Below are 144179 nucleotides of genomic sequence, written 5' to 3' on the forward strand. Positions count from 1 at the left end.
ATGAGGTGGGGAGCCTAACAACAGGCGAGGCTGTGCCACCCGCACCCGGCCATTCGGTCCGAGGGGAGCTAGGAAACGCCTGCAAACCTAGTCCAGGGTGCACGTCAACATGAGGTGTATGCGCACGTAAGGAGACAAGAGGGGCCGAAGGGTCGACCTCCCTGTGGTCGGAGCACCCGACGGGCGAAGACGACATCTGGTCCGGAGCGGGCAAGAGGAGGTCCATGGCGGAGGACGGCTGGTCACGGGAAGCGAGCAGCGGCGCGTGACCCAGGGAGGCGCCAGGCGGCTGCAGCGAAGCGTCCGCTGCGGGCGGCGCCGGCGGCGGCTGCGGCGGCGGCGGCGCGACGCCATGAGGCAAAATGGAAGGCAGCGTCGGTAACACCTGGGGATGAGGCGAGCCAGTAGATGGGTCCCCAGGGCGCTGACCTGACGGCACCGTCGCTGAAAGCAGACGGGGAGCGGCAGAACCCAGGCGACGACAGAGGCGCAGCTGATTGAGATGCCGACGCACCTCACCAGAGGCCCCCAAAACCAAATACATCGCGCGGCCGAGGCAGCGAAGAATGCGCCCTGCGAGCCAACGCCGTGAACCGCGATAGGTGCGATAATAGACAACGTCGCCAGGAGCAAAAACCGGAGTCTGCCGCTGCACAGGAACCTGATGCGGCGGATGCAGCAAAGACATCAGGGTGCGATGAGATCGACCATGGAGCAATTCAGCCGGCGAGCGGCCATCGCGGGGCTGAGAGCGATACGAAGACAAAAAGAGCAACAAAGCGTCCTCCCGAGAATGCGACTCTTTCAATTTCAACATCTGGGACTTGAAAGTCCGGACCAATCGTTCAGCGGCACCGTTTGACTGAGGCGAAAACGGCGCGGATGTCAGATGTTGAATACCATTGGCCGTGCAGAATGACTGGAATTCTGCGGACATGAATTGTGGGCCATTGTCGGAAACAATAGTCTGCGGAAGACCTTCAATGCAAAAGATGGCAGACAAGGCTTGGATTGTGGCAGAAGACGTCGTGGAAGACATCCGGACAACAAAAGGAAAATTACTGAAAGCATCGACCACAACCAACCATCGAGCATTCCAGAATGGACCAGCAAAATCGATATGCAAGCGTTGCCAAGGGGAAGTGGCTTTCGGCCATGCCAAGAATTGCCGCGGCGGTGCGGATTGCTGTTCGGCACACGCCACGCAAGAGGAGCACATATTCGTAATCGCAGCATCGATTCCGAACCAAGTACAGTGCTGACGAGCAAGTTGTTTCGTACGCACTATACCCCAATGTCCTTGGTGAAGAAGCTTTAAGACAGAGGACTGTAACGATCGTGGGACCACGACTCTGGACTGATCATTATCGGAACGCAACAACAAAACACCACGTCGTACAAAAAGTCTCTCCTTGTGAGCAAAAAAACGGCGAACCAAAGGATCTTCGATCCGTGACTTTGACAAGGGCCATTGCGTAGCAACAAAACGCAAAACAGTAGCAAGGACAGGATCAGCAGCTGTGGCTGTAGCTACACGACGAAAATCAATCGGAAACGATGCGACCACGTCATCGGCTTCCGAATCAATGAACATGCAAGCAAGTTCGGAAGAATCGAATGCTTTATCCTCAGCAACAGGCAAACGGGACAACGCATCAGCGTTTCCGTGCTTAGCAGTGGACCGATACAAGATATCGTAGCGGTACTGCGAGAGAAAAAGAGACCAGCGAATGAATTTCTGCGCTGTACGTGGAGGTACAGGCTTGGTCGGATGAAAAAGCGATGTCAACGGTTTGTGGTCTGTGATGATGGTAAAGTGACGACCATACAAGAAGTCATGGAACTTGGTAACACCAAACACAAGAGCTAACGCTTCCTTCTCTATCTGTGAATAATTTCTGTGCGCAGATGAGAGCAATTTTGACGCAAAGGCAATAGGGCGATCATGCGAGCCATCCTTGTGCGCAAGCACAGCACCGATCCCGAAATCCGATGCATCTACCATCAACAAAAGGGGTTTTCGGGGATCGAATGGCGTAAGGCAAGTATTTGAAAGTAACGCCGATTGCAACTGGCGAAAGGCGCGTTCGCATTCCGTCGTCCAGACGAACGGAACACCTTTACGGCGTAAGCGATGAAGCGGAGCTGAAATGGAAGAAGCATTGCGCACAAACCTGTTTGGAGTTAATGCTAAAAGAAAGCAGGTGTGGATGCACACCCGAATGGCAGTCTCTGGAAGCGATACAAGCCAAGATGCGTGTTTACCACCAAGACGCGCTGGGATTCTTCGTCCACAGGTATCTGCAAGTACGCATCTGCTAGGTCCAATTTTGAAAAATATTTTCCTGGGCACAGTTTGTCAAAAAGAGCTTCCGGGCGGGGCAAAGGAAAAGTTGCAGTCACAAGTTGTGGATTCACAGTTGCCTTGAAGTCCACACAAAGTCTCAGTTTTCCGGAAGGTTTTGGCAAAATTACTAAGGGTGAGGCCCAGAGAGAAGCCTGCACACGTTCAATTACACCTTGAGATTCTAAATCGTGCAATGTTCTTGCGACCTCATCACGCAATGCGTGGGGAACATTGCGCGCTCTGAAAAATTTCGGTTGCGCGTTGTCTTTCAGTTCCAAATGTGCTTCATAGTTCTTAGCGCAACCAAGGCCCGGTGCAAAAATGTCTGCAAATTCTTCACAAAGACTAGAAACACTGGCGGAAGGCACAGTCTGATTCACTGATAGGACCTGATTTACTATAGACAAATTAAACAATTGAAACAAATCTAAACCAAACAAGTTCACTGCACTAGAAGAACGAAGAACGTAAAACGATACAAGTTTTGTCTGTCCCTTGTATGTGGCAAGAAGGCTGCACTGTCCTAACACAGGGATCGGCTGTCCTGAGTAACTAGTTAACTTAACATTTGCGGCACGCAATGGCGGTTGGCCCAGTTGTTTGTACGTGTCGTGATTAATCAATGAAACTGCAGCTCCTGTATCGAGCTGGAATGGGATCACTTTGCCTTCAAAGTCTAAGTCCACAAAAAGTTTATTGTCCTGCTGACGACAAGAGCGACTGTCACGTGCAATTTGAACTGAGACAGGTACAGAAGCACTTGCGACTTTACGGGATTTCCGGCGACGTCGACGCACACGTTTGGAGGGACGAACACAGTCACTGTTAGCTAAAGTGTCACTGGACGGGTGGGAATGAACTACATGAATGTCCATGGGCGAAGGTCCACGAGCCTGATTGTCCTTGGTTCGATTCCGGCGCGAAGCAAAGGGCCTGGAATTTGTGTAATTGTCTGATCGAAGCTTTTTCTGGCAAACACTTTGAACATGTCCTTTCTTTTGACAGTAAAAGCAAATAGCTTGGCGTGACGGGCAATTCTCACGCGAATGTCTAGTTGCACACCGCGGGCATGATTTCACTGCATTTGCTGGCTTACGCGGCGCACGTGTTTGCAAGGTAGGCTGCCGCTGCTGCGACGGGCGAGAGGGCCGCTTAGCGTCCCGTGCAGCGGGCCCGGCGGGCCGGTGAATGTGACACACTGCTGGCGAAGTTTCAAATGAGTCCTGAGCAAAGTCAAGTGTGTCTTGCCTATCCAATATGTCTATCACTTGTTGAAGGGAGGGATTAACTAGTTTCAAAATCTGTTCCCTTATGCGAACATCAGAAACGTTCTGTGCAATTGCATCACGCACCATAGTGTCTGAATACGGAAGTCCACAGTCACATTCAAAGGCACACTCCCTAGTAAGTCCTTGCAAAGTTGCTACCCACTCCCTATTAGTCTGACCGGCCGTACGTTTTGTACGAAAGAACGTATACCGTTTTGCAACTACATTTACTGTTTCTTTGAAATAGGCATCTAAAGCAGACAAAATTTCTTCGTAGGTCAGAGTTGCTACGTCGCGTCGGGGAAACAATTTCACAATCACACGGTAGGTAGACACACCGACACAAGAAAGCAAAAACGGCTGCCGCTCATTACCTTGAATTCTGTATGCTGCTAGGTGAAAGTTGAACTGGCGAGACCACTCTTGCCAGGTCTCTTCGGCCGCCACGTATGGCCGAAAGGGAGGTGCAGCAGCGTTTTGTGGCAGCGGTAGCGAAGAAGCGGCGGCTGCCGCATCGTTTTGCAGCGCACGTTGACCCTGGACGAGCTGTCCAAGGGCTTCCAATAACGCCTGCGTCTGCTGATTCTGCAAGCGAAAAATTTCGGACAGTACATCTGGAGATTGTGGCGAAGCCATGACACAAACGAATCAATACATCCCATCCTCGTCGCCAATTAATGTTGTGTCTAGCTCCTACAGCATAGACACAATGAGGTAGCTAGGTGCACGCTAAACTAACGCAGACGGGCGTGAAGTCTGAAACAGGATACTGGATGAAAACTATAAAGAAAAGAAGGGAGCTTCTTTTATACTTAACTTTAATGAATCCTTGGAATACATCTCTCTTGAATATTCGTTAGCTATAAGCACTGATACAAATGGCGCCTTGCTAGGTAGTAGCTATGGACTAGCTGAAGGCTATTCAATCTGTCTCTCGGCAAATGAGAGGAAAGCTTCGTACGTCTGGTCGCAAGCTATGTCGTCCGTACAACTGGGGCGAGGTCTAGTCCGTGTCTTGTGACCTGCCATGTGGTGGCGCTAGGTTTGCGATTACACAGTGGCGACACGCGGGTCCGACATGTACTACAGGACCGCGGCCGATTTAAGTTACCACCTAGCAAGTGTGGTGTCTAGCGGTGACACCACATCCTGAGTGTACTGCCAATAAAACCCAACCTTTGGTTCGTCTTCCCAACAACATTATCTATGTGATCGTTTGAATTTCAGTTGTTTGTCATTGTAATCCCTGCGTATTTAGTTGAACTGACAGCAGGGAGGGTGGAGGTCTGTTGTGTTTTCTGATGAAAGTTGATTCTACCTCGGCACCAGTAATGTCCGTGTGTTGGGTAGGAGACCAGTTGAGTGCCTGTAACCAATCTGTCTGCGTGCTATTCACACTGCACCTGCACCTGGAGTTATGGTCTGGGTGTGATTTCGTATGACAGCGGGAGCAATCAGAAGGTTATCCCATGCAACCTAAATGCAAATTTGTACGTCAGTATGGAGATTCAACTTCTTGTGCTGTCATTCACTAACAGCATCTAAACAGGATAACGCTCGCACACATCCCGTCTGCAGTTGGCCGCCGTGGAAAGGTTTCCGGAAATTTAGGGATACGAAATCTGCCTATTGATCTTCATCCATAGTTCACAGATATCGTGCGAGAGAGCAGCACGCTGAAGAAATTAACTCTACAGATGTTGTTGTTGTGGTCTTCAGTCCAGAGACTGGGTTGTTTCAGGTCTCCATGCTACTCTCCCCTGTGCAAGCTTCTTCATCTCCCAGCACCTACTGCAACCTACATTCTTCTGAATCTGTTAAGTGTATTCATCTCTCGGTCTCCCTCTACGATTTTTACCCTCCACGCTACTCTCCAATACTAAACTGGTAATCTCTTGATGCCTCAGAATATGCCCTACCAACCGATCCCTTCTTCGTCAAGTTGTGCCACAAACTCCTCTTGTCCCCAATTCTATTCAATATCTCCTCATTAGTTATGTGATCTACCCATCTAATCTTCAGCATTCTTCTGTAGCACCAAATTTCGAAAGCTTCTATTCTCTTCTGGCCAAACTATTTATCGTCCACGTTTCACTTCCATACATAGCTACACTCCATACAAACACTTTCAGAAACGACTTCCTGACACTTAAATCTATACCCGATTTTAACAAATTTCCCTTCTACCAGTTTACATTTTATATCATCTCTACTTCGACCACCATCAGTTATTTTGCTCCCCAAGTAGAAAAACTCATTTACTACTTTCGCAATGTCCCCTTAGAAAAATTAACGAATGACTGTGCTGATAAACCTCTTACATTACTTGCTTTTCAAACAGCTGAGCAACACTGAACCTACTCAGACATTACTCTCTTTACTTATTCTGATCAACACTAAACTGCCACACAATGTGTTTAGCGCAACGCGATGTGACTTTCAAAAATCCCTACAAAAGAATGGCCCTGACTAACAATAACCCATACCTTTCACAAATCACTTACCTTACAAAAATCTTCGTTACTCGAACTACTGCAATACAGCGAGCGCCACTACTGCCAGCTAAATAAAAGATTCAAACTACTGAAGGCACTAACTACTGATAGGCATAGTTAGCAAATGAAAGATTTTGATAAAGAACAAAAAATGTATTTACCTTAATAGTGTTCAAAAGTCATAATATATATATCAGTTCATGACATCCAGTCTTACAAATTGACTGTCTCTGATGGACACACATCCAGGTCATCCGCTCTCTTCTGTTACCTAAGGATTTCGATTAGCGCTCGTCTTTTTACCTATTTGACTCTGTGCTGGCTTCACTATTTCGTCTCTCAAAGCTACCCATTCTTCTTCTACTGTATTTCTTTCCCCCATTCTTGTTAGTCGTTTCCTAATGCTCTTTCTGAAGCTCTTTGCAACCTCTGGTTCTTTCAGTTTATCCAGGTCCCATCTTCTCAAATTCCCACCTTTTTGCAATTTCTCCAGTTGTAATCTACAGTTCATGACGAATAGATTGTGGTCAGAGTCCACATCTGCCCCTGGAAGTGCCTTACAATTTAAAACCTGCTTCCTGAATCTCCGTCTTACCATTATATAATCTATCTGACACCTTCCAGTATCTCCAGGCTTCTTCCATGTATACAACCTTCTTTTATGATTCTTGAACCAAGTGTTAGCTATGATTAAGTTATGCTCTGTGCAAAATTCTACCAGGCGGCTTCCTCTTTCATTCCTTACCCCCATTCCATACGCACCTACAACGTTTCCTCCTCTTCCTTTTCCTACTATCGAGTTCCAGTCACCAATGACTATTAAATTTTCGCCTCTCTTCACTATCTGAATAATTTCTTTTATCTCATCATACATTTCATCACTCTCTTCGTCATCTGTGGAGCTGGTTGGTACATAAACTTGTACTACTGTGGTAGGCATGGGCTTCGTATCTAACTTGGCCACAATAATGCGTTCACTATGCTGTTTGTAGTACCTTACCCGCATTCCTATTTTCCTATTCTTTATTAAACCTACTCCTGCATTACCCCTATTTGATTACGTTTTCCCTCTCATTTTGGCGAAATCCAGCTCTTAGGTAAAGCATCACAAGAAAAAAATTGTGGCTCCGCTAAAGGTTCGTAGTGGTGGTCTCTACATTACGAGTTGGCCTGCCATAGGAACTTGGGCAACTCGTGTGTTAAACCTGCAGCATTGAGAGGAGCCTTAAAACTGCCGCGATTGGCAGTTCAGCTGACATTCGATTAATTTTCTGTGACAAATCCCCTGCCAAACCTCCAGATTGGTGTCGCATTTGCAGACAGAGCGTCGGGGAATAAGGCCACTCCGCGACCAACGTCCCCTGGCTGTGGCTGTTTACGGCTTCTGGAAGCCCGTCACTGGACGAATGCAAGAGCGAAAATCTGCGCCGTGTCGCACGCGAGGGGGGTGCGGAGGAACTGGAAGGGCGGGGGGAGGGGAGGGGGCGCAGTGGCCAGGTGTGCCGAATCGGCGGTGTAAACCGCCGCGCCAGCCAGATACGGCGAGCGGCGCGATAAGCGGGCACTGACTGCCGACTCCTCTGTACGTTCTGTCGACCGCAATTTCGCTATCACTGTACCAATAGCCCTCGCGCGGCTTGCTCTGTGGCGTCGTAAACTTTATTAGGTCGCTGTGCGCGCGCAGCGGAAGAGAGCGGTGCTCTGTGTCGTGTACTCGAACGACCGGCCCGCTTCTCACGAGCAAGTACACACCAAGGCAGACGCTAGGCCCGCCCGGGTAGCCGCGCGGTCTAAAGCCGTCGCCACACGGACCGTGCTGTCGAACGTTAACGTTGAGCGTGCCAAGTTCAACGTGCTGCTGAACGCTCAGGAACGGTGCGGCTTGTGCATACGGTACGTGGACCCCAACGTGCTCCAGCGGCAGTTGAAGGATGTTTCTAGTTCGTAAATCACACTGTTTACTCAACGGGCGAGCCTAATATTGCCATGCTAGCTCTATTAAAACCCACATTTACTCCATTGTCCACGAAAAGGAAAGTACCATGTCCAGTAAATAAGGACACAGGCTTATAAAAGACCCATTACAAAGAGGGCATTACAAATTTGGAATACTTCTCCACATAAGATAAACATTATTTCATCATTCCCACATTTTAGTAAAACCCCAAAGTCAGTCTTACTTGATCACTGTTCCTACCGAGTAGCAGAATCTTTGCAACATGTGAATTACGAAGCGTAAAAGAAAAGGGCGCAAAATATATTTATAGAAGTAGCACAAGCTATCCTGTAGATTGAGCCAACCAAACAAAGTCACCCACCAAAAAAAAAGGTGAACTTATATTTAGATAACATCAAATATTATAGTATATATTTATATTAATCTAATAATAAAGTATCAGAACCTAGTAAAAACGCAAATGTTAGGAAAAAAACTTAAAAATGTTACGATGCGAACCACCGCCCCAACAAAAACTCGTGAGTGGTCAGAGACTCTACTCATTACGCCTTTTTTTTCATTTTGTTCGATATAGTTCTTTGCGTGTGGTCTGGGCGGACGTGACAAGACATGTGTTCAAGTTTATCGTTGAATCCTTGACTCAGTTTTTTATTACAGAGAACACACAGCCCTCTGACCGACACGCTTTTTTTTTTTTGTCGATCGTTGTGTTTGGTCGTTGCGGACGTTACATGACATCCGTTCAACTTTGTTTGTTCATCCTTCAACTCAGTTTTTTATTACAGAGGCCAACCGGCTCTCTGACCGAACACGCTGAGCTACCGTGCCGGAGAACACGCTGAGCTACCGTGCCAGCATTAGGAAGACGCGAACCATCGGCCCGAATTATCATCTCTTTACTTTTTATTTTAATCTTATTTTGTTCGTTTTCGTTCGTTCTATCTGCTCGGGGCGGACGTCGTAAGACACCCGTTTCAGTTCGTCGTCGATTCATTCACAATTTTTTTTGTATTACAGAGAGCAGCTAACCCTCTGACCGAATACGCTGAGTTACCGTTAAACCAACATCAAACACTTTGCATTTAATTATATTGTATTACCCGTTGGTGAAAACCCTTAATCGTAGATATGTTACTAATCGAAATTTAATTATAACAAATTGTACCAAGAACAATACGTTTTGGGTGCATCTTCAGTGTGTCGCTGCCTTCAAATAGCCTACTCTCATAATACGTTAGTTACGATAATTCTTTTGCCACGAATATGATGTTTCTTATTATTAAATTGGAACGAATCACACAGTTAACAACGGGTTTTCCAGTGATTCTCAATTTTCTGGTGCTCAGAAACGGGATATATACATATAGACTTCAAATGAATGCCAATATGGCGCCTCACAACTCTGTACTGAAGGGAGACGGCGTGCGTGTGAAGTAGGTGGCGTTGTGCCATCTCATTGGTCAACGCTCCGACGCACGCTCAGAATATCTGACATGCCAGATATTGCTCTGCACGTTCGAAAAGACTTCCGAGCGTGCTATTCCACGCTATGACGTCAGGAACTCGGCACGCTCAACGCTCGGATGCACGGTCCGTGTGCCGACGGCTGAACGCGGTGCGCTGCTTCCCGAGCGGCAAGGCGTGTCGGTCCGGGCGCAGCCCCGAATCCTCCTGAAACCAGGTAGGTAAGCTGGTAACAGGACCGAATCCTCCCAAACTGACACAGTGCGACAGAGCATTGTCTGCGCTAATGACCACAGCATGTCTGCGGCCACTTCGCAGTTCCCGGCAGATCGTTGTAGAGTGATCACGTCCTCAGACGAGCTTACAGTTTCAGTAAGTAGGAATGGAAGGAAAGTGTTGGTTTTGAAAGGTAAAACCTTCGGTTTTAAAAAACTGCTGAAAGGTGGTCTAGCGCGATGGTCGTGCAACATTAATGGCTGCAGAAGTTTTGTTAAAACTATTTCTATTGAGGAGCTGGATGTCGTGGAGTGTCAAGAAGAGCACAATCATGCCTCATCACAAAATTCAGTGGCAAGAAATCATTTCTGACCTAAAGGGAAAAGCCATAGAAAATATTTGTGAGAGACTGTCAAAATTAATTTACCAAAAGTTAAAAGGAGAAGATACGCAAGATATAACTACGAGAGATGTCAACAATTTTCGTAAATCTATTTACAAAGCTAGGTGCAAAATCCTGCCAAAACTGCCCACGAATGCTCCAGATGTTCATGATGTTATCAACACGCTGAATGTGGAAACCACAGACGGGACAAAGTGTTTATTAGAAAATAACACCGAGAAAAAGCGATCATATTTCGTGACTCTGCAAACCTTAAAACATTAACGCAGTGTGAATCTATATATGTTCATGGTACGTTCAAGTGCTGTCCAAAGTTCTTTGTCAGCTGTTAACAATACTTGGGTTAGTTAATGGCCATTACATTCCAATGGTCTTCTCTTTATTGAACGACAAGAAAACTTCATCGTATCAGATCAGTATGTATTTCAAAGCATTGGTAATAAATGTAGTGATATAGGTTTGAACTTTTCGACATCAACAGTGTTTTCTGACTTTGAAGAGAGAATAATGAAAGCTGGAAGTGAGGTCTGGCCAGATATTCGCATTCAAGGATGCAAATTTAACTTAACACAGAGCTGGTGGCGAAAAATACAAACATTGGGGCTTGCACATGACTACTACGCAAAAAACGAAATTGGAAGGTTACTGTCGTACATACTTGGTTTGCCCACTGATATGGTTTGCCTTCTGATATGGTTGGCGACTGTTTTGTTGATGATTTCAGGGTAGAGATACCAGCATAAAAAAAATTGGAAGCCTTTTGTGACTATTTAGTAGAAACTTACATAGAAGAGAATGCACTCTTTCCTCCATCCGTGTGGGCAGAACTAAGTTGTAACAGACAGTTTATTTCACATAACTAGGAGCTTTCATCAAATTAATTATGAAGAAATCAAGGCTATAAATGATTCCAGTTCCTAAAAATAAATATCTAAAGAAGATAAAACTTTTAAACAAACAATACACGCGAAAATTTTATACATCTTCTATTGTAACATCATATGCTTCCTTTGCCTGCTTGGAGTATTCATAAAGTTTAGAACTGCTACCTGCTTCAAACGGCAGGATTCGGTCCCATCGTTTTTCAGGCCCTTACGGGCTTGGGAGAATTCGGTACCATTCTTCTGACCGCGGGAGGATTCGGGGGTGCGCCCGCCGGTCCCCGGTGGATTAGTGTCGAGGTCCGGTGTGCCGGCCGGCCTGTTGATGGTTTTTAAGCCGGTTTTCCATCTGCCTCGGCGAATGCGGTCTGGTTCCCCTAATTCCGTCTCAGTTACACTGTGTCGGCGATTGCTGCGCAAACACATCTCCACGTACACCATAATACTCTATCACGCAAACGTTTGGGGCTACGCTCGTCTGGTAAGAGAGGGGGTGGGTTCCACTGGGGGCGAATCGCACAATAACCCTGGGTTCGGTGTGGGGCGGCGGTGGGGTGGGTGGACTGCTGTGGCCTGTCGTGATGTTGTGACCCACAGAGGACTACGGCGGGACGAAGCTTCTCTGTCGTTTCTAAGTCTCCGGTTCAATATGCAATACACAAGACAGACACTCAACGGCGTAATAACGTTATGTATAATCGGGAAAAGTGGGAAATAGAATGAGAAAATATGACTAATGTCGCGTCCTGGCACAGCCTCTCTTTACCAGAATGAAGTAAGTAAGAACTGCGTAACGCAATCGGGACGTTAACGACAATGGGTTAGTTATAAATTGCTGTCAACCTTTATATCGGAGATGAGAGGGAGAGAATCTCCTTGGTTTGAAGCAAATAGGTTACAGAATTGCAATAGGCAGAAAAGATTGGTTAGTTTCTATCAAGTTTATTCTCACATATACTTATGTGAGGTGTTGGACCATAAACCCCTTAGTAAGATTCAGTCTATTTATTTGGACTTGCTACTTCAAAGCTAATTGCCGGTACATATAAAAAACAAGTACAAACCAATAACTTGTTCTTGGTTAGCACTGAAATCTCTCTAAGTAATTGAGACAAAGACTGACAGCCTCCGTTCAACACTATTCCAACGAAACTCTAAAAATCCTACTTGACCTACAGTTCCTAAGTGTCCACCAGAGTCTATCACTGTCGTCTCGTAGTTGAAGTCTTTATCAGCTGTATCGGCTGCTATGGGCCTACTCGGCCGCGCTGGCGTCTCGCTGCGGAATCTCCAAACTGCCGGCACTGGCTCTGAATCTCTGCCTCTAGCTATATCGCTGCCTGGCCTTTTATTTCGTTCCTCGTGTACTTGGGTGCACACGAGTTAATTTGTTTCACATGACCCTTTCATTTCTAAGTGATCGGATTGCACAAGAATGCCCCGGTTCCACACAACACTTTCGTTTCTAGCTGAACACAACTTAATTTGGTTCCACACGAGTCTTTTCCGCACGTGACTGACACTCTCTCTTGCTGTATTATTGCCCTGGTGTTTGCGTCTTCCATTGCGCAAGTTTGATTCATGCTGCTTCCTCTGGCAGGAAGTAAAACACTAAGTTATTTGATCAACAAGCCATACTTGGCAGCCTCCACCGCTTATCTGGTCCCTACGTCCTGGTGGACTATTTCTTAATGTCGGCTGGCTGTTTGCCTATGGAGCCTGGACCCTTATTATGGTCACAAAAGCAAGAATAAAAATAAAAATTTTCTACGGTCACAACAAATTGCTGAATGTGGCCGTCAGTATGTCCTGACAGTGATGTTTATGATGAAGATATCGTCTTATGGCAGCTTAACATTATGATGATCAGGGTTTTCTTTTGTTTATTTATCGGATTCCATGGGATAGAGCGAGCCAAAGCTGCTTGGCGATGGATCAGTACATATTTTTATAAAACGCTGGTTAGAAAATTCATAACAAAAAAAACTGAAGAATTAATAAAAGAAATTCCACAGAAATCCGTAACTGTTCCTATTTTCTAGGAGCTTTTATTTGACCTGGTGTTTGGAAAGCTGCAATACACTCAGATGACCGAAGTCATGGGATAACGATATGAACTTGCACAGACGGCAGTAGTATCGCGAACACTAGGTATGAGGAATGGCAGTGCATTGGCCGAGCTGTCATTTGAACTTGAGTAATTCAAGTGATAAGGTTTCCGACGTCAATATGGCCGCACTACGGGCACTAACAGACTTTTGGCAGGGAATGGCAGCTGGAACTGTGTTTCCTCTTTTTTTTCTTTTCCACTTAAGCAGAGCCTCAGCAAAACGTGGACAGGTATACAGGTATAGCTACATTGGTGATAAAAATTCACACTTTCTTGTAGCTGCACAGACGAATAGAAAATACTTTCAGTAATGTTATTAAAAAACTATGGACACAATTGTTACACAAATGAAGAAAGTAGGAAACGTGGGCTACAGCTACAGATTAACCAGGAGAATATTAAGAAAAAGTAATTAAAGTGTTTTGCATTTCGTCACGGAGTCACATAGTCGGCGCGTGAGCATTACAGGTACACTCAACAAGCTGCAGTGCAAAACGCTACAACACAGGTGCAAGGCATCGTGGAGAGGTTACTACTTAAATTCCGGGAGGACATGTTCCATGAAGAATCACCCAAAATATTATTTTGTCCTACAACCGTCTCGCGAAATCATCATAGACAGAGATAAGATCAAAGGCTCTATGGGTAATATGGAGGTTTAGCAACAATCATTCTTCCCACGTGCCATTAGTGAACAAAACAGGCAAGGCGGGAAGAGATTGTGGTTGCGAAGTAGTCTCTGCCACAGACTGTAAGGCGCCTTGCAAGGTGTGGATGCCTTGCAAGGTGTGGATGTAGATGTAGATACAGATTGGCTGGCAAATTATAACCATTTCTGTGCTCCAAAGAGACTGCTTTCGGTCTCTCTTGAGTTGCTATTAAGAATTGAGTTGCTACTGAAGTATGTTGAAAATGTGATGTAAACATAAAGCACAAAATGAAGAAGTAATGAAGCCAAAACATGATTGGTGAAGTTAGAGGGATATCGTTCCACCTGTCTACGATCATTTAACTTAGCGCTGGATGGAGCGCTACTGGACGAAAAAATTGCAGGGACAACGTAAGAAAGTAAGAGTACAGAAAAGTTACAACATTAACATCATGAAGAAAAGCCTTACATAAAGTAAAATGGTGCGAGATGTTCGAAATTCTGAGAAAAATAGGACTAAGCTGCAGGAAAGAAGACAAGGATTCCTGGTCAGATGATTTGGGCAGACTGGCGGCAGCATAGGAGCTGCTCTACAGCTGAGAGACATTACAAGCAGATAGGAAGACATTTAAAACAATATAGAGAAGAAAACATGGTGGAACATAGAAAATAATGGCGGAACATAAGAGAAGAAAGCATACAGAAAGCGATGACTGTAAAACGGGGGTAAAAATCTAAAATATTATTTTACACAAAAAAAAAACACTGTAAGGATGAAAAGGCACCAGGCAAAGTACAGCCGTAGCATAAAAAGTGACAGAACGATTAAAACAGCCATGCGATGGATGGCATAGCATGGAACAATCATGGACAGATTTCCTTTTCTTTCTTTGTTTTCTTTATTGTCATTTCGTTGCCCTGCCCATATGGGCAGTGGAGGGTAGGCAGCGGCACAGTCCACTGCTCTTCAGCTAAACAGTTTAACAAAAGACATGAAAGGGGAACGCTTACAGAAAAAAAGGGGGGATGAAAGGGGTTGAAGCGCCCTGCTAAGCCCGCAGGACAGAACAGGTAGTTGGAATTGTGGAAAGGGGCCAAAATAAGCGGCTGTCAGTTACACTTGAACACATGTAACTTTATTTATTTGACCAAGCATTACAGTACAAATTCTTGAACTTAGTTATCAGCTGAATACGCCGCACTATCTTATGCCTTAAGGGCACAACCACTTTGATTTAAAAAAATGGCTAAAAACCATTAATTCAAAATTCAGACGCCAAAAAGAATATTTAGAAGCCAGAAGGCCTCAATTTAAGTAAGTTCTATAATTTGGCTGAAGACCCAAAAATGTAACACTTGAAAAGCAAGAACCTTCAATTAAAGACGGATGAAGGCCGATGATTTAAGACATAAGGTAAAAAAAAGTTAAAACTAAAAAAAACAGGCAGAAGGTCTTATCTTAAATTAGGCTGAAGGCCCCGAACAGTCTGATGCTCAAAAGACAAAGATCCTTAATTTAAAAACGGCTGAAGGCCCCATGACTTAAAACTCAAGGTAAAATAAATTTAAACAACAAAGCCTTATCTTAAATTAGGCTGAAGGCCCCAAACAATCTAACACTTGAGAAGCGAGGAACTTTAATTTTAAAATGGCTGAAGGCCCATGACTTAAAACACGACTAAAATAATTTTTATTAGGCAGAAGGCCCAAGGCTTTATCTTTAAACAATATACTAATCAGGCTGAAGGCCCAAACAATCTAACACTTGAAAAGCACAGAAAATTTTAAAACAGCTGATAAGGTCCATGACTTAAAACACCACTAAAAACAACTCAACTTTAATTCAAAACCATCACCTATGAGCCATACAAATACACACAACAGAAAATAAGAAAAGGTAGTGCAGCTAACAGAGCTCAGAAATTCTGGAGGTTGGCCAGCACTTGAAATACTAACCTTCACTTAAGTGAGACAGGCAGCCGGCCCAACCATTCTCGACCCGACGACAACCCAACCAACAGACAGTCAACGGACCCACCGACAAGGTAACTTGCGCTCCACTCGACCAGCACACAACCGGGAGTTCAATGCAAACGTAAAAGGCATGGACGCCCACAACCAAGCATACATTAAGCTGTCGAACTACACACTGTACTGGACAGCGATAACACGGTGAGGAAAGGACACTGCCAAAATTTACGTCAACGGCTAGGACAGGTAACCCGAACGTTAACGGCCACAAGGCAGAAAATTCCGCTGGTGCACTTCAATTGCAAATAACCACATACAGTTAGACTCCACCGGACAGTGCCTAAACCTTCGCTAACTCTAACACATACATTGTTGATTGCAGGAATGTCCCAACAGCCAAAACGAGAACCAAACGGCACAATGTGAACAGTCTTGACTTGCTAGTAAATTAAATCCAAACTCAACTTTCGTGTCCAAAAAATGTTCAAATGGGTGTGAAATATTATGGGACTTAACTGCTAAGGTCATCAGTCCCTAAGCCTACACACTACTTAACCTAAATTATCCTAAGGACAAACACACACACCCATGCCCGAGGGAGGACTCGAACCTCCGCCGGGACCAGCCGCACAGTCCATGAGTGCAGCGCCTCAGACCGCTCGGCTAACCCCACGCGGCCTTTCGTGTCCAGGATTGGTGAGCCACGGACCTCGTAGCAATGGGAACAGCCCCACACACTCTGACATTGCGTAGAGTGGGCCCAGCCAAACTATGCCCCAGGGAGATTTCCTCGCTGCTCCACGCCAACTGACCGATGCCACACATCAGAACGGGACAGCAGGCAGCGACTGTGCAATAACAAGGACGAATCACGAGTCGCCACATGCAGGTATCCCATAAGTGATCGCCAGCCAACATACACATCATCCGACAAGACGACGGACCGATGACCAACCAAGGTGGTCCGCACTCAAGTGATATGTATCGGCAACCATCGGGGGAGTCATAGCTGTCCAGACCTCATTGCAGCCGCACCCCGACTGAACTCCTGCTACGTCCTAAGCCAAACACTGCCAGGTCTGAACTGCCCTGCTAGCACCTCCCAACTCGCCGGCAGATCTGAACTAACCCAAACACACGACAACCGGGAAGTAATAGCTGTCAGCAAAGATAATACACCAGGGCTAATATCTATAAGCGCCGCTGCTGCCGCTCACGAGGAGGCAAAGCAGAAACTCAGTGTCAACAGAAATTGAAAGTAACATAACCAGGTGGCAGTATTATAAAAAAAAAGGATGTAAAATAAGAGATGGTGCGAACACGATCCATGCAAGGCTCAGGGGGACATAAAAAGCACAGTAAATGGAGATAATGTGAGTTAAAATATACACTAATACAGGGACATGCACAGGGGGACAGTTAAAAAGTTGACATAAAGTCAAAGGAACACAGCTGGCAGTCCGCTGCACACTTAAAATCACTGGAGTCGAACACAAGCTAAAAGTCGGCCACAGTAGAAAATCACAACAACAGTCACGGACTATATACAGGCTGAGCACACAATGTAAAACCACATCACTTGATGACATTGTATAACTTCACCGAAACAACACTAATGCAGCACACATGATTACGAATAAAAAACTACGGAGGATCTGCCAGGGGTCTTGTACAAGGGAGAAGAGAAAAGGAGACGAGAAGGAGGGGAGAGAAAGGGGGACAAGGAAGGGGTGGTACTGAAGGTGGTCCAGGGAAGGAAGGGATGGGAGAGGAAAACAGCCGAGGAGGGGGTGCAGGGACAATCCGCTCTGGGAGGAGGAGGGTAGAGGAAAATGGGGGCCCTGGGGAGGAGGGGCGGGGGGGACAAGGCAAGGTTGCAGTTGGAAGGAAAGGTAGATGTCATGGCGAAGTTCAACATCGGGGAGGGGGAGGCGCCTGATGCCCTGATGAAGGAGATGGAGGGTGTGGAGGAGGAGAGAGGGAGGGATACAACGATAGAGGCACGGCAATGGGTGGGGGTTGAGAGGAAGGAGGAAACCAGGGGGTGGGGGGATGGAGCCTGTGGACAGTGTAAAGGATGCGGAGATGCTGGACGAAAAGGAGGAGGTGAGGGAAGGGGACGAGGTCATACAGGAGTCGGGTGGTGGGGAAGGAAGGCAGATACGGAAGGCAAGGCGGAGTTCGTGGCGTTCTAGAATTTGGAGAGCCTCATAAAAGTCGGGGGGGGGGGGCGGCGGAGACATAGGGAAACGCCGGCATAACAGAGGATAGGACGGATGAGGGATTTGTAGGTGTGGAGGATGGTGCAAGGATGCAATCCCCATGTTCAGCTACACAGGAGTTTCAGGAGGCAGAGGTGGGAATGGGCTTTCTGCTGGATGGTCAGGAGATGAGGGGTCCAGGTGAGGTGACGGTCGAGGGTGAGGCGAAGGTATCTTAGGGTGGGGGTGAGGTGGATGGGACGACCGTAAATAGTAAGGCAGAAAGTGTAGAGACGAAAGGAGTGGGTGGTACAGCCTATGATGAGTGCCTGGGATTTGGAGGGGTTGATACGAAGGAACCACTTGTTACACCAAGTGGTGAATTGGCCAAGGTGGATTTGGAGAGTGTGTTTGGACCGTCAAAGGGTAGGATAGAGAGCCAGGAGGGCGTTGTCATTAGCATATTGGAGGAGGTGGACAGGAGGGGCTCGCTTTGGCACGTCGGAGGTGTACAGGAGATAGAGGAGAGGGGTGAGGACGGAGCTCTGGGGGACGCCAGCAGTGGGATGAAATATACAGGAATTAATGTTATGGAGGGTGACATAGGAAGTACGGCGTGAGAGGAAGGAAGCGACCAGATTGACAAAATTGATAGGCAGGGAGCAGGTTTGGAGTTCAAAGAGGAGACGAGGATGCCACACGCGGTCATTGGCATTTTGGAGGTCGAGAGAAACGAAAATGGCGGAGCAGCAGGAGTTAAGCTGGAGGGAGAGAGGGTGGACGAGGTTAAGGAGTTGGTCTTCAGCGGAGGAGGAGGTTCGGAAGCCACACAGGGTAAGGGGGAGGAGGTGGTTTTGATTAAGGTGCTGATGGATATGACGAGAGGGGATGGATTCGAAGACCTTACTGAAGACAGAGGTGAGGGAGATGCATGGACAGCAATCCCACAGATCATTTGAACGATTCTTTTAGCGAACTGACGTGGAACGAGCCGGTTTATAGGACGTGTGCAATTGATTAGCGTTAACATTAATGAACACGTAGTCCTACTCATGCAACTCCTGTATATACAGGGTGATTGTAATTAAACCTTCATAACGCTGTAGAAATAACACTGCTGGTCAGAATGACGTCAAATTGCAACGGAAGAGGGAAAACGTAAGGCAGAAGAAAATTTATAAATAGGTGGCGCTGTATGTGTCAGAATACGTAAATGAAAACACCTCTCATGAGCACGACCCACTGAAGTTGGTATAAACACGCCGGGTACAGGGCTTTTCCTCCTTTCGCGTCTGCGACTGTCTCAATGCAGGATCGCGCTCTGCTTGTAAAGCTGTATTACAAGAATGATGACTGTGCACGCGTCGCTCTGCAGAAGTTCCGGACACTGAAGGGTTTGAAAAAAGGCGTTGGTCGGATGACTGCCTTGGGTCTGGAGAAAATGATTAGGAAATTCGTAAAGACGGGTTCTTTTGGTGTGCAACTTGGTAGAGGGAGGAAACGAATTGATTCGACGTCAGCGGAAGCAGTGGCCACAGCAATGCAGGAAGAGACGAGTGGTGGTGTACAAACATGTAGTGCACGGAGAGTTGCCAGAACATTGGACATACCCGTGAGCACGGTGCGTAAACTCCTACGAAACATCCTTATTTGCTGTCCATTCACGAGTTGCTTCCTATTGACCTGGCAGCAAGAGAGACCTTTGATTTAGAATTTCTTGCTCGCACGGAAGTGGACAATGATTGGCCGTGGAAGATTTTGTGGACATACGAAGCCCACTTCCATCTGACAGGATATGTCAATACACAGAATTGTCGAATATGGGCAACGGAAAATCCACACGCAAATCAACCAGTACCACCTCATCCTGAAAAGTCACTGTGTGGTGTGGATTTAAGGCACCGTTTATCACAGGGCCATATTTTTTCGAAGAGACACATGTTTCCTGTTCTGTTACCTGCACCGTCTCTCCAGCTCTCCAACAGCATGGATCTGTGGATGGGATCATTTTCATGCAAGGTGGCGCACCTCCGCACATTGCAAGTCCAGTTAAACAGTTGCTGACGTGCCATTTCGGAAATGCTAGAATTATCAGCCGCCATTTCCCTACAGCCTGGCCGTCCCCATCAGGTGATCTTAATCCGTGTGACTTCTGACTGTGGGGCTACCTGAAAGATGTGTTCAGTGTTCCGATTGCAAACTTAGCTGCACTGAAGGCACGCATTGCGCAATGCATTCTGAACTTGACCCCGGGAACACTTCGACCAGCTGTGGAACATGCTGTTTCTCGGTTTCAACTTGTTGCAGGAATCGGTGGACAGCACACTGAACGTGTTTTGCGCCAGTTACACGGAAATTAATAATGCGATTTGATTTTGATTGATGCTCTTTATGCGGTTTTTGGCCACATGACAATTAAAAACGGATGTGAGTGACGTTTTTTATGCGGTTTTTGGCCTCCGGACAAATAAAACCGATTTTGCCCATCCGATGTGATATGCCCTTGCCGTGGAGGATGGGCTTTCGGAACTGAGAGTGTCACACCTGTCCAGCCATGCACACTGAGCAGTATAGGCTTTTTAACGTCAAACGTATACCTTGGGCGTTTTTGTATGATTCATTTGTTATTTGTAGTCGACCACTATTAAATTATGGTGATTACAGCAGAATCTATTACTACATTATGTAACTATATACTTTTCTTCTGCCATACGTTTTCCTCCATCTTCGATAATACTGCGTTGCAATTTGACGTTATTCAGACCAATTGCGTTATATCTACAGCGGTTTGAAAGTTTAACTTTAATTATAATCACCCTGTATGTAAATGATTAGAAGAGATTAGTGTCAGCTACCCCTTTTTAAGTAGAAATTAATCAGTGGAGTAGAAGGTGTAGTCCAGGAGAAAAGATTTTAATTAGATTTATAACTTGCTACGCTATCTATCGGAAATTATATGTCAATGAGCAAATGATTAAAAATTTGGTTAATGCATATTGAACTCCTCTCTGAGCCACTGATAGCTTTAACAATGGGTAATAAAGATCATTTTTCCGTCTAGTGTCGTATGTATGCACATCACTGTTCTTCTCAAATTATGATGGATTATTTATGACGAATTTCATTACCGAATACGTATACTGTGACGACGCAGCTAAAACGCCTAGCCCCTGGAAGAGGTATCCGCATGACGTCCGTGGATGAACACCACATATTTTTGTACAATCGGGAGTTAGGGAAGAGAGTGTCACAGATGTGAGATGCGATTTGCGGTGGCAATCATAATGACATTTTTCGTTGCGGTGAGATCTTTTAATGAAATTTGAATTAGCAACTTTCTCCCTCGAGTACCAAACTATTTTGCTGACGCCCCCCTACATCGATAGAAATGACCATAGTAATAAAATAAGGGAAATCAGAAAGCTCACGGAACGATTCAGGAGTTCATTTTTTCCACGTGCTTTGTGAGAGCGGAACGGTCGAGACGCAATTGAAAGTGGTGCTATGATCCTGCTGCCATGTATGAACCGCAGAGTAGCATTGTAGATGTAGATACACTACTGGCGATTAAAATTGCTACACCAAGAAGAAATGCAGATGATAAACGGGTATTCATTGGACAAATATATTATACTAGAACTGACAAGTGATTACATTTTAACGCAATTTGGGAGCATAGATCCTGAGAAATCAGTACCCAGAACAACCAACTCTGGCCGTAATAATGGCCTTGATACGCCTGGGCATTGAGTCAAACACAGCTTGGATGACGTGTACAAGTACAGCTGCACATGCAGCTTCAACACGATACCACAGTTCATCAAGAGCAGTGACTGGCGTATTGTAACGAACCAGTTGCTCGCCCACCATTGACCAGACGTTTTCAGTTGGTGAGAGATCTGGAGAATGTGCTGGCTAGCGCAGAAAGGCCCGTATAGGACTTGCAACATGCGGTCGTGCATTATCCTCCTGAAATATAGGGTTTCGCAGGGATCGAATGAAGGGTAGAGCCACGGGTCGTAACACGTCTGAAATGTAACGTCCACTGTTCAAAGTGCCGTCAATGCGAACAAGAGGTGACCGAGACGTGTAACCAACGGCACCCCATACCATCACGCCGGGTTATACGCCAGTATGGCGATGATTAATACATGCTTCCAATGTGCGTTCACCGCGATGTCACCAAACACGGATGCGACCATCATGATGCTGTATACAGAACCTGGATTCATCCGAAAAAATTACGTTTTCCCCTTTGTGCACCCAGGTTCGTCGTTGAGTACACCATCGCAGGCGCTCCTGTCTGTGATGCAGCGTCTAGGGTAACCGCATCAATGGTCTCCGAGCTGATAGTCCATGCTGCTGCAAGCGTCGTCGAACTGTTCATGCAGATGGTTGTTGTCTTGCAAACGTCCCTATCTGTTGACTCAGGGATCGGGACGTGGCTGCACGATCCGTTACAGCTATGCGGATAAGGTGCCTGTCATCTCGACTGCTAGTGATACGAGGCCGTTGGGATCCAGCAGAGCGTTCCGTATTAACCTCCTGAACCCACCGATTCCATATTCTGCTAACAGTCACTGGATCTCGATCATCGCGAGCAGCAGTGTCGCGATACGATAAACCACAATCGCGACAGGCTACAATCCGACCTTTATCAAAGTCAGAAACGTGATAGTACGCATTTCTCGTCCTTACACGAGGCATCACAACAACGGTTCACCAGGCAACGCCGGTCAGCTGCTGTTTGTTTATGAGAAATCGGTTGGAAACTTTCGTCATGTCAGCACGTTGTAGGTGTCGCCAACGGCGCCAACCTTGTGTGAATGCTCTGAAAAGCTAATCATTTGCATATCACAGCATCTTCTTCGTGTCGGTTAAATTACGCGTCTGTAGCACGTCATCTTCGTGGTGTAGCAGTTTTAATGGCCAGTAGCGTATATAGATGTAGCTCGGCCACCGCTAGAAAGTTGCCGATGTTTTCGCTCTGGGCAGGGTAGGAGGATGGTGAGGAAGTTGGGCTCCACAACACTTCGGCTTTATCCTGCGGCCTAAGGGCATTGTCACCGGGCGGCTTCCGGCATGCTGGCCCGGTGTTTGCGGAAGCGGCCGCGGAAGCCACGCCTCCCGCGGCCGACGAAACCCGGAAAGGGTGAACGACCCCTGCTGTGCGCATCAATACTCGCGGCCAGTGCGCGCCCGGCTGCATGCCGCCTGCTGCCTTCGCTCACCCCCGCCACCCCCACCCTGCCTCTTACATCCCTTCCACACCCTCCCCCTTCAGCCCTTTGGCCGCAGCGGCATAAGGTCCGGGGCCGCCCTTCTCCTTCCTCCTCTTCACGGCGCCGACGCCCTTCGTATTTTCCGGAGGGGCTGTAAATCAGCGGCTTTGGAGAACAAATGCTCCCCTGAATGTTTTACGGGACACATTTCGCGCGGTAAATATGACGGCACACCGCAGCACCGGCTCGGTGAAGATAAAATTGGCTCGGGATCGCGGCGGGAAGCCAAAATCCCGTTGTCGTTAATACGGATATATGATTAATACCGGGCGGGGAAGCTAAGGCAGTCCGTTCCAAAAACATCCACGACTACTGAATATATCGAGGTGCAGATTTACCTAAGCTATAGCGAAAAATATGGCTAACTTTGCCTTTTTAACTTTATTTTTATTGGCGACTTGACTACTTATGATCACGCTGCAACTTCGTTTTGTTCTCTTCGTTCAGGGTTTCCTCTGTTTCCAGTACTCTTTCATACGGCCGCAGTTTTGTATTTTTTCCCTTATATGAATGTTCTTCCTGATTTTGTAGTTATTCTTTCGGCCTGAAACCTTTCAAGACTGTGTTCTGTCCCGAAACATGTCCTGTTCCAACATGAGAGGAGGGTGGACCTCTCAAGGTCTTTTCGAGCACCTTTAATCCACGTCGTGGAGGTGTCGAGTTCCAGAGATTATCAAATATTTGTCGGATAACTGACTTTTGTCCATTCTGTACAGGTGTCTAAGAAAAACCAGCCTACTTTTTCTCATGGTCTCCGAGGACTTAACATCTGAGGTTATCAGTTCCCTAGACTTAGAACTACTTAAATCTAACTAACCTAAGGACATCACACACATCCGTGTCCGAGGCAGCATTCGAACCTGCGACCGTAGCAGCAACGCGGTTCCGGACTGAAGCGCCTAGAACTGCTCGGCCACAGCGGCCGGCTTTCCACCCTGCTTGAGGCTGTATTGCACCCATGATTTTTCGTAACGTTATCCTTTCCAGGATCTACATTTCCTCTGGGTTGAAGTTCACCGACAGACATTCACCGAGCTAGGTGGCGCAGTGGCTAGCACACTGGAGTCGCATTCGGGAGGACGACGGTTCAATCCCGCGTCCGGCCAACCTGATTTAGGTTTTCCGTCATTTCCCTAAATCGCCCCAGACAAGTGCTCGGATGGTTCCTATGAAAGGGCACGGCCGACTTCCTTCCCCGTCCTTCCTTAATCCGATGAGACCGATTTCCTCGCTGTCTGGTCTCCTCCCCCACAACAACCCAACCCACCCCTTTTGACAGGTTATCACTGCCGAACAGTCGTACTGTTTGAGCACAGTAATGTAGTGTTTTACTTTGGCATTTAAGGAGCAGCACTGTTTGTTGTAAAAATGTTTTGTCAGCCCAAGTGCTCTCTATCTTTTTGGGATCCGATCGCCTACCTCAGAGTTTCATAGTCAACCCTCTTTCATGGCTTGGCCACGGTACTTGAACTTCTTTACCCTCTTAATCTGGTCTCCCTCTGTTTCAAGGACTTCGGTCCATATTTGTAGTTCATCATGAATCTGGTCTTTTCTATCAAGATTCTCAGCCGTATTTTGCTGGCGATCCTTTCCAAGAGGATCATATGGGTGGTCGCTTCCTCTTGGTTTACGCCGAGTATCGCAGTCATCAGCAAAAGGCCGGCGGTTCACTGTGATTCCGTTTATATTTTCCCCATAAGCAGATGCTGCTTATTCCTTTGTTTTTCACCAGTTCAGGTTCCAAGATCTGGGCGTCATTCTGCAAGAGATGAAGAAAAAAAGGAGTAGGGGTAATATTTCCTAGAACAACATTGCTCTAAGTAGCAGTACCCATTAATGGCCCTACCTAAAGGCACTAGGCGAAAGCTGGTCAACGGTATCAAAGGTGGATGAGAGATCTCGGTTACCAGCGGCACAGACACAGGAACAACCTTTTGGAGTAAACTTCGAAAAACAATCATTTTGGATGAACAATCCGATTTTGTATTGGAATTAATTCCTTCCCTTACAACTCCATTTCATATGCAGAACTTTTTGTTTCGTTAATGATTTATTGAAACCGGCCACGATTAGGTACATCAGGCCCTCTTTGTCATCCACGCAGACATTCTGAAAATTTTACTTTACGTTCATTACGATAAGCATGCTTTGAGTTACATGTATAATAGAATAAAGAATTTATAAATTGCTATAGTGCAGAAAAAACACAGTATACATTTGTGCATGAGGAGCACAACACGAAGACAAATTACAGGCTCATAGATTTGAACAATGAGCACTACTGCAATGTACTAGAGAGAAGGGGTAGAGAAGAGGGACAAAGACAGAGAAAAGAAAGTGGACTGACTGACTGAGAAATGAAAATAGATTGGTTAGTTGACTGATTTGAGGGATGGAACCAAGCAGTGAGCTCATCGGTCCCATCGGATTTGGGAAGGGTGGGGAAGGAAGTCGGCCGTGCCCTTTCAAAGGCACCATCCCGGCATTTGCCTGGAGCGATTTAGCAAAATCGCGGGAAATCTAAATCAGGAGGGCCGGACGCTGGTTTGAACTAAATATAGAATGAAGCGTAACTGAGAGGAGATGGTAGCATTTGCTTTACTATTCGACAGAGCGAAACTGGCTGTATATGTTTTTTTAATTATTGAAGAATCATGACTATGTAGACAGACGGAAGTGCTTCAGCATTTTCTTGAAATCGCGGTAGGATGCTTCACAGATGAATAGCAGGAACAGAGCACGATACGGAAATGGCGGCTTTCTCGGGGAATTTCATTGATGAAATCTTCCCGGATTATCAGCGGAGTCGTGGAGTCTTGTCGTCGCAACGTATCGACGGGATTCTTACTCGTCGTCTTTAGCTGAAGTGTCTGTTCCACATATGCTCACTTCTGCCGTACTTTGCGTTCACTTAGTAGCTCGTTTCTCAATTGTTTACGTAGGTGTTTGCAGCCTAATGACTGCTCCCTTCTGTTCCTTCCCTCCCTCCCTCTGGGTTTCTCTGTTCTTGTGTGTGTGTGTGTGTGTGTGTGTGTGTCTGTGTTTGTGCGCGCGCGTCTGTTTTTTAGTTAATTACGTAGCCCACCTGCATATACAGTTTGAGAAGCTCGGGTCATCCAGACAATGTGTCGATGTTTCTTTGAAAACCTCATAGCGGTGCCAGGAGATAGTAACCTTACTTATACTGTCCATGTTAAAACACAGTTCCGGGTGCACACGCAGTGTCGCCCTAATTGCATGGAGTGGTGAGATGCAGTGGCTATTATATTGACGACTGTAGTATCCAGATCCAGCCGTGATTTCACTTTAAAACATTGTGTGAGAATATCCATTATGTGTTAAGAGACTGAAATAAATTTAGTGAAAGCTATCGCCAACTTCAGTGGACGTAAATATACTTGTCAGTACAATTTTATAAAAGAACTCATCTTTCATTGCAACTATCCCCATTCAGTATTGATCCATAGCGAGAATACTTTGCCCTCCAGAATAATTACTGTTTTGACAGGACAGCAAGACAGCCTAAGAGAGTAGCCAAGCAAAGAATAAATTAATAATAACAGCGGGAATAGGTACCTTTTCCGTCAACAGTACGTGTTGTTCCATTGGTAGCTTGCCATTCTTGCATTATCCGTTGCGTTCTTGATTAATTTCAGTATCAGTTTTGTAAGGTTATAGATACAGCTACCCTCTGAATACCAATACCTGTAGCTTACACGTAATGATCTAGCGCAGCAGCACTGCCTCCAAGGGAACCAAAGAATAGTGGATATTCGCAGGTGGATATCATACGCGTTTCGACGATACATGGCAGCGCGCCTTGAGAAGTTCGATAAATCCATTACATATTGCAGTGTTCGTGGACGATTGAAAACTAGTCGATATTAGAAGCGAGTCGTTAGCAAAGATCGACACAAGCAATGGTTTTCTCAGAAAAGTAATAACACGCCGAAAGAATAGTGAACGTCAGTACTTATGCGTAGAAACATTAGGAACGTGTAACGTGCCTTATACCAGAGACAGTAAACCTACAGTTCTTTGAAGTTAGTGTTCTCTTCTGAATCCCTTTTATTGCTATTAGAACTTTACGTGGAGATTTTCAATGGCAAGCGTGGTGATTTTGACAGGGTATTTACCGGTTGGTACCATTTTTAGTCTTTAGTTGCATGTTCCTTGAGAGTAAGATGCTCATTCTAAGCAGTCCAGCACAAACATTGGTCTGATCGCCATGGTTACATCAGCACAGGTGATTTTAGAGAGAAACTTGCCCGTGATTGACACGAGTAACTGAAATATAGAAAGGTCTTGGCTCAAATGGCTCTGAGCACTATGGGACTCAACTGCCGAGGTCATTAGTCCCCTAGAACTTAGAACTAGTTAAACCTAACTAACCTAAGGACATCACAAACATCCATGCCCGAGGCAGGATTCGAACCTGCGACCGTAGCGGTCTTGCGGTTCCAGACTGCAGCGCCTTTAACCGCACGGCCACTTCGGCCGGCTAGAAAGGTCTTGATCGCACAGTTATTTATTAAGCGTTACGCTTTTAAAAAGTTAATCACCAGACTGAAGCTGTGGAATAAAGTGCACAAGAAAATTAACGATAGCAAATATGTAAATACTAACATAAGAATGCATATTAGTACTCCATATACAGAAATACTTACATTTAAACAAACATTAGTGCAAAGCTCACGAAAGTAAGTGCTGATACTCAATATAATACAGATGTCACCTCATGTAGGCACATTTGATAGTGTCGTTATCTATACGAAGAGAACCAATGCTAAACTGAGTGTGGTGATTAAGCTATCAGTTGGAGGCGCTAGCATTAAACATAGATAGGAAGTCAAAGAGTAACTTTACAAAGAACCCGGCGTTGCGATTAACTACATGTCAGAACATCGTGACAGATTGACAACGATACATATAAGCTACTTTATGGAAGAGAAACTCATATACTAACAGCGTGAAACGTGCGTCGTTAGGTAGCACCGTGAACAACGTTACAGAGATAGCCGTCAGTTATTACTCAAAACAGAAGACATGTACGCATCCAGTAACAGGCGTGATACAATACCAACATACACTGAAGCTCCATAGCAACTGGTATAGGCACGCGTATTCAAATACAGGAATATGTCAACAGGCAGAACACGGCGCTGTGGTCGGCAACGCTACGTAAGACAACAAGTGTCTGGCACAGTTGTTAGATCGATTACTGCTGCTACAATGGCAGGTTATCAAGATATAAGTGAGTTTCAACGTCGTGTCATACTCGGCGCGCGAGCGATGGGGCACAGCATCTCCGAGGTAGCGATGAAGTGGGGATTTTCCCGTACGACCATTTCACGAGTGTACAGTGAATACCACGAACCAGGTAAAACATCAAATCTCCGACATTACTGCGTCCAGAAAAAGATCCTACAAGAACGGGACCAACGACGACTGAAGAGCATCGTTCAGCTTGACAGAAGTGCAACTCTTCTGGAAATTGCTGCAGATTTCAGAGCTGGGCCATCAACAAGCGTCAGCACGCGAACCTTTCAACGAAACATTATCGATATGGGCTTTTGGAGCCGAAGGCCCTCGTGCCCCTTGATGACTGCACGACACGTAGCTTTACGCATCGCCTGGGATCGTCAACACTGACATTGAACTGTTGATGAGTGGAAAAATGTTGCCTGGTCGGACGAGTCTCATTTCAAATTGCATCGAGCGGATGGACGTGTACTGCGGGTATGGCAGCAACCTCGTCAATCCATGGGCTCTGTATGTCAGCAGGGGACTGTTCAAGTTGGAGGAGGCTCTGTAATGGTGTGGGCCGTGTGCAGTTGGACTTAAATGGGACCCCTGATACGTCTAGATACGACGCTGACAGGTGACACGTACGTACGCATCCTGTCTGATCACCTGCATCCATTCATGTCCATTGGGCTTTCCGCCGGACTTGGGCAATTGCAGCAGGATATGCAACACCACACACGTCCAGATTTGCTGCTGATTGGCTCCAGGAACACTGTTCTGAGTTTAAACACTTCCGCTGGCCACCAAATTCCCCAAACATGAACATTATTGAGCATATCTGGAATGCTTTGCAACGTGCTCCTCAGAAGACATCTTCACCTCCTCGTACTCTTACGAATTTATGGACAGCCCTGCACAATTCATGGTGTTAGTTCCCTCCAGGACTACTTCAGACCTTAGTCGAGTTGCTGCACTTATGCGTGCTCGTGGGGGCACTACACGATACTGGGCAGGTGTACCAGCCGGTATAGGTAAGAAATAAAATACAAGTTAGGAAAGAATAAGTTTGCAACCACCACTAAATACAATGTTACATAAGTCTCACCAAACGTATCATGTTATAATAGACGCATATGTAATAAATGACGCAACAGAATCATTTAGGTGAGCCTAGATTGGTGGCAACAACTTGAAAGAAAAAGGAACTATATGCAACAAAAGGATTTTCGTAATTTATTTTTTTTAAAAAAACTTAAAATTATAGTATTAGATCATATAACAATCCAGCTGTTCTTAGTTTCCAACCATTACAAAATGAAATGTTAAATGAGTATGAGACAATAGTCGAACAAATAAAGGAGACATTCAATGTAGCCATTTAGGTAAGAGTAGGTGAGTTACAACACTTTGAAATAATGTTTCCTGGACGTCCTCAACCATCTAATTCAACCTAGGCTCATATTCTTTCTGATATTATACCTTCACGTTTTTTAATATAAAATAAAGGAAAAATTGTAATATTACGTTATTTCAAATTGTTGCCACTCATCTAGACTTAGCTAAACGGTTGTGCTGAACATGTCCATTATTTTTTCGACTATTATAAAATGACTACAGTTGATCATACTGTAAGGTGTCAGGCAAATCCAACACCTACAGTGAAAACCCTGACATGATGAGCAAATCCAGTAGTATGTCACATAGCTCTGAATAAATCGTGACATTAAATTAACCAAAGTAATACGACTACCGAGCGAGCAAATGGAATACCACAGACTAACACAAGAATGCCTAAATGCATGTCATACCTCCCCACCGTAAGACAGACGCAGTTCCGAGGGGAGAAACGAGAACAGAAGCCGAGAGCAGAACCGTGTTAAGTTAGAAGGCCCTACGATAAGGGACGGACATCCACGTCGCCAGCTAACCGTTAGGACCACCCCCCAGCCCATGTTAAAAGCTAGAGCCTTAGCGTGAGACTTTGTCGCGTCTCTGTTACGTCAGGACCACCCCCAGCCCATGTTAAAAGCTAGAGCCCTCCAGAAGAACAGTATAGATCTTACGATAAAACCAAAAGGACCACCCCAGCCGCATGTTTTAGCGTGAGACTTTTTCGCGTCTCTGTTACGTCAGGACCACCCCCCAGCCCATGTTAAAAGATAGAGCCCTGCAGAAGAACAGTACAGATCTTACGATAACGCTAAAAGGACCACACCAGCTGCAAGTTTTAGCGTGAGACTTTTTCGCGTCTCTGTTACGTTGCAAACTTTAAAAACATTGCCCCACCACGAAAAGTATAACGTTTCTCATTGGATAGACAGAATGTCTGTAGGCGGAGCTTAAGGTTAACATTGAGACCCTGATTGGTCAGATGAAAACACAGCCAGATAGTTCTTTTTAAACCAACTTCGGTAAATTGTAGTAAGGAGAAGTTAGGGGAGTTGCTTCCGAGACGGCGAGGTGAGCGGAGCTGTGCTGTCCGCCGCCCCCTGACGAACACCGACAAGGTAATTAACGCACGCAACGCCGCATAACAGCGTTAAATTAAAGCTCATGGTGTTCACATTTGCCACTTGAAGTAAAAATCTGAAACGTGATGATTTTTCTGTTATATAGTTATTGAGAAGCCACTGTAATTTACAAAAAGTTAGATAAGTAATTAGAGATAATTGAGGGTCACTGTAGACCATTTTGATAGTTTTCTCTCTTGTGAAATTTAATTTAAACCTAGTTTATAGATGTGATATGGCATAGGTCATCCTTCGATCCGTTGTAGAACTTGGAAACCCATTCAGGGAATATTCGTTCACATTTTTGTTGAACGCAGTTGGTTTTTACCATCCTGTATTAAAACATTTCCTTTTATCAATAGTGCAATTTATAAACGATGTTTTGTGAGTAGAATAAAATTTCCAATGGTAAACTTAACTGCTTTTTCGACGTTATTTTACCAGCTAACTAAAAATAGGAAAGCCTTGAACCCCTTCCACTAAATTTAGTTAGTTTTAAGATTCTTTTACAGAGAGTGCAGTGGAGCTGACGCTTAAATCATTAAGTATTTGATTATATCATCGCTAGTCTCTCTGAACTCTTTTGAATTCTACATGTCATGTGTGGTCTGGCGTCTCCTTACCAGCAACAGGTCCCAGGTTCAAACTAGTCAATTCCCTAAAAAACACGCTCGGAGCGTCGTTGCGCGAAAGTGGTAGGGAGACACGATATAGAACAAACAGATACCACACAGAATGTTAGAAAATGGCGACCCTGCCAGGATGGTAAAATACCATGACTGAAGGTCGACCACATGCCTAACTAGGTCAGAAAAATATCCTGTTAAAAAATTTTCGTAATAAGAAAAACTTTTTTTGAACGTTATAAATAGTCGAAACAATAGCTGCAGCGATAGATAGTAAGAAAGTATTCAATAAAAGTGAGACATTCTGGCAGAGACAATAGCATAATTAAGTTATGAATTTTAATATTGTTAGAATTAAGTTTTCTCTCCAGTGCAAGCGCACAGATGGCGGATACATCGTTGACAAGTTGGTTCTGACCGAACAAGTAAGTGAATTGATTGTCAAGTCGTGTGAACAAGAAGTTTATGAAATGCGTGAGATCGTATGAGCGCATGTTGACTCGAAGTAGGGCGGGTGAATTGCTTTTAAAACAGAAAATAAGGGATTCGGAAAGATTAGCAATGGCAGATCGAGACCTTGACCGAATTGAGGTAGAGACCCAGCATGAAAATGGATAGAGAATAGAGGACAGTACAACAGACGATGCAGTATCGCGAGAAATAGGACATATAACGCACCATAACGAGGATAATGTACGTCAAGGCATAGAAAGCATAAGTCAGCATACGACAGAGGAGCAGGAAAGTAGAGAGACAGTCGATGAGGATTCTAACTTACGTCTTGAATACGTAGAACGCACAGTACAAGTAATCAGAGCTCCCTTACCACAGAGTACAAGGAATGCGAGCAGAAGCGTGTCACAGCAGAGTTCAATACAATTGGTTGCGAACCAACACTTGGGCGAAAACACAGAGCATAGGACGTCGGAAGAAAACGCAATAGGACCCACCAATCTGGCAGAATTATTACAATTAATGACGGAAACCATGACAAGGCAAAATAAAGACACAGCGAACCAAATTCAAATTCAGAATGCAGAAACGACGAACCAAATTGCAGAAATCACGAGACAAATGCGTGAGATTAAAGAACAAAACAAAAAAATTCGGTTACACCTAAGTCATATTGAAGACGAGGCAAAAGAATCTCGAGAAGTGATACGAAACTTAATAACAGGTCACAATCAATTCAGAACAGACACTGACAAGGTACAAGCGGACGTACAAACATTGCGTAATGATATTCAGGACGAGATCAAAACATTACGTAACAACACCCAGGGAGAAGTCAAGAAACTAGAGAAACAGATAAACGAAATTACTAGACAAGCAGCAGGTACAGCGCGTGAAATTGTTGAAAACAGTGTGTTAAACAAACGTATCACAAAAACAGCGCTGAAAAGATATGATAACCGCATAGTCAAAATAGAAGCGCAAACGAAGCGACAAATTCAGAAATTGCCAACAGAGTTGTTGCAAACCATTGAAGAGCGTAGTGAACAGGATCGAACAAGCACAGAGTCTGCAACCACATCCGTATCTGTAACAGCACCGGAAAAACAAGCAATTAACGAAGATATTATGCATTTGCGATTCCAATCACTGGCGGAAAGTAACATACGTGAAATCAGACAGCCTGCACAGCAACAAACATGTTTCGAAATTCTTGATGAACAAACGACATCACAAATACATGCGGAACCACAAATGTATGTTTCAAGACAGTTTGGATCGTGCAATGAAGCGGCAAGGTTAGACAGACAAGATACCCAACCAATACGTGACAATGGAAAGCCAGGTCGCGAAGAGTACAGTGCAATGCATTTAGCTACACGTTCACAACCGATGGAAGAAAATTATTGCGTACCACTCCAACGATACTACGCAAGGGTAGGCGAAAGTTACAGTGGACAATATCCAATGGATCTACCACAACCGGAAAGAACGACGGGAGAAATTATCAGAAACAAAAGTGGCGAAGAATCGTGATTTTCATATTGAACTATGACGAAGTACGACAACGATCATTTCCTCACTGTCAGAAAATTTCAACACTTTCGAGAAGGAAACTCATTACATCCACGAACTTTTATTGATCAATTCCGAGTAGGATTACCAGAACACTGGACGCTAGCACGCAAATTAGACTTTATATGTGCACACATGTCAGGAACAGTCGCAGAAACCATGCAGAATGTTGCAGCGACATGCCGATCGTACGAAGATTTCAGAGAGAAGTTTCTCTCACGATATCGGTCCAGCGAAGCACAGAACAGAGTGAAGTACGAATTATTACAGAACCCATATTTTGAAAATTCAGGACAGAAGAGTCCCGTGAAATTTTTCGAATTAATGGGAAAGAAAAATCAATGCTTAGATGTACCATACAGTGACGGAGAGTTGATTAAATTATGCGCTATGAAGCTACCATTTAAATACCAGCAATCATTACTAGGTCGCGGAGGCAATGACGTCGAAGCATTTAAAGGTATTCTAAGGGAACTAGAGTTCATATTTTCGGAAGATGACGCAAGAAAAAGACGAAGCGCACGTGAAAACGAAAGCAAAAAGCAGTCGAATCCACAAGACACAGTACGAAGAAACAATAATTACGAACTACGTGTTAACTTCACACCAAGAAACGACAATAGATTTCAACAAAGAACCGGTTATGGATTTAGAAGAGAATATGGAAATAATAATTCCAATCCCAAAGAAAGCAGGTGTTGACAGATGTGAGAATTACCGAACAATCAGTTTAATAAGCCACAGCTGCAAAATATTAAAACGAATTCTTTACAGACGGATGGAAAAACTAGTAGACGCCGACCTCGGGGAACATCAGTTTGGATTCCGTAGAAATACTGGAACACGTGAGGCAATATTGACCTTACTACTTATCTTAGAAGAAAGATTAAGGAAAGGCAAACCTACGTTTCTAGCATTTGTAGACTTAGAGAAAGCTTTTGACAATGTTGACTGGAATACTCTCTTTCAAATTCTAAAGGTGGCAGGGGTAAAATACAGGGAGCGAAAGGCTATTTACAATTTGTACAGAAACCAGATGGCAGTTATAAGAGTCGAGGGACATGAAAGGGAAGCAGTGGTTGGGAAGGGAGTGAGACAGGGTTGTAGCCTCTCCCCGATGTTATTCAATCTGTATATTGAGCAAGCAGTAAAGGAAACAAAAGAAAAATTCGGAGTAGGTATTAAAATCCATGGAGAAGAAATAAAAACTTTGAGGTTCGCCGATGACATTGTAATTCTGTCAGAGACAGCAAAGGACTTGGAAGAGCAGTTGAACGGAATGGATGGTGTCTTGAAGAGAGGATATAAGATGAACATCAACAAAAGCAAAACGAGGATAATGGAATGTAGTCGAATTAAGTCGGGTGATGTTGAGGGTATTAGATTAGGAAATGAGACACTTAAAGTAGTAAAGGAGTTTTGCTATTTGGGGAGCAAGATAACTGATGATGGTCGAAGTAGAGAGGATATAAAATGTAGACTGGCAATGGCAAGGAAAGCGTTTCTGAAGAAGAGAAATTTGTTAACATCGAGTATAGATTTAAGTGTCAGGAAGTCATTTCTGAAAGTATTTGTATGGAGTGTAGCCATGTATGGAAGTGAAACATGGACGGTAAATAGTTTGGACAAGAAGAGAATAGAAGCTTTCGAAATGTGGTGCTACAGAAGAATGCTGAAGATTAGATGGGTAGATCACATAACTAATGAGGAGGTACTGAATAGAATTGGGGAGAAGAGGAGTTTGCGGCACAACTTGACCAGAAGAAGGGATCGGTTGGTAGGACATGTTCTGAGGCATCAAGGGATTACCAATTTAGTATTGGAGGGCAGCGTGTAGGGTAAAAATCGTAGGGGGAGACTAAGAGATGAATACACTAAGCAGATTCAGAAGGATGTAGGCTGCAGTACGTACCGGGAGATGAAGAAGCTTGCATAGGATAGAGTAGCATGGAGAGCTGCATCAAACCAGTCTCAGGACTGAAGACCACAACAACAACAACATGGCAATAACTATAATTCACCCAGGAACGGCAACAAATATTACAGAGGGAATAACGACAGCCAGAATGGGTACTGGAGAACCAATAAACCGACAAATTATCAACAAAGAAACCACCATCAACAAACTGAACAAGAAAAGAGAATACAGATAGAAGAGGTGGAGGTAAGACCACCAAACCCCGATAAACGTTCGAATTGACAGCTAAGCGCCCATGTCAAAGAGAATGACGCACCGACCCAGGACAATTGCAGCACCTTGAACAGAGAAGTAAAAATCTTATCACGAGAAGGGAAGAAGGAAGAAACAAATCCGCAGGGACCAGATGAAAACGAAGACAAGAAAATAACAATATCGTGTTGGGACGAAATTAATTGGGAGAATACTGACGAGGAAGATGAATTACCAGAGGCATGCACAACGAATGTAGGAGGAAAGGACGAAGTAATGAGTATTGCAGAGCTATTTGAGATGGAAACCAGGGAAAGCGAATTCAATGAGGATAATGCGCAGTCGACAGAAGTTGAAAATAAGTTACGAGTGGGCACATAATCCAACGTATATAATGAAGGAAGTTATGAAGCGATAATTAGAGCATTTAAATGCGATTATGTGGAAGTAGCGACGAAGAAGGAGAAGATAGACGAGGATGAGGAAAAAGTAGAGGATGTTGAAGAAAGCGTAAATGAAGGAAGAAATAGAGAAGAGGAAATAAAAGAGAGAGAAGTAGCAGTCGAATCTTATCCTACAGAAAGTTCGAATTCACAAGGGAAATTCCTAAAAAGACTCATGTATGATTCAGTGGAGAATTCGTTGATGCAAGAAGAAGAAGAACAGAACCAACCCTTTCAAATTCAACCAATTGTGAAGGCCATGGTAAAGCATATCCCAGTCAATATTGTAATTGATAGCGGAAGTGATCTGACTGCTATCTCAGAAAATTTATTCATGCAGTGTAATGTGAATGAGGAATTGCCAGTTCTGAAAACACGTAAGATTAAAGTAAGAGGTCCTATTAGAAACAATGCTGCTGAAGTTACGAGACAAACAAGGTTAACTCTTTCGTGCCAAGGTCAAAAGATCAAAGCCAACTTCGTGATTACACCTAAAGTAACTGTAGATTTGATTATAGGTGCAGATTTTTTAAATGAGAGACGAGCGATAATAGATATGGGTAAAGGTAGCGTAACATTCGGGAATGTCACACTTCTCTTTGAGCAAAAGCTAAAATTAGGAGAAATACCAGTTATAAACAAACAATTAAGAATGACGAGAGATAAAGAGGATGAAGAATTAGAATGGTATGCATAAAAGGGGGAATCGCCTCAACTCATGTTAGAAGTTCATAAAAGAAATCGACGAAAAATTGCAAGAAGTTCAGGGTATTTCAGAACACACTAAAAGAGAATTAGAGGGTATTTTACAAGATAAAGCAGAGGTATTTTTACCTAAGACTGGCAGTATTAAACACTTTCAGTACAAGTTTGAAGATTAATTTTATTACTGGTAAATAATCAGCACAATATTTCAAGATTATGTTGCAGATTAAGATCGTCAGGAGAAAGAAGAATGAAGAGAGAGGTAGGTGGAAAAATGAAAGTAGTTTCAATAAAAACAAAAACAAAAATAACACCAATAGTATCATAGATTAAGGTGAAGGGATAAAGCGTTGATAGTCTAACAGCATGAAATACTAAAATGCTATACACCACGACACTACACAAAAATAAAAAACCAATTTGAGGTTTCTTGTAGAAGTTACGACTTCAAATATCTTACAATCGTAACATGGAAAGGGCGCCAAAATTTGTAAAGCTTTTTAAGAAGGCGTAAAACAATGTAGGTACTAGACATATGCTACATGATTATAAGTAAAAGTTTTTGTAAGAACCATTGTAAAAACTCCAGCAAGGATGAGATGCAATGACCCACAAGTTGCAACACGAGAAGTATCAAGAAAGGAAAGGACGTAATTAACAAAACACGATTCCTACAAGGCAGAAGCGTCGAGAGAAAGGAAAGGACAGTAAAACCAACAGAAGGCCCTTATATCGAAAGTGGGCAATAAATCTGCCCACTAGGCGGAACCCTGCTGGAACAGAACACGGAACCTTGCAGAGACACGACAGGACACCGAAGGCCAGAAAGGACCGGTGCAGGGACTGACAAGCAAACACCGGACTTTCACCGCTCATAAACCCCGGGACGCCCCCACTCAGCGGAGCAAGCAAAAAACAGCCCGACGAGAAGACCGTTGGGCAAGCCACCACTGGCAAAAAATATGTGTATAAATCACACTACTGCTATTAAACAGCACGCTGATGCACGAAACTGAAGAAAACGTCCACAAAATAAAAATGACATGCCCAAACAATTTATCAAACTGTGACTAAGAGGAGAACTTCAAAGCGACTAGTTATCAATAAATATTTCCATATCCTGCCCAGAGAAGAACCAAGAAGCAAGTAAGAAGCAGAGAAAAAGCAGGAAGAACAGAAGTGGAAGATTCGCAAGATTGAGACCAAGAAAGAAGATGGGTGAAGAATAGACGACATACCTTCCCAAATCCCTATCCTATTGTAAACTAGTCGTCTGCGAAGTATTACAACGAAAAACGACCGCTTTCAGCGACACATAACGATGACTTTCACACATACAAAGCCAGTAAACCACGAGATTCTGCACTCACAGCTCCATTCCATTATGGGACCTCCACAACAGCAACACACACTTGCAAAGCCAACAAGGAACGACAAACGAAGCTGTACATCAAATACTTTGTAAGAGGTCAATGATTAAAGAATTTTTTTGCTAGCGCAGTCGAGAAGATGTAATTTCGATGGACTGCTCACGCGCTGCGTGCGATATGTAAGGTATAAGAGAATCTCAGACCAGAGAGCAGTGTTGTATGCCGTAGCAGTAAGTAGTTGCTAGCAAGCAGTCGTGTGTGTGGAGTTGCCCGGGCTGGTTGAGGGAGCGATGGCGGTGCCTGAGCGTTGTAGTATAAGGTAAAAGCAGCCTCGCGCATATGTAGTATTGTTAAGTCAAGTCCCATGTAAATGTTTAAATAAATATCTCTTAATAATAATCTTTCTCATAAAAAGGTAACTTTTTACAATCATTCATTTCAATTTAAAGAATACACTAATTTCTCCAATCCTTGGTCATCTCGATTATTGAAAAGAAAAATCAGTTGTTTCTTTTTTACATGACAAATCTATCGGCCAGCATTGCACTTGGCTGTGCCAGAATAATTTCTTATAGGAGCAGATATATACGCGTTATCCTGCGACCTTATTGAGGTAAGAATTTTCAATTTATTCAGAATGATCTTTCAGGGCCATGATGCAGCGCTGCTGACATCCAAAATTCACCAGTTTAAATTCACAGTCATTATTGAAAGGTTATAAGTGAGTGACAATTTTTTATTGAGAGATTAGTCACATTTTGTTATTGGTAAGTTACGAAATTTTACTGTTGGTAGGTTTTGGAATTTATCTGTTTGGAGGTTACACTAAATGTTAATGTTATGGTTATATTTTTTACTGTTGGGAGGTTCTGGGACTTTTCTGTGGGGAGGTTACACTAAATGTATTATTTATATTATTTTATTTCTGTGGGGAGGTTACAACTTGCCCACATCCATCTCGCTCAAGTCCATCACCTTCATGCAAAAAACATTCGCCAACCTCATGCTTAAACATTCATAGGATTGTGTGAAATCAAATTATGTGATGTAAGAATTGTGCAAAAGAAACATGTGAAAAACTAAATAAGTTAAGCACACCAGACAGCTAATAAACTACAAAATAACAGTCATTGACTATGGACTTAAGTAAAAAATTGACTATCGATAAAAATAAGTCATTAGTTCTGAAATGGACAGTATATGAAGAACAAAAGTAAGGCATAATAAACATTAAAACTATATCCCACTTATTTTCTCCTTATAAAAATAAAAGAATAACTACATTTTACTTATTTTCTCCTTATAAAAACAAAGAATAACATTTTATCTTGTTGGAATACCACAGACTAACACAAGAATGCCTAAATGCATGTCATACCTTCCCACCATAAGACAGACGCAGTTCCGAGGGGAGAAACAAGAACAGAAGCCGAGAGCAGAACCGTGTTATGTTAGAAGGCCCGACGATAAGGGACGGACACCCACGTCGCCAGCTAACCGTTAGGACCACCCCCCAGCCCATGTTAAAAGCTAGAGCCTTAGCGTGAGACTTTTTCGCGTCTGTTACGTCAGGACTACCCCCAGCCCATGTTAAAAGCTAGAGCCCTCCAGAAGAACAGTATAGATCTTACGATAAAACCAAAAGGGCCACCCCAGCCGCATGTTTTAGCGTGAGACTTTTTCGCGTCTCTATTACGTCAGGACCACCCCCCAGCCCATGTTAAAAGATAGAGCCCTCCAGAAGAACAGTATAGATCTTACGATACCGCTAAAAGGACCACACCAGCTGCAAGTTTTAGCGTGAGACTTTTTCGCGTCTCTGTTACGTTGCAAACTTTAAAAACATTGCCCCACCACGAAAAGTATAACGTTTCTCATTGGATAGACAGAATGTCTGTAGGCGGAGCTTAAGGTTAACATTGAGACCCTGATTGGTCAGATGAAAACACAGCCAGATAGTTCTTTTTAAACCAACTTCGGTAAATTGTAGTAAGGAGAAGTTAGGGGAGTTGCTTCCGAGACGGCGAGGTGAGCGGAGCTGTGCTGTCCGCCGCCCCCTGACGAACACCGACAATGTAATGAACGCACGCAACGCCGCACAACAGCGCATAAAGCTTCACTCAGAACTGCAGAAGTCTCATCTGATACACCCCCTTTTTGCGTAATACTAGTGTCGATCGTCGATTAAAGCTCATGGTGTTCACATTTGCCACTTGAAGTAAAAATCTGAAATGCGATGATTTTTCTGTTATATAGTTATTGAGAAGTGACTGTAATTTACGATAAGTTAGATAAGTAATTATAGATAATTGAGGGTCACTGTAGACCATTTTGATAGTTTTCTCTCTTGTGAAACTTAATTTAAACCTAGATTATAGATGTGATATGGCATAGGTCATCCTTCGATCCGTTGTAGAACTTGGAAACCCATTCAGGGAATATTCGTTCACATTTTTGTTGAACGCAGTTGGTTTTTACCATCCTGTATTAAAACATTTCCTTTTATCAATAGTGCAATTTATAAACGTTGTTTTGTGAGTAGAATAAAATTTCCAATGGTAAACTTAACTGCTTTTTCGACGTTATTTTACCAGCTAACTAAAAATAGGAAAGCCTTGAACCCCTTCCACTAAATTTAGTTAGTTTTAAGATTCTTTTACAGAGAGTGCAGTGGAGCTGACGCTGAAATCATGAAGTATTTGGTTATATCATCGCTAGTCTCACTGAACTCTTCTGAACTCTACATGTCATGTGTGGTCTGGCGTCTCCTTGCCAGCAACAGGTCCCAGGTTCAAACTAGTCAATTCCCTAAAAAACACGCTCAGAGCGTCGTTACGCGAAAGTGGTAGGGAGACACGATATAGAACAAACAGACACCATGCAGAATGTTAGAATACTCACGTGATATTTCAATTTGTGATGGTTGCAAACTGACAACACCTGGACTGTTATATGATCTAATACTATAATATTAAGTTTTTTAAAAAGAAATTACAAAAATCCCTTTTGTTATACAATAACCCATTTTTATTTAAAGTTGTTCCCACTAATCTAAGCTCATCTAAATGATTCTGTTATGTCACCTATTGTATGTGCGTCTGATGTAATATGACTACATTGATGATATTTATGTAAGATTTTATTTAATGATGGTTGTAAACCTATCCTTTCACACATTATGTTTTATTTCTTATCTATATCGGTTTTTATGTTTATATAGTACCTCACCATGTATTGGTTGCAAACATATCGTCTGTTTTGCCCATTGACTACAGACTATCTCTGTGTCGTTGTTCACGATGCAACCTAACGACGCACGTTTCATGCGGTCAGTATACGAATTTCTCATCCATGAAAGTAGCATAATGTATCTTCGTCAAGTTATTCACGAAGTTCTGACATTTAGATAATCGCAACGCATAGTTTTTGTAAACTTACTCACTGACTTCCTTTCCACGGTTAATGCTAGCGACACCTATTGGCCTTCGTTTACTTCTTTCATAGCTTAATTACCACTTAGTTTGACACTGGCTCTTTTCGAATACACAACAGCACTGCCAAATACGCTTACGTGAGATCAGATGTGTATTATATTCAGTCTATGTGCTCACTTTCGTAGGCTTTGTACTAAAACCTGATTTAATTGCAAGTACGATACTAACTGAAATTTCTGTGTATGGACTACTAAGATGCATATTTATGTTATTACGTATACAGGGTGAAGCGAAATTCGTGCACTCGGGCTTTGCAGTGCGACTTCTCATGTACCAGCGATAAAAAATGTCTGTCATAAAATTTCGTTCGGTGCGTACACCCAACAGGAAAATGACGTTAAAGAGTGCCAATCTGGCAACATTGTAATCACATATATGGTAACTACCTCTGTCAGCACATATCAGCCATGCTGTACAGTTGGTGCAGTTGGTAGAGTTTTGGGTTAGCATGCAGGAGATCGAGGATTCGACCCTGGGTTGAGGCATATGGTTTTTATTTGGTAAATGTAGTGCAGGTGGGTACGATATGTGGCATCATATTAGTCAACAGTGATTGCAGCGGGTCGTCTAGAAAACATTTGCACTTACATACTACAATTGTAGAAATGGAAGATTGGGCAGTTTTGAAAGAAGCCCTTTCCATGTCATGGACGTGAATTTATTCGTACCACTTCACCTACTAGATGCGAAACCTTTTTTCTTTGTACCCTCCTCGAAAGGACCCATAGATTAGTACCAACTATTATTCTTGCCTCGTTCAGTCCCAATACATTACGTTAGGGTCTTACATTACCAGTAGGACTAGCAACGTACTTTGCGAATAATGTCCAAACTCGGTTACTATTTGTATGTGTTATCAGCATGATCCCACTAACTATGCCTTTCAACATTGAGTCTGGTTCAGATGGTTCAAATGGCTCTGAGCACTATAGGACTTAACTTCAGAGGTCATCAGTCCTCTAGAACTTAGAACTACTAAAACCTAACTAACCTAAGGACATCACACACATCCATGCCTGAGGCAGGATTCGAACCTGCGACCGTAGCGGTCGCGCGGTTCCAGACTGTAGCGCCTAGAACCGCTCGGCCACTCCGACCGGCATTGAGTCTGGTAACCGTATGCTGTTTAGTACGTATCTCAGTGCATTATTGTTATTATTATTATTATTCTGTCGATGGGATTGTGGAAACATCGTGTCTATTGCAGTTAGGGAAACAGTGAAAATTCGAAACCGAACAATTTACAATTGGCTGTGTGGGGATGAATCACGCAGAACTACACTCCTGGAAATTGAAATAAGAACAGCGTGAATTCATTGTCCCAGGAAGGGGAAACTTTATTGACACATTCCTGGGGTCAGATACATCACATGATCACACTGACAGAACCACAGGCACATAGACACAGGCAACAGAGCATGCACAATGTCGGCACTAGTACAGTGTATATCCACCTTTCGCAGCAATGCAGGCTGCTATTCTCCCATGGAGACGATCGTAGAGATGCTGGATGTAGTCCTGTGGAACGGCTTGCCATGCCATTTCCACCTGGCGCCTCAGTTGGACCAGCGTTCGTGCTGGACGTGCAGACCGCGTGAGACGACGCTTCATCCAGTCCCAAACATGCTCAATGGGGGACAGATCCGGAGATCTTGCTGGCCAGGGTAGTTGACTTACACCTTCTAGAGCACGTTGGGTGGCACGGGATACATGCGGACGTGCATTGTCCTGTTGGAACAGCAAGTTCCCTTGCCGGTCTAGGAATGGTAGAACGATGGGTTCGATGACGGTTTGGATGTACCGTGCACTATTCAGTGTCCCCTCGACGATCACCAGTGGTGTACGGCCAGTGTAGGAGATCGCTCCCCACACCATGATGCCGGGTGTTGGCCCTGTGTGCCTCGGTCGTATGCAGTCCTGATTGTGGCGCTCACCTGCACGACGCCAAACACGCGTACGACCATCATTGGCACCAAGGCAGAAGCGACTCTCATCGCTGAAGACGACACGTCTCCATTCGTCCCTCCATTCACGCCTGTCGCGACACCACTGGAGGCGGGCTGCACGATGTTGGGGCGTGAGCGGAAGACGGCCTAACGGTGTGCGGGACCGTAGCCCAGCTTCATGGAGACGGTTGCGAATGGTCCTCGCCGATACGCCAGGAGCAACAGTGTCCCTAATTTGCTGGGAAGTGGCGGTGCGGTCCCCTACGGCACTGCGTAGGATCCTACGGTCTTGGCGTGCATCCGTGCGTCGCTGCGGTCCGGTCCCAGGTCGACGGGCACGTGCACCTTCCGCCGACCACTGGCGACAACATCGATGTACTGTGGAGACCTCACGCCCCACGTGTTGAGCAATTCGGCGGTACGTCCACCCGGCCTCCCGCATGCCCACTATACGCCCTCGCTCAAAGTCCGTCAACTGCACATACGGTCCACGTCCACGCTGTCGCGGCATGCTACCAGTGTTAAAGACTGCGATGGAGCTCCGTATGCCACGGCAAACTGGCTGACACTGACGGCGGCGGTGCACAAATGCTGCGCAGCTAGCGCCATTCGACGGCCAACACCGCGGTTCCTGGTGTGTCCGCTGTGCCGTGCGTGTGATCATTGCTTGTACAGCCCTCTCGCAGTGTCCGGAGCAAGTATGGTGGGTCTGACACACCGGTGTCAATGTGTTCTTTTTTCCATTTCCAGGAGTGTATATCTGTCAGAGGGGTAATGCGCAGCAGGCGGAACAGCGCGCAGGACTGACGGCGTGTTTACACTGTAGGCGCTGTCCACCACGCAGGGGCTGGTTGCGAGTGGAGTAACGCGCCTCTGACAGATTGCAATGTACCGGGTGATTAGAAACTCAGTATCAATTGGAAAACTTAATAAACCACGGAATAATGTAGATACAGAGGTACAAATTGACACACATGCTTGGAATGACATGGGGTTTTATTAGAACCAAAAAAATACAAAAGTTCAAAAATGTCCGACAGATGGCGCTTCATCTGATGAGAATAGCAATAATTAGCATAACAAGGTAAGACAAAGGAAAGATGATGTTCTTTACAGGAAATACTCAATATGTCCACCATCATTCCTCAACAATAGCTGCAGTCGAGGAACAATGTTGTGAACAGCACTGTAAAGCATGTCCGGGGTTATGGTGAGGCATTGGGTCGGATGTCGTCTTTCAGCATCGCTAGAGATGTCGGTCGATCACGATACACTTGCGACTTCAGGTAACCCCAAAGCCAATAATCGCACGGACTGAGGCCAAGCATGACGAAAGTGGCGGCTGAGCACACGATCATCACCAAACGACGCGCGCAAGAGATCTTTCACGCGTCTAGCAATATGGGGTGTTTTTTTTTTGTTCTAATAAAACGCCATGTCATTCCAAGCATGTGTGTCAATTTTTACCTCTCTATCTGCATTATTCCGTGGTTTATTAAGTTTTCCAATTGATACTGACTTTTTGATCACCCGGTACATGCGTACACACCTCGAATTTTCTCATTGTGAACCTCTAAACCAGTGTGGCAGACGCATGCATACACAAGTGATGAATATGTGGATATGCTTCTGGTCCTTGGTGCATCTGATAACCAGGTTGATGTTGCTGCTCCTGAATACGCTGCTAGATATCCTCGTCGGCGCCATCCAGATAAAAATTTGTTTCATTGTCTCGAGCTGCTCCTACGGGAGTCAGGTTCTCTCCTTCCACCATCGCATGGCAGATGTCATCCACGGACTCGCCGTACTCCAGCTACTGAGGATGCTATTCTGGAGGTGATACACCAAGGACCTCAGCGAAGTACACGTAGCGTAGCAAGGCAGCTGCGTGTCTCGCAACGCACGGTCGTTAAAGTGCTGCACGAACATGGGCTGCACCCCTGTCATTATGCTTTCACGCCACACCTGAATCTTGCAGATCGCCATCAGTGGATGGAGTTCTGTGAATGGTTCTAACAACAGGAATCCAATGATGACTTCGTGAACAACGTAATATGGTCGGATGAAGCAGTATTCACTCATGAGAGTGTCTTCAATATCCACAATGCCTCGCACGTCGCCTGCGACCGTGGTTATCAAGATCACTTTGGTATCAACGTCTAGGCCGGAATATCGGGTGACAGGTATTTGGGCCTCTGCATGTTGCCTGCATGGTTGACTGCACGAAGGTATCATGCATTCCTCTCAAACTATCTGCCTGATGCGATGGAAGATGTTCTACTACATGTTCTGCAGAGGATATGGTTCCAAGATCATGGTGCACCTCCACATTGGGCAATTAATGTGCGACAGTATTTGGACAGAACACTTCCAGGGAAATAGCTCGGCCGTGGAGGTCTAGTTGTATGGCCACCGCGTTAACGTGACCTAAATCCCTTGGATTTCTTCCTGTGGGGATACCTGAAGGAAGACGTGTCCTATACTCCGCCGAGGAATGTGGAAGAAGAATTGGTAGCGCGTTTTCAAGCTGCTCTTGTTACTGTGGACGCAGCTTTGTTGTGAAGGGTACAGAGCTGTATGATCCGGCGGGTTGCGCAATGTTTGGACGTGCAGGGAGGTCGCTTTGAGCATCTGTTGTTCTGAGGACAACGCATCCTGCTACGAAGTTCATGTGGTCATTAGTGTGGACATTATTATTGCCACTGGTTGCTAACGTGCGACATCTGAGCACTCATATTACATGTAGTATAAATGACAAGTAGATGTTGTGATAATGTACTGTGCTGTCATCTTTAGTATCTCGAAATTGATATTGTTTTTGTAGTTATTCTATCATGTGACAGGTCATTTGTTTTAACTGTCTGTTTCTTACTAGCTGACCCGGCGAACTCTGTTCCGCCTTAAAGCCAATGAATAATCAGATTTTGGATGTAAAGTTAACTTTTTTATTTGTATTTCCTAATAAGAAATTGAAATATTTTAATGATTCTTTTTTCTTTATGGTTTTTGATGCATAGATTCCACTCTTCAATTAAGAATCTTGTGATACATGACATTTTTTGCTTTATTATCAGGCGCAAGAACAAACAACGCAGATGGTCTCCTGACCCGTGAACATGCCACATACAACTGACCATGTGAAAAACATGGATATTCCAGATTTAAACCACAAATTTTCAAGGATTGGCCTTGTTATTTGTTAATGGTCATGGCGAATGCAAGACGGATCTGAAATTGAAGTCTTTTAAACTCAAACGGCATATCGGTTGGGATCATCGGGATCCTCGGAATGAGAACTTCCTCACCTTCGAATTTTCCATTGAGTATCGTCGCGTAAATAACATTGTTCATCAATTTACTTACCACCAAACGCGTACCGTTGCACAGTTTTGGTTGGTTTATGGTTCGAAGCATGATTACTACGGGGCCAACTTTTAGGCGTATATTGTGCGGTGGTAAGCCAGGCACATCCAAGGAGTTTAAAAATTCAATTGGATAGTTGGTGGCTTCATCTTCATTTGTTACACAGTCAATAGATTTGAATGAATGCATTTTACCAATGATCTCATTCTGAATTTTGTGGTTTAGGTCATCTACATCTTTATTCTCAGCCGCTAAAATTGCTCGCTCACTCAATCATTCATTACTTTTGTAGTTAGTAATGATGTTTGGGAATACTTTGTTGATAAGCTCGTCTTTCGATGAGACGAAGTTACAGAAATTATGAGGAAATGAAATCAATCCACTCGATTTTTCGACAGGTACTCGACCATTACCGATAGTCAGCAATTGCTCAGAGAAACCTTCAACAGATGTATCATTAAGCAATGCAATTCTCATGTTTGTTGTCAGATGAAGTTTCTTCACATTTCTTTAAATTTTTAATTAATGATATATATTGATTCTTAACCATAGACGTTTACCTGTCATTTGCGTTTTGTTATTCCATGTCAGATGCGTTTTTGTTATACCACGTTTTATAGTGACGTTTAGCTGACATTTGCGTTTTGTTATTCCATGCCAGATGCGTTTTTGTTACATCACGTTTTATAGCGGTCGAACGGGATAAAAAGCGTCCTATGTCCGTCTCCTGGTTCTAAGCTACCTCTCCACCAACTTTCAGCCAAACCGGTCCAGCCGTTCTTGAGTTATAAATAGTGTAACTAACACGACTTTCTTTTATATAAATATAGATTTGTCCAACCACGTAATTGTTATGTTTAACGTTACAAAATGTTGTAAATTTAGGATACATGCGACCTAAAAAACGACGTATATTAGAGTATGAAGTGTCAGAATGAAATTAGCAAATAAAAAAAAAGTGCGCCCCAACCTAGGATCGAAACCTCGACCCGCTGCAAGGTAACCCAAAACTCTGTCTACTGCACCAACTGTACATACAACCAATACGTGCTCACAGAGTTAGTTACCAAACATGTGGTTACAGTGTTGCCAGACTGCCACTATGTCACGTCTTTTTCCTGCCGGATGCACTCACCAGACGAACTTTTGTGACAAACATTTTTTTATCGCTGGCATGTGAGGAATCGCGCTGCGAATCCCGAGCGCGCGAATTTCGCTTCACCGTGTATATTTTAGATCGTTTATTTTCTTGTATACTTTACCCCAGAACTTCAGTCTGAGAATGAAATTTTTAAACGCATAACGCTTAATAAAGAACTGTGCTATCGAGACCTTTCTATATTTCAAAATTTTGTGACAAATCTGAATGGTTGGCTGCCTCTACCATGGATGTATCTCTCCAAGTAATGAGATACGAATAAGGGAGTGGACATCTTACAGTTTTGCAATGTGGTGTAATTGACCAGTGTGATTGGTGGGCCTATCCACAACAATACGTTAAAGTCGAGCTTAACCATTGAACGTAACGAACAGAATTACACGGAACAAGCCGGTAAAGAGTAATTACAAAAAAAGATAGTACCCTTTCAACGAGTGAGCTTGTAGGTCACGATCGTACGGTTTGGGCTGAATTACTCGAAAACCGCGACCTCTACAGAAAACGCATTCCTGTACAAAATTAAGCTCTCCTGCGACAGAGAGGTTGTTCATTTTTTTCTGAGGCTAATAGTTTGCGCACAGAGAGCGAGAGAATCTGAAAATTTCTCGGAACGTGCAAATGTTGCAGCTCAGGTGATTTTTGTCGGCCAATCTGAGGTACTTTCCCGACCTGATACACACAGGTGTCTCTATAAAATTGTCCGTCTTACCTTCCTCCAACGCAACTGTGATGCACTGTTAACAATTATCTTTTGCACCATGCATAGTTGCTTCCAGTAGTTGTCTATGACTTGTTAGTTCCGTCACTAATGACCTCACTGTGGACGGTATGTTAAACTCCCATTTTCTTCCTTTTTTTTGTCAGCTTTGGAATGCATTTTTGGACGGAATTGTCTGTTTTACATGCTGAGTATATGCCTTTTACTTTGGAAATGACGCGTATCATGTTCGAGATCGTGTTTATATGTCATTGTGGACAATCTTTTGTCTTCTGATATATTGTTCTGATTATTCTGTGTTGTTGTTATGGTATTGAGCATGTGTGTTTGCTTTGGGTTATACTTTGTATTGTTTGTAGCTTTGTGTTTACTGTTAATGTTATACAAACAAATTCGCTAATTCGATTGACTTTGTGGCCTAGGTGATGTTTAAACGCGTTGGTGTACCATATACATTGCCAAGATTGAGTCGTTATAAGAATGTGTGTCCCTTACATCTGACCAAATTCAAAAGCAGACAATTTAGGTAGCAAGATTTCTTGGGTTCTGTCAGGAGTATCGTAGAAGGATGTGTAAGAATGGCTTGCAACACGTAGACGACTAGCAAAGGACAGAACGGTGCATGTCTTAACAGTAATTCGTTTCAGGAGATTTGTTTACAGGCCTCTGTACTTGGAAAACATGTTGTAAAGTATTCTTGGTCTGGCAGTAAACAGCAAATAAAAATGATAAAGGTAACTGAAACTGTTCGTCACCATGCAGGGCATGGGTAAAGTTCTGCCTTGTAAATGATACATCACAAAAGCGGTAGCATGACATATAAAAAATACCTAATTATTCTGTTAATTACTGACTTGCTTTCTTGACAGTTAAAATATCCGCCTATTGTCTGATTGACGATCGTATCAGGCTTTGGATGTTACTGTACATACCACTGTTCCATATGCGAAATGACCGTGAAAAGTATAATTTACTCTTCGACTTAATTAGTGGTAGCAATACTCAATCGGACTTGTTACTGAAAAGACGCAACATCTGTTTGAAATGAAACGCTTAAACAGCAACACGCGATACGTGATCGGTCTGATGCCTTTCGAGGAATGTACGTTAACGTTTCTGAAACATCTCTTCTAGAACAGAAAATACATACCGTGAAAAAATATCTGAGAAATCTGTAGGAAAACACTTTGATTTAAATGTTTGGTCGGTACTCAAAATGAACCAAATTACAGGATTGGCACTCCTACGTGCAACTGTCGCAGCCGGAGCAACAGATGAAGAGTAAAGCTGAAGGGGAAGGAACCTGTCCCCTGGCAAGTCTTTCTACTGCCTTATAACAACTTATAATAGTTTCTCCTTGCATAGCGATACAGTTATCAAAAACTGTTCAGTTATATGGTTCGTGGCCGGCCGCGGTGGTCTCGCGGTTCTAGGCGCGCAGTCCGGAACCGTGCGACTGCTACGGTCGCAGGTTCGAATCCTGCCTCGGGCATGGCTGTGTGTGATGTCCTTAGGTTAGTTAGGTTTAAGTAGTTCTAAGTTCTAGGGGACTGATAACCACAGCAGTTGAGTCCCATAGTGCTCAGAGCCATTTGAACCATTTTTTTATATGGTTCGTCTTAGTTTTTATTTATTTAATCAAATTATAAGCGTTTTATCTTACACTTGCACACATACACCTCATTAGAAGAGCGAGAAGAAAGATATTTACAAATACACTGAAGTACCAAAGAAACTGGTAAAGGCACGCGTATTAAATTTGGAGATATGTAAACTGGCAGAATACGGCGCTCCGGTAGGCAAATAATGGTTCAAATGGCTCTGAGCACTATGGGACTTAACTTCTGAAGTCATCAGTCCCCTAGAACTTAGAACTACTTAAACCTAACTAACCTAAGGACATCACACACATCCATGCCCGAGGCAGCATTCGAACCTGTAGCGCCCAGAACCGCTCGGCCACTCGGGCCGTCTCCGGTAGGCAACGCGTATATAAGACAACAAATGTCTGGCAGACTTGTCGGATCGGCTACTGCTGCTAAAATGGCAGGTTATCAAGATTTTAGTGAGTCTGAACGTGGTGTTACAGTCGCCGCACGAGCGATGGGATACAGCATCTCCGAGGTAGCGATGAATTGGGGATTTTCACGTACGACTATTTCACGAGTGTTCCGTGAATATCAGGAATGCGGTAAAATATCAAATCTCCGATATCGCTGCGCCCGGAAAAAGATCGAGCAAGAACGGGACCAACGCTACTGAAAAGAATCGCTCAACGTGACAGAAGTGCAACCCTCCCGTAAATTACTGCAGATTTCAATGCTGGGCCATTATCAAGTGCCAGCGTGCGAACTATTCAACGCAACGTTATCGAAATGGGCTTTCGAAGCCGAAGACCCACTCTTGTACTCTTAATGAATACACGACACAAAACCTTAGCCTCGCCTGGGCTCGTCAACATCGACATTGGACTGTTGATGACTAGAAACATGTTGCCTGGTCGGACGAGTATCTTTTCAAATTGTATAGAACGGGTAGACGTATATGGGTGTGGAGACAACCTCATGAATCCATAGACCCTGCATGTCAAGAGGGGAATGTTCAAGCTGATGGAGGCTCTGTAATGGTGTGGGTCGTGTGCAACTGGAGTGATATGGAACCCCTGATACGTCTAGATACGACGCCGACAGGTGACACGTACGTAAGCATCCTGTCTGATCACCTGCATCCATTCATGTCCATTGTGCATACCGACGGACTTGCCCAATCCCAACAGGACAGTGCGACACCCGGCACATCCAGAATTGTTACAAGTAGGCTCCAGGAACACTGTTCTGAGTTTAAACTCTTCCGCTGGCCACCGATCTCCCCAGACATGAACATTATTGAGCATATCTGGAATGACTTGCAACGTGCTGCTCAGACGATATCTTTACCCGCTCGTATTCTTACGGAATTATGGACAGCCCTGCAGGATTCATGGTGTTAATTCCTTCCAGCACTACTTCAGATCTTAGTCGAGTCCATGCCAAGTCGTGTTGTGGCGCTTCTGCGTGCTCGCGGGAGCCCTACACGGTATTAGGCAGGTGTAGCAGTTTATTTGTCTCTTAAGTGTAATGTCGTAACATTTTAGTTCATATGCTTTAATAGAAAACTTTTTTTTTGTAATTCGCCGTGAAATAAACATAATAAACGTTTGGAAGAAACGAGAAATGGCCAGTTTTGGGAGAAAATGGAGAGGGAACCGACAGTTGGAAGGAAAGGTTCGTACGCCTGGTCACTGACCTTTCCACGAACACAAACATGTGTGCTGCCGAAGGAAACCCGGCAGGGATAATAATCAATGAATGCAGCGCAATGAATTATTCAGATTCAGCGCCACTGCCTGTGAGACAGCATTGGGACTAACGACCAGAAAACAGACGCAGGAATGTGTAACAGGGAAGGGAAATGACCTTTTTTTTCGCTCCTAGTTCAACGTCCTAACGACTTTCAGGGGCGGGTCACCAGCTCAGTTCCGACAAAAGCGTTAGACGTCAAAAACAAGGGCGCTGAAGGAACAATTCTATTATCAAATAGAGAGTTGAGGTGGTTGTGACTTCAGTTAAGTGAAGTTGCTTTACAAGATCTTTGGTAATCTTCTGGAGACTTTCGTACCGCACAATATCTGCGAGCAGTACTAAAAAGAGAGATATAAAATGGCATGAAAACGTAAATTCACTAACAGCGAAGGGAAGCCGAGTAGTATTCGTAGATATGTTACAAGTATGCTGGCAAAGAGCAATGCATCTGTATAGGTAATCACATACAAGCAGCATGTGTGACTAATTACGGAATAACACTGCAGCGTTTTAAGGCATCAGAGAAGACTTCGAAAGAGTTCCGACAAGCGCTGCTAAGGTCGGAACAGACTAAAGGTTCCATAGCAAAGTATAACAGAGGTACTCGGGGAACTAAAATGGGAATCTCTGAAAAAATGGTACGTTGTTGTCGCGAAAACCTGTTGATGTGTTTCCGGAACTGACATCCAGTACGAGGAAGATGAAACCTCCCCTTAGAAAAATTAATGAATTACTGTGCTGATGAACCTCTTACGTTATTTTATTTTGAAACAGCTGAGCAAAACTGAACGTACTCAGACACTTCTCTCTTTACTTATTCTGATCATGACTAAACTGGCTCACAAAATTTTTTTAGCGCAACGCAATCTGACTTTCAATAATCCCTACAAAAGAATGGCCCTGACTAACAATAACCTACACCTTTCATAAATCACTTACCTCACAAAAATCTTTCTTACTCGAACTAGTTCGATACAGCGAGCGCCAATACTGCCAGCTAAATAAAAGATTCAAACTACGGAAGGCACTAACTACTGATAGGCATAGTTAGCAAATGAAAGATTTTGATAGAGAACAAACAATGTATTTACCTTAATAATGTTCAAAAGTCATCATATATATCAGTTCATGACATCCAGGCTTACAAATTTACTCTTTGTGATGGACACACGTCCATGTCGTCCGCTCTCAAAATTCTGCCATCTCTCTCCCCACATCCACCACTGCTGGCAGCTCACCTCCAACTGCCCAACGCTATGCGCTGTTCACTTCCAACTGCCCAACACTGCAATAGCGAATATTCAAACAATGCCAACCAGCTACAGACTGCACACAGCACAGCCAGATTTTCATACAGAGCGCTACGTGACGTTACCAACATAAAAACCTAAACTGCCCACTAACAAAGACTGTACAATTCTGTCACTGTATGAGGGGGTGTGAAAAGTAAAGCCTTCGATTTTGTTATGGAAAAAACTCTTAAAGTTTTTTAAATAAAACAAATGTTGTTAATATTATACGTCTTTATTCTTCGAGCCTACATACTTATTTCTCAACATAGTCGCCCTGGCGACGAAAACATTTCTCCCAAAGGGAGGCGATACCTTCACTGAAGAATGTTTGATTTCGTTCACGGAGCCACAACCTTACCTCTGATTGCACCGCTTCATAGACATCAAAGTGTAGTCCTCTAAAGTGTTCATTACATTTTGGGAATAGATGAAAATCGGATGGGGCCAAGTCGGAGCACTTGTGTGGAGGATGACTGATGACAGGGAACCCAAGGCTTTTTAGTTTGGAGATGTCGCAGCGCTCGTATGTGATCTGGCGTTGTGATACTGAAGGAGACGGTGCACCATATGTGAACGAACTCTTCGAATTCGTACTTTCAGGTTTTTGAAGGTCTCACAGTATCTTGCAGAGTTTAGGATGGTGGCTTTAGCCATGGATTCCAAATTCACCACACCTTGAGCATCCCAGAACGCTGTGAACACGACTTTGCCTACTGGTGCCTTGGTCTTGAACTATTTTGTTATCGGTTATCCGGAATCGTGCCAAGGTCAACACGTTTTTTATTTATTGATCTTCAATGTGCTGACGCCTTGAAACGACATACTTTCCTAACATGGAAATAGTAATGTGAAAACATATCAATTACGAAAATTCTTTAACCACCAGTATGACGTTTCCCGTCGTTTTATCACTTAAAATCATACTAATAACGACTTGTTTTCGAGAGATTGCCAGTGTGCTGGTTCTTTGAAACGGCATGTATTCACAGGACGTGTTATAAAGCAACAAATACGGGCTTGAACTGAAATCCAATACAACACATCCCAGCTCTATACCGAAAAGGGCGAGAGATATGGCCTGCATGTGACGTAGGTGGCGTTCTTGCACCTCAATGGTCTACGTTCAAAAGCGTATTCAGAATATCGAATGCTCAATATCGTTGATCACGTTCGGAAAGGCTCCGCGGCGCGCTCTGTCCACGCTATAACGGCCAGAAACACGGCACGCTCAATGCTGACGTTCGAATGCGAGATCAGTCTGACGAGGGCTTTAGCGTCCCGTATTCAGCGAGACATCTTGGCCGCATTGAGCCTGGCAGCATCGCTCCGCCGCCTCTGGACCGTGAGTCGAGGTACGAGTTATACACTACTGGCCATTAAAACTGCTACACCTAGAAGAAATGCACATGATAAACGGGTATTCATTGGACAAATATATTTTACTATAACTGACGTGTGATTACATTTTCACGCAATTTGGGTGCATAGATCCTGAGAAATCAGTACCCAGAAAAACCACCTCTGCCCGTAATAACGGCCCTGATTCGCCTACGCATTGAGTCAAACAGAGCTTGGATGCCGTGTACAGGTACAGCTGCCCACGCAGCTTCAACACGATACCACAGTTCATCAAGAGTAATGACTGGCGAATTGTGACGAGCCAGTTGCTCGGCCACCATAGACCAGACGCTTTCAATTGGTGAGAGATCTAGAGAATGTGCTGGCCAGGGCAGCAGTAGAACATTTTCTGTATCCAGAAAGGCCCGTACAGGACCTACAACATGCGGTCGTGCATTATCCTGCTGAAATGTAGGGATCGAATGAAGGGTAGAGCCACTATTCGTAACACATCTGAAATGTAACGTCCACTGTTCAAAGTGCCGTCAGTGCGAACAAAAGGTGACCGAGACGTGTAACCAGTGGCACCCCATACCATCACGCCGGGTGATACGCCACTATGGCGATGACGAATACACGCTTCAAATGTGCGTTCACCGCGATGTCGCCAAACACGGATGCGACCATCATGATGCTGTAAACAGAACCTAGATTCATCCGAAAACATGACGTTTTGCCTTTCGTGCACCCAGGTTCGTCGTTGAGTACACCATCGCAGTTGCTCCTGTCTGTGATGCAGCATCAAGGGTAATCGCAGCCACGGTCTCCGAGCTGATAGTCCATGCTGCTGCAAACGTCGTCGAACTGTTCGTGCAGATGGTTGTTGTCTTTCAAACGTCGCCATCTGTTGACTCAGGGATCGAGACGTGGCTGCACGATCCGTTACAGCCATGCGGATAAGATGCCTGTCATCTCGACTGATAGTGATACGAGGCCGTTGGGGTCCAGCTCGGCGTTCCGTATTACCCTCCTGAACCCACTGATTCCATATTCTGCTCGCAATCATTGGATCTCGACCAACACGAGCAGCAATGTCGCGATGCAATAAACCGCGATGGCGATAGGCTACAATCCGACCTTTATCAAAGTCGGAAAAGTGATGGTACGCATTTCTTCTCATTACACGAGGCATCACAACAATGTTTCACCAGGCAACGCCGGTCAACTGCCGTTCGTGTATGAGAAATCGGTTGCAAACTTTCCTCATGTCAGCACGTTGTAGGTGTCGCCACCGGCTCCAACCTTGTGAGGATGCTCTGAAAAGCTAGTCATTTGCATATCACAGTGTCTTCTTCCTGTCGGTTAAATTTCGCTTCTGTAGCACGTCATCTTCGTGGTGTAGCAATTTTAATGGCCAGTAGTGTTGTTTTCGCGGTACAAGCAAATCGAGGGCAACTCTGATTACTAGAGATGGATTAAGAGAATTCATAACCTGGTTTTGGTTCTACGGCCTATACCCAAGGCGACTCCACGTCCCTGTGAAGGGAGTGGGCAACGTGTCAGCTAAGACAATACGTCGCCCACTCACGAGCGTTTCTATAGCCAAAGCCGACTCTAGGGCTGCCTCCGCTCTGCAGGGAGACCCGAGAGACAAAAGCAATGCATTCTGTGTAGGCTACTCGGCTCTATTTGCGGCGGATGTTGCCCGCTACTCGCTGGCGCCGCTGTGGCGCAACTCCAGCGGAGGAGACGCGCCTGCACGTTGTCTGACAACGGCCTCGACACTCTCACTGCGACCGCTGGTGCCTCGCGAAGGCGGAGTACAGCAAACGTGTCTCGTTCGCGGGTGTTCGGACAACATTCGAGCTACAACAGTGGAAATGGGAAGACACCCTTTGAAGTTTCCGACAACAGGCTAACAGAAGATTTTCTATAGGATTTACGTGGGCTATTCGGAAAGTAACATACGGTCGGTCGCGAAATACAAACCGCACTGAAAATCAAAAGGGTTTTATTTGCAACAATTTGCCGAAACTTCCAGCTACTTCACTACATAGTCGCCGCTTCGAGTTAGACATCTGTCGTGGCAAAACTTCCTGGCACATTAAAACTGTGTGCCTGACCGAGACTCGAACTCGGGAACTTTCACGGGCAAGTGCTCTACCAACTGAGCTACCCAAGCACGACTCACGCCCCGTCCTCACAGCTCCACTTCGGTTGAAGCGGTATTGAATAGCATATTTCATGACAGGTGGATTGGTCGTCGAAGCACCATACCATGGCCCGCACGTTCACCGGATCTGACGTCCCCGAATTTCTTTCTGCGGGGGAAGTTGAAGGATATTTGCTATCGTGATCCACCGACAACACCTGCGTCAGCGCATTGTCAATGCATGTGCGAACATTAAGGAAGGCGAACTACTCGCTGTTGAGAGGAATGTCATTACACTTTTTGCCAAATGCATTGAGGTTGACGGACATCATTTTGAGCATTTATTGCATTAATGTGATATTTACAGGTAATCACGATGTAATAGTATGCGTTCTCAGAAATGATAATTTCACAAAGGAACATGTATCACATTGGAACAACCGAAATAAAATGTTCAAACGTACCAAAGTTTTGTATTTTAATTTAAAAAATCACCTGTTACCAACTGTTCGTCTAAAATTGTGAGCCATATGTTTGTGACTATTACAGCGCCATCTATCACAAAGCGAAAAAAGTGGTTCAACTAAAACATTCATATATCTTTACGTACTACACGAATATGTCATAAAAATGGGGGTTCCTATTTAAAAAAAACGCAGTTGAAATCCGTTTGACCTATGGCAGTGCTATCTAGCGGGCCAACCATAGCGCCATCTGGTTTCCCCGTTCAAGCTAGACAAGTTTCGTTATTTGTAGTTTCTTCGTTTGACAGTTATTTCGTGAGATATTTGGCCCGGTCACGATCAGTGGACCACGTAAGCGGTGGTGCATGCATAGTGACCTGCAAGTGATTTGACTGTTTCATATGTCCGCAGCTCGTGGTCGTGCGGTAGCATTCTCGCTTCCCACTCCCGGGTTCGATTCCCGGCGGGGTCAGGGATTTTCTCTGCCTCGTGATGACTCGGTGTTGTGTGAGGTCCTTAGGTTAGTTAGGTTTAAGTAGTTCTAGGTTCTAGGGGACCGATGACCATAGATGTTAAGTCCCATAGTGCTCAGAGCCATTTTTGAACTGTTTCATATGGGTATATTTTCATCAAATCGAAAATAAATACTACGAGTCGGTCAAAAAATTTGACCGTGTTCACGACACAGGCATTGCGTTTCTTCTTCTTCGAGGATGTCCTACTTTTCTAGATTGTCCTTTAATCTCAACATGCCTGTTCCCAGCAGTATAAAAACGAAAAGGATAGATGACGAATTAACATCTCGTCGACGTCTACGTCACTAGTGACAACGTACTAACTCCATGTGGTCGAAGATGGGGTAGAAAATCAGCTGTGTCCTTTTGAATGGTAGAATCGCGGCAGTCGCTTTAATGGGTTAGGGGAACTGTACAACAGTTAAATATGGAAAACCGTACGAGGAGCTTAGGTTCACCCTTCTCAGATACGAGTCCAGTTTGTAGCAGTTATGGGCTCCCGCAACGGATATTTGCATATGTATTGGTAAACGAAGGAGTGAAATGATTTGATATGTAGGTGATACTATTTGTATGTAAAGAGATTCCAATCACTGTTAGAGGGACCGGGGATGATTCAGCCCACAAAATCAGTTCGTGGGAAAGGAAATCACAGCGCTACTGTGAGAAGATGTCATTCATCCTAGAGACTGTCCATAACTATTGTCGGCAGATGGCTTGGCAGACAACACTCAGCCTAGCAAAGACATGTCTAGAAAATAGGAAGTCAAAGAGAACATGATCGTTGTAGAAAAAAGATTTCCTATGACCGGAAGCACGTGATGGCCTAACCCCGCAATGTTCTTCTGGAGGAATTTATTGGTGGATGTCCAAAGCGCGTAAAGGTAATCGGATTTATTACATCGCATTTTATTTGATGGAGAATGAACGACGAACGAACCAGGACGTGAAAACTACGGCTCAAACAAGAGCTATGGAAACGAACTCTTGGAGAGAGACTTCTGTTCCTTTGGATTCTTGGAGAAAAGCGCTTGGACATAGCATTCTGTTGCTTTGTGGTTGTCTTGGAGGAGTCAAGATGCTTTATGAGCGGCTGCTGCTTTGAGATGGTAGGTAACGTTGACAGTGTCAGCCACTTTCACGTTCTTCACACTTAGTTGCTGAAGGTGTCGGTGGTCTTGAAAGGTATGTGCTGAGATTCGATCAGGATAGAGCCAGTGAAAAAAGTCGATAGTTCCCAACCGCAAGGTTGGACGAGTAGTACATCTTCGAGTAGTAAGATCTTTGACAGCTAACAGAGCTAGGTGCACGCGATAAAAGTTTGAGTAGTGGTGAGGAGATGCGCAGAGACAGCAGACGTGTTTCGAGTCGGAGCTAGATGCCTGCAGGAGGCAGCCGGGTCGTGACAGCATCAAAGTAAGAATTGGCGCTACGCACATAATAAGCTATATATTGAGCGAAACTCGGCACATACCTGGGGAAACTAGAAAAAATAATTAATAAAATAGGTTTTCTGTGGTTAAATAATGTCTTAAAGCTAGATATAAATCCAATTGTTGATGCAATAAGCGTTTTGTGAAACTTTCTCGTAAATCCATGCTATAGAAGTTTTTTTTAGTTTTTCACGTGTGCCTTAAAAGTTTGAACAATAAATATTTTTTAGATGAAATTAGAGTTTCATCTCACACCTTATGTCGTTCTCCGCATCCTGTGCTTGCATTGAACCAAAAGGTACATTAAAGTTCCCATGAGTAAAGCTAATAGTTTCATTTATCAGAGTAAAATAATCTATATGCCATTGCACAGTTGGCAAATTATTCAGATCAGGACAGAATTTTTATTAAGTAACAAACAGGGCCAAAATGAGTAAAGTTATCTAGAATGACAATTTTATGCCATTGCACTACGGCTGAGTTGAATATATGTTTTATTATTGGCTAAACGGGAAGGAGTGCACGAGCTAAGTCCACAGACGCAGTCAGATGCAGGTTGGTGAATTTCATTTATTTTTACCACTAAACTTTCATGCAGTCAGATATGTATTTTGAGTATTAATTCTCCAACAATATTTTAATGCAGTGAGACAAAGTTCAGTTCAGTTAAATACGCAGTCAGATGCAAGTTTTATTAAAGACTAAAGCAGTCACATGCAGTTCAGTCTAGTTTAAATAGAGAATTTTTATTAACAACACTATCAGTCTTCCTTCCGACGGTCTCAGACGCTGCGTCTCACTGAGGCCGCGAGGTCCTCGGCGGTGCTGGAAACCTCAAAGCTTGCAGCTACTTGCGTCTGCACGCCCCTCGGTCGACCATACAAGGATACAATTCGATAATAAATTCAGTTGGGAAGGGCGTACCAAAAAATTGCTGAAGCTCCTAAACAAGTCTGTATTTGCCGTGCGAACGATGTCAGATGCGGAAGACATAAACGACGTGAATACTTTGCTTACTTTCATTCTATTATGTCATATGGGATCATATTCTGGGGCAACTCGTCAAACCGAGTAAAAGTTTTTAAAGATCGAAAGCGTGTAATAAGACTAATTTTTGGTGTAAAATCAAGAACATCATGTAGAAACCTGTTTAAGAAACTAGGTATCATAATCATTATTTCTTAGTATATTTATTCCTTAATGAAATTTGTTGCAAATAATATGTCTATTTCCAAACAGTAGCTAAGTACATAGTGTCAATACTAGGAATAAGAACAAACTACATAATTATCTAAAACCATTTATCTTCATCCAAAAAGGGGTCCAATATTCGGGCACACTTCAATTAACTGCCATCAACCATTAAAATTGTGGTTTCAGATAGAGCACGGCTTAAACAGAGTTTGATAAGCAAATCCTTCTACTCTGTTGATGAACATCTTAACAGGGATTGTTAGACCACCTTAAGTCTTGACAGCACTTGGTCACAACAGTCAAAATTAGGTATTTTGCGTGTGATAAATTTATTAAAATGCGTAACTCTATTTTATTCTGACAGTGTATTAATTCTTTAAACATTATCAGTTCCAGTTTACTGTAATGTACTCACATATTTTGAGAATCTTCTGACAGATTCTCAGGGAAGTGAGTTTTATGTTCAAATGTTCTGTGCTTTTTTTTTGTGTTATACGTTCTGATGTGTTCCACACTTAGAGAATCGTCTCATTTTGGATCTGTGGAACAAAAACTGAATCTAATCTAATCTAAAAAGCGGTCGTCGTCATCATCTTTGTAAGCCCTCTCCTGCTACAGACAATAAAATGAAAGCCAATATAAGAAGTGTCTGTAGTGTTCCTAGAGCAACAAGCCCTGGGAGAATATTTCTTTCTTATCTGCCATTCAGTATTTGGTTTTCTCTATTAGTCATTTGATATTTGACATTAAGGTTTTTTCATGCTGTTTATGCTAATTTGTAACGATTCAATACATACTTTCCCAGTGATAACGTTTAGTTTCAACTCTCTTTAAGGATTGTATACACGCTTTAACACGTTTCATTTGATTTACTCATTTGTGGAACCACAGCATCGACGTAATTTGTGAATGCTAAAGCTGTTTTCCAGTGCCTTCCGTAATCTAGCGAGGTTCCGCGGTCAGCAGTGTATTTAACACTAAATTTTTCTAGAATCTTCATATGGAAATGATGCTCTAAGCCCCCCCTTTTCTAACTCCGACTTTTGATGTTGCACATGGATTAAGGAGAAACGCGAACTAACTGTAATCGACCATGCAAGTGGAGTAGAAAAGAGTTTGGCACCTGAAATATTTTAGTTTGATAGAAATTAATTTGATAAAGGATTAGCGTAGTGAGAAATGAAAGGGTTGCTTTACCGATCCACAGATTGAAAGTTCTGTCCAAAATAACAATTTGATTTATTATGAATAAACTCAAAATAAACAAAACACATGAAACAATTACAATACGTTAAATTGGATACTCAAATAAATGCTATGAAGGTGAAGTTGTACATAAACTAGATTGTGACATTTACGACCAAGTGGTATGTGGAGCCAATTCCTTGCAATTCAAATCTTAAGAGAAACACCCAGCCAACCCAACATTAATTGCTGCTACAATAGTGAGAGCTCAGACAATGAACACCCAAGACAGAACCACGTTAGAAAAGGCGGGAACAGGCGCGCTCTACTGAGCTCTGATTCCTAGTATTGACACTATGTACTGAGCTACTGTTTGGAAATAGACATATTATTTGCAACAAATTTCATTAAGGAATAAATATACTTAGAAATAATGATTACGATACCTAGTTTCTTAAACAGGTTTCTACATGATATTCTTGAATTTACACCACAAATGAGTCTTATTACACGCTTTTGATCTTTAAAAACTTTTTCTCGGTTTGACGAGTTACCCCAGAATATGATCCCATATGACATAATAGAATGAAAAAGTAAGCAAAGTACAAAGTACAAATTACCTGATTTGCCGGTGCTACGGACATACATTACCAAGCTGTCTTCTTAACTGCAAGGACACGATCTGGCATACCGGAGGCGATGGCTGGTTGCTTCGACGTCCCGTCGTGGTGATGATAATGTCACAAGTATAGCACGAAACAAATTCTCCTGGTCTAGTTGTTCCAGACTAAAGACTTCCTAGCAACACAAATACGCCTCTGAAGGAGACGAAGGAGGCTCGCTACACAGTCACTAACGGTACAGTGATTGATTTTAACAAGCGAAGTCACACAGTAACTCCGATACAGCCAAAACTGCTCAAGACAGACAACATAGGTCGCTTGTACGCAGAACGCTCAATTGCCAACTGTACTCGGAAAGTTACGTTGAAATCAAAACTTCAGCAACTTCGTCAAACAGTTAAAATTAAATGGAAGTATATTAGACAGCCAACGGAAGGCAGACTGTCCAGAGCAGCGAGAGCTCAGTCCTGTAACCTACTCCGACCGAAAGGCGAGAGCCGACACCACTCAAGAGCACCCATACAAGCCAAACACAGAACATTCCCGCCCCCACGACAGTGGCCATGGTTAAACATGCCAATCAGCAAATCGAAAACTGGCGGAAAATTCCACTCTATTGCCGAAGCACTACTATTCCACCAATGGAGATACTTGGCCCCAGTTTCTGCGCCGATTTTGCTACGTCACGGAGCTATCCCCTGAGCAAGCCAATCACAGTTATGATTTTGCAGAAAACGCGGGAATTTGCCCGCCAAGACTGCCTGGGAACACAAGTCATTCTCACGCCTCGCTCGTAGCCTGTCAGAAAGTGTTTTCACTAAGTTTATGCGAAGTAACGGAATCTCTAGCCCCAACCGCTCCTTCAGGCCCCTGTGGGCGTGTAGCCCCCGCTCTTATGACAATGTCGGCATCTGGACAGCATCCACTCGATTCCCTCACACCCGTCGGCATAACTCTCTCAAGATCAGCAGAACCCACCTGTCACCGGACCACCCAGGTGACGAGAGACGCTGTGTGGGAAGTCCGCGTTTGAAGCAATAGCAACTTTTCACCATGTGCAGTTAGAGAGGAAAATATTCATATCTTCTGAGTCCTCAATACTAGCCTTGTAATGACAACACTCGGCCATACTTCCCCAAATCGAATTACTCATAGTAAGATATAAATATGAGAGGAGGCAAGTCACTGTGTGCATCTAAAGGCATGCCACCTCTCAATCTAGTCAGAAGGTTCTTTGCACAAATGTGTTACATTACCAGCAAGTTTCGACCAGTGGGCATTTTCAAATGTCTGCAATATTGAATATCAAGGAACGTTAGAAGGTAAAGAGGTGAAACACTTTTTTCAACATCGTTACACTTTGCAGATTAGAGCTGCTGTTACATTACTCACAACTGCGTCCATGAAATTTGTGTCCTCAGATGTAAGAACAGTCTGTCCTTTAACTGCGTGGTCAGGTTGGCCGATTGCCATGCCGAGTACCTGAGTTCGATTGCAGGTACCGCCAGGGATTTTTCCTTGTCAGCAGAACTGGACGGGGTACACTCAGCCTAGTGTTGTCAACATAGGAGCTACTCGACCGAGTAGCAGCGACAGCAGGTGTGCTGGCCCGACAACGACCAGGAGTGCGATGTGGTGACCGCCTCCCCTTCATGTCGCATCCACCCGACGCCGCTGGCTGATGGATGATGCAGCAGACGGTCTGGCCCGAATTACCCTGTGGTCAGAACTGTGGTGCTTAGTACATTACGTCATGTATTTGCAGTTTCGCAGAAACGTACTTGAAAACTAGCGGCCTGTCGTAAAGATGCGGAAGTGAAATTATCTGCTTTAGTGCCTGCCGAAATTAGATGCGAAATACGCAAACTGTTCCTACACGGGGCGAACGACACAATTAACATAAATAGTGACCCATTAACAGACCTTGGAGAGGTCCAAATATGGGTTAATAACGTGTGCACCAGCTAGCCCTGCCACGAAAAAAAAAAAAAAAAAAAAAAAACTGTGAGCATCTGACACTCGTTACCACCTGCGTTTCTTTTATATCTTTAAAAACAGTGCTTGGCCACCGCACACAACGGAAACTCGTCACTCTGAAACAAATATCATGGCGAAATGTAGCTGGTTATATTTATTATTTACGGGTTTCCTAAGCATAGAGAAGTTGTAAGTCATAAGGGATCTCAAAATGTAAGTCAGATGCAGAATACAAAACTTTTACTTAATTTAGGCAATTGAAAAATTGACGAAAACTGTTGTTAACGAAAATCATATGGGACTCACGTTGATCTGGAAGACTGCAGGAAGAAAGATCCATAGTATTTCATTTGGGCAGCTCGCAAAAGCAAGACAAATCAGATAAATGTACAACATGGATAACTGAGCATTCAAGAAGCACAAAGAAATTAAATGAATACGAGCTGCTCAGAAACTGGATTAATCTACTGCCTGAGTAAAGCTTACATTTTTCAAATACAGCGAGAGGACGCCAGTCAGCTCCGCTCCGCGCCAGTGCCAGGAAGTAAATATTTTAATAAACAAGTTATATGAAGACACTCCACAATTCCCAAGGCCGACTTGGAGGGGAGATTGAATGATGCTGCCAATGTGACGAACAAATATGTCCCCCTTCCTAAGTAAAAACAGGGGAAGTTTCAGAAACTTCCCACTCAAACCTCCCAAAAGACATCATTACAATTCATGACGTTGATACAGGCTTCGAAAAGTATCCTTCCAATGCTCAACACGGGCCGCGCCACATCTGATAGTGAGGGCGTTACTTTGGATTGGATGTCCGTAATTTTGGAGGTAAGCAACCAAGTTTCTCACTCGAGGGAAGCACTGGTAGGCAGCTTCCTTTTCGATGCGCAGAGAGAGAGACGAATTTCACTCTCAAGCACTCTTACGGGAAAGCTGTGCCTGTAGTAAGTAGATCAGAGTCAGGAATTGTCTACAGCAGGTGTATCGGGACCCAAACCCATTTCCACAAAAACTGGGTGCTTCCCAGGAGATCCTCGTTCACTCCGTTTGAGACACTGGGAAAAGCCTTCTTCTGACTCTACAGGACTGCCGAGACCTCTGGACCCTCTCCCTTCTGAAGAGAAATCAAGTACATGCCATTCCCACCACAAATGTACAAAGCTCACTCTAGTAACCATCTTGTAAGCGTAAAAGATCTGGAACAAAATCGCGAAGTGATATGTGGTAGTTATATCATAACCTGTGCCACACACAGTCGTCGAAAATCTGCATGTATTATGTTGAACAGCATATACTGCACACATGAATGTATAGCTCAAATGCTGATCACAAATACACTGCTGGAAAAAAAATCAGTATACCTGGAAAGACGACGTCGATTTTGATCCGACGACCGCATGCATCACCTGTGGGATTAATGCACATACTGATAATGGTTTCAACGTCGCTCGGCAACAGATAGAGTAGTGGCGTAGCTACCAGAACGTCATCTACGTTTACCCTTTAACGGGGAATACTCACACCCAGATGACTCAATGTAGTGCAGTTGTGTGAAGGAAGCATGTATCTATACCACGGGTACACAGTCGTGCTTCCTACAGTTAAGTGAGCGAGTTTGAAAGGAGTCAAATAGCGGTCTTCCGAACGGCGGTATGGTCCTTTCGCAGAATTACCACACAAGTTGGACGTGCTGCCTCAGTTGAACTACGATGCTGGTATCATATCCGTAGACGAGGTTCTGTACGCACACGCAGCACAGACTCCCGCCAGGATCGTCGTATTGTAAGGGCAGCAGTGGCAGATAGTACAGCTACCACTGTAAAGTTGATGCATTAAGTTGTTCTGAAAGCGGTGCTGATATGTAAGATAATAAAAGCGGGTTAAAAGCTGTGAGTAATCTGGGGAAGTTATCCTTGCATTACTGAGCAACTGTTTCACCAGGTATCCAGTCTAGCTTACCAAATTGTCAACCAGACTAACATTAATTATAATCTTTTAATAGTCATCTTACGAGAACTGGTGATATATATATAAAAAGAGAAATTAAATAAAAAGAAATAAATCAATTTATATTTGGACATTTATTTTAACATTGATCATCGCTCCGTTAAAATTTCAGCCTACTAAACTTGATTCATAACTAAACTGGTGCTTTATTTAGGATTGTGAAAATGTGAGTTTGTAATCTTACGGAACACATCAAATATGGAGCCAAGATTGGGAGACTTCATACAACACTGCATTCATTCCCATAACATACGAAGAACGTTGAAACATATGCAAGAGGAAATTAACCCCAACCAACCAATTCAATTTTCACCCAAAGATGTTACGTTCGTAGCGCAATCCTGGCCATCATGAAATTACCACACACTGGTATACTAAATTGATACTAATTGTTTGTGAAAACTTCTCAAAAAAAAAAAATTAGCTGAGGGCTACTTTGATGATTACACCACATGCTTCGCGTGGTCAACTTGGTTTACACAAAGAGTGTAACTTAGCAATAATTTTGATATTTAAAATAAACTACATCAAAACGCAATTTACAAAAGAAAAACCTCGAACTAGTTACTATCGTCTTACTATTAACCTGATGGGTCAAACAATTGTGTGAGCACGTGGTACTGGTCTCACAAAGTACAGCCCATGTGGGTTGAACATAAAGAAAAGTTGCTATATTGAAAAATATTGCCAAGACGAGACATTATAATCTCACGCACATTCGCAGTTAAGATTGATGATCTTAGTTAGAGTTACAGATCATCAACACGTGGTTCCACTTTGCTCAGAAAGTAGTGACAAAGCAACTACTGGAAGATATTATGAACTTCACACTCGAATTACACTGCATTGCAATGTAAGATAACATAATATATTTTGGATATAAACCTGAAACAAAGGTGATTAAATTTTCAGTTAGGCTGAACTTAAGAAATCCATTGTCCTATGGACTTGGCAGAGACGTGCTTAGCCGGAGATCTTACCACTTCCGACGTTCGCCGTGGACAGACTGGTGTGGGCCCCTACCGAGGGTACCTCACAGATACAAATGGAAGTGACCAGAGAGGCAGCTTCCTATACCAACATGACAAGGGACGGACAGGACCATACCAAGAATAGAAACCTCTTTGCTTTTAGAAAGCGTAGCTACCTGTTCCGACGTTGGTCCTACTGTTCTCTAGCAGACAGGCTTGTCTGCTACCACCAAGCACGCAACTAGAAATATATTTGCTCATTCATCTTTTCACACAGAAGGGAAGGGGTGTGACAGTATCTTATCATATACACTATACAGGGTGTTACAAAAAGGTACGGCCAAACTTTCACGCCCGCATCTCGTGGTCGTGCGGTAGCGTTCTCGCTTCCCACGCCCGGGTTCCCGGGTTCGATTCCCGGCGGGGTCAGGGATTTTCTCTGCCTCGTGATGGCTGGGTGTTGTGTGATGTCCTTAGGTTAGTTAGGTTTAAGTAGTTCTAAGTTCTAGGGGACTGATGACCATAGCTGTTAAGTCCCATAGTGCTCAGAGCCATTTTTTGAACCAAACTTTCAGGAAACATTCCTCACACACAAATAAAGATAAGATGTTATGTGGACATGTATCCGGAAACGCTTAATTTCCATGTTAGAGCTCATTTTAGTTTCGTCAGTATGTACTGTACTTCCTCGATTCACCGCCAGTTGGCCCAATTGAAGAAAGGCAATGTTGACTTCGGTGCTTGTGTTGACATGCGACTCATTGCTCTACAGTACTAGCATCAAGCACATCAGTACGTAGCATCAACAGGTTAGTGTTCATCATGAACGTGGTTTTGCAGTCAGTGCAATGTTTACAAATGCGGAGTTGGCAGATGCTCATTTGATGTATGGATTAGCACGAGGCAATAGTCGTGGCGCGGTACGTTTGTATCGAGACAGATTTCCAGAACGAAGGTGTCCCGACAGGAAGACGTTCGAAGCAATTGATCGGCGTCTTAGGGAGCACGGAACATTCCAGCCTATGACTCGCGACTGGGGAAGACTTAGAACGACGAGGACACCTGCAATGGACGAGGCAATTCTTCGTGCAGTTAACGATAACCCTAATATCAGCGTCAGAGAAGTTGCTGCTGTACAAGGTAACGTTGACCACGTCACTGTATGGAGAGTGCTACGTGAGAACCAGTTGTTTCCGTACCATGTACAGCGTGTGCAGGCACTATCAGCAGCTGATTGGTCTCCACGGGTACACTTCTGCGAATGGTTCATCCAGCAATGTGTCAATCCTCATTTCAGTGCAAATGTTCTCTTTACGGATGAGGCTTCATTCCAACGTGATCAAATTGCAAATTTTCACAATCAACGTGTGTGGGCTGACGAGAATCCTCACGCAATTCTGCAATCACGTCATCAACACAGATTTTCTGTGAACGTTTGGGCAGGCATTGTTGGTGATGTCTTGATTGGGCCCCATGTTCTTCCACCTAGGCTCAGTGGAACACGTTATCATGATTTCACACGGGATACTCTACCTGTGCTGCTAGAACATGTGTCTTTACAAGTACGACACAACATGTGGTTCATGCACGGTGGAGCTCCTGCACATTTCAGTCGAAGTGTTCGTACGCTTCTCAACAACAGATTCGGTGACCGATGGATTGGTAGAGGCGGACCAATTCCATGGCCTCCACGCTCTCCTGACCTCAACCCTCTTGACTTTCATTTATGGGGGCATTTGAAAGCTCTTGTCTACGCAACCCCGGTACCAAATGTAGAGGCTCTTCGTGCTCGTATTGTGGACGGCTGTGATACAATACGCCATTCTCCAGGGCTGCATCAGCGCATCAGGGATTCCATGCGACGGAGGGTGGATGCATGTATCCTCGCTAACGGAGGACATTTTGAACATTTACCGTAACAAAGTGTTTGGAGTCACGCTGGTACGTTCTGTTGCTGTGTGTTTCCATTCCATGATTAATGTGATTTGAAGAGAAGGTATGTCCACATAACATATTTTCTTTCTTTGTGTGTGAGGAATGTTTCCTGAAAGTTTGGCCGTACCTTTTTGTAACACCCTGTATAAAACAGAGCATGTAGGTTCCATATGAGACTGTGTGACATGAATTACATATAAACTGTGTTTTAAAGTGTAGTAGTGTGACAGATCGTTCTTGATTATGTGTAAAAGTAACACGTTCCACTGCTCACAAGGGAACCTCCCCATCGCACCCCCCTCAGATTTAGTTATAAGTTGGCACAGTGGATAGGCCTTGAAAAACTGAACACAGATCAATTGAGAAAACAGGAAGGAGTTGTGTGGAACTGTGAAAAAATAAGCAAAATATACAAACTGAGTAGTTCATGGGAAGATAGGCGACATCATGGACTCTAAGAACACAGGAGCGCCGTGGTCTCGTGGTAACGTGAGCAGCTGCGGAACGAGAGGTCATTGGTTCAAATCCTCCATCGAGTGAAAAGTTTAATTTTTTTTTATTTTCAGTTTATGTGACAAACTATTGTGTTTTCATCACTTTTTTGGGAGTGATTATCACATCCACAAGAAAACCTAAATCGGGCAAGGTAGAAGAATCTTTTTACCCATTCGCCAAGTGTACAAGTTAGGTGGGTCGACAACATATTCCTGTCATGTGACGCACATGTCGTTACCATTGTCGTATAGAATATATCAGATGTGTTTTCCTGTGGAGGAATCGGTTGACCTATGACCTTGCGATCAAATGTTTTCGGTTCCCATTGGAGAGGCACGTCCTTTCGTCTACTAATCGCACGGTTTTGCGATGTGGTCGCAAGACACAGACACTAAACTTATTACAGTGAACAGAGACGTCAATGAACGAACGGACATATAATAACGATGTAAAAATAAAGAAAGTAAAATTCTCACTGGAGGGAAGACTTGAACCAAGGACCTTTCGTTCTGCAGCTGCTCACGCTACCACGAGACCACGGCGCTCCTGAGCTCATATTGTCCATGATGTTGCCTATGTGGCCCATGGACTACTGAGTTTGTATATTTTGCTTATTTTTTCACAGTTCCACGCAACTTCTTCCTGTTTTCTCAATTGATCTGTGTTCAGTTTATCAAGGCCTATCCACTGTGCCAACTTATAACTAAATCTGAGGGGGGTGCGATGGGGAGGTTCCCTTGTCAGTCTCCTCCCTGATAGAGTCAGAAACACCACAGTAAATTTAGAAGTTGAATTTATGCCGTAAATGACAACAGATTTAAGAAATTAACATGAAAGGAATCTAACAGACACCTTTCACCACAGCACAGATGAGAGGGCTTGTGAGCCCAGTTGTGTCAACACGAACTGTTTCGGACCGGTTATTAGCTGTGCAACAACGGGCACACACACCTCTAGCTCGTCTTCCACTCACGCCACAGCATCGACCTGCACGACCGGACTGGTTCCGTCAGAGGATCGTTTGTAAGATGGAATGGAGCACAGTGGTTTTTCAGCGATGAAAGCAGATTCTGCCTGCACGCAAATGATGGCCGTTTGCATGTACGCCGTAGACTTGGTGAGTGCTGTCTCGTTGAGTGGGTGTGAGACACACCGGCCTCGCCCCAGGCCATTTTGGTATGGAGTGTGATAATCTAGAACCCTCGTTTCGCCTTTGCAGTTTCCGGAGCGGACGCCATCCAGCGCTCGGTAAGTGCAGAATGTAGCTAGACCCATTCTTGCAAAATGAAGGTGATGCGTGGATCCAACAGGATAATGCTCGCCCACACACTGCCCTTGAAACTCAACGTGCTCTGCAAGACGTGCAACAGTTTCCATGGCCAGCACCATCTCCGAACTTGTATCCAAGCGAGCGCGTGTGGGACATGATGGGATGAGAAGTGAGTTGGGCGACACTTTAGCCTACAGCTCTTACAGAATTACGTGAACAGGTTCAGCAGAAGTGGCATAACATATACCAGGACAGTATCCGCCATCTGTACTATCAAGTGGATGTAAGAGTCACTGCCTGCATTGTCACCCATATGAGTGTTTCAGAATGGTTGGGCACCTAATACACAGAACCGCTTGTGCTATTGAACTACGAATGTAATAATTTGATGCACTCCATATGGATTGTTACAACAATAAACTTTGAGTGAATTGGAAACCTGTAAAAGTGTATACTAATTACGTACAGAAGTGACGCGAGCTATCGATCGCTAAAGGGTTCAACAACAAAGAGTGAAAATATGCCAAATAATGTGACACTCTTGCCTTTAAGTCAACGCAATGGGAGATGTTTCTAGGGACATAACTGAGATCCCCTGCTATACCCGCAGGACAGGACAGAGAGTTTAATTTGTGGAAAGCGGCCGAAATGAGTCGCTGTCAGTTGCACTTGAACGTACTACTTTATTCATTTGACAAACGTTACAAGAGTAAGGAAAACATCAAAAACAGAGCAAGCGAAATATTAATTTTAGAACTTAATTCCCGGCTAAATGCGACATTCAATCTCACGCCTCAAGGGCAAAACAACTTTAATTTAAAACCGGCTGAAGGCCAATCACTTAAGACTCAAAACAAGAATTTGAATTTTAAAAGACAGAAGGCCTCATCTTTAAACATTTCTTTAAATTAGGCTGAAGTTACGGCATCGCCTGTGAGAGTACTGGTAAATGCAGATGCGTCGGGAAGCCTGGTTTCATTGAGTTTTGCCATACTATCAACATACTTGTATGGGAAATCTCCTTACCTAGTCGCAAGTTGGAACTTTTCCTCATCAGGAAATGCAGATCGAGTGATATGCATATCATTCCGAGGTAAAGGTTCAACGAGTTTGCCGGCCGAAGTGGCCGTGCGGTTAAAGGCGCTGCAGTCTGGAACCGCAGGACCGCTTCGGTCGCAGGTTCGAATCCTGCCTCGGGCATGGATGTTTGTGATGTCCTTAGGTTAGTTAGGTTTAACTAGTTCTAAGTTCTAGGGGACTAATGACCTCAGCAGTTGAGTCCCATAGTGCTCAGAGCCATTTGAACCATTTTTTCCAACGAGTTTCTGGAGTGAAGTTTGCATAAAGCGTAAAGAGTCAAGGAAGCGGAGCGTAATTTTTGACGTCATTACTTTTGAGAAAGAACTGTACTTCTCAACACTTTCAGGGAGGACACTGACCTGATCATTCTTCATACCAAAATTAGCCAAGTCCTCAACGAGAAAATGAGCGACATACCCACTGAAATTTTGAAAGAAGACAGGTATGTGCCGTGGTAACTTCAAATTGCCTGCATTATGAGCTGCACCGCAGAACTTTCCCGTAAGATGGCAATGATCTCTACGGGGAGTTTCCGCTTTTCTGTCTAACGGTATCCCACAAATATGACAATTAACGGCCTTTTCATACAATTCATCATCTACCTATGATTTGGTCATGGGAAATTTGGTCCTGTAGTGCTTATCAACTTCCCATGAAAGTCCTTCAAGCTCAGTGAGGAGCCCAAACCGCAGGATCGTTCCAGACGTAAGACAAATAGCGGTTAATTTTAGAATCATATCCACATACAACTTGGATCGCTGCTGCATAAGGTACGTGTTTTCGAGTGAAGATTGTATGTCAGGCTAATGGATTCCCTTCACAACGAGTAATCGGGGCCAGCAGACATTCAAAGTCAACGTACAGTACAAAAGGACATCGCTGCTGGTGGTGAGCATTTTGAAATTTGATGAAGTTATTTTCCTCACTGGGCATAATGACACATACCGGGTCCTTGGAAGCACAATCTAATAGATGTATCGCTAATAACTCTTCTGATGAAAAATAATTCAGACACATTAAGCAAATATGTTGCTTATGGTCATGTTTATTTAGTTGGGAGGAAAGGAGTGAGGACATCTCTTTGATCCAAACATAGTGATCAGTATCACCTTCAGAGAAGAGCAGCATGTTTACATGCAGCTCTCGCACACCTGCAAATTTTGAGAAGTGGAGGGGGCTGACGGCAGTGTGTCTGTCTTGCTCATCTGACCTGTTATTATTCCTCTCCAGGCCATAAACATGAACCGATATACCAGTATTCGGCACCTCAAGTTTAGGTGTGTCCTCGATCTTTACGGGGAACTCTATACCATCAAAGTTATAATATGTCTTAATATCATGGACTCTGTAACTGTTCGGACGCTGCGTATTTGTCTTGTAATTTCTCTCACAACCCAGGATTGATCATGCAAAGCAACCTTGATCCTTCCTATTTTCGACGTTAATGCATGCCTTCTTGTTAGCTTTCTCCACAGGGGGGTTAATATAACTGGACCCTCCATTTACCGGATCATGGACATGTATATGGATGTCAGGGTGTGGTATACGGCTGAGCGCTTTAGCGGACCCACGTACTTCCATCTCGGAAAATCGGGCCATAATAGATCTCAAGGTGGATTCATGATACCACTCAGCAATGGATGTGCTTCGAGAAATAACACCATTATCACCCTATATATAGTGCAGAGTTGTAGTCTCTGCATCACCTGGATGCATAGGTGGGTGATTCAACTCACAGCATAGTACTGTAATGCATTTAATAGCGTTAAATCTCGGATCGTCTAGGACTTTGAGGAGCTCGGTCTCCAAGACAGGGAGGCACACCTCTAAAAACCTCCCAGATTCTCAATCCTTGTGAATGAGATGCGCCCCTCAAAAGCGCTAGCTACTGCTGAGTATTCTGGAAGGGTCATTATACCATTATTCTGATGTCTTTCACTATCGATAGGATGGGGGAGAGAGCACTACTGCTAGCCATAGGGTAATCAATATTACTAGTTCTGCTACTACTGGACCTAGGAGTCCAGCAGATCGATACAGGGCTGGTGAGGGTGCGTCAGCTGTAGGGAGGGTGCGCCTTGGTACACACACCTTTCGTTAACGGTGGGGGCGACATGTCTGAGGAGGCGGTGATGGTCGGTGGGAACAACCGGGCTGCAGCGATGGCCCCCGGGGTCTGATGTCCCCATTAACGGACAGTGAGGTGGGAGACAGATGCCCCTGTTCGTCTTCTGCTTCCGGCTGAGTTGCTCATGGGCGCCAGAGGGTTTTCTGCGGTGCGGGGGCATTCGCTGCTGCCGCCTCTTCTGCAGCTGTGTTCGACGCTATACACGGCGCAGCGTGTCTCTGTGGTGTGTGGGTAATTCCCACCCCCGCAACCACCGCTCCAGATACACGATGTACTTCGTGTGATATACCCGTAACATAAATAAGAAAAAATAAGTTTAATGATCTAGATTTAAAACAATAAATAATAAGACTAAATAATGGTAATTATTTGCTGTAATGATAAAGTTCAAAAATGTTCACCTTCTCCACTCTGGCTCCACTACTTGAGTAACGCACTGGCACATTCAGTGAGTACTCCCATCCACTCAGGTATATCTGCCGCCTCATCTAAAAGGGCCATAAGCTTGCACCTTTCGGATTCTTCTTGTTCATGCGCAGCGGCCGCCATCTCTTGAACCCAATGAAGAATTTCATCCCCGCCTTGCACGGCACCCTCCGCATCCCCTTCTCTATTCAGAGAATCATCTAGAAAGAAAAGAAAAGAATATGTCTCAGACAGCTTGCGAGGTGCCGGGGCTAGCAGTGTATTTAACACTAAATTCTTCTAGAATCTTCATATGGAAATGATGCTTTAAGCCGCCCCCTACTCTAACTCCGACTTTTGCTGCACTGTAATCAACCCTGCAAGTGGAGTAGAAAAGAGTTTGGCACCTGCAATAATTTAATTTGATAAATAAGTTAAATAAAGGAAGGTTTCATTAACGTAGTGATAAATGATAGGGTTGCTCTACCGATTAACAGAATGAAAGTTCTGTCCAAAATAAGAATATGATTTATTAAGACTAAACACAAAATAATAAACAAAAACACATGAAACATTTACAATACATCAAATTGGCTCAAATTGGATACTCAAACAAACGCTGTGAAGGTGAAGTTGTCCCTGAACTAGATTGTGACGTTTATGACGAAGTGGTATGTGGAGCCAATTCCTTGCCACTCAAATCTTAAGAGAGACACACCGCTAACCCAACATTAATTGCTGCTACATTAGTGAGAACTCAGACAATGAACACCCAAGATAGAACAAAGAAAAGACGAACAGGCGCGCTCTGCTGAGCTCTGATTATCGCCTAGCAAAAATGCCTGCTTTGCCGGTGCTGGGGACGTACATTACCAAGCTGTCTTCTTAGCTGCAAGGACATGAGCTGGCGTACTGGAAGCGATGGCTGGTTGCTTCGACGTCCCGTCGTGGTGATGATAATGTCGCGAGTATAGCCCGAAACAAATTATCCTGACCTGGTTGTTCCAGACTAAAGACTTCCTAGCAATACAAATGCGCCTCTGAGGGAGACGAAGAAGGCTCGCCACACAATCACTGACGGTACAGTGATTGATTTTAACAAGCGAAGTCACCCAGTAACTCCGATACAGTCAACATTAGCCAAAACTGTTCAAGACAGACAACATAGGCCTCTTGTACACAGAACGCTCAATTGCCAACTGTACTTGGAAAGTTACGTTGAAGTCGAAACTTCAGCAACTTCGTCACACAGTTACAATTAAATAAAAGTATATTAGATAGCCAACGGAAGGCAGGCTGACCCGCGCAGCGAGAGCTCAGTCTTGTAACCTACTTCGACCAAAAGGCGAGAGCCGACTACCCCTGAGCACCCGTACAGGCCGAACACAGAACATTCCCGCCCCCACGACAGTGGCCGTGGTTAACCGTTCCAATCAGCAACTCGAAAACCGGCGGAAAATTCCACTCTATTGCCGGAGCACTACCATTCCACCAATGGAGATTCTTGGCGCCAATTTCTGCGCCGATTTTGCTACGTCACGGAGCTATGCCCTGAGCAAGCCAATCACGGTTACTATACGGCAGAAAAACGCGGGAATTTGCGTGCCAAGGCTGCTTGGGAACACAAGTCATTCCCATGCCTCGCTGGTAGCCCGCCAGAAAGTGTTTTCGCTAAGTTTCTGCGAACTAACGGAACCTCTAGCCCAGCTGCTACTTTAGGCGCCTCCGGGCGTGTCTTTTGACAATGTCGCCGTCTGGAAAGCATTCACTCGACTCCCTCACAACCGTCGGCTTACCCTTTCAAGATCGGAAGAGCCCGCCTGTCACCAGACCACCTGGGTGACGAGAGACACTGCGTGGGAAGTCCGCGTGTGAAGGAATAGCAACTTTACACCGCATGCAATTGGAGAGGAAAATCGTAAGATAGAAATATGAGAGGGGGCTCATGCCACCTCTCAAGCTCAATCTAGGCACTTGGAACACCAATATATATTACACGAAATTATTTTATCTAAGAACTACATTTTACAAATGTACTTACATTTGCGCTGTGCTCCAGCCCTCTCCACCTCTAGCTGATGGGTTAGCTCAGCCAACATGCAAGGGGTGAATTCTAGAAAGACGGAAAAGACTTAGTATAATATGCAGTGTGGAAATAAATCTCTGTCGCACGTACATACACATACATACACACAATCTGTTGAAGGGTGCAGCAGTCTGTGGATTGCGGTCCAAACAGATATATTACATAACACACACATAGAATCTGTTAACGGGCGCAGCACTCTATGGAATGTGGCCCAACAGATATAACACAGCAAACTATAGAATCTGTTAAAGGGCGCAGCAGTCTGTGTTGAGTGCGGTCCAAAACAGATATAAGACACACACAATCCGTTAAAGGATGCAGCAGTCTGTGTAGAGTGCGGTCCAAAACAGATATAAGACACACACAATCCGTTAAAGGATGCAGCAGTCTGTGGACTGTGGCTGAAACAGATATTTGAACACCGAAAAAGTACTTACCGGGTAACTGATCTTCATCTCCACGGCGGTGCTTGTCGCTGCTGCTGCTGCTGTTGTCGCTGCTGGTACGCTTCGGAGATGAGGACGAAAGTACAACGACTGACCTCTGGGCAAAATACAGAAGCAGGCTGAGGGCGATTTCGGTTCCGGTTTGGCTCATATAGCTTCTATGACGTCGAATCATGTCACTATCGCAGTAGCCAATAGGAGTGCAGCATTCTAGGGGTGGGGGGGTGCTACATCATGAATGAATGACGACTGTGCTTCTACTGGTAACGTCGAACTTCTCATTTGATCATTGAATCTCGAAGCGATACATTCAGCTATCGAATATCATTAAAATTGGATTGGAATTAAGTACTTAGGTAATTCATACGTTAGATGTGCTCCATTACGATCGTTAGCATATTTCTAGAAGACGATCTGTGGCATCAGTATGAGCGTGCGGGGCCGGCCGGAGTGGCCGAGCGGTTCTGGGCGCTTCAGTCTGGAGCCGCGCGGCCGCTGCGGTCGCAGGTGCGAATCCTGCCTCGGGCATGGATGTGTGTGATGTCCGTAGGTTAGTTAGGTTTGAGTAGTTCTAAGTTCTAGGGGACTGATGACCCCAGAAGTTAAGTCCCATAGTGCTCAGAGCAATTTGAAACATTTTTGAGCGTGCGGGCTAGAGGCTATGACGTCAGCATTCACGTGCTCACGGGCTATACACGTGGTGCATGCCTCGTATGAAACGCATGAGAGAGAAAGCATTGCAGCATCTCTCTCTCAGTGCTTGACTACAGGTGGGGCGAGGGGTGACGCGTGTTTCACGTACTGTGAGCGACAACCTTGGATTACGTAATGGGAGCGTGCTCTGGCTGTGTCCTAGACCAAGTGGCGAACACACTGTTTGCCTCCATATTGGGTAACGGTACTCGCGTCATCAGCTGATGTCACAGTAGCGCCCTCTCGTGGTGCTGCTGTGTACTAGGTCAGTTTGAGTCCGGACCTTGTGGTGCACACACTGTTTCCTACCATCTTGGATTACGTCACAGATGAGAGCCCCCTCCAGTAGTGGTACTGTGTACTAAGTCAGTTGGAGTCCAGACCTAATAGTGAACACAATAGGTGGCCGTACTGCATGAAATTGTTTAAATAAAGACTTATGTCCAGCACTGGTCGAGTCCTTTTCCCACGAAACCTTACGAGGAGGCGGCGGTCGGGTGACTGAGGTTAGCGGAGGTAACCTCTCTTTCCCGACATTTTCTTAGCTTAGTAGAGATACGCGAATTGACCTTTCTTTACTGCCAAAATTCAAACTTGGTGCCAGTTCCTAGGAAGAAGTGGCGGTCGGCTGACTGGGGTTAGTGGAGGTAACCTTTCTTTCCCGCCATTCCCTTAGCTTAGTAGAGATACGCGAATTGACCTTTCTTTACTAACAAAATTCAAACCTGGCGCCAGTTCCTAGGAAGAAGTGGCGGTTGGATGACTTAGGTTAGTTGAAGTAGCCCAATTGACCTATCTTCCCGCGATTTTCTTAGGTGTGATGCATTATGTTGTTGGAATTTGAACTTCCTGCCATTTTTCTGGGAGAGGGGAGGGGAGGGATGTGTGGTACTTTCCAGCCAAAACCCGCTATCTTGGATAATGGTACTTGCGTCATCAGCTGACGTCATGGCCGCCATCTTGGATGACGTCATCGCCGCCATCTTGGATACATCTGGCAACAATGTCATGTGTGCCAAAACTGGCCTTGCCCCAATACTAGCATCGACCTTGTGTTAGGGAATTACAGACGCTCGGAAAATTTCAAAGTCTATTTTCTCGAGAATTATTGAGACCAGGATCGATCTGCTTTTAGTGGTTGATATCTGACCTGGAATTAGCGTTCCATAAATGTAAAATAAATTACAAAAATTCGCTTGCCATTTGGACTCTTCTTATATACTAAATCCATGTATTGACTCCATTTTAACTTGTTGCCCAGGAGGACCCCAAGGAATTTTAGGCACTCTGCTTCATTCAGAGTATGACCATTAATGTTACTGCATTAATGTCACCGTCATGTTTTACATGGAAGTAAAACAATCTATTTAGAAATATGGTAGGACTCGCGCTCTAAGGTCCTGTACAAATTTAATTAGATATTCAGACAATAATAACAATTTCATGTGGCTCTACAGCCTGGTGGAAGTCTTTCTCTCGAACGCCCCTTCGAGGCTTTTGTCTCCCTAACCTACACCGTTTATGTAAGAGATGGAAGGGGGCCTGGGGGTTAACGCGAAAACCAATCTATATGTTGTTTCTGGCGATTTCTAATATCATTTAGAGGTGAAGGCTGGGTTAACATGAAGCTGAAAAATCCGCAGTCCGACCGAGACTCGATCCCGCGACCGCTTGCTTCCCAGGCACGCACTTCAGCGTTACATAACCAGGCCCGACATTTACGTAGATATTTCATCTATAGGTTTTGACGAATGAGTTTGCGAATATCAGAATACGTATCTTTCGATTGCATTGACTATATACACCACCAAGGGAACGTAGACCTCAGTACTTAGCACAAATTTCAACTTGATAGCTCCATGTGTTCCTGAGAAAAAGAGGTCTTAATAGACGGACAGACAGACTGACTGACAACAAATGGCAAAAAACGTACCAATTTTTTAATTTGTTCATTTACTTGTACTGTGCAACCTCCCTTCTTGCTAAATTTCATGATTGTAGGTCAACGGGAAGTTTTTGATGAGTGAGTTGGGGAGTATCAAAATATGTGATATAAATATCCCTACATCTGCAGTGCTGTGACTTAGAATCTTAAAATTTTACACCGCCGAGGGACTGCAGCCACCCTGTACGTCCAGAATTGCTACAGAGTGGCTCTACGAACACTCTTCTGAGTTCAGACACTTCCACTGGCCAACAAACTCTCCAGACATGAAGATTATTGAGCATATCTGGCATGCCTTGCAAATTGCTGTTCCGAAGAAATCTCCATCCCTTGTACTCTTACCGATTTATGGGCAGCCCTGCAGGATTCATGGTGTCAATTCCCTCTAGCACTACTTCAGACATTAGTCGAGTCCATGCCATGTCGTGTTGCAGAACTTCTGCGTGCTCGCGGGGGCCCTACACGATATTATCATTTTCTTTGGTTCATCAGTGTACTGGACATAAATTTTGGCTTGATACATCTACCCGTCTCTATGAAAAAGGATTCTTAACAGTCAAACAGACAGACAGGCAATGGACAACAAAAAGATCTATAAGGTTTCCGGTTTTGCTGACCGAGGTACGGAACCATAAAAATTCTAATAAGTATTGCTGAATACGACGAGCCCCCCAGCTGGTGTTGGAAGTCTTCCACGGATTGACATTTGCACGGAGTGACACTTGCACGGAGCCTGGGGTTCTCAGCGACGTGACCGGCTTTTCACAGGTACAGGCGCGCTAAGAGGTTTAGCAGTTCAGCACAGGTGTTCGTGAGAGTTGACTGGCGCTCAGACCGTGTCTCGCTTCAGGCTGGCTCATTAACGCGTCTCGTGGTAAATTTATTTTTAAGACGGTTGCACTAATGGGAACGCACAATGAAATTCAACATAATAAGAACTGAGAATAAAATTCAACATCTCTTTTAATATCATGATGACGCAAAGAACAGGGGGCAGCTAAGTAAGAAAGATAATATTTCATACGTCTGTTACGGCCTTATGATGACTACTGTTTTAGGGCGAAATTTAAACGTAAACAACAAACATAAAAACCCAGACTGTCGATGAATATTACTTATTTTGCTTTTCACTAAAGGATCAATGTCTGGAACCACTTTCCAAGTAATGGTAATTCGAAGCCATGCTCTGAAGTTGAAGTCCAGTGAGCTTCCGTGGATGGATTTCGTTCTCTTCATTGAGTGAAAAAGCAGCATGTGCATGTAAGCCTAACATCGACATAATCGTAGCTGCAGACTTGTAAAGTCGTGAAAATTTACCTTGAGCAAAAGTAATCACGCAAACGTCACATAGTAGGTATATAAGTTCTAACTGTAGCCAAGTTTGCACACTATCAACATAACCCGAAAATCAGTGAAACTGCACAACCTGTTGCAAGCTGAAAAGCAATATGGCAACTTGATGTAACTGCAGACTCATTTGTTGAGTGTTCCTCCTGGAAATAAAAGTATATTTTCATATGGAAAATGTTGAGGAAATTATTGAGACGTTTACACCTCTGCTCCCATATGATGAATACTTTTTGACTCATATCGCTTAAAAGATATTTTTTTCGTTGTTTTAAAAGTTTTGAAGTATATTACAAGGACACTAGGCGTATCAAGACCCCATCGCGTACAATAGACATACAGACGGGGCATCCTGCGCTGATACGTTGATGTTGATGTGTCTGACCGCTGTGAAGTTCCTAACTCGACCATCGTGCTACTTTTCATCCCCTTAAAAACAGCTACTCTCCGTTTGAGGGGGAGACACCACCCTAAAACTTCAGTTTTAAAAAAAGGCTCTTTCACATCTTTAGAATGTTTACTCTTGGATCCCAAAACGATTTGGCTGTACTCGAATTAAAAGTATGTCTAAGAAATGTATATCCCTACCAGTGCACCTCCTCAAGAAGACTATGATAGCTTTTATATTCACAAAATTCAAGAAAAAGGCTACGTTTATCTTGAAATAACAAGAAGCAGTCACATGTAAACAGGAAGGGAAAACGTTATGGTGCCGGTGAATTTTTATGGGTGTGTGTCTCGTAGTAACATTCATTTTTTGATAAAATGTTAAAATCCATTTTACCATAAGTTTGCTTTTATAAGTTCAGTGCCAATGTTTTTATCATGAAAGTAAACCAATCTTAATCTACGCATTAATATTATCGAAAATGTAATTTGTTTATTTTATTGTTACATTCATGTAGCGATAATTAAAGAAAATTGAAGGCTGAAATTTTAAACAAACACCGAAAAGAAATTATTATTATTTCTCATAAAATGAATGAACAGAACCGTTGAACTACGTCTTGTGACTGTATCTACAAACTCTGGCATGTGGTCTGAGTACCGAAAGTTGGTTTTCAAGAATACCATTAAAATCATCTTAAAAATTCGAAACTCGAAAACCGATGAAGTTATGGACTTTAAAATACGGGTATTGCTGCATCTTTACATAGCTGACACGATTTTAAAACATGGCTGTACGAGCTAACATCCCACAGAGGTTCGGGCTCGCATGAGATTCCTCTTAGTCGAAATGTCTTGGCTCCAGCTCGTCTAGGTGTTGACCCGCACGTGTCGCATTACACGCCGTAAATTAGACTTGTGACCCTTTGGTTAAATTTTCTGGATGATGGCAAGTTTGTGAAATACACAGTTTATATAACATATAATAACCGTAATAATAATGTCGGGAACTAAATTAACGACCTACGAATGATGAAGGCCACACAGCTGCGATTTGGTTAGAATAATGTTTATTAAGAAAGAAAACTAACAGCGAAAGTGGTTGTACACTCCTGGAAATTGAAATAAGAACACCGTGAATTCATTGTCCCAGGAAGGGGAAACTTTATTGACACATTCCTGGGGTCAGATACATCACATGATCACACTGACAGAACCACAGGCACATAGACACAGGCAACAGAGCATGCACAATGTCGGCACTAGTACAGTGTATATCCACCTTTCGCAGCAATGCAGGCTGCTATTCTCCCATGGAGACGATCGTAGAGATGCTGGATGTAGTCCTGTGGAACGGCTTGCCATGCCATTTCCACCTGGCGCCTCAGTTGGACCAGCGTTCGTGCCGGACGAGCAGACCGCGTGAGACGACGCTTCATCCAGTCCCAAACATGCTCAATGGGGGACAGATCCGGAGATCTTGCTGGCCAGGGTAGTTGACTTACACCTTCTAGAGCACGTTGGGTGGCACGGGATACATGCGGACGTGCATTGTCCTGTTGGAACAGCAAGTTCCCTTGCCGGTCTAGGAATGGTAGAACGATGGGTTCGATGACGGTTTGGATGTACCGTGCACTATTCAGTGTCCCCTCGACGATCACCAGTGGTGTACGGCCAGTGTAGGAGATCGCTCCCCACACCATGATGCCGGGTGTTGGCCCTGTGTGCCTCGGTCGTATGCAGTCCTGATTGTGGCGCTCACCTGCACGGCGCCAAACACGCAGACGACCATCATTGGCGCCAAGGCAGAAGCGACTCTCATCGCTGAAGACGACACGTCTCCATTCGTCCCTCCATTCACGCCTGTCGCGACACCACTGGAGGCGGGCTGCACGATGTTGGGGCGTGAGCGGAAGACGGCCTAACGGTGTGCGGGACCGTAGCCCAGCTTCATGGAGACGGTTGCGAATGGTCCTCGCCGATACCCCAGGAGCAACAGTGTCCCTAATTTGCTGGGAAGTGGCGGTGCGGTCCCCTACGGCACTGCGTAGGATCCTACGGTCTTGGCGTGCATCCGTGCGTCGCTGCGGTCCGGTCCCAGGTCGACGGGCACGTGCACCTTCCGCCGACCACTGGCGACAACATCGATGTACTGTGGAGACCTCACGCCCCACGTGTTGAGCAATTCGGCGGTACGTCCACCCGGCCTCCCGCATGCCCACTATACGCCCTCGCTCAAAGTCCGTCAACTGCACATACGGTTCACGTCCACGCTGTCGCGGCATGCTACCAGTGTTAAAGACTGCGATGGAGCTCCGTATGCCACGGCAAACTGGCTGACACTGACGGCGGCGGTGCACAAATGCTGCGCAGCTAGCGCCATTCGACGGCCAACACCGCGGGTCCTGGTGTGTCCGCTGTGCCGTGCGTGTGATCATTGCTTGTACAGCCCTCTCGCAGTGTCCGGAGCAAGTATGGTGGGTCTGACACACCGGTGTCAATGTGTTCTTTTTTCCATTTCCAGGAGTGTATTTAGAGTTACTGCTACACTCGAACGCACAGCCATTTGACAGAGTTCGACCATTCACAATATTCGTTAACTATGCGAAAAGTTAAAGAGTTCACACCAGGCGCGCGGCTGCTCCTGCGATACCACACAACGCGAAATTCTCTAAATCGTTTCACTTCGTAGCCGCCTAAGGACGGGCCGTCCACTTTTCGCGTCTGCATCGGAACTGTACCCTTTGGTGTCTCCAGCCGACCTGTCCGCCTTCGCGTCTGCACCAGCACTGTACCCTGTAGATCAGTTCTCTCCCTCTGCCCGTCTCCGGCCGTTTTTCCCGCGTGCCGAACCTCCTCGCTCAACTGTTAGTTCAAATGGCTCTGAGCACTATGCGACTTAACTTCTGAGGTCATCAGTCGCCTAGAACTTAGAACTAATTAGACCTAACTAACCTAAGGACATCACACACATCGCTCGCATCTCGTGGTAGTGCGGTAGCGTTCTCGCTTCCCACGCCCGGGTTCCCGGGTTCGATTCCCGGCGGGGTCAGGGATTTTCTCTGCCTCGTGATGGCTGGGTGTTGTGTGCTGTCCTTAGGTTAGTTAGGTTTAAGTAGTTCTAAGTTCTAGGGGACTTATGACCACAGCAGTTGAGCCCCATAGTGCTCAGAGCCATTTGAACCATTTGAACCATCACACACATCCATGCCCGAGGCAGGATTCGAACCTGAGACCGTAGCGGTCGCTCCGTTCCAGACTGTAGCGCCTAGAACCGCACGGCCATTCCGGCCGGCGCTCAACTGACTAGGGCAGTTCCCTTTCCTGAAGCCGTCCATCTGATTGTCTACAGTTTATTCTACATTATTTTACATTTTAACATATTTAAATAATGAAAGCTTGACCACTTTCACGTTCTAAATACACAATAATATCCATTACATAATAAACGTTAAATTCTTTTACATAAAACCAATACAATTTCCTTCTTAACTTTGAATGGCACGACCAGTAGCCATCCAACAATGTGCTTTCTGATAAATAAATACAGAGCAAAAGTAACTATTATGCGCTAAATTTTACAACAGATATTCTATTACCTAATGATTTAATAAGGTGTCATGCTGTCATCGTTCAATGTGTTTTGTGTGGAGGAAATGATGATGTGATGCTTAACTGAAATCACTGATAATTTAAATTTACTATATCTGTTAAACAAAGTTGTTGTTGTTGTTGTTGTGGTCTTCAGTCCTGACACTGGTTTGATGCAGCTCTCCATGCAAAGCTGCATGTCCTCGGGAAAAATTACGGCTGTAGTTTCCCCTTGTTTTCAGCCGTTCGCAGTACCAGCACAGCAAGGCCGTTTTGGTTAATGTTACAAGGCCAGATCAGTCAATCATCCAGACTGTTGCCCTTGCAACTACTGAAAAGGCTGCTGCCCCTCTTCAGGAACCACACGTTTGTCTGGCCTCTCAACAGATACCGCTCCGTTGTGGTTGCACCTACGGTACGGCCATCTGTATCGCTGAGGCACGCAAGCCTCCCCACCGACGGCAAGGTCCATGGTTCATGGGGGGGCAAATAAAGTTATAGAGTTGATATTTACAACGTTTGTCATTTTTAATGATGCGCTTCTATATGAAATGTCGATTGTTAAGATCGAACAAACCGTTCAAAATTTAGCATTCAGGTCTTTGTTACAAAACTTGTTACTTTCACTTTAACGGTAAATCCTAAACTGTTATAGACATGATAAATATTCAAGTTTTACTGGGATCACCATGAAAATTGATGGATGTCAGATTAAAATTGCTGTGGCTTGATTTCCTGCACTACTAAAGAATTAAATAGTTTTCATTAATGTTTTCCTTTATGGCCGATCTTAGGTCCGCCATATTTACCACTGATACGTCGCCTTGGCCACAAAAGCCTTCTTCTGGGTTACCCTATGACGTAAGTTGTCGTCTGTCTCACTCGCACACTACGGCGCTTAGGCCTCAATAGACAATAGACGCATGTGAGTTTCCCCATCTCGTGGTGAATCTGCACCCTTTGTGGCACACAGTCCTGAACGACAGGGTTCGTTTCACAATTCCTGAAGGCTGACTCTGTCAGCCATATATTTAAATGAGCCGGCCGGAGTGGCCGAGCGGTTCTAGGAGCTACAGTTTGGAACCGCGCGACCGCTACGCTCGCAGGTTCGGATCCTGCCTCGGGCATGGATGTTTCAGATGTCCTTATGTTCGTTAGGTGTAAGTAGTTCTAAGTTCTAGGGGACTGATAACCTCAGAAGTTAAGTCCCATAGTGCTCAGAGCCATTTGAACCATTTCTGAACCATTAACTGAGAGGGCAATACTCGTTAACTCATAGCTGCTATCGGCAAAGTAGAACAAGAGTTACATTTCTGGATGGAATCTTCCTTTAAGCACTGCGTCGTATGTGCTGCATGTTTGTATCTAAGGCTACGCCGAACCTGAGTACGGCCACGTCGCTGAAAGCAACACGTCGCTTACACCTCTCCTGGGTCCTGGGCTACCAGTCGGCCGAGCTGCGCTACGTAACGACGCCTGAGCGTCTCTCTCCCCTAGCCGCATCAACAGGCCTGCTGTAGTGCGCGACATATGCCACTAGAAGTTAGTTAAAATATGCTGAGAGGTTGTAAAACGGCGACCAGTCACTTTTTTATGGTAATTCATTTTGTGTTTACTAGTTTCATGCTGGCTTGTTCGACTTCTAACGGAGGGAGAAAGTATGGATTTACTTGCACGTTACTTTCCTGTGTTTCCGCTACAAAGATTTTGTCTGCCCATACAGATTTTGATTCTAAGAACAAGGCGTATGCTGCGAATAGTCCCTAGAAAAGGCCTGCTCTTTTTGTTAGTCTTTTCAGTCTTCATAAGGGAATATTTTAGAATTTTCAAGAGACTGTTAGCCGATTTTGTGTCGTTTTCAGAGAACAGCACGAGTACATAGTCTCTTTCAGTCCCCCGCAAAATATATTTACAACAGTTACAAGATTTCCATTGATTAAAATACACACCTGGAAATGGAAAAAAGAACACATTGACACCGGTGTGTCAGACCCACCATACTTGCTCCGGACACTGCGAGAGGGCTGTACAAGCAATGATCACACGCACGGCACAGCGGACACACCAGGAACCGCGGTGTTGGCCGTCGAATGGCGCTAGCTGCGCAGCATTTGTGCACCGCCGCCGTCAGTGTCAGCCAGTTTGCCGTGGCATACGGAGCTCCATCGCAGTCTTTAACACTGGTAGCATGCCGCGACAGCGTGGACGTGAACCGTATGTGCAGTTGACGGACTTTGAGCGAGGGCGTATAGTGGGCATGCGGGAGGCCGGGTGGACGTACCGCCGAATTGCTCAACACGTGGGGCGTGAGGTCTCCACAGTACATCGATGTTGTCGCCAGTGGTCGGCGGAAGGTGCACGTGCCCGTCGACCTGGGACCGGACCGCAGCGACGCACGGATGCACGCCAAGACCGTAGGATCCTACGCAGTGCCGTAGGGGACCGCACCGCCACTTCCCAGCAAATTAGGGACACTGTTGCTCCTGGGGTATCGGCGAGGACCATTCGCAACCGTCTCCATGAAGCTGGGCTACGGTCCCGCACACCGTTAGGCCGTCTTCCGCTCACGCCCCAACATCGTGCAGCCCGCCTCCAGTGGTGTCGCGACAGGCGTGAATGGAGGGACGAATGGAGACGTGTCGTCTTCAGCGATGAGAGTCGCTTCTGCCTTGGTGCCAATGATGGTCGTATGCGTGTTTGGCGCCGTGCAGGTGAGCGCCACAATCAGGACTGCATACGACCGAGGCACACAGGGCCAACACCCGGCATCATGGTGTGTGGAGCGATCTCCTACACTGGCCGTACACCACTGGTGATCGTCGAGGGGACACTGAATAGTGCACGGTACATCCAAACCGTCATCGAACCCATCGTTGTACCATTCCTAGACCGGCAAGGGAACTTGCTGTTCCAACAGGACAATGCACGTCCGCATGTATCCCGTGCCACTCAACGTGCTCTAGAAGGTGTAAGTCAACTACCCTGGCCAGCAAGATCTCCGGATCTGTCCCCCATTGAGCATGTTTGGGACTGGATGAAGCGTCGTCTCACGCGGTCTGCACGTCCGGCACGAACGCTGGTCCAACTGAGGCGCCAGGTGGAAATGGCATGGCAAGCCGTTCCACAGGACTACATCCAGCATCTCTACGATCGTCTCCATGGGAGAATAGCAGCCTGCATTGCTGCGAAAGGTGGATATACATTGTACTAGTGCCGACATTGTGCATGCTCTGTTGCCTGTGTCTATGTGCCTGTGGTTCTGTCAGTGTGATCATGTGATGTATCTGACTCCAGGAATGTGTCAATAAAGTTTCCCCTTCCTGGGACAATGAATTCACGGTGTTCTTATTTCCATTTCCAGGAGTGTAAATTGATTTTCAATATTTACAAATTTTTCAGTGATTCTGACGTTTTCTTCGTCACTATAACTTCCTTGCGTAGGCCACACAGGTGAGAAATGATTTTAAGTTCCCATTAGTTTGGAGTTTCTTTAAAGCCTTTGCAATCGTTTCGTCAGTATTCACTGCTGGCGTTTTTCCTTCTTTTCCCCGCAAAGTTTAAAGTTAGTCGATCCAACTGGTGGCCGTAGTACTCTGCATCTTCTCGAAGATTTTTCGCTAATGAGTAGACATTCGGATGAACTTTTGATATTAATGTATCTATTCTTATATTCCATCCTTCTGAGTCGTTAGCAATGCTATGGCGCCTTCCACTGCAGTTCCACATCTCCCTTGGCATATGTTCGTTACCGAGCCACTAGTCCAAAAATTAGTCATAAAACTTCTGAAGCTTTTTGGATTACAGCAGTGCTCTCCTGTAAACACAGCCAACCATCGTCAAATGTTTCCAGGGAAAGATGTGCTAGAGCAGAACACATTCTTACGAGACAACGTATTTCCTCGTTTTCCTAATAGGCTGGAAAGAGGCCGCAACACTAAACTTGTTTTCACAAACACTGAATAAAGTGATAATTGCAACCAGTAATCTCTGTTGAAGGAAACAAACTGTTAGCTGCTTGGACGATGGCAATTTCGAAGTCCATCATCAGAGATGCAGGGCTCCATTCAGGCACCTTAGTCTTAATAGCTTCAAAGAAAATGTTAGTATGTTTCTCGCATTTCATTTGGCAGCAAAGCGTAAGCAAGTGGAATGGTATTTGTTGCATCCCAAGAAATATTAGAGTAGGAGTGGAGTATTAACAATTGTCCAAACAGCTTACTCGAACTCTTGAACGTTCCATTCGCAAAGAATAACTCACTGTTTCATAAACACGTTTTCCCTTTCCGATGACAAACACGAATATTCTGTGAGACCTTAACTTTTCCCGGCGAATTGAATGTTCAAATAACTTACGGGTTTGCTGCCGGGTGACGTCGTCGAACACCGCCGATATTTCGACAGGAGCACACCCGTCATTCTCAAGGCACAAATGCAAGGAAGAATTGTGCAAGTAAATTTAATACCTCGGTTCACAGAGGAGAAACAAGGAAGACACCACACACAGAACAAGTGTCTACACAAACAAAGATAACCAACATCAGAAATATCGATAGGTACTATTAATTAACAAGTGAGGTAGCACTAATTCTGTCCCTCTGTTTTTTGATGAGAGACGGAGCCGGATTCCAAGCAGCATTTAAACAAAATCCACCATCTCTGTTAATAAGGTTGCTTCATAGTCTGATTTCAACAGCTTCCTTAATAACACTATCCCAATAGCTGGACGTGCAAGCCAGAATCTCCGTGTTGTTGTATTCCATAGGATGACCGGCGTCAAGGCAATGTTCTGCAATAGCGGATTTGCTCGGCTGTTGTAAGCGTGTGTGACGCTTATGTTCAATACACCGGTCTTCCACAGTCCTGATTGTCTGACCAATATGTGACATGCCACAACTGCAAGGAATACGATAGACATCAGCCTTACGCAAACCAAGACCATCTTTTACGGACGCCAACAGGGCCTTAATCTTAGAAGGTGGTCGAAAAACACAGGGACAGAATTAGTGCTACCTCACCTGTTAATTAATAGTAACTATCGATATTTCTGATGTTGGTTGTCTTTGTTTGTGTTGACACTTGTTCTGTGTGTGGTGTCTTCCATGTTTCTCCTCTGTGAACCGAGGTATTAAATTTACTTGCACAATTCTTCTTCCTTGCATTTGTGCCTTGAGAATGGCAGGGTGTGCTCCTGTCGAAATATCGGCGGTGTTGGACGACGTCAACCGGCAGCAAACCCGTAACTTATTTGAACCAATATTCTGTTGTTCGATTCCCTGTTATCATCTGCAAGTAAAAATTACTACCAGCATTCATCAGTAAATTATTTTCTTGAAACAATATTCCACCAGAATCGGTGGGATCTCGTGTAGTTCACATACATTTTCACCTATTGGTATGTAACGATTGTTTCGCCATTCTGTGCGATGATAACGATGTTACTAACAAGGGAACCTCCCCATCGCACCCCCCTCAGATTTAGTTATAAGTTGGCACAGTGGATAGGCCTTGAAAAACTGAACACAGATCAATCGAGAAAACAGGAAGAAGTTGTGTGGAACTATGAAAAAATAAGCAAAATATACCAACTGAGTAGTCCATACGTATGATATACAACAACAAGGCTCACGTGAGCCCAGGAGCGCCGTGGTCCCGTGGTTAGCGTAAGCAGCTGCGGACCGAGAGGTCCTTGGTTCAAACCTACCCTTGGGTGAAAAGTGTAACTTATTATTTTCAGTTTATGTAACAAACGCTTATATTTTCATCAATTTTTGGGAGTGATTATCAAATCCACAAGAAAATCTAAATCGGGAAGGTAGAAGAATCTTTTTAGCCATTCGCCAAGTGTACATGTTAGGTGGGTAGACAACATATTCCTGTCATGTGAAACACATGCCGTCACCAGTGTCGTATAGAATATATCAGACGTGTTTCCCTGTGGAGGAATCGGTTGACCTATAACCTTGCGATCAAATGTTTTCGGTTCCCATTGGAGAGGCACGTCCTTTCGTCTACTGATCGCACGGTTTTGCGGTACGGTCGCAAAACACAGACACTAAACTTATTACAGTGAACAGAGACATCAATGAACGAACGGACAGATCATAACTTTGCGAAAATAAAGATACTAAAATTTTCAGTCGAGGGAAGACTTGAACCTACGACCTCTCATTTCGCAGCTACTCACGCTAACCACGGGACCACGGCGCTCCTTGAGTCCTATACTCATTGATGTTGCATATCTTCGCATGGACTACTCAGTTTGTATATTTTACTAATTTTTTTCATAGTTCCACACAACTTCTTCCTGTTTTCTCGATTGATCTGTGTTTAGTTTTTCAAGGCCTATCCACTGTGCCAACTTATAACTAAATCTGAGGGGGGTGCGATGGGGAGGTTCCCTTGTAAGTCATAGCCTCGATTGAAGAGTTCCACCACTTTTTCAACGTAAATTGATGAGACTGTAGCGTCTGTTTTCTTCTGATCGCTTCTTCACGCTGACAGAATGCTTTCCCAGTTCATTTGCTGCTTCAGGTGGAACACAAACGTGGCTGCCTTCCGCTAAAACTATTTTTTTTTTTTTGTGGATAGTCTTCCTTTGCATTTATTCTTTTTAAAGTTTACACAACGGCACTGAGTCACTTCTTGGTTGTTTGTATAATCCACAATATACTGATGCACGTTGTAAATCAGTGAAGGCTTTGTTTTTGGTGCCGACCTCGGTGGAAGAGCGGTTCTCGGCACTTCAGTGCGGAACCACGCGGCTGCTACGGTCGCAGGTTCGAACCCTGCCTCGGGCATGGATGTGTGTGATGTCATTAGGTTAGTTAGGTTTAAGTAGTTCTAAGTTTAGGGGACTGATGACCTCATATGTTAAGTACCATAGTACTTAGAGCCATTTTTTTGTTTTGGTGGTATCGGTAAAATTCATTATCTCAACTATAAAACAGGAAACACTACTTGCCTGTCCAAGGTCAATTACAGTACTGAAGTCGAGGAGAAAGCCACGCACACTACCAACTGATGCGGGGACAGGCAACTTTGTGCAGACATGGGTATTGGCCTTCCCCAGAATGTGTCGCAGGTAGTGACGGACAGGCCAATGTATTCTACTTCTCGATCACACTGTCCAACCCTACAGTGTCCTGGGCTCCATGCAAATGTCATCACATTCGCTCTCCGTACAAGTGTCACTCCGTGCATCTACATCTACATCTACATCGATACTCCGCAAGCGACCTGACGGTGTGTGGCGGAGGGTACCTTGAGTACCTCTATCGGTTCTCCCTTCTATTCCAGTCTCGTATTGTTCGTGGAAAGAAAGATTGTCGGTATGCCTCTGTGTGGGCTCTAATCTCTCTGATTTTATCCTCATGGTCTCTTCGCGAGATATACGTAAGAGGGAGCAACATACTGCTTGACTCTTCGGAGAAGGTATGTTCTCGAAACTTCAACAAAAGCCCGTACCGAGCTACTGAGCGTCTCTCCTGCAGAGTCTTCCACTGGAGTTTATCTATCATCTCCGTAACGCTTTCGCGATTACCAAATGATCCTGTAACGAAGCGCGCTGCTCTTCGTTGGATCTTCTCTATCTCTTCTATCAACCCTATCTGGTACGGATCCCACACTGCTGAGCAGTACTCAAGCAGTGGGCGAACAAGCGTACTGTAACCTACTTCCTTTGTTTTCGGATTGCATTTCCGTAGGATTCTTCCAATGAATCACAGTCTGGCATCTACTTTACCGACGATCAACTTTATATGATCATTCGATTTTAAATCACTCCTAATGCGTACTCCCAGATAATTTATGGAATTAACTGCTTCCATTTGCTGACCTATTTTGTAGCTAAATGATAAGGGATCTATGTATTCACAGCACATTACACTTGTCTACATTGAGATTCAATTGCCATTCCCTGCACCATGTGTCAATTCGCTGCAGATCCTCCTGCATTTCAGTACAATTTTCCATTGTTACAACCTTTCGATACACCACAGCATCATCTGCAAAAAGCCTCAGTGAACTTCCGATGTCATCCACCAGGTCATTTTGTATATTGTGAATAGCAACGGTCCTATGACACTCCCCTGCGGCACACCTGAAACCACTCTTACTTCGGAAGATTTCTCTCCATTGAGAATGACATGCTGCGTTCTGTTATCTAGGAACTCCTCAATCCAATCACACAATTGGTCTGATAGTCCATATGCTCTTACTTTGTTCTTTAAACGACTGTGGGGAACTGTATCGAACGCCTTGCGGAAGTCAAGAAACTCGGCATCTACCTGTGAACCCGTGTCTATGGTCCTCTGAGTCTCGTGGACGAAAAGCGCGAGCTGGGTTTCACACGACCGTCTTTTTCGAAACCCATGCTGATTCCTACAGAGTAGATTTCTAGTCTCCAGAAAAGTCATTATACTCGAACATAATACGTTTTCCAAAATTCTAAAATCCGACACTGCTGAGCAGTATTCAAGCAGTGGGCGAACAAGCGTACTGTAACCTACTTCCTTTGTTTTCGGATTGCATTTCCTTAGGATTCTTCCAATGAATCTCAGTCTGGCATCCGCTTTACCGACGATCAACTTTATATGATCATTCCATTTTAAATCACTCCTAATGCATACTCCATGGAATTAACTGCTTCCAGTTGCTGACCCGCTATATTGTAATTAAATGATAAAGGATCTTTCTTTCTATGTATTCGTAGCACATTACACTTGTCTACATTGAGATAATTACTGCAGCTCATGTGTGTCCCTGTCCCTACCGAATTCCGATTTTTCGACCATCTACCGCAAGGCGAACTTCGCACAAGAGAGCTTCCCAGGGCTTAAAGTAAAACGCATCCAGGCCGTTGGCTCTGGCAGCCAATAAAACTGCGGTCAGTCAGAGCACGGGCAGTGTGTTGCGGTTCTCCGGTTCTTTGTCTCGCATTAGCGGCTGCAGGCTCCGCCGAAACGCACTGCCTTTACGACCGGGCTCACACGGGAAGAAGCGGCGAGCCGAGCGCGCTCGTGTGTGTGTGTGTGTGTGCGTGTGTGCCAGAGCGTTTCGTCACGCCTCCATCTTCCCCTCTTCGTTTACGAGCATGGTCCCAAAAGAGCCCGCCCGAAATTAATTTCGCCCATTGCCAAAAAAAGGAAGGGGCAAGCCCATTTCTCTTTTTGCTTCTTTCTCGTCGCTGAGACACAGGCTGAGACTAAATTGGATTTTCTTATTTGTTTACATTTCTTGTCATTTTTTTCTGTCTTTTCTCCGGCTCCAGCGACTCTCAATGCGAATTGTCGATGGGGAGGAGAGAGAGAGAGAGAGAGAGAGAGTGGGGAAGGAGGAGGGATGGTGGAGGGGGGAAGTTGGTGAGGGAGCGGAAGTGGACCAGACTGCAGACTGGCTGACTTCAGTGCGGGGAGGGGCGGGCCAGCCACCTGGACGTTTTCGGCCGCGCTGATTTAGTGTGCAAAGTTTACGACCGGCCAGCCAACGGGGCGGGAGCGCGCGCAGCGCGAGGCGGCCCCTCGCGAACCCCAGCTTATTCTCTCGCCGCCGCCGCCGCCGCCGCCGCCGTGGGGTGGGTTCGCGGTATTGTGGTGGGCGAGCGGCGCGGAAAGGGGGCAGGCCGGCGGGCCATTAAGAGGATCTGGAGGCCCTTTGTTTGGAGGGGCAACGAACCCGGGCCAGCCGCTGCCGCTGCCGCTGCCGCTGCCGCCGTGACGAGCCGCGCGTGGGGTCACCGGGGGTCACCTCTGCCGGGGACGCGCTTTCAGCGCACGCCGGTCGCGTCGCTCCCAGGTCACGAGCTTTTTTTTCTTTCGCATTTACAATAACGGCGAAAGTCATAGGTGTCCGCAAGTGGAGGGTGGCGAGGACAAGAAGGGACACGTGGACCTCCTGGAATCTGTGGCCGACCTTTTGTTAATTACGGAAGTCTTATGATGAACACCACCTAACAAAAAGTGTCCCGATACCATTGTGTAGCCGGCCGTTGTGACCGAGCGGTTCTAGGCGCTTCAGTCTGGAACCGCGGGACCGCTACGGTCGCAGGTTCGAATCCTGCCTCGGGCATGGATGTGTGTGTTATCCTTAGGTGAGTTAGGTTTAAGTAGTTCTAAGTTCTAGGGGACTGATGACCTTAGATGTTAAGTCCCATAGTGCTCAGAGCCATTTGAACCATTTTGAACCATTGTGTAAAGCAGAATTGACCATGCATGGAAACCATAATAACAACTAAACCAACAACGACCAGGCAACCAAAACAGAAATGCATCAATCCAGCCAGAACAGCCGGCCGATGTGGCCGAGCGGTTCTAGGCGCTTCAGTCTGCAGCCGCGCGACCGCTACAGTCGCAGGTTCGAATCCTGCTTCGGGCATGGATGTGTGTGGTGTCCTTAGGTTAGTTAGGTTTAAGTAGTTGTAAGTTCTAGGGGACTGATGACCTCAGATGTTAAATCCCATAGTGCTCAGAGCCATTTCGAACATTTGGCCAGCCAGAACACTTTCACAAAATACGAGAAAAATATTCCCCAATGCTGCCACTAACAGAGTAAGAGCAAATCCCAGACCACGTGGATGAGCGACCATCACCAGAACTCGCACAGCCTCCTGAACGGCCACCACAGTAGGCCAGCAACACGAAAATACAATATATATATATATATATATATATATATATATATATATATATATATATATAAAATATTATTGTAAAAGATAATAATAATAATGCCGTGTGACGAGGGCTTCCCGTCGGGTAGACCGCTCGCCTGGTGCAAGTCTTTCGATTTGACGCCACTTCGGCGACTTGCGCGTCGATGGGGATGAAATGACGATGATTAGGACAACACAACACCCAGTCCCTGAGCGGAGAAAATCTCCGACCCAGATAAAACAAAAGAAAAGAAAACTGTAAAAAGATGAAAAACGAATATTGTAAGATGTACGACATGTTTCAAACATCAGGTAACAGGTCTACAATTTGGCAATAAATAAATAAATAAATAAATTGTAAAAGCAACTGAATCGACAGACCCACGGAAATCCAGAAAAAACACTAAAAAAATGAAATAAACCAGAGGTGGTAATACACAAAATTGTAAAGAAACAGTTGTGAGTATAAGATAAACAAATATGAGAAGAAACGTGAATGTACCAAAATTATTTTTAAGTTAGTTTTGAGCTAATTTTAAGAATTTTAACAATTGTGTTGCTGCTAATCACATATATAAGATAAGAAAATTAGGGAATTATAAATTACAGATATTACAAGTGTATATGTGAAATGCGGCAACGGCCTTGACGCAGTGGCTACACCGGTTCCCGTGAGATCACCGAAGTTAAGCGCTGTCGGGTGTGGTCGGCACTTTAAATGGGTGACCATCCAGGCCGCCATGCGCTGTTGCCATTTTGCGGGGTGCACTCAGCCTCGTGATGCCAATTGAGGAGCTACTCGACCGAATAGTAGAGGCTTCGGTGAAGAATAGGTTCATAACGACCGGGAGAGCGGTGTGCTGACCCGACGCCCCTCCTATCCGCATCCTCCACTGAGGATGACACGGCGGTCGGATGGTCCCGGTAGGCCACTCGTGGCCTGAAGAAGGAGTGCTCTTTGAGTATATGTAAAATGCAGAAAAGAACTGAAAAATTAATAAAGAGAAAGAAGAACTACGTGTGACCTAAAACGCTGAAAAGAGCAACCAAGACGCTCACAATCAGCCTGCTCTCCTCTCTTCTAGGATGGGAATGAGAAGTAATAAAAAATTTAAAAAATATAAAAAATGGAATAATAAATGAAAATTTAGAAAAATGAAAAGTTGTTTTGTCAGTAGAGATACAGTAACACCACAACGGGTCGATCAGCAGAGCTCTGTGATTTTGAAGTGGACTAGTCATTAGATGTCACTTGAGTAACATAGCCATCAGTGACATTTCGACCCTTCTAAAGCTGGCCAAGTCGACTCTCGGTCATGTGACTGTGAAGTGGAAAAACGGATGAACAATCACAGCTAAACGAAAACCACGTAGACCTTATGTACTGTCGAGCATTACCGGAGGTGGTTATAAAAACTTGCATGAAAGCAGCAGAAGGAATCACTCGTGGGTTCGAAACAGCCACCAGCAGTCCAGCTAGCGCAGTGATCATGAGTTGACAGCTAAATACAATGGGGCACAGTGGTCAAGAAGCTCCTCAAAAACTTCACATTTCTACAGTCAATGCTAAGCGACCATTGAGGTGGTTTAAACTGGGTGACCGGAAACGAGTGATTCGGAGTGTAGCAAACAGATAAAAGGCTTTGGGTTTGGCGAGTGCCTAGAAGTGCCAACCGTGAAGTACGGAGGAAGCTGTGTTACGATATGGGGCTGTTTTTGGCGGTTCGGGAGTTGTCCCGTTATCGGTGATAAGAAAACATTAAAAGCAGAAGCATAAGAACTCATTTTACGCCATTGTGTACAGAAGGGGAACGATTCGGAGACTATGTCTGTTTCTGTTATCATGACAATGCAACTTGACGTAAGGCATCATCGGTGAGGCAATGGTTTGTTGACAATAGCACTCTTGAAATGGACTAGCCTGCTCAGAGTCCCGACATGGACCTAATCGAACATCTTTGGGATGAGACAGAACGTCGACTTTGCCTCAGGCCCAAGCGTTCAATATCTCTACCTTCTCTGGCTTCGGCTCTTGAGGAAGAGTGGGCTGCCATTTTTCCCCAGACATTGAGGTACACTATGAGATCGAAAGTATCCTGACACCTGGCTGAAAATGACTTACAAGTCTGTGGCGCCGTCCATCGGTAATGCTGGAATTCAATATGGTATTGGCCCACCCTTACCTAGCTTCCACTCTCGCAGGCATACGTTCAGTCAGGCGCTGGAAAGATTTTTGGGGAGTGGCAACCCATTCTTCATGGAGTGTTGCACTGAGGAGAGGTATCGATGTCTGTCGGTGAGGCCTGGCATGAAGTCTGCGTTCCAAAACATTCCGAAGGTGTTCTATAGGATTCAGGTCAGGACTCTGTGTAGGCCAGGCCATTACAGGGATGTTATTGACGCGTAACCACTCCGCCACAGACCGTGCATTACGAAAAAGTGCTCGATCGTGTTAAAAGAGGCAATCGTCATCCCCGAATTGCTCTTCAACAGTGGGAAGCAAGAAAGTGCTCAAAACATCAACGTAGGCCTGTGCTGTGATAGTGCCATGCAAAACAAGGGATGCAGCCCCTGAAACGTCTCTGTGGAGTCGTTTCATAGACGCTCGTCTCAGTGGATTCTGTGCATCCTATTCTGTCCATCGCCTGATTGTGGTTTAATTTATTAACGCTCCCAGAAAGACTGAGCAATCAAACTAAGGCTTATTAAATGATATAATGTTTGATTTTTTTGTGTTTTATAGGAAATCATGACCTGTATTTATTACGTTTTTCCCTTCACTCTACCCTATGTGTGCGTGAATGTGACTGAATGAGTATTTCTACGAGTGGTTTCGGGTTTCTTTTGTGGGGGACGCTCAGTTAGTTGTCGTCTGCTAGGAGCAGGTGATGTTTGCTTCTCGTTTGGAGGGTAGCACAGGATGACCAACTTAGGATCACATCACCTGGACAGAGAGGTTGGTTTGTCTGTCAGGTTGGTGGCGGAAGCCTACACCTCTGGTAGCTTCCTTTGCACCGGGAGTTAGGCGAAGTTCGGTGGAGAAAGGACACTCTGCGGCTAGCGGTTGGTGAGTACAGTTCGTAGCTCCTAGAGAGGGTTTCTGCTGATAGGAAGTAGGTCGAATTAGAACTTCCCTATGTTAAATTCATGGCATATTTAAGTATTTCAGCTTAACTGAAGCGTGTATAGTTATGTATTTTCAGAATGTGGCATAATTATTTTGTTAAAAATCGACGATGATGGCGGGTCGTTTCAGGTGCTTAAAACATCAATGTAGGCCTGTGCTGTGATAGTGCCATGCAAAACAACAAGGGGTGCAAGCCCCCTCCATGAAAAACACGACCACACCATAACGCCACCTCCTCCGAATTTTACTGTTGGCACTGTACGCGCTGACAGGTGACATTCACCGGGCATTCGCCATACCCACACCCTGCCATCGGATCGCGACATTGTGTACCATGATTCGTCACTCCACACAACGTTTTTCCACAGTTCAGTCGTCCAACGTTTACGCTCCTTACACCAAGCGACGCATCGTTTGGCATTTACCGGTGTGATGTGTGGTTTATGAGCAGACGTTGTACGGGGAAATCAAAGTTTTCTCACCTCCCGCCTAATTCTCATAGTACCTAATTCCACAGTGTATTTCCAGAAATAGTTCTCTGATTCAGCTCAACTGCAATTTTATCATTGTCGAATGCGAAAGGGAACACTGTAGCTGCAATGAACACTATAGTGTTCGGTTGTCAGGTTGTTCTCGGAAAGTCGTACCGTTTTTCGAGCTGTAGCGGCGGTTTCTAGGTTGTTTTGCAATCTCGAGGCGCGTACACACTAAGGAAAAGAAGGCCAACGAACGACAGCGAATAGCTTCGTTGGCGCAGATTTGTTTAGTGTGTGTTGTTGTTGTTATTATGGGTGCTTTGATGCAGTTCTCCATGTTACTCTAACCTGTGCAAGCTTCTTCATCTCCCAGTACTTGCTGCAACCTACATCCTTCTGAATCTGCTTAGTGTATTCATCTCTTGGTCTCCCTCTACGATTTTTACCCTCCACGGTGCCCTCCAATGCTAAATTTGTGATCCCCTGATGCCTCAGAACATGTCCTACCAACCTGTCCGTTCTTCTTGTCACGTTGTGCCACAAACTCCTCTTCTCCCCAATTATATTCAATACCTTCTCATTAGTTAAGTGATCTACCCATCTAATCTTCAGCATTCTTCTGTAGCACCACATTTCAAAAGCTTCTATTCTCTTGTTGTCAAAACTATTTATCGTCCATGTTTCACTTCCAAACATGACTACACTCCATACAAATACTTCCAGAAATGATTTCCTGACGCTTATATCTATACTCGATGTTAACAAATTTCTCTTCTTCAGAAACGCTTTCATTGCCATTGCCAGTCTACATTTTATATCCTCTCTACTTCGGCCATCGTCAGTTATTTTGCTCCCCAAATAGCAAAACTCCTTTACTACTTTAAGTGTCTCATTTCCTAATTATAATTCCCTCTGCATCACCCAATTTAATTCGACAACATTCCATTATCCTCGTTTTGCTTTTGTTGATGTTCATCTTATATCCTCCTTTCAAGACACTGTCCATTCCGTTCAACTGCTCTTCCAAGTCCTTTGCTGTCTCTGACAGAATTACAATGTCATCGGCGAACCTTAAAGTTTTTATTTCTTCTCCATGGATTTTAATACCTACTCCGAATTTTTCTTTTGTTTCCTTTACAGCTTGCTCAATATACAGATTGAATAACATCGGGGAGAGGTTACAACCCTGTCTCACTCCCTTGCCAACCACTGCCTCCCTTTCATGCCCCTCGACTCTTATAACTGCCATCTGTTTTCTGTACAAATTGTAAATAGTCCTTCGCTCCCTGTATTTTACCCCTGCCACCTTTAGAATTTGAAAGAGAGTATTCCAGTCAACATAGTCAAAAGCTTTCTATAAGTCTATAAATGATAGAAACGTAGGTTTGCCTTTCCTTAATCTTTCTTCTAAGATAAGTCGTAAGGTCAGTGTTGTCTCACGTGTTCCAACATTTCTATGGAATCCAAACTTATCTTCCCCGAGGTCGGCTTCCACCAGTTTTTCCATTCGTCTGTAAAGAATTCGCGTTAGTATTTTGCAGCTGTGACTTATTAAACTGATAGTTTGGTAATTTTCGCATCTGTCAACACCTGCTTTCTTGGAATTATCATATTCTTCTTGAAGTCTGAGGGTATTTTGCCTGTCTCATACATCTTGCTCACCAGATGGTAGAGTTTTGTCAGGACTGGCTCTCCCAAGGCCGTCAGTAGTTCTAATGGAAAGTTGTCTACTCCCGGGTCCTTGTTTCGACTGAGATCTTTCAGTGCTCTGTCAAACTCTTCACGCAGTATGGTATCTCCCATTTCATCTTCATCTACATCCTCTTCCATTTCCACAATATTGTCCTCAAGTAAATCACCCTTGTATAGACCCTCTATATACTCCTTCCAACTTTCTGCTTTCCCTTCTTTGCTTAGAAATGGGTTTCCATCTGAGCTCTTGATATTCATACAAGTGGCTCTCTTTTCTCCAAAGGCCTCTTTAATTTTCCTCTAGGCAGTATCTGTCTTCCCCTTAGTGTGATAAGCCTCTACATCCTTACATTTGTCCTCTAGCCATCCCTGCTTAGCTATTTTGCACTTCCTGTCGATGTCATTTTTGAGACGTTTGTATTCCTTTTTGCCTGCTTCATAGACTGCATTTTTATATTTTCTCCTTTCATCAATTAAATTTAAAATTTCTTCTTTTACCCAAGGATTTCTACTAGCCCTCGTCTTTTTACCTACTTGGTCCTCTGCTGCCTTCACTACTTCATCCCTCAGAGCTAGCCATTCTTCTTCTACTGTGTTTCTTTCCCCCATTCCTGTCAATTGTTCCCTTATGCTCTCCCTGAAACTCAGTACAACCTCTGGTTTAGTCAGTTTATCCAGGTCCCATCTCCTTAAATTTCCACCTTTTTTGCAGTTGCTTCAGTTTTAGTCTACAGTTCATAACCAACAGATTGTGGTCAGAGTCCACATATGCCCCTGGAAATGTCTTACAATTTAAAACCTGGTTCCTAAATCTTTGTCTTACCATTATATAATCTATCTGATACCTTCTAGTATCTCCAGGATTCTTCCATGTATACAATCTACTTTCATGATTCTTGAACCAAGTGATAGCTATGATTAAGTTATGCTCTGTGTAAAATTCTACCAGACAGTTTCCTCTTTCATTTCTTACCCCCAATCAATATTCACCTACTATGTTTCCTTCTCTCCCTTTTCCTACTCTCGAATTACAGTAATTCATGACTATTACATTTTCGTCTCCCTTCGCTACCTGAACAATTTCTTTTATCTCATCATACATTTCATCAAATTCTTCATCATCTGCAGAGCTAGTTGGCATATAAACTTGTACTACTGTAGTAGGCATGGGCTTTGTGTCTATCTTGGCCACAATAATGCGTTCACTATGCTGTTTGTAGTAGCTTATCCGCACTCCTATTTTTTTTATTCATTATTAAACCTACTCCTGCATTACCCCTATTTGATTTTGTATTGAAAAATGTTTAGTGAAAAATGTTTAGTGAAAAAATGTTTAGTGTGTACGGGCAGCAAATCTGAGGAAACGAAACGGTTGGCCTTGGCTGGCATTGGTACCCCTCTGCTGGTTTGGAAGCCGGGTCGAATATTCGTTGATGCAGTAGCAGTTTCTTGTGTCTCTAGAACTGGTATGTACTTAAGTTTTTCACGACAGCCACAAGTTGTACTTAATATACTTAACTGAGCGGTTTCGCTCTGTAATTTAACAAGAGCATCTTCAAAATCTTTGGAATTTACAGTTTAAAGTACAGTAGTTGGCTTTTAAGTTAAAGAGCGAAAACGGTCAATAAAACATGTCGAGTGCCACTTGTGACTGTCCTGGAAAAATTTATTCCACCAGTCGCTATTTCTCGTGCAACAATACTTGCTACCACTAAAGGGTGTGTACTTACTGCGTTTAAGAATACTGCAGTACAGAATGGAATACGGAGAGAGCATTAAATCCGATAGAATTTTATCGTGAACGGGAATGTTTATGGGCCCCTACGAAATGCGATTATAAAAACAAACTGAAAAGACCATACGCTTGGATGGAAATTACTCAGCTATTAGGAAGTGTTATGCACGATGTGAAAAAGGAAATGGTGTCTTTACTGACATCTTTTCGACGTGAACGACAAGAAATACAAACGAAACTGAGAGTGGTTATTAACTTTCTGCAGCAGGTGCAGCTCTGCAAAGAAAGGTATTTAGGTCCTACGCAATTCAGTGATAAATTTCTGAAGGTTTCATTAGGAAGTTGTGAAATAGCCCACATTAAAATTCAGCTTTGAGGTAAGTCTTTAATTCTGTCCCACCACACCGCTCCTTATCTTTTTAAAAGAGAGGTTGTAATGTTGATGCATTAGTTTGTTCTGAAAGCGGTGCTGATATTCAAGACAATAAAAGGGGGTTAAAAGCTGTGAGCTATCTGCGGAAGTTAACCATGCATTACTGAGCAACTGTTTCATCAGGTATCCAGTCTAGCTTACCAAATTCTCAACCAGACTAACATTAATTGTAATCTTTTAGTAGTCATCCTACGACAATCTGTGATATATATATATAAAGAGACAATTTAAATAAAAAGAAATAAATCAGTTTATATTTAGACATTTATTTTAACATTGATCATTGTTCAGTTAAAATTTCAGCATATTAAACTTGATTCATAACTAAACCGGTGCCTTATGTAGGATTGTGAAAATGTGAGTTTGTAATATTACGGAACACATCAAATATGGAGCCAAGATTGGGAGACTGCATACAACACTGCATTCATTCCCATAACACACGAAGAACGTTGAAAAATATGCAAGAGGAAATTAACCACAACCAATTGATTCAATTTTCACCCAAAGAAGTTACGTTCGTAGCGCAATCCTGTCCGTCATGAAATTAACACACACTGGTATACTAAATTCATACTAACTCTCTGTGAAATCTTCCCGAAAAGAATAGCTGAGGGCTACTTTGATGATTACACTACATGCTTCATGTGGTCAACTTGGTTTACACAAAGAGTGTAACTCCACAATAATTTTGATAATTAAAATAAATTACATCGAAACACAAATTACAAAAGAAAAACCTCGAACTGGTTACTATCTTCTTACTAGTAACCTGATGGGTCAAACAATTGTAGAAGCACGTGGTACTGGTCTCACATAGTACATCCCACGTGGGTTGAACATAAAGAAAAGTTGCTATATTGAAAAATATTGCCAAGACGAGACATTATAATCTCACGCACATTCGCAGTTAAGATTGATGATCTTAGAGTTACGGATCATCAACACGTGGTTCCACTTTGCTCAGAAAGTAGTGACAAAGCAACTACTGGAAAATATTCTGAACTTCACACTCGAATTACGCTGCGTTGCAATTTAAGATAACATAATATATTTTAGATCTAAAACTGAAATAAGGTGATTAAATTTTCAGTTGGGCTGAACTTAAGAAATCCATTGTCCTACGGACTTGGCAGACACGCGCTTAGCTGGAGATCTTACCACTTCAGACGCTCGCCGCAGACAGACTGGTGTGGGCCCCTACCGAGGGTATCTCACAGATACAAACGGAAGTGACCAGAGAGGCAGCTTCCTATACCAACATGGCAAGGGACCCACAGGACCATACTAAGGATAGAAACCTCTTTGCTTTTAGAAAGCGTAGTTACCTGTTCCGACGTTGGTCCTGTAAGTAGGCTGTTTAGGTTTTCTTATTGGTAACGCCACGTAGCGCTCTGTATGAAAATCACTGGCTGTGCTGTGTGCAGTCTGTGGCTAGTTTGCATTGTTGTCTGCCATTGTAGTGTTGGGCAGCTGGATGTTAACAGCGCGTAGCGTTGCACAGTTGGAGGTGAGCCGCCAGCAGTGGTGGATGTGGGGAGAGAAATGGCGGAGTTTGGAAATTTGTTAGACTGGATGTCATGAACTGCTATATACATTATGACTTTTGAACACTATTGAGGTAAATACATTGTTTGTTCTCTATCAAAATCTTTAATTTGCTAACTATGCCTATCACTAGTTAGTGCCTTCAGTAGTTTGAATCTTTTATTAAGCTGGCAGTAGTGGCGCTCGCTGTATTGCAGTAGCTTGAGTAACGAAGATTTTTGTGAGGTAAGTGATTTGTGAAAGGTATAGTTTAATGTTAGTCAGGGCCATTCTTTTGTAGGGATTATTGAAAGTCAGATTGCGTTGCGCTAAAAATATTGTGTGTCAGGATAAGAAGTCTTTTATAATTGTTCAAAGGGGATGTTTCATAGCCCGCATCTCGTGGTCGTGCGGTAGCGTTCTCGCTTCCCACGCCCGGGTTCCCGGGTTCGATTCCCGGCGGGGTCAGGGATTTTCTCTGCCTCGTGATGGCTGGGTGTTGTGTGCTGTCCTTAGGTTAGTTAGGTTTAACTAGTTCTAAGTTCTAGGGGACTAATGACGTCAGCAGTTGAGTCCCATAGTGCTCAGAGCCATTTGAACCATTTGAGATTTTCACTCTGCAGCGGAGTGTGCGCTGATATGAAACTTCCTGGCAGATTAAAACTGTAAAGTTTGGAAGGTAGGAGACGAGATACTGGCAGAAGTAAAGCTGTGAGACCGGGCGTGAGTCGTGCTTCGGTAGCTCAGTTGGTAGAGCACTTGCCCGCGAAAGGCAAAGGTCCCGAGTTCGAGTCTCGGTCGGGCACACAGTTTTAATCTGCCAGGAAGTTTCATATCAGCGCACACTCCGCTGCAGAGTGAAAATCTCATTCTGGAAACATCCCCCAGGCTGTGGCTAAGCCATGTCTCCGCAATATCCTTTCTTTCAGGAGTGCTAGTTCTGCAAGTTTCGCAGGAGAGCTTCTGTAAAGTTTGGAAGGTAGGAGACGAGATACTGGCAGAAGTAAAGCTGTGAGACCGGGCGTGAGTCGTGCTTCGGTAGCTCAGTTGGTAGAGCACTTGCCCGCGAAAGGCAAAGGTCCCGAGTTCGAGTCTCGGTCGGGCACGCAGTTTTAATCTGCCACGAAGTTGCATATCAGCGCACACTCCGCTGCAGAGTGAAAATCTCATTCAAGAAATTATAAATGACATTTTTGGCATAATGACAATGTTCTGGGGTTATTTGAGAGTCCCAGATTAGTGGTTCTTCTCCCCATTTTCTTACTCAGTAATATTTCTTTTAAAGTCAATATTCAGTTTAATTACACATTTAGGTTATCAAATATGTCAAGCTCAGAACAATTATTTAAATCCTACTGCAAGTGACTTCTGCCTACTCTTTGTGGCACTGGACACATATATCTCATATCTACTTTACACATATTAATCAGGTTTCTCTCCTCATTTTTGACACAGAACATTTTTCATCATCATATTTATCCCTATTTTCAAAAAACATTTACATTAATCATATTACAGTATTCATTTAACTTGTTGTCAGTATTCTTACCTTTTTACATCCATATTTCTCTTTCCAATTATTTTTCTATTACATTTTCTCTTTACAATATCCACAATACTTACATTCATATTGGTCATTTTCTAGTGTATCCAGTTTAATTATTCATTTACTTGTCCACAAAAAATACACAGCATCTTACATTATTTCTACACTTTTCATTTTATTCTGATAGAGAAGAAGGAAAGAAGATAGTAAAAGTTCTGAATGATGAAGAGGAAGGTTGGCAGCACGAAAAGAAATGGAAGTAGTGCTGACAACGACTCGGGTCCCTGGTGCTCGTCAGGCACCTGACAATGCAAAGAATGCATGTCCCCTGAGGCTCAACAACCCTCATCTGAGGACATGTATCTTTAAGTAAACTACATACTGCAAACATAAGCCTTTTTGGATTTTTTAAGTATATTAGAAATAAATTATTATCTTGTGGAGTTCTTTGCACTTTCATAAAGTAACCATAATCATCATTATTCACAAAGTTCTCAGGTTTGCTACACTACATGCCCCCTATCCTCATAATTAGGCTGACAACAATAAATATTCAATTGAAAATAAACAGCTCCTAAGCAAAGTCAAACAATACACTACAATAAATAAACAACCTGCCCCAGGCCTCAAGGTCAACAAAACAATAATTAACTTTCAGGTAACACTCAGATACAATAATAATACTAAGGTCATGCATTATATTAAAATATATATACATACAGCATCCTGCCCCCAGTCTCTTCATTAACAAGGCAGTCTTTTATGGTTCAAAAACATGACTTAAATCTGGTGGCTTTTTAGGCTTACTATTTTCTACATCTTTCACTATGCTATTCAGATCTTGCCAACGTTTTGTTTCATCAGGTGGCTTTTTAGGTTTTGGAAATTCAAAATCTTTAGCAAGGTACAACATCTCCTGTTCTGCTATCATTTTATCAGGTGGTTCTTTTTGATCCTGTAATTCACACTCCTTCAAAACATTTGTTAAGGCTTGCCCCAGTATAGTATCATCTGGAGGTTCCTGTATATTATGCCACTGTGTTACATTACTGAATAATTCATTCGGTTTTGGCCCAGTTCTATTTTCTGTATTTTGCTTGGTAAAATGTCACTCATTTTTTCGCACCCTCTGTCAGTAAAAGTGTATTCACTTTCGTTTACACCTGAAAATTCATCTTCACTTGAGTCATCGCTCCTCTCTTCCTCACTATCAGATTCACGTAAGTACACTACTTCTGAACAACAGGGAAAGTTAGTATATTCATTCCTATCTGTGTTCATATACCCTTCATCATCTGAACTATCACTGATTTCATTTTCGTCATAAGATTCGAGCAGTAATGCAACTTTTAAACAGTGAGGCAGAATATCACTAGATGTTTCAGCCACTTCGTTTTTCGACTCATTTTCTACATAATGCACATCGTTTGGACAGTCAGGCACTTCTGTTATATCACTTTGGACGATTTCAGCCTTAACTTCATACTTAGTATAATCGTCATATACTTCGATAACTTTCATTTCATTTTCTTCCATGCTGTCATTTTCAGGTAATCGTGTGAAATTCTTACTAGACCCTTCTGCATCAGAACCATAAAACACCTTTCCATCAACAACAATTTTGTCGGCACTGTTTATAATGCAATGTTCACTAACGTCCTCCTTTACATCATTTTCACCTATTTTTAATTGTGCACACGTCTTTTGCGTGGCATATTCTACCTCCCTTTCCTCTTTATTCATCATAAACTCCCCCACATCTACGTCTTTTACCTCATACACATCATTAACAGTGCCAATATTCCCCTTTTCACTCGCCTTTTCTGTCTCCCTTTCATTCTTTAATAAAGTCTTTTCGCACGATTCCGATACTGAGTTATCTTTATCATATGACATATTAACTTTATTTCCATTTTTATATTCATTTACTACTGAAACCGGCCATCGGAAGTGTCCGATCCCGCCTCTTCTGTCTCTCTCTACGGCAGCCATCTTGTTCTGACGTCTGCCATTTGTGTCTGCTGCCAAGTGCAATGTACGCTGCTCCGGCAACCGCTGGCCCGAGCACGAACGGTCACGTGACTTCGCACTGGGAACGCCACTATGTATCACTCCGCGCCCGTCTGCTATAGGCGCGTCCTTAACCTTTCTGCCCCGTAGTTTACATTTTTCCTTCTCGAACCTAATATTTGACATCTTTTCTTTGGGCCCAAAACCGGTTTCCGCGTGAATCCGGCCCGTAACATACGCGGTTTTCAGTTTTCCATTTCTTCTCTATTTTGGAAATTCCGCGTCATGTATCCTCTGCTGCGCGTAGTATAATTTCCCCTACCTCTCGCACGACCTCTTTGAATCGTGTTTACACGAAATCTATCGTTTTCAGATCGTTCATTTTGGTCATTGCTTTCTCGCGAATAATTGTTGTTATGACGGGGACGGGACTCGCGATTTCATCGCCAGTGATCTTCATCCTCTACTCTTTCCAGAAACGCAAAAAAACTTCTGTGTGTACTCCCAACATATCGTTTAGAATCCTCAGGCAGTTTCTGCCAAAGAACCCAAACGATCTCAGCTTCAGTCCTTCTAGCCTTCAAATGTATCAGTTTTCTGTACCATGATTCGCAGAATTCTTTCATGGTTTGCCTACCTCTGACATCATACAGTCTGGCCATTAGAAATTCACGCCACAACTGGTCTTGTTTTTGTTCTGACCAGTACTCGTCAATAAATTTTTGTTTAAAGGTCTCAAAAGACATCTGGTTAGTATCCAGATTCAACCCCCATCTTTTTGCTTCTCCCGTTAGTGCACTAATTACGACATTAATTTTTTTCTGGTCGGACAAATATTCAGGAAAATTTCTTTCGCAATTCTTTATAAAGTCTAGGGGGTGCCATCCGTTATGCCTCTTTGCAGGGTCGAATTTCTCTTCGCCCTCTAATATTTTACTGAGAGGCATTCTTTCAGTAAAATGTGTAGGTCCAGTTTGTATTTTTCTTTCCAAGTCATACATTTTGCCTTGGATTTGTGAAGTGTTATGTTCACACTTCTTTTCGCAATTAAGAATCTGTTTGGTTAGAGCTCTGCTTGTTTCTGTTACAGACTGTTTGATCTGTGCAAATTCCTCGTTACATTCGGTTTGTATTTCGGATTTAATACCGAATACCTTTTCGTCAACTTTAGAACAGACTAAGGGTTCTATTTGATCTTGAATTTTAATTACTTCTGTATCAAATCTTTCGTTAATGTCATCAATTTGCCCCTGTATGTTGGCAATATTGCCATTGATGACAGTAATTTCGCTTTTAATACTTTTGATTTCGTTACTCACTGTTCCTACCCTTGAGTTAACTTCTTCAATTTGTTTACTAAGATTCTTGCCCTGCTCTTGCATTTGTTTACTAATATCACTACCTAGTGCTGCGTTTTGCGCTGCATTTTGTTGTCCCTGTGCTGCAATTTGTGCAGACAACATTTTTAACAATTCTATCATATCTGGGTTCTTTTCACTTTTAGGTTCTGCTACATTTTTGTGTTCGAGTTCTCCTTCCCTTTCAGTTTTTGATGATTCAAACATGTCCCGCGATTCATTGACATAGCCACTGTCTTCGACAACATCGCCCATATTGTCTTGCTTAGTACGCGCGACATTCAAAGCTTCTATCTGTTTATTTACATCGGCGTGGTACCGTACGTAATTTAACTCGCGAGTAATGCCATCGGTTGGTGTGCTCCCTGAACTGCTCTCGATTGCTTTCTGCTCTCGCGTGTCTAGATTTATTTCTAAATTCCTGCCCATTTTAGTTGCTATTAAGTATTGATACGTTTTATTTTCAATTTAAGCTGAACTTTAATTACCCGTTCTGTCAAATAAGTTACAGGTTCGTGCTGCTGGACGTTTTATGTTCACTCTATGTTTGTAAAATGCTAACTACTTATAATTTTTTCCGTCTGTAGGTGCAAATTGAACAACGTCCTGTCACGCGGCGCCACGTATAACACTACAACAGCGTATTTACGTAGCTTATACTATGAAATACCAAATTTGGTTTAGTACATACGATGTCCCGACAGAACAATTAGTCCTGTCACGGAAAAGCCACGTATAACACTCCTTTCTGCTACTGCTATACCATAACCCCAAAGTAGGAGGCAGTTTGCAAAACAGAATTATTTAGTAATAGCAGTTATGGTATAAAGCAGCAGAGCAGTGTTACCCTCTGAGAGGAATTTTGTTGTGTTGACCGTGTTGTACCTAACAGAGGTGGCTTATCCGAAATGAAAGTCAGAATTACGTAAATGTTTGAACAGTAACAAACAAAATTTTGCCTATCTGCACTGTTTAACTGATAATGGAAAACGGTCGCCAGCCTAACTAGGCAAGAGAATGATTAACATTCTCGTTCAAGAAAATAGTTATTAGTAACTCTAATGGGTAAACACAACCTATACTTGACCACAAGCGAGTGCAATGAACTCTGACACACTCATATGTTTACGGTAAGATTGAAACTAACAGTTGGAGCAGCACAAATTATTTGCAAAATTATAACACGTACAGAAAAACACTATCACTTTCAGGGCTTACACAAACTGAGTGATCTTTATACTGTTAATATGCACACAAGAGAGACAAACACTTAGTAATCATGAATATATAATTTCCTACTATGCAGTTTTCCACTTTTACTACCGTGAGACATAAAATTAACATTTATGTAAGATACTGACTCACTTTCTGCGATTTACAACAGGCAGTAATGTGATCATTTACTAAGCAAAACTTTATAAGCCTGAGTCTTAAGAACTTTTAATTTGAAGTTGGCAACAACACATTAATAAGCATTTTTACTAAGAAAGTTATTTTCAGCAAGCATCATTAACTCTGACTCACTCTCTTGCCACATTAACTTTAACTTTCACTTTACTATGTTCAAGGGGCATAAATTAGCATAACATTGGTCATAAAAGTTCTTTCAGTAAGGACACTCGGTGATTACTTTAGTTCAAACGGAAAGGAACCTGAGAGGTGTTATGATGAGGAGAAAATTCAAGGTTGGTACATAAATTCAGATATAAATTACCTTATATTTGAGCACAATAACATCTCCATTAAGCTAATCCTTCACTGTACATCATTATAGTATTACGTTACAGTGATTGCGCAACGTGGTGGCAACTGCATGTTGGTAGGTGGATTCGCAGCCTGAATTGCTGGACTCTTGTCATTTCTTGGTGGCGACGACAGATACAAATTCCAGGATAGTTCCAGCTATTTATCCATCCATCCGAGGCCCTGGAAAGAAGCAGGAAAAGCCTCTCTCGGAATCAGCACAATATGCACACTTTACATATCAGTGCACAGTTTGGTAGCTCACCTCCGACCGGTGGCTCGTCCCCGACTGACTATCAGTTCCACCTTTTCCACCTAGGCCAACCACAATTTGCGCGCGCTACACAGTTCCGTTCCCGAGGGGAACCATACTACCTCTTATACACAACATTACTAAGATTCCTAAGTGAGGATCAGCAGTTTACCTAACAGTAAACAATCATTTTAAACAAAACAGAACATTTGCACATATTGACATTTCTACAAAAAATTATTCACACAAAATTACAATTATATACAGTAAGTTTTGTTCCCTCCAAATGGGACAAAGAATATAAATTGCAGATACACTACTACTTTGCATTGAACCAATCCATGATATCAAAGTTTGTACAAAGAAAGGAGTATACAATTTTATGTTATCGATTCAAACAAACACATTTACAGAAGCTTAACGATGTAATATTAAATGAAACAAAAGCAAAATAAATCAGTAGAGCTTCGAGCTATGGTGTTATAAATGGAACAAAATCTTCACACCACGCTTGAACAAACACGTGAAGATTTAACTACTGAGTTACATAAAATCGAATCGAAATGTCAAAAAGTCTGTAACGACGTAAAAACACAAATTTGTGAGCATTTTCAACCTACTTTTTCGTGGCATGAAAATGCATTACAGAATCACGAAGCAGCCATAAAAGAACTGCAAATTATTGTTCATGAAAATCATGAGACCTTGCAAGCTAAAATTGACTCAGTTGCATCTACCGATTCGGTTACGCAACTTGCAAAAACTCAGGAAAACTTAAAGGACACAGTAGAAAGACACATGGAGGAAATTAGTTCATTATCAGAGAAAGTAGTTGAACTTTCGGATCAGCTAAATAATTTATCTACGAAGGTAGATGGTAATCTGAATGACACAAAACCGGTAGTCTTTAATGACACAGAAGAGTGCGAACAAATTAGGAAATTCAAACAAAATCAAAATCAAATTAATACGCAACACCAAAGAGAAATCCGGGAAGTACAAGATCAGCTGACACAGGTAATACAAGAATTACGTATTTCAGAGGACACTCGCGCCCCAATACGGGAAGAGGGACATAGAAATACGGAACAGTCACAAAATAATAACTCAGGGCACTTCGGAAATTATGAAAGAAATTGGCAAGGTACACCGAATTATGAGATGGAACCGCCGAAACGACGTAACAATGACCGGCATGCGACTCGCCGACGTGATGATTTTGACTATAAGCTGTTCATTACTACACGTAAATTCAAAACATTTAAGAATTCTGGCAACGACATTCATCCACAAGCATGGCTCTATCAATTCTCTCATTGTTTTCCTCCCAACTGGTCATTAGAGCACAGATTAGAATTTATGTGTGGCTACTTAGAGAATGAACCAGCTGTAAGAATGCGATCGGTCATTCACGATTGTCACAGCATATTGGTCTCAAGCTACACAAGACCGAGTAAAACATAGCATCATAATGATGAAACATTTCGAACAATCTGAATTTTCCAGTCTTTGAAATATTTTGAAGACATGTTGCACAAGAATCAGTATCTGTCAAACCCATACAGCCCCTCAGAACTCATCCGCATTTGCTTAATCAAATTACCTGAACATTTACGATATATTATTTTGGCAGGACGCTGCAAAGACGACATTGAAGCTATTCAGGGACTTTTACAAGAATTAGAAATTGACTCTGACAATCGCGGAACGCGAAAACAGGAACACAACAATTAGAGGTCACATCCATCGCAATTCCGCGATGAAAGAAATAATAACTGGACACGACAAGGCTATTCTTACAACGTAAATCGTGACCAAAACAGACACCACCCGTATGCCAACCGTTGGCAGAATAGTAGTTACAGAGAAAGATCGCATTTCCGTTGTAACGAATATGACAGAGGTAAACATAGAAACAGACAATATGGGAACCAAAACAATTATTATCAAGGGAGACAGAATAACTTCAGACGCAACAGTTCATCGCGCAGTTACGATTCAGGGAGAAATTCTCCACCACGTGACCGACAAGAAAGAAATTATGGAATCTACTTACATGACGACAGACGATATGATCGTAACGACAGACCTGAATTGCATCAGAAATGGCGGGATTCAAACAGAGCAGGGCCCTCTCTACAAGGTGAATTTGTAGAAGTTAGGTCTCCAAATCCCAATAACGACGCGCGCCAACAAAGACACAATAGGCAATGACTCATACCGCTGGCAGCCACAAAACGTACTTATGAAACTGACGACGCAGCTGCCGTAGCTAGTAATTACGTAAAACTGGAAGAAATTAGGGACATCTTACTCCAGGAACACGACGTAAAACATAACAACATTGCATATCCTGTAATTCACATTACAGTAAGTGACGTAAAATTTACTGCAGTACTTGACTCTGGCAGTCCCATTTCAGTAATTAGTGAAACAGCCTTTAGCAAATGCAACAAATCGAACGATTGCCCCACACTTCCGTTACGTAAGATTAAATTACAAGGTGCAATCGTTGGAAAAAGTGTAGATGTACTCCAACAAACAAACTTAGAATTGAAACTTCCTGGCAGATTTAAACTGTGTGCCCGACCGAGACTCGAACTCGGGACCTTTGCCTTTCGCGGACAAGTGCTCTACCAATTGAGCCACCGAAGCACGACTCACGCCCGGTCCTCACAGCTTTACTTCTGCCAGTATCTCGTCTCCTACCTTCCAAACTTTCTCATTCCAGAAACTTAGAATTCTTTTGTCAAAGCCACAGCTTCTCTATGAACTTTCTCATTGTTCCATTATTGTCGACGGAAATTATATTGGTAGTAGACTTTTTGAATGAATACAAAGCAATCTTAAACTTTCACTATGCTGAAATAAGTTTAGAGAAAGAAGGTAAGTCAATAGCTTTGAAATTTGAAGATTGGCTCTCAAACCATGACGAAGAAATTAATCGGCTTTACCTTCTGTTAGACAACAGTTCGGAATTATCTACGGAACTAGACACTAACAATCACTCTGCAAGTACTGACAGGGATGATATCGACGACATATTTAATACTAATGAGTTAATTCAGAATAAAATTCGAACAATTGAGAATTGTAATGACACTGATAGGCAAGACCTTTTTCAGATTTTACAAGCACATTCCACAGTTTTTACTCACAAAACAGGAACAATCAAGGGATTTCAATACCAATTTCGTGTTCGTGAGCATACTGAATTTTGTGTTAGACCATACGTAATTCCAGCACATTATAGGGACCGTGTTAGAACAGAAATACAATCTATGCTTAATGAGGGCATTATTGAGCCTGCAGTAAGCTCATAAAACAATCCATTACATGTTTTTGAGAAGAAAAATGGATCGATCAGACTTGTCTTAGATTCGAGACAAATCAATACTATCATCATTCCTGAAACAGACAGGCCGCAAACGATGGAAGAACTTCTTCAAAATTTTAATGGCGTAAAAGTGTTGTCTTCTATTGATCTCAGATCCAGCTTTTATCAGATCGAACTTCATCCAGAATGTAGAAAATACACAGCTTTCCTTTGTTTCAGCGTTTGTTATCAGTTTCGGAAACTTCCTTTTGGTTTGAACATTTCTTCGGCAGCATTCATTCGCGGGCTAAATTCCATATTACCTGAGTTCTTAAAACGTCACATCACCTTAAATGTGGACGATATTCTGATAGCAGAAGCTTCATGGGTTACAACATAATCGCATCCTCAACAGCGTGTTACATATTTTTGCAGAATCTGGAATTACAGTTAACTTGGAAAAGTCTGAATTTGGTAGGACAAAGGTGAAGTTTTTGGGACATATTATTTCTTCTGAAGGTATTCAGCCGGATCCTGAAAAGTTAGAAGCAGTAAGAGCCATTTCAGTTCCATCCACAAAAAAACAAGTCCGCAGTTTTCTAGGTCTTGTAAATTTTTACCGTCGTTTTCTGAATATGCAACTTCTAGTTACACCAAAACTTTTTTCTCTCACTGGAAAAACTACTATTTGGAACTGGGACGAACAAGCACAGTTGGAATTCAATTCTTTGAAAGAATCGCTACTTTACGCGCCAATACTAGCTCATCCAGATCTGTCACAAGATTTCTGCCTTAGCACGGATTCTTCTAAAGTCGGTCTTGGTGCCCATTTATTTCAAGAAGCCATAGAAAATGACACTACTGTTCAGAAAACCATTGCTTTTGCTAACCGACTGCTAACAAAATCTGAAAAAAATTATTCCGTTACTGAATTAGAAGCTTTAGCTATCGTTTGGACATTTAACAAATTCCGTTTCTTTCTTTCTGCTAAGCACGTAAAATTATACAGTGATCATCGTGCATTACAATTTCTTATGTCTTCAAAACTAAATCATGACAGGTTAAAACGTTGGGCATTGTTTCTGCAAGAATTCCGCTTCACAATAGTCTACATTCCCGGCAAGGAGAACATTGTTGCGGACGCACTGTCACGCGCACCGGCTGGTCTTGAGAAAAGTAACACAGAAAGCAACCTCGAGAAAAATTTCAGTATTCTTTACATTCAGAAAGTCGCCTTTGAAAACTTCATCACCACATCTTTAAAGGACATTGCTCATGAACAAGACAAAGATCCGATTTGGAAAGACATCAAGAGCAAATGGCATGAAAAGACACACACACAGATTCGGCATTATTACCTGGTTAGAAACAACACACTCTTCAAACGCTGCACTGTTGATGACAAGCTATGGGTGCTTTGCATTCCAGACGATTTTGTTAATAAGCTCATTTGGTACATTCATTTCAGCTACGCACATTTTGGTCCACGAAAATGTTATCATATTCTTCGAACGACTTGTTATTTTAACAATATGGAAAAGAGAATTCGAAGAGTCTTGTCTACGAGGGCGGTTCAGAAAGTAACCTCCGATTGGTCACAGTGCGGGTTGTGGGGGGAGTAGCGACGCCATCTGTGCGTTCACGCACTCAACAGGTCAGTCGGCATCAAGCCATGGTCGAGTGAACGTCGTACCCGCGCTAGTTTAGTTTTTGTGGCAGTTTGAAATGTGTGCTGCAATAGAAAACCCCGCCAAATGTGAAGTGCATGCTGTCGTAAGGTTTTTTACAGACAAAGGATATTCTGCAGCAGCTATTCATCGTGAGCTTTGTGCCGTGTACGGACCAAGAGTTATGAGTGAAGGAGTTGTCCGTGAATGGGTACGTTTATTTAAAAGTGGACGAGAAAACGTTCATGATGAAGAGAGGAGTGGTAGACCATCATTGGTTACTGACGAACTCGTTCAGACAGTTGATGCAAAAGTTCGTGAAAATCGACGTTTCTCAATGTCGGAGTTGTCTACTGGTTTTCCACAGATTTCTAAGACACTCTTGTACGAGATAGTGACAGCAAGATTGGGTTACCGTAAGTTCTGTGCACGATGGGTGTCCAAAATTCTTACTGACCACCACAAAACTCAAAGAATGGCCTCTGCATTAGACTTTCTGTCACGTTATGAGGACGAAGGAGAATCATTGTTAAACAGAATCGTGACCGGTGACGAAACCTGGATTAAGTACGTGAACCCTGAGACAAAAGAACAATCAAAGATGTGGGCACATTCAAATTCGCCTACCAAACCAAGAAAAGCCTCGCAAGATTTTTCTGCCAGAAAACTGATGGCAACGGTGTTTTGGGATGCCACAGGGGTGTTGTTGGTTGGATTCATGGAACGTGGTACGACCATTAATCAAGACGTGTACTGTGAAACAATAAAAAAGTTACGACGGGCTATACAGAACAAACGCCGTGGTATGCTGACTTCCGGTATCGTTTTTTTGCACGATAACGCCCGTCCTCACTCTGCTCGCAGAACAACGGCCCTTCTTGAGTCCTTCAAGTGGGACGTTATCAACCATCCACCTTACAGCCCAGACCTGGCGCCAAGTCATTATCACCTCTTCATGCATTTGAAGAAATGGCTCGGGTCACAGCGGTTTGATGACGACGAAGAGCTCAAAGATGCGGTCACAGGCTGGCTCCAGGCACAAGCGGGTGATTTTAATGCAGAAGGAATTTCAAAGCTTGTGAAGAGATACGATAAGTGCCTCAATCGCTATGGAGACTATGTAGAAAAATAGTGCAAAGATGTAGTTGTAAGATGTATATATTAAAATATTTTTATTTAACTTGGTGTATTTTTTTAAATCAACCGGAGGTTACTTTCTGAACGGCCCTCGTATTTGTAAACTTTGTCAAAAGTCTAAACCATCTACTGTCTCAGATCGTGCTCCGTTGTTTCCTATTATTCCTTCTAAATTAAAAGAATTTGCTGCTGTTGATCTATTGGGAGCACTTGTCAGAACATCTAATGGATTTTCGTACGTTCTAGTCGCTGTTGAACTTACTTCATAATTTGTTTCTTTCACTCCGTTGCGTAAAGCCACTGGACGGTCTGTATCCAACGCCTTTGTTAAAAATTTCTTACGTGAAGTTGGACACTATAATTGAATTCTCTGATTACTTTTGTTAAATGATGAAAGTCTATATGTGGTGAATGCAGCTTGCCGCTAACTCGGTGTAATATGTTGTCTGTACAGAAGTGTATCTGTCGCTTTTATCGCTCTTTCACTCTCACACAGAAATGTTCTTTATCTGTATACAGTTTAAACTATATTAATTACTTGAAGTCAGCCTAGTAGAATCTCTGGTGGAGCCCTTCGTCTTAATATTCAGCGGCTGGCTTGCTAGAAAAGATCTTTGCATTGGTTATTATTATTAAGCGCTGCATTCAGTTGGGAAAATCGATCGTTTGAACCATTCGTTCAGTTTACGATAGATCTAAAATTTCAGATGTGGACGAAGCCTTTTTGGACGATTTCTAAACTCAGAGATTGCAGGCTCTCTTCGTCACAGCTGAAACTTCCCAATTAATTACAGGGCCCAGACAATCATCAATGATTCAGACAGAGAACTCATTCGTCATTCACTCTAGAATAAAATGTTCACAAACCTCATTTCTGAGGCAAAATTATATTAATTCATTTCCATACATGTTCCGTTTGGTGTTGGTTCCAAGTCTCTTGCAATTAGTTTGTACAGGATTATTTTTCTCTTTACTATCACGCTACGGCACAAACTATACTCTTTCCTAGTTCGCTTTAGCGCGAAGAAGAATAAATAAAACTCCTTTAGCAATCCGATAATCTTCAAACGAATACTTCCGAAACTGTTCCTCTCTCTCTCTACCACTATAATAACCATGGAGCATACATACTCGTACCTCTGTTGTTCCAAGGAATAAAACGTACTAGAAAAATACCTTGGCGTCGACGAGCTGTCGGCGCATATATTACTAGGAAATCTGATCAGATACTTTTCAAACGTAAATAAATGTGGATGATTTGATTGACCATTATTAATTATTGCGTGATAGAGGGTAATTTTCCAGTGGGTAGATTACAATGCCCCTCGCAGCGAGCGAAGTTTGTGAGCTCAATTTTGATTCACCGAACACACTTCGCGAGCTATCTATTAGCGTGGATAACCCGGAAGTGATGATTGTCAGTCCTCCGACTGAAAGGGAATATTATGTTTGAGACAGACGAAGAAAAGAAATGTTGAAGACAGAAGAAATGAAGAGACAGGTACCGCGGCTGTATTGCTTTTACGTGCATCTAGGTGTTATATTTGCTGTGCACAACCAAGGAAGATGATCTTTTATGAACTGATGTCAGGGTCTACCCATTCGGGAACTTTCTTAAGCAGGGAAACCTTGGAAAACCTCTTAAGCTTAGACCCCCAGCCTACGGTACATAGAAGATAGGAAAGCCTATAGAAGAACAAAAATAATTTTAAAATTCATCTCTAAAGGAAAGACAGGGATCAACTTGTGTCACAATTTGGAGAAGAGTGGTTTGTGCCTCTAGCAAAAAAAAAAAACGTTTTACAATAAATAACGTGAATTCGCGTTTTACAATCTTGCTTCTAGTACAATATCTTGCGGTGCTAAACTCCCCCGGGTCTTGCATGTCCCCGACGTCCACATTTGTAGTCGGTCTTCTACGCGGCCCACTCTGTAGTTGATCTTCTACGCGGCCCACAATGGGAAGATTAGAAGGAACGGGGATACTCGAATTCACATGCAACATTCATTCCAAAAGAATTAGCAATGACCAAAAGGGAAACTCTTCCTGTAAGAGAACTGATTAGGTTGCACCGTCCAAGATTCTCCTTTTTGAAAGCAAAATCCTTATGGCTTCATGGATCCTTTTTGTTACGACATACTTCACGGAGTTCAACGATTACTTAATGATGTTGCCAAAAGCATCATCCGATTTTCTCGTTTGAATACTCTTTTTTTACTTTGCCTCCCCACTTGTGCTTATAAGTCCAAAAGTTTTCACAGATTTTCCATCACTGATTTGTTCTTCGTAATTTAAAGGATTCATGTAACTTACTATAGATTTTGGATTCAAATCATCGAATAATGGAAAGTGTAGTTCATTTTATACCAAGACATCATCCATATTTCCTTGATAAGTCATATAATTTAGCTAAACTCAAAACCTTTTATTTTAAATACATATATTTTTACGTTTGAGCGCTGAAATGTAAAAGTTATTAGCATTGAGAAATGCGGATTCACCTCTTTCATTTACTCTCTGATTCATACGTTGTTCATCCATGCTCATATATGGAAATGGATTTTTTTCAAAAAAAATTCTCAAACGAACACGAACCATTAAATTACTACTGAATCTATGAATATTTACTTTCTTTAATCATTCATTAATAAATTAAAAACTCTTAACTTCTAATTATAACACCTATTCCTTTTAAAGTGCAACATGAATCAGTTTATCCTCGCGTTTGGTGCGAGTCTCTACAAAGCATCTCTGTATCGTCTATATCGATTTTAATTCTCGCGCCGACGTCAACTGTTTTGCGCGGGAAATTATCTTTGCGGCGTTAACCGTCACTCACAATTCACTACCACAACACCTTCCTTCACACGTTTACACATCTAAGCGTTCACATGAGATTATATATGAATATTCACTCGGAACCTCTTTAGATTATTCAGCGTCATTTGCGTGAAACATTTCATTTTCTTGAAGTTCAGTCAGATCCTTAATCATTCTTGATGACATTAGCAATGCTAAAGTCCTATATTCACCCCAACACAGGTGAAGCCTATCTCCACTATCTTCTTTACAACACTCGATAATAATAGTTAGTCACTATTTCTATACTCTATGTTACTGATTAACTATTTCAATTTAAAGGTTTTTATCACTACACACAGAGTTTATGGTTATGTTTTTTATGAGCGTTCATTTCTGTCACTCGGAACACCATTACTCACTATCTTCTAATCTTCATTATACTTTTTTAAGTCGTTATGAGAAAATAATCCTTTTATTTTGTTCGACCCCGGGTATGCTATGTCACGACCAACAATGGGGAGCAGTATGGGCTTGTGGAGGGTTCGATCAAACCCCATTTCAACATGCGATCTATTTCTTTTTGAACTTGAGCCTTTAACCTCCAGGGAACAGGATAGAAAGTTCTACAATATGTTTCATGCGGCTTAACGTAGAGATGGCATATGTATCCCTTAATAACTCCTGGCCTCTCATCAAACACGTTTTCATACGCTAATAATAATTCTTTGAGCTGCTGCTTCTGATCTTCAATAATGCAGTCGGATTCATTTAATTTCTCATACACTAATTGACCGAAATCCCCTTTTGACTTGGACCTCATTATTTACGTGCTGTTTAGAATTCTGTGCAGTCCTGATTACTTGCACGCTGATCCCACTATCATATTTTCTGGTAAGGCTTTCCTTTTTCAACAAGTCCAACTCAATTTCTTGTTTATTTATATTTAACCAAATTTTTCCTGTTTTAAAATCTATTCTGCATCCGTATTGACGTAGGCTGTCGACTCCGATAATGCAGTCTACCACCAAATTTTTCACAACAAGGAATGTGCTTAATATTGCTACATTTCCTACTTCTACACTAAGTAGTGACTGCACTTTTACATTAGCCGATCTGGCCCCAACGGCGCCTATTATTCTACAATTTTGAACTGGAAAAATTGGTACTCGTCTTATATTTCTTATCTTGTTGAATAGAGCCTCCGAAATAACATTCGTGGTTGCAGCTGTGTCTAAAACCGCCGTTATAGGTACAGTCTCCAAAATGACTTGCACTTCGGCTACTGCCACCGGTTCCTTATCCTCATCTTTGGGTTCTAAGTCCTCGGTCAATTCATCTGCCAGTAATCGTCCATCATTGTACGTTAGCATTGGTACACATATCCTGTTGCCCCTCAACCTATTGTTGACCGCTCCTCCGGGGCACGAGTGGGTCCTTACTAGTTTGTTGGATTTTGATTCGCCTGGTGGTTGACATCATCCGTCACTTCGGTAATCACCGGTTGATTCGTAGATGTCCGTCCCCACTGATGTTGGTTATTTGAGTTTATTCCCCCCGGTTAGTTCCACTTTCTATTACCGTTATTGTTCCATGCTTGCGGTCTGAAATTCCTTTCGTTCCCCCATACGGGATTGTATCGTTTCCCATTCCTGTTGTTCCTTGGATAGCCCCTCGCAAGACTATTGCCGGTATTATTGTTGATATTTTGAGGGGTTTCTCCACTATTTATCGATCTCTGTGCGTTCCCTTGCCTACCATTTGGCGGAGGTTCTATCTCCCTATATTGGAATCTATTGTTGCGGGCTTTCTGGTTGTTCTCTTCTATAATGTCTATATGATCTAACGTCGTGAGGAACGACTCCAAGTCTTTATCATTGCCGTAAATTAATTGATTCCGTATACTTGTTGGTAGTCTTGCCTTAAGTATGTTTATTATATCTGGCAAAGGCATAGGTCTGTCCCAATATCTAGTTTTATTTATATATTTCTCAAAATACTTCCTAAGGCTTCCTTTCGAAAAAGAGAAAGGCTCTGGGTAGAGCACCTCCTGCCTTAGGCGTTCCTGTACCCCTTCTGACCAGAATTTTGCTAAAAACGCTTTCTCAAAATCGTCATAGGTCGAGCAAACAGACGTCATGTCCGAGGCCCAGATCGCCCCCGAACCTTGTATATACCCAGTAACGAAACTGATCTTCTGCCACTCCGACCAATTTCTGGGTAGCACTCCTCTAAAACTCCTGATAAAAACAATCGGATGGACCCCCCTTTTGTCAGTGTTAAAAATCTGAAATTGCCGATGCTTTATCATTTTTTCTTCGGCATGGCACAGGGTTTCGTAATCTCCATCCGATAAAACTTCGCGCGAACAACTAGCTCGTGGCAATTTAATATTCGAGTTACTCACACAAGTCGGTATCGTGTGCGAATGTGCAGTAACTGGCTCTATAGTCGCGGGCAACTTCTGCTGCTGGCCGATATTCATTTGTTCTGAGCCTTGTTGTGAAACGCGTATCGACTCTGCTATCGTATGTTTCCATTGCTCAAAATCAGCACCTAACTGCTGTCGCACTTCCTCAAGTCCTTTCGCAAACAAATTCTCTTCCTGTTTGCCGCATAGACTCTGGAATGCTGCTTTAACATTTTGCTCAACGTTTTCACACATTAGCCTTTTGTTTTCTAATGTGATTTCGGATAGCTTACCCGTTAATACATTAATTTGGTGGTCTATAACGTCCTGACGTTCTGTCAGATGTTCCACACTTTCCTTTAAGTTCGTCTGCGTACGTGCCAATTCAGGAAGTTGCGCAATTGCACATGACATGGCATCTTGCTTCTGTACTAATTGCGGAATCATTTCCACCTGTTCCCGTACGGTGTCTATCTTAATAGCCACATACTCCTTCATTTCTACACGTACGCGGTGAGTAGATTCCTCACATTGAGCTTTAACCAATTCTATTTGTGCAGTTAATTTTCGTTCCGTCTCTTCGGCCTGATCTTTAAGTTCCTTTGTCTTCGCCTCTATCCGCTGCTCTAATTCGGAAAAACTGTCGTGTAACTGCTGCTTAATCTCAGCTTTCAGATTTTCCTGCCCCTCATTCACTGAGGCTAACTTCGAATTCAAATCATTTTGCCCCTCGGTAACTGAGGCTAACTTCGAATTCAAATCATTTTGCCCCTCAGTAACTGAAGCTAACTTCGAATTCAAATCATTTTGCCCCTCGGTAACTGAGGCTAACTTCGCATTAATGTCAATTTTCATATTTTCTTGGCCTTCAGTAACTGAGGCTAATTTCGTATTCATATTATTCATGGTCTCAGTTAACATTTGCATCTGCCTCATGATAATGACCAATGGATCTAATCCATGTTGCGTACCTGCTGTTACATCTCCAGCCGTGTCTACCGGGCGTTCTATTACGCTATCTGTAGCGATCGGTTCTACCACACTTCTTACTACATCACTATCATCCGTGCTCACAGCTGAAGGCTGTTGCGTGTTGCTCTGCTCTGCTTGACTCATCTTAAACATTGCCCTAGTTAAAACCATATAAATATTCTACAGTCAATATGTATATATCACCTTTCACACAATAATACTTCTGTGTGGCTACTTTCTTATAGTACTTATTCAGGTAAATGCAACTAGGGCAGTTCAACCAATCTACATGTAGCATGCACACAATTCGTAAATGTTCAAATCTACGTCTACTTCCTCAATACTAGCAAGCTTTAATACAAAATTATAGATCTGGCCGTTTTTCTGCGCCCAGCGTGCTGCTTTTCTTTGAAGATCCAACTAATTCGCCTGCGAGTATCTCTTCTCTTTTCCAAGTTAAGTTGTCTCGTCGTAGTTCACATGAAACAGAGAACAAAATTATTTTAACAACGTCCAAAAACGTGTCCTGTCACGGATTGGCCATTATAATTGAATTCTCTGATTACTTTTGTTAAATGATGAAAGTCTATATGTGGTGAATGCAGCTTGCCGCTAACTCGGTGTAATATGTTGTCTGTACAGAAGTGTATCTGTCGCTTTTATCGCTCTTTCACTCTCACACAGAAATGTTCTTTATCTGTATACAGTTTAAACTATATTAATTACTTGAAGTCAGCCTAGTAGAATCTCTGGTGGAGCCCTTCGTCTTAATATTCAGCGGCTGGCTTGCTAGAAAAGATCTTTGCATTGGTTATTATTATTAAGCGCTGCATTCAGTTGGGAAAATCGATCGTTTGAACCATTCGTTCAGTTTACGATAGATCTAAAATTTCAGATGTGGACGAAGCCTTTTTGGACGATTTCTAAACTCAGAGATTGCAGGCTCTCTTCGTCACAGCTGAAACTTCCCAATTAATTACAGGGCCCAGACAATCATCAATGATTCAGACAGAGAACTCATTCGTCATTCACTCTAGAATAAAATGTTCACAAACCTCATTTCTGAGGCAAAATTATATTAATTCATTTCCATACATGTTCCGTTTGGTGTTGGTTCCAAGTCTCTTGCAATTAGTTTGTACAGGATTATTTTTCTCTTTACTATCACGCTACGGCACAAACTATACTCTTTCCTAGTTCGCTTTAGCGCGAAGAAGAATAAATAAAACTCCTTTAGCAATCCGATAATCTTCAAACGAATACTTCCGAAACTGTTCCTCTCTCTCTCTACCACTATAATAACCATGGAGCATACATACTCGTACCTCTGTTGTTCCAAGGAATAAAACGTACTAGAAAAATACCTTGGCGTCGACGAGCTGTCGGCGCATATATTACTAGGAAATCTGATCAGATACTTTTCAAACGTAAATAAATGTGGATGATTTGATTGACCATTATTAATTATTGCGTGATAGAGGGTAATTTTCCAGTGGGTAGATTACAACACGTTAGTAAAGTCATTTCAGATAACGTACCGCAATTCAGATCTGCTGTTTGGTTACGCATGCTTCGGAATCATAAAATCAAACCTGTTTTTATTTCATTGTACTCACCACATTGTAACCCATCTGAACGGATTATGAAAGAAATCAATAAGCTTTGCAGACTTTATTGTCACAGAAAGCATGATCATTGGGACAGATATTTACACTTATTTCAAAACGTGCTGAATGAAATGCCTCACGACTCCACTGCTTTACCACCTGCTCTTGTACTAAAGAATGAAGAACCACCGAACAGAATCAGAGAGCTTGTACCTTTTCTGAATACACGTAAACTTCGACACAAAGTCATAATTGATTTAGCTATTAAAAATATAAAATCTGCAGCAGAGAAAAGGAGAAAACTACACGACAAAGCAAATGCAAAGAAATTATATATTGGTCAGAAAGTTCTCATTAAAGCTCATTCATTGTCACATAAGAAGAAACACTTGAGTCACAAATTCTTTCTAGTTTACAATGGACCTTACAGAATCCGATGTATACCACATGATAATTGTGTTGAAGTTGAAACTCTGCGTACTAGGAAGAGTAAAGGTTTACCCCACATTTCACATGTAAAACCGTTTATTGAAAGATAGTCTGCTTTTTAACTTTGTCTTTGCCATAAAACTTTTCACTTCACATTTCTAGTATGCTTTGTCAGACTTAAGAAACTGTTAACATGCAACAATGTTTGAAGTTAAATATCCAGTCTAGAACCTAGGGAACATTTTTAAACAGAAATTACGAATGCATTGTTATAGTGAACAGACGACACAGTGTTGTATTTGTACATTCTTGCTTGTTAGTTGCACGATTACGTAAAGACTATCAGGCTTACATACTTAGGACATATACTGGTACTGCTAATGAGATTTTAATGCAACATTTTGGTTTACTTGAAAATACATTCTGGATTTAAAGTACTTTCAGTGAGATACCAGATGACACAGTGGTTAGTTTATGTGACAGCTACACGATTTTATCACGACGCTACTAATGAGTGACAATTTACAATGTTGCTTTTGCAGTGTTTCTGTTTTATATCTGCACAGTTTTCTGTTTTATTCTGGAAAGTAAAACATGTTTTAGTAGTAACTTTTGTGGTATAGCTACAATGAGACAGCCTTTTCCGTAGCACAACAATACGTTACAGTACAGTACTTTCTTCATCACAACAATAAGCGTAATAACTACGATATCTATACTCAAAGCATTTCACTTTTGTTTATCATGAGGTAAGTACATTGACTTCTGCAGAACTTAGCTTTCGGAGGACGATAACTATGAGACTTACACAGAGATTATCTTACAACATGACGCACAGTTTAGCGCTACAGTACACGTATTTGAGTGATTAATTTCGCACTTAAAACATTTATTTTTTAAGATATTTGAAGTACAATGATACACGGGTTTTCCGTCATACATTTCATTCCATTGCTGTAATCTGTAACACCTGAGGGTATAATTACATTAATCCTCAGGGGGGTACACGCTTACTTTGTGTACCATGTGTTTGGCAAGCACAAGGAGCCCTAGCTAATATGGTATTTGCTTATACAACTTTACACATCGGTACCATATTTCTCTAACACACAAATTACACGGCTATCTGATCATTTAACTGAGAGATAAACATTTTTTTTACTACATCAGTGACACATGTTTACGCAATTACACAGTTGGGTAACTTCACATTTATGAACTTGTATTTTGTCTGTACTTTGTGAACTGTTCATATTTTTTCGGAACCATTGTGATACTATGAGAGCTTTGAATGATGTCTTTGGTAAGGGAGCATGATTTTAAAGTACGTTTGAGGTAGATGACACTATTGAAATGAGCAGAGAATTTTTTTTAGGTTTTGAGAGTTTTTTGAGAGTTTTGAGAGTTGACTGAGGTGTTTTGATGTTATTTTTACGACGACGATGTGTATTATGCTGTTGAGGTATGTTTATGATAAATAAGCTGATGCTATATGAGGAATTTCATTATGCTATGTATTTATTATGATGAAATATTGAAGTGTCGCTGCAAGATTGACATGTCGACGAATATGTACATGTGTAGTAAGGTAAGGAATAAGGAGTAGTGGTTAGGGACTCTGATTTATGAAAAGGATGTTGGAAACCAAGAATCATACTTTTAAGAGTTATGAAATGTGTGTATATGCGTGAATGTATCACAATGATGGCGAAAATTTTTTGGACACTGTTATATCAATAGGATTTTGTTTCTACACATTTGTAACGCAAATTCTCAACCTGTGGAATTTTTTATATGAGACTGCCACTGTAGTGCAAACTGCTGTCGTAAATATTTCAGTAAGGAAGTTAAGTGACCCTCACATAATGCATCATGGGCACGACACATTATGTGGGCAGCTGCGCGACAGTCGCTTGGAAAAAAGCCATTAGTGTGTGCCTTTCAGAGGCACAGGTGAAGAAAAAAGGAGGCCATTATCCTCGCTATTGACATTTCTTTGTAGAAAGCATCGCAAATACGACACGCTCAAACTTGAAAACATATGATTACACTGTGGAGCTCGTAATTTATGATGTTTACTAAAATGCCTAATGAAATGATGAGAAACATTTCACATCTATTGCCTTGCTAGTTGAAAGATTGTTTACTGCATTATGAAATGCCATATGGCTAGTGAATGGCGTTTCACGCCTTGCTTTGCCTATTTTGTTTAATATCTAGTTTCTAGCTGCACTGCAGCATTGGTTAAAATAAAATTTTATAGATGTACTAATACAAATATTTTCTGTCTACAGATCGAGTAAATAATAATTTTTTTCAAAAAAAAAAATGAGGGAGCACAAAAAGACATTTACCTTCACAGGAACTGCATACATAATTTTCTTTTCAACTACTTGGTAATTTTTCGGTAGAGTAAGTTATCGTGATGCATCACCCTATGTTAAGATGTGACATAGGTATTAGACATGGCCATTTTTACTGTAATATTTTTTCTGCTTGAGCTTTCTCATGTTTAGATATAAGTTATTGCATTTGCTGTGGCTGTTTGCCAGGCATAATGCTACTAAATTTCACTCTGTATTACTCTGTTAAGCTAGTTTTACTACTGATATATTTTTCTTGTTGCTGCACATTGGCTCATATTAGTTGTAATGTTGCATTGCTTGGTAATTTAGATTTACTGTAGCTTGCTTTGCAAATTTCCATTTTTTTTGTCATTGCTGTTTGTGTTAATTGTTCTGTGCTGCTGCATTGCCTCATCACTTAGTTTAGCATCTGAGCTCAGTAGATTTAAGTTAGCTGAAGAGGGGGTAGACTATATAAGAGAATGAATTGGAAGAAATGCATTGAGAAGTTATACGAAAAAAGTACAGAAAGCAGGTATAGGTAGGATTTTCTTGGAAATAAATGATGAGGTAAGATACTAGAAAATAAATAATGAGGTAAGAAATATGTGAACATATAAATACAGAAAGCATGCTTGGATAGGATTTTTTTGGGTGGAAACAAATGTTGAAATAAGAGAAAAGATCTATGGAATGAAGTTTTGTGTTGGACTGCAGTACCAAATGTTACACTGAAAACAAACCCTGTCCTGTATTTTTGTGTTATTACACTATGTGAATTTGTGTTTTTCCTGTCTTAATGTGTTTAGCTAATAAGAGTTACGTTGTAGAATTTTTCTGATAATATGTTATTTTCTTTGCAAAGATGTTTAGACATTATTTATTCTGTTCTGTTTTAATGCTCATGTGTGAAGTTAATGTTTCGAAAGTTATTCTGATCTTTTATGTATGTACTCATGTCACAATTCCTGTAACACTGATGTATATGTTATTTCGATTCTTTTGTAAAGCCTGTACTACAAATGTTATCTGTATTGTTATGTTCTTTAATGATGTATTTTGTACCTTTGTTATTGTATTCTCATGTTATAAAATTGTAATTGACACCAGTTAATCAAATTAAGCAACTTGTAAGTTACATTTCACTGCACACATTTCTGTTGGTTATAGTGTATGGACAATATGTGAGAAGTAGGGACTGATAGTGTTTACACATGTCTTAATGATTCAGCAAGGGACTGGATAACAGCATTGCTGGTTCTAAGGACAATTCCAAAAAATTTGTGAGTGCACAAGTGGTGGTTTATGGACTTGCTATATTGTCCGCAAGACTCTTCCATGGTGATTGTGCACCTGCACAGTCGCAACAGATGGTTGCTGACCGTCTCTACAAGGACTACAGTAGGTCTACACCTTTGATGACTCACCAAAACCATTATTTCTACAAGGACTGCAGTGGGTCTGCACCTCTCGTGGCCCACCAATACCGTAATCTCTACCAGGACTACAGTGGATCTACTCTGTGATGACCTACCTACCAATTTTCTTCAAAACGTCGACTGACTCTGCGGTGGGTTTGCTCTGTTGTGGCCCATTACCTGTCTGCATGTCATGAGTCAGCATTGTCTTTCCGTTGGAAGGACAACACTACTTCTTCAAGACTGAATGGAAATCCACTACTTCCATGTGCATTTTCTTTTACTGCTCAGACTTTGAGAAAAACGCTGCAATTTTACTGTGATGAATAATCAGGACTGTCTTTATTGACTGTGAGAAAATTTTAGCTTTTGACCAACATTGTATCACTAAGTGTGTGCATTTGATTTCTTTGTTATTGTAATTATAATTTTTTTTTTCAAATCTGTATAGGCCACTGCCCAAAACACTTTGTAAAATTTTTGTGGGGAGCATGGGGGCTATGTAAGTAGGCTGTTTAGGTTTTCTTATTGGTAACGCCACGTAGCGCTCTGTATGAAAATCAATGGCTGTGCTGTGTGCAGTCTGTGGCTAGTTTGCATTGTTGTCTGCCATTGTAGTGTTGGGCAGCTGGTTGTTAACAGCGCGTAGCGTTGCGCAGTTGGAGGTGAGCCGCCAGCAGTGGTGGATGTGGGGAGAGAAATGGCGGAGTTTGGAAATTTGTTAGACTGGATGTCATGAACTGCTATATACATTATGACTTTTGAACACTATTGAGGTAAATACATTGTTTGTTCTCTATCAAAATCTTTCATTTGCTAACTATGCCCATCAGTAGTTAGTGCCTTCAGTAGTTTGAATCTTTTATTTAGCTGGCAGTAGTGGCGTTCGCTGTATTGCAGTAGCTTGAGTAACGAAGATTTTTGTGAGGTAAGTGATTTGTGAAAGGTATAGTTTAATGTTAGTCAGGTCCATTCTTTTGTAGGGATTATTGAAAGTCAGATTGCGTTGCGCTAAAAATATTGTGTGTCAGGATAAGCACAGTCTTTTATAATTGTTCAAAGGGGACGTTTCAGTCCTACTGTTCTATAACAGACAGGCTTGTCTGCTACCATCAAGCATGTAACTAGAAATACATTTGCTCATTCATCCTTTCACACAGAAGGGAAGGGGGATGACAGTATCTTATCATATACACTATATAAAAGAAAGCGGATGTAGGTTCCGTATGAGACTGTGTGACATAAATTACATATAAACTGTGTTTTAAAGTGTAGTAGTGTGACACATCGTTCTTGATTATGTGTAAAAGTAACACGTTCCACTGCTCAGTCTCCTCCCAGATAGTCAGAAACACCACAGTAAATTTAGAAGTGGAATGTCTGCCGTAAATGACAACAGTTTTAAGAAATTAACATGAAAGGAAACCAACAGAGACCTTTCAAGGTCATCGAACAGCAACGCATTTTCTTCTTTTTCTGACAATCAGTTTCTCGCACTAAAATAAATGTTGCACCTGCAACGACCTGTAAATCCTCTCCTTCCTTCTTAATATTGGCCGTTGAAATTCTAATTAAAAGGCTAGTGTTTAGAGTTACATAAGCTCTTCGTTTGGTGTGGAGGACAAGCCGAACTTTAGGGCATAGTCGACCAACATTCGGCCGAACCCATTCTCTGTCGTTCGTTTTTCTTCGTTGGCTTTCGCCTAGTGTGTACGCGCCTTTCAGAGGGATGTGAACCTTAATAGAAGATTTCCGAAATAGAGTACCCGGTCTCTTCTCTGTCGCTTGGTCCTGCAGGTAAAAATGAGGTAAGAGACAGTTTCGACACACAGCATATTTCCAACGTGGCTGTATAAATACATTACTGGCCATTAAAATTGCTACACCAAGAAGAAATGCTGATGATAAACGGGTAGTCATTGGACAAATATATTAGACTAGAACTGACATGTGTTTACATTTTCACGCAATTTGGGTGCATAGATCCTGAGAAATCAGTACCCAGAACAACCACCTCTGGCCGTAATAACGGCCTTGATACGCCTGGGCATTCAGTCAAACAGAGCTTGGATGGCTGCCCATGCAGCTTCAACACGATACCACAGTTCATCAAGAGTAGTGACTGACGTATTGTGACGAGCCAGTTGCTCGGCCACCATTGACGAGACGTTTTCAGTTCGCAAGAGATCTGGAGAATGTGTTGGCCAGGGCAGCAGTTGAACATTTTCTGTATCCAGAAATGCCCGTACAGGACCTGCAACATTCGATCTTGCATTATCCTATTGAAATGTAGGGTTTCGAGGGATCGAATGAAGGGTAGAGCCACGGGTCGTAACACATCTGAAATGTAACGTCCACCGTTCAAAGTGCCGCCAGTGCGAACAAGAGGTGACCGAGACGTGCAACCAATGGCACCGCATACCATGACGCCGGGTGATACGCCAGTATGGCGATGACGAATACGCGTTTCCAATGTGAGTTCACCGCGATGTCGCCAAAAACGGATGCGATCATCATGACGTTGTAAACAGAACCTGGATTCATCCGAAAAAAATGACGCTTTGCCATTCGTGCACCCAGGTTCGTCGTTGAGTACACCATCGCAGGCACTGCTGTCTGTGATGCAGCCTGAAGGGTAACCGCAGCCATGGTCTCCGAGCTGATAGTCCATGCTGCTGCAAACGTCGTCGAACTGTTCGTGCAGATGGTTGTTGTCTTGCAAGCGTCCCCATCTGTTGACTCAGGGATCGAGACGTGGCTGCGCGATCCGTTAGAGCCGTGTGGATAAGATGCCTGTCATTTCGTCTGCTAGTGATACGAGGCCATTGGGATCCAGCACGGCGTTCCGTATTACCCTCCTGAACCCACCGATTCCATATTCTGCTAAGAGTCATTGGATCTCGACCAACACGAGCAGCAATGTCCCGATACGATAAACCGCAATCGCGATAGGCTACAATCCGACCTTTATCAAAGTCGGAAACGTGATGTTACGCATTTCTCCTTCTTACACGAGGCATCACAACAACGTTTCACCAGGCAATCCCGGTCAACTGCTGTTTGTGTATGAGAAATCGGTTGGAAACTTTCCTCATGTCAGCACGTTGTAGGTGTCGCCACCGCCGCCAACCTTGTGTGAATGCTCTGAAAAGCTAATCAGTTGTATATCACAGCATCTTCTTCGTGTCGGTTAAATTTCGCGCCTGTAGCACGTCATCTTCGTGGAGTAGCAATTTTAATGGCCAGTAGCGTGTGTGAAAACTGTGCTCAATGAAACTGGCGCCCTTTCAAAAATCTGTGAGATTAGCGCCCAGTATTTGTGGGAACTACGCGCTCAGTAAGCCACGGCCTGCCTGCACCTGGAGAGTCTTCCCCCACCGAGCACGTCCGCTATGGCCGCAGTGAGCCGCTGAGCCGCCGGCTTCGTGCCACGGCGACGCCGCCGTGCGAATGCCAGCAACGCGTAAATTTCGTAGTTATGGCAGTGATATGCTGAATATAATAAAAACAAAATTGTTTTCATCTTTAGAAATCACGTGAAGTGTCCTCGAGAATGTAGCACTAGCAATGGGAGGAGAAGCTTATGTAACCCATGAAGGTGAATAACACAGACCTTTCAGTTAGTATGGTACTGCAAATAATGACTATCCACCGTTATGCACATTAGCACACTTTACAGTTATTTGAAAATATGATTTGTCAAATACACCCGTCAAAACAAGTTTTGCATCACCTCAGTTCCGAGAGTTCCGGAACCTGTACAGAAAATTGGAATACAGATTAACGTAAACATCATTTGCGCCCATTTTACTGCTCATGAAAACCACACATTGCATGTTGTCCCACCATACAGCGAGACCATCAGAGGTGGTGCTCCAGATTGCTGTTCACACAGGTACCTCTAACACACAGTAGCAGCTACGTCCTCTTCCATTGATGCGTGCCTGTATTCGTTGTGGCATACTATCCACTAGTTCATCAAGGCACTGTTGGTCCAGATTGTGCCACTGCGCCGGCCGGAGTGGCCGAGCGGTTCTAGGCGCTACAGTCTGGAACCGAGCGATCGATACAGTCGCAGGTTCGAATCCTGCCTCGGGCATCGATGTGTGTGATTTCCTTACGTTAGTTAGGTTTAGGGTAGTTCTAATTTCTAGGGGACTGATGACCTCATCAGTTAAGTCCCATGGTGCTCAGAGCCATTCGGGCCACTGCTCAACGGCAGTTTATCGTTGATTCCTCAGAGTGGTTGGTGGGTCACGTCGTCCATAAACAGCCCTTTTCAATCTATCCCAGGCATGTTCGATAGGGTTCATGTATGGAGAACATGCTGGCCACTCTAGTCGAGCGATGTCGTTAAGCTGAAGGGAGACATTCACAAGATGTGCACGGTGTGGGCGCGTATTGCCGTCCGCGAAGACGAATGCCTCGCCAAGATGCTGCAGATATGGTTACACTGTCGGTTGGAGGATGGCATTCACGTATCGCACAGCCTTACGGCGCCTTCCATGACCACCAGCGGCGTACCTCGGCTCCACATAATGTCACCTCAAAACGGCAGGGAACCTCCACCTTGCTGCACTCGCTGGACAGTGTGGCTAAAGCATTCATCCTGGCCGGGTTGCCTCCAAACAGGTCTCCGATGATCGTCTGGTTGAAGGAATATGCGACACTCATCGGTGAAGAGAACGTGATGCCAATCCTGAGTGGTCCATTCGGCATGTTGTTGAGCCCTTCTGTACCGCGCTGCAGGGTGCCGTGGTTGCAAAGATGGACCTCGCCATGGACGTCGGGAGTGAAGTTGCGCATCATGCAGCCTATTGCTCACAGTTTGAGCCGTAACATGACGTACTGTGGCTACACGAAAAGCATTATTCAAAATGGTGGCGTTGCTGTCAGGGTTCTCCGACCCATAATCCGTAGATAGCGGTCAAAAATGGTTCAAATGGCTCTGAGCACTATGGGACTTACCTTCTGAGGTCATAAGTCCCTTAGACCTTAGAACCACTTAAACCTAACTAACCTAAGGACAGATAGAGGTCATCCACTGTAGTAGTAGCCCTTGGGTGGCCTGAGCGGGGCATGCCATCGACAATTCCTGTCTCTCTGTATCTCCGCAATGTCCGAACAATATCGCTTTTGTTCACTGCAAGACGCCTATCACAAAGTAACTATGGGGACGCGATCGAACCGTGGTACTGTCCGGACCGTCTAGGCATGGTTGAACTACAGACAACACCAGCCGTGTACCTCCTCCCTGCTGGAATGACTGGAACTGATCGGCTGTCGGACCCCCTCCGTCTAACAGGCGCTGCTCATGCGTGGTTGTTCACATTTTTGGGCGGGTTTAGTGTCCTGCAGTCAAACTGACTGTTTCTGTGATACAGTATCCATAGTCAACGTTTATCTTCAGAAGTTCTGGGAACTGGGGTAATGCAAAACCTTTCTTTGATGTGTGTAGAAGAGAGTCTCCACACTAAAGCGCCAAAGAAACTGGTATAGGCATGCGTATTCAAATACAGGGATATGTAAACAGCCAGAGCGCGGCACTGCGGTCGGCAACGCCCGTGTAAGAGAACAAGTGTCAGGCAAAGTTTTTAGATCAGTTACTGCTGCTAAAATGGCACGTTATCAATATTTAAGTGAGTTTGAACGTGGTGTTACAGTCGGCGCACGAGCGATGGGACACAGCATCTCCGAGGTAGCGATGAAGTGAGGATTTTCACGTACGACCATTTCACGAGTGTACCGTGAATGAATATCAGGAACCCGGTAAAAAATCAGATCTCCGACATCGCTGCAGCCGGAAAAAGATCTACATCTACATCTACATCCATACTCCGCAAGCCACCTGACGGTGTGTGGCGGAGGGTACCCTGAGTACCTCTATCGGTTCTCCCTGCAAGAACGGGGTCCAACGCGACTGAAAAGAATCGTTCAACGTGACATAAGTGCAATCCTGCCACAAACTGTTGCAGATTTCAATGCTGGGCCATCAACAAGTGTAAGCATGCGAACCATTCAACGAAACATTATCGATATGGGCTTTCGGAGACAAATACCCATCGTGTAGCCTTGATGATTGCGCTATACAAAGCTTCACGCATCACCTGGGTCCGTCAACACCGACACTGGACTGATGATGACTGGAAACATGTTGCCTGGTCAGACGAGTCTCGTTTCAAATTGTATCGAGCGGGTGGACGTTTACGGATATTGAGGTAATCTCATGAGTCCCTGGACCCTGCGTGTCAGCAGAGGATTGTTCAAGCTAGTGGAGCCTCTGTAATGGTGTGAGGCGTGTTCATTTGGAGTGATATGGGACCCCTTATACGTCTACATACGACTCTGGTAGGTGAACGTACGTAAGCTTCCTGCGTGATCAGCTGCATCTATTTACGTTCATTGTGCATTGTGCATTAATAATGCATAAAAAATAGGAGTGCGGGTAAGCTACTACAAACAGCATAGTGAATGCATTGTAGTGGCCAAGATAGACACGAAGCCCACGCCTCCTACATTAGTAAAAGTTTATATGCCAACTAGCTCTGCAGATGATGAAGAAATTGATGAAATGTATGATGAGATAAAAGAAATTATTCAGGTAGTAAAGGGAGACGAAAATTTAAGTCATGGGTGACTGGCATTCAACAGTAGGAAAAGGAAGAGAGGGAAACGTAGTAGGTGAATATGGATTAAGGCTAAGAATTGAATGAGGAAGCCGCCTGGTAGAATTCTGCACAGAGCATAACTTAATCATAGCTAACACTTGGTTCAAGAATCATGAAAGAAGGTTGTATACACGGAAGAACCCTGGGGATACTAAAAGGTTTCAGATAGATTATATAATGGTAAGACAGAGATTTAGGAACCATGTTTTAAATTGTAAGACATATCCAGTGGCAGATGTGGACTCTGACCACAATCTATTGGTTATGAACTGTAGATTAAAACTGAAGAAACTGGAGAAAGGTGGAAATTTAAGGAGATGGGACCTGGATAAACTGAAAGAACAAGAGGTTGTACAGAGTTTCAGGGAGAGCTTAAGGGAACAATTAACAGGAATGGGGGAAAGAAATACAGTAGAAGAAGAACGGGTAGCTTTGAGGGATGAAATAGTGAAGGCAGCAGAGGATCAAGTAGGTAAAATGACGAGGGCTAGTAGAAATCCTTGGGTAACAGAAGAAATTTTAAACTTAATTGATAAAAAGAGAAAATACAAAAATGCAGTAAATGAAGCAGGCAAAAAGGAATACAAACGTCTCAAAAATGAGATCGGCAGGAAGTGCAAAATGGCTAAGCAGGCATGGCTAGAGGACAAATGTAAGGAGGTAGAGGCTTATCTCAATAGGGGTAAGATAGATAATGCCTACAGGAAAATTAAAGAGACCTTTGGAGAAAAGAGAACCACTTTCATGAATATGAAGAGCTCAAATGGAAACCCAGTTCTAAGCAAAGAGGGGAAAGCAGAAAGGTGGAAGGAGTATATAGAGGGTCTATATAAAGGCGATGTACTTGAGGACAATACAGTGGAAATGGAAGAGGATGTAGATGAAGATGAAATGGGAGATAAGATACTGCGTGAAGAGTTTGACAGAGCACTGAAAGACCTGAGTCGAAACAAGGTCCCCGGAGTAGACAACATTCCATTAGAACTATTGACGGCCTTGGGAGAACCAGTCCTGACAAAACTCTACCGTCTGGTGAGCAAGATGTATGAGACAGGCGAAATACCCTCAGACTTCAAGAAGAATATAATAATTCCAATCCCAAAGAAAGCAGGTGTTGACAGATGCGAAAATTACCGAACTATCAGTTTAATAAGTCACAGCTGCAAAATACTAACGCGAATTCTTTAGAGACGAATGGAAAAACTGATGGAAGCCGGCCTCGGGGAAGATAAGTTTGGATTCCATAGAAATGTTGGAACACGTGAGGCAACACTGACCTTACGACTTATCTTAGAAGAAGGATTAAGGAAAGGCAAACCTACGTTTCTAGCATTTATAGACTTATAGAAAGCTTTTGACTATGCTGACTGCAATACTCTCTTTCAAATTCTAAAGGTGGCAGGGGTAAAATACAGGGAGCGAAGGACTATTTACAATTTGTACAGAAAACAGATGGCAGTTATAAGAGTCGAGGGGCGTGAAAGGGAAGTAGTGGTTGGCAAGGGAGTGAGACAGGGTTGTAGCCTCTCCCCGATGTTATTCAATCTGTATATTGAGCAAGCAGTAAAGGAAACAAAAGAAAAATTCGGAGTAGGTATTAAAATCCATGGAGAAGAAATAAAAACTTTGAGGTTCGCCAATGACATTGTAATTCTGTCAGAGACAGCAAAGGACTTGGAAGAGCAGTTGAACGGAATGGACAGTGTCTTGAAAGGAGGATATAAGATGAACATCAACAAAAGCAAAACGAGGATAATGGAGTGTAGTCGAATGAAGTCGGGTGATGCTGAGGGAATTGGATTAGGAAATGAGACACTTAAAGTAGTAAAGGAGTTTTGCTATTTGGAGAGCAAAATAACTGACGATGGTCGAAGTAGAGAGGATATAAAATGTAGACTGGCTATGGCAAGGAAAGCGTTTCTGAAGAAGAGAAATTTGTTAACATCGAGTATAGATTTAAGTGCCAGGAAGTCGTTTCTGAAAGTATTTGTATGGAGTGTAGCCATGTATGGAAGCGAAACATGGATGATAAATAGTTTAGACAAGAAGAGAATAGAAGCTTTCGAAATGTGGTGCTACAGAAGAATTCTGAAGATTAGATGGGTAGATCACATAACTAATGAGGAGGTATTGAAGAGAATTGGGGAGGAGTTTGTGGCACAACTTGACTAGAAGATGGGATCCGTTGGTAGGAAATGTTCTGAGGCATCAAGGGATCGCCAATTTAGTATTGGAGGGCAGCGGGCAGGGTAAAAATCGTTGAGGAAGACCAAGAGATCAATACACTAAGCAGATTCAGAAGGATGTAGGTTGCAGTAGGTACTGGGAGATGAAGCTTGCACAGGATAGAGTAGCATGGAGAGCTGAATCAAACCAGTCTCAGGACTGAAGACCAAAACAACAACAATATGCATTCAGACGGACTTGGGCAATTCCAGCAGGACATTGCGACTCCCCAAGCGTCCAGAATTGCTACAGAGTGGCTCCATGAAACATTTCTGAGTTTAAACACTTCCACTGACCACCAGACTCCCCAGACATAAACATTATTGAGCATATCTGGGATGCCTTGCAATGTGCTGCTCAGAAGAGCTCTCCACCCCCTCGTACTCTTACCGATTTATGGACAGTCTCGCAGTATTCATGGTATCTGTTCCCTCTAGTACTACTTCAGGCATTAGTCGAGCCCATGCCACGTCGAGTTACGGCGCTTCTTCGTGCTCGCGGTACCCCGACACAGTATTAGGCAGGTTTACCAGCTCCTTTGGCTCTTCAGTCTAAATTCCGCGTCTGTAATTTGGATTTCATCTTTTCCATTGCAGTTTCTGAAGATCCAGTCATAAGAAATAAATTTTTTGATTGCTCTCAACTGAAAATAAAACAAATGACGATCACTTCCGATTGTAAAAGTTTTGGCGTTAAGTTCTTGTTCGAGCATATCCACCAGTCCTTTTCATCGGAACACCACGTAAGAGCCCTCGGGTCATCTACATGCAGCGTAAACTGAGGAGTTCAGACTCGGACAGGGAGGTTATTGGACTTTTGCTCGAACTTCTTCGGGCGCTAATTTCAGTGAGCGCAGATTACAATGGCCGCAGTTTACACGACAGGCGTCCCCAGTTCCCACAAGAGCTGACCCTTCTCTCCTGCTGCATGTCTTAATCCATGCAAGAGGTTTGCATTTGTCCCATCAAGGCTTGCTGAGACTTCATTCAGTTTTAAAAGATAGATCGATTGTAGGAGAGTGTGAAAAATATGGTCATGCTATACTGTAGGTATAGTGTAGGTGTGGAAAAGAGGAAAAATGATGAAATATCAGGGTCTAAAAGGTATCTGTATCTTAACAGACTGCATACATGGTTTTTAAACTATATAGGATGCAAGTCAGAGCGACATGCAGCCATAGAGTTATGAATTCTTTAAGCCACTCGTGATAGCTACATTGTAATGTGCCAAACCAGGGAGTCAACCATTTTGTATTCGTGCTATGCTGTTAAGAGTTTGTTCTACCAACGAATATGATGGTAGTTTGCAAAGTTTTCCTACATCCATACTCATATTTATAATATAAGAACATATACTTCGGATGTCCTAATGAATGACAAATGGCTCTGAGCACGACGCGACTTAGTTTCTGAGGTCATCAGTCGCCTAGAACTTAGAACTAATTAAACCTAACTAACCTAAGGACATCACACACATCCATGCCTGAGGCAGGATTCGAACCTGCGACCGTAGCGGTCACGCGGTTCCAGACTGAAGCGCCTAGAACCGCACGGCCACACCGGCCGGCCAATGAATGACACTTACCTTTAACGTATAGCAGTAATTTACCTTCAAAAAAATTGACTGGATAACTCTCGAATGATTAAACTACAATAAGGGCTGCAATAAGCTTTGTGTTCTTGCTGGCAAATTTATTTTTTGTGGCACGACGTGTTCTCAAACTCTACTGATCAGTTATATCGAAGTGGCGCTTCTGGAACCTTATCCACGCATGGATGAATTTTTGCGGACGTCCATGATGGAAACCAATCCTGGCAAAGGGTAGTTACGGTTCCGTAGAAATATAGGAACACACGATACTGAACATTAGAATATAGGCAAAACCAAATCCATAGTCCATATTTTGTGAATAAAAGTTCATCGACTGTCTCTGTTTGGGTTTTTCACGTTTTTGTAGAGAATTCCATGGAAAAGTAAAAGGTTTCGGAAACCTGATCTATGGTAGGGAGATTTTTCTACATCTCCATTTGTATCTAGACCACATTAAGGTGTGTGGTGGAGGGCATTTCTGGTGCCACTATCATTTCCCCCTTTCCCCATACGATTCTCTAACAGTAGGCCTCCGTTATTGTGTTGGCCTTCAGTCCCAAGACTGGTTTGATGCAACTCTCCAGGTCACTCTACACTGTTCAGGCCTTTGCATCCCGGGATAACTGCTGTAACCTACATCTGTTTGAATATGGTTGACTGTATTAATCTGTTTGTCTCCTTTTACAATTTTTACCATTTACAACTCCCTCCAATACTAAAGTGATGGTTCCTTCATCTACATCTATATGTACACTCTGTAAACATATTTAAATACCTGCCAGAGGGTTCATCGAACCACCTTCACAATAATTCTGCCGGCCGGAGTGGCCAGCGGTTCTAGGCGCTACAGTCTAGCACCGCGAGACCGCTACGGTCGCAGGTTCGAATCCTGCCTCGGGCATGGATGTGTGTGGTGTCCTTAGGTTAGTTAGGTTTAAGTAGTTCTAAGTTCTAGGGGACTGATGACCTCAGAAGTTGAGTCCCATAGTGCTCAGAGCCATTTGAACCACAATAATTCTCTGTTATTCCACTCTCGAACAGCGTGGAAACAACGAACACACACACACACACACACACACACACACACACACACACACACACACATATATATATATATATATATATATATATATATATATATATATATATATATATATATATATGAGTTCATCAGTCCCCTAAAACTTAGAACTACTTAAACCTAACTAACCTAAGGACATCACACATATCCATGCCCGAGGCAGGATTTGAAGCTGCGACCGTAGCGGTCGTGCGGTTCCAGACTGAAGCGCCTAGAACCGCTCGACCACTCCGGCCGGCTTGTCAGCCACAGACAGCACCTGGAATCTGTTTGTCAGACTAACCGGGAAGATCTTACGTTTGGCCCCCCGGGAAGCCTTTCACAGCCTGCCACACCACGAGGCGACCTCCCACTCGATCACAGGTAAGGGTCAACCTTCATGCGCGCCGTAACTAGGCTTGCCTTCGGTGCCGACCGATCGGCGGACAGAGACGTGCTGGACGTCCGTTGGATTTTCACGGCTGACCCACAGGAGTGATGCCCGTGCACTGCAGCTTCAAGTTGCGTGACTGAAGCCATCACCGACTGGAGCTGAGAGCGAAGTGTCACCAACTCGGTTCGCATCCGCACACAGCAATCACAATCGCTACCCATACTAAAGACCGCGAAAAACTACACTTCAAACAAAGGACTATCGAGACGCGCTGTGGAACTCTGCTGTAGACACAGACGAAAATGCAACAACAGTGCCTTATACATTATATTAACAAGCGGGCATTGAAAAAGTAAACTACCAAAACACACAGGAGAGGCTAAATAAGTCGCTCCTGATTAGGAACTTCTAATATATCGCAAAAATCGGTTTACTTTCCGACACAAGTGAAAGTGCGAGAACTGAGTCTATTAAATATTAAATTAACACGCAAAAATTCGAAAACCAAACTACCGAAGCACGCAGATGAAACAGTATAATTCGCTCCTGGTTAAGACCTTGTAAAACGTCACAAAATCGCTTACTTCCCTGTTGCTGCTCTCTCTTGGCCGGCGGGTGCTGGTTGACTTAATATCTTAGAATGTGTTCTGTCAACGAAACCCTTCTTTCGGTCAAGTTACACCACAAATTTATTTTCTTCGCAGTTTTGTGGAGTACTTTCTCATTAGTTGTGTGATCTATCCTCTAATCTTCAGCATTGCTCTGTAGCACCACACTTAAAGAATTTCTATTCTCAGCTTGTCAACATTGCGTATCATCACGTTTCACTACTATACACTTACATTTATAGTCAGTGTTAAAATTTCCTTTCAGAAACGCTTTTCTTGCCATATATTTTACATCCTCGCTATTTCAGCCATCATCAGTTCTTTTTTTTGTGCCCAAGTAGAAAAACCGATCTACTACTTTTAGAACATCATTTCCTAATATAATTCTCGCACCGTTTAATTCAGCTGCATTCCATTATCTTTATTTTGCTTTTGCTGATGTTCATCATATACCCTCTTTTCAAGACACTGTCCGCTCTATTCGAGTCCTCTCCCAAGTCCTTTGCCGTCACTGTGATCCACAAACTTCGAAGTTTTTATTTCTTCTACCCGAAATTTAATTCCTTCTCCAAATTTTTCTTTAGTTCCCTCTGGTGTTTACTCAGTGCACAGACTGAGTATCAATACTACTCCTTCGAGCATTAAGACTCATAACTGTCGTCTGGTTCCTGTACAAGTTCTGTATAGCCCTTCGCACTCTGTATTTTACTCCTATTACTTCCAGATTTTCGAAGAGTGCACTCCAGTCAACATTGTCAAAAGCTTTCTGTAAGCCTCCTGGTTCGCGGGAAGAACAACTGCCGGAAAGCCTCCGTGCGCGCTCGAATCTCTCTAATCTTACATTCGTGATCTCCTCGGGAGGTATAAGTAGGTGGAAGGAATATATTTGATACCTCATCCAGAAACGCACCCTCTCGAAAACTGGACAGCAAGCTACACCGCGATGCAGAGCGCCTCTCTTACAGAGTCTGCCATTTGAGTTTGCTAAACATCTCCGTAACGCTGTCACTCTTACCAAATAACCCTGTGACGAAACGCGCCGCTCTTCTTTGGATCTTCTCTATCTCCTCTGTCAACCCGACCTGGTTCGGATCCCACACTGATGAGGAATACTCAAGTATAGGTCGAACGAGTGTTTTGTAAGCCACCTCCTTTGTTGATGGACTACATTTTGTAAGGGCTCTCCCAATGAATCTCAATCTGGCACCCGCCTTACCAACAATTAATTTTATATCATCATTCCATTTCAAATCGTTACGCACGCGTACTCCTAGATATTTTACAGAAGTAACTGCTACCAGTGTTTGTTCCGCTATCGTATAATCATACAAGAGAGGATCCTTGTTTCTATGTATTCGCAATACATTGCATTTGTCTATGTTAAGGGTCAGTTGCCACTCCCTGCACCAAGTGCGTATCCGCTGCAGATCTTCCTGCATTTCTCTGTAATTTTCTAATGCTGCAACTTCTCTGTACACTACAGCATCATCCGCGAAAAGCCGCATGGATCTTCCGACACAATCAATTCACTATTTCAGTTAGATAAAACCTGCCCGCTCACGGCGTGACTTTCTGCTGCTTGTCCTAGATGTCCGAAGATAACCCTGTAAGTCGAAAACCGGTTAACACAATAAAAGTAATACTGTAGAACAAAA

General features: G+C 43.4%; 1 protein-coding gene across 1 annotated transcript; it reads left to right on the forward strand.

Annotated features, from left to right (window-relative positions):
* The first annotated feature begins 23044 nt into the window (after positions 1-23044).
* Positions 23045-95043, forward strand: LOC126203572 (WAS/WASL-interacting protein family member 3-like). The gene is made up of 2 exons (XM_049937898.1): positions 23045-23269; positions 94810-95043. The coding sequence occupies exons 1-2, from the start codon at positions 23045-23047 to the stop codon at positions 95041-95043; spliced, it is 459 nt and encodes a 152-aa protein (XP_049793855.1).
* The last annotated feature ends 49136 nt before the right edge of the window (positions 95044-144179 follow it).

The sequence above is a fragment of the Schistocerca nitens genome, chromosome 9 (assembly GCF_023898315.1).
Source record: "Schistocerca nitens isolate TAMUIC-IGC-003100 chromosome 9, iqSchNite1.1, whole genome shotgun sequence".
In the NCBI taxonomy this organism is placed as follows: domain Eukaryota; kingdom Metazoa; phylum Arthropoda; class Insecta; order Orthoptera; family Acrididae; genus Schistocerca; species Schistocerca nitens.

Coding starts and splice junctions, on each gene's coding strand:
- LOC126203572 (XM_049937898.1), top strand. CDS start 23,045: ATGCTGGCCCGGTGTTTGCGGAAGCGGCCGCGGAAGCCACGCCTCCCG. Junction 23,270..94,809: donor TTTGGCCGCAGCGGCATAAG/GTCCGGGGCCGC, acceptor ACGACCGGCCAG/CCAACGGGGCGGGAGCGCGC.